This window comes from Alosa pseudoharengus, unplaced genomic scaffold (genome assembly GCF_046254945.1).
Source record: "Alosa pseudoharengus isolate Yale_2024_CS ecotype anadromous, Long Island Sound unplaced genomic scaffold, YU_APseudo_1.1 YU_APseudo_1.1_scf_5, whole genome shotgun sequence".
NCBI classification, from domain to species: Eukaryota; Metazoa; Chordata; class Actinopteri; order Clupeiformes; family Clupeidae; genus Alosa; species Alosa pseudoharengus.
In genome coordinates, this window is record NW_027468837.1 from 30,780,980 (window position 1) to 30,925,158 (window position 144,179).

The window sequence follows — 144,179 nt, forward strand, 5'->3', positions numbered from 1 at the left end:
CCACAAGGGTTCTGTTGTGGTACTGGGACTCATCATTGTCACTAATGAGGCCGATGATGGTGGTGTCATCTGCATACTTCAATACCCTGACAGAGTGATGGTGAGATCTCAAGTCATGGCATGATGTTGTAATGTTAACCTTGACTGATTGAATTCCTATTCATTAGGAAGTCCAGTATCCAGTAACACAGAGTTGAGTTGATGTTCAAGGCTTGTAACCTAGTCCTAGAGAAGAGGATGAGTGGATCAATGGTGTTAAAAGCAGAGCTAAGGGCAATGAACATCTTGCGTGCATAGGTGTTGCTTGACTCTAGGTGTTGCAGTATAGAGTGAACTCCTCCTAGGTTGATGGCATCTTCCACAGATCTGTTAGACTGGTAAGCAAACTGGTAGGGATCCATCAGCGGTTATACTGTGGTTTGCAGATGGGAGAGTACCACAAGTTCAAACACCTTCATAGCCACTGAAGTGAGGGCAACAGGCCTGGAGTTATTAAGCCCAGTTGTTTCTGTTGTCTTCGAAACCGGTATGCTTGTCGAGGCTTTAAAACACTGTGGAACTACACACTGCTGCAGAGAGGTGTGTCAGTGAAGACAGGTGCCAGTTGATCAGCACATTGTCTAAAAACAGCAGGGGAAAGCTGATATGGTCCTGCTGCTTTCCTGGCCTTCTTTTTTTTAAAAGTTTGCACACCTCTGACTCCTGGATGACCATTCTCTTTCCACTCCACTGCTTGAGTTTTTTTTCTACGTAGCTGCTCTTTCCTTCTCCTGTAACTAATTCACTTCTCCTTCGGTCCTTCGGTGCTCTGTACGGGTGCCGTCTTTTGTGTTCTCTGTGCGGGTATTTTGTGTTCTCTATAAGGGTGGCGTCCTCTATATGGGTAGGCCTACCATCTTTTGTGTTCTCTGTACGGTGACGACTTTTTTATTCTCTCTCATCTTATGTGCAATGTAACCTGAAATTCCATATTCAGACACAGCATTTTAATCAACAGCATGAAAATGTGTGTACATGCATTGAACTTTAGTCCTGTCACACTCAATCTGACATGCCCTGTCCCAATTTTTCGAACACTGTCAGGTTGAGTGGGACAGTACTGGATTTCTTTGACATGACTATACCCCATTCATACCTTCAATTGTGGATAGTCGTCTAGATTGGTAGACTTCGGTCCAGAGCAGATCGGACGACCACTTTGCCTGAAATAAAAGCAATCAAAAAAGTATTAATATACTGCTTATTTCTTAGAACTTAATCAAAACAGGTGAAAGTGCTTGAAATGTAAACATTTTGTAACTTTGTGTGAGAGTAGCAGGTGCAGAAATACAACATATCACACACACACACACACACACACACACACACAAACACAAACACACACACACACACCAGGCCGAGTTAAGAGAAGGACATGTAAGGTGCATATCACCTACAATTATTACACTCGGGTCCAGTAGACCTGAACACCTCATATGTAATAGTTATGTGTCTTAAGCACTTCTTATGCATTATGATTAATTTGACATTGTTGTTTATTATTGACATTCTCCTTACTGTAGTCTTACCATGTTATCGTTTTTATATCATTGATTGAATGGATATTATTATTGCTATTCTCCTTATTATAGTCTGACCAACATCTTAATTTGCTTCCTGTTAAATCTAAGTATTATGTTGTTTTGTTTTTGTAGGCTTTGGGCAAAAGCGTAACCATAATAACCATGTGTGTGTGTGTGTGTGTGTGTGTGTGTGGTGGTGGTGGTGGTGGTGGTGGTGGTGGTGGGGGGGGGTTCTTAGGAGAAATAAAAAATAGCATATTTGTTTCTTTAAGCAAACATTGAAAACGAGTCCCACAGACCCAAACACCTTACAAGGGTTAATGCATAGAAGTTTTCCTAAATCTCTGAAGAGAGAGAAAAGCTTGAGAAATTGAGCTGTATTTTGGTTTTTAACCAATTGGTAAGGTAGCTACACAAATCAGTCAGTAGGTGTCAGTACTCTCAAATGGATTGCTTCGTTTTGTCTAAATACACGAAGAATCTCGCGAAGTAGTTGAGACATAGCCTCGTGAGACCATCCTGATCTCGCGAGCTTCAGGGTTTCACTCGCAGATCAGTCTAGCGGAGGTATAACCAGAGCCCGTCTACGGAGACATTCTCTGGTATAACGCAGTCCTGGTTACTGGCTTTTACTGTCTATGGTTACTGGGCCACAACCACACTCAGAACACGGAAGCAGCGTGGATTTTACGTGCTTACGTCTACGTGAAATACATTGTGATTGGCCCATAATTGAGCAGAAACGTAAACACGCCGCACGCCGCATGTGGAGAAAGGTAGGGAAATTCAACTTTGTCGTCCCCCACATAAAATAATAGTTCGAGGTTTTTTTTTTCGATTAAAATATGCTCATATTGATTAATACCCTTTATTCATGAGTTCAAAGCCTAGATAAGCCGATTTTTGTGCAATTTCAACCCAATTGAAAGCGAAATTAGCCTGCAAGTAAGTTTAAGTAGGCTATCAACAACAATATGTGGTAGCCTATCCTAATTAGCTTACATTATTGTTCACGTTATGGTTTAATTGTCAAAAGTAGTGCCCTGTGTGCTACAATTCCAGCTAAACCTTTTACAATTATGTGTTATGTTTGGCTTTTACAGTTATGTGTCATGTTTGGCATTACATCAGTCATATTGCTAGCCTATTTGTTTAAATATTTTGGGTTTTCCTGTACAAAAAAATATCTGCATTCAAAAGACAAAAACGACTAGGCCTACTGCCATTTTTCTGAAGTAGAATGCAGTACACTAACATTTCAGTAAATATTGCATTACTACGTAGGGCAATGCATTTTTTTCCTTGTATAAAGTACTGTATTTTCCTGCATTTGAACTGCACATATTCTTCCAAAACTGCAGTGTTGACAGTTGGTTATATATATTTTTTGTATTGTAGTATTTTAATATTTACACACTGTTACACCTTCATTGTGCTTCATCCAGCCAAAACACAATCTGTGGAGCCTGGCCCTGAAGAAGAGGAGCACAAACTGTCTCAGAGTACAAAAGAGGGTTAGTAGATACAGTTAGAACAAAATTATTCATACCCCTGGCAAATATTGATTTAATGTTGCTTTTCTCTTGACCAATAATGTTTGTTCTGACTGAAACGGACACTGCCACATGCCAAAAGGTTGTAAGACAATGTGATGGAATAAAAAAACAAGCATTTTTATCTTTTAACATTTTTAAGCACACAGAAGGGTGGAATATAGCTTATTATAGCTTAAATCACACCTGCACACTGCAAGCATTCCAAAAATATATAATTTAGGCCACTTACATGGATCTATTCTTCTACAATATCCTAAAAAGTACCCGCGTTCAAAATAATGCGTCACTCTGAACCGTGATCTCATCCTGGCACATGGTTTTATTAAGCACACAGAAGGGTGGAATATAGCTTATTATAGCGTTACCGCGCCAGAAGAGGTAAACCTTGTACGTTTCGAACCGTTTATCTCCTTCCGGGAATAATCCACCGACTCCAAACTGAGCCTGGCTTGTTTGTGATGTCCCGTTGTTCAACATATTCTGATTTCATACTTATCGGACCAACATAAGTGAGTTTTTTTTGGCTAAAAATGTAAAAATGGCTAAACGTTAGCAATTCCACTGCTTTGTTATTTTGCATAGCAACCACCATATGTACCCTAGCAACACCCAAGCAACCACCTTAATTACCCTAGCAACACCCTAGCAACCATCTTAATTACCCTAGCAACCACTTGAATAATGTCAAGCTAGCAACCACCATAGCAACCAACATGCTTACCCTAACAATCACCATAGCAACCATGTTATTTTGCATAGCAACCACCATATCTACCCTAGAAACACCATAGCAACCATTCAAATTACCCTAGCAACAACCTAGCAACCACCATAATATGACCATAGTAACCACCATAGCAACGCCATTACTGACCTGACAAACATATGTGTGTTTTTTGGCTAAAAATTGAAAAATGGCTAAATGTTAAATAGTCAAAAAAGAATTTCTTACAGACACAATGCTTTGCGTTACAGCTAGAGGGATGAAACTTTGCACACTCCATGTGGGTCATGTGCAGAAGGTCTGACTTGAATTTCAGCCTCGTAGCTCCATGCTACCACCCAAAACTCCACCTCTGAAATGGGAGTGGTCAACTTTTTTTATGTTTTTCCTTCACAGTTTTTTTTGTGGGTGTGTCAGAGATCCCACCTTTGGAACAGTTGTCAGGGGCCTCAAGGCTGTGCTGTTCGTCTTGGTCCCATCCCTCTAGCACCTAGCGTTACCGATCCGGAAGAGAGAAACCTTATACGTTTCGAACAGTTTATCTCCTTCCGGGAATAATCCACCGACTCCAAACTGAGCCTGGCTTGTTTGTGATGTCCCGTTGTTCAACATAATCTGATTTCATACTTATCGGACCAACATAAGTGAGTTTTTTGGCTAAAAATGTAAAAATGGCTAAACGTTAGCAATTCCACTGCTTTGTTATTTTGCATAGCAACCACCATATGTTCCCTAGCAACACCCAAGCAACCACCTTAATTACCCTAGCAACACCCTAGCAACCATCTTAATTACCCTAGCAACCACTTGAATAATGTCAAGCTAGCAACCACCATAGCAACCAACATGCTTACCCTAACAACCACCATAGCAACCGTGTTATTTTGCATAGCAACCACCATATCTACCCTAGCAACACCACCAGCATATATTTTCTAACAGTTTTTCCTTTACATCCTGCAGAAGTTCAAGAGGGATTTCTCGTATGCAGTGCTGCTCCTTTGCCTCGTCAAGGTGAGACACGTCTAACCTACAGTATATTCCACCCTTATGTTTGCTTAATCTCATTCTGGCATATGGTTTTATTAAGCACTAAAAACTACCTGCGCTCGTCACGTCACTTTGAACAGTGATGTCATCCTGGCATATGGTTTTATTAATCACACAGAAGGGAGGAATATAACTTATTATAGCTTAAATCACATCTCCACACTACAGGCGTTCAAAAAATATATAATTTAGGCTATCTACGGTAGGTATGGTTATGGATATGGTTTGCATGGCTGAAACTGCTTTGCCTTTGAGTTGGAGCTCAAAACGTATCATATGTGTACCTCGTTCGCCAATATGCAAAATAGAGCCATGTATTGATTTATGTCCTCCAAAGTTTGCAGGAAAGTGGGACATGTCCTATTGTATGTTAAATCACACCTACAACTGATCGTATGATATGCAAAAGTCTGCAGGAAAGTAGGTCAGGCTTTCAGAATATATACAGTGGGACATGTCTCAATTCATGTTAAATGTTAAATCATTTTCTTCATAATTAAAGGTTTGAAGAGACAGAGGCAACAAAAACCTAATTGATAATGGATTTTAAGGGGGGGGTTTTCGGTTACGGTTCATTTAGGGCCAAAGTATCTTGAGGCCTTTTGGACCAATGACAGGAAGGCTGAGCTGCTGAACATGTACACTAATAGGGGTGTGTCAAGTGGTATGTATAAATGAAAGTGGTGTTAAGGTTTGTTTTTGTGTCAATCCTTTCTTGAAGTTCAGAAAAGGAACATTTGTTTTTAATGACACTGAGCGTATTGTCTTACAGATGCTTTGGGGGGTGAGAGGCCATACGTTGACCCTGATATCAGTGGCACACATTGCCGGATGGCAATTGGCCGTCTGATAAAAGAACATGGTATGACTGGCATTCTATGTTTTCAATTTCCTTATTTAAAGATCAAAATGATGCAGACTACTGAATCTGATTACACTTTAACACCCTTCTATCTCAGCACTGAGTCAGGGTTTGTCTCGGCCTGAATATCTGCCACAACACAGGCCGCCTTGGTGGCCTGAGGAGTTGCCCTTTGCCTCAGTCAGTGACGGTACGTTAATATTGAATAACCAGCTATTACTGTTTCAACTGCATGCACACAGCTGTTGCAACATGATTTGACTTTGTTCCTCACTATGGTCATTTTGATACACTTTGATGCATTTTTTAAAGGAAAAGGTGAAGGGCGTAAAGCTTTCACTGCTGAAAAGCTGAGGCAGGTGGTACGCTCATACAATGCGTATTACAATCTCCAGGTATATATACAATTGTATGAACCTGTCTAAAACCTTTTGCATACCAGTGTGTTTTACAGACTAAAACAGATTTGTACATACATATCTAACAATAATGCGCTTTTCCTTTAATCTGTTGAGCTGCAGCAGTCTGTTAAGGCACCACCATCACCCCCATCACCAGCACCAGCAACACCCCCCCACCCACCCCCATGAGGCAAGGACGCTGGGCACCAGCAGCAGCATCACTACCAGCAGCAGCATCACCACTACCAGCCTTTAATGCAGATTTCAATCTCCAGGTATATATGTACAATTGTATCAAGCTGTCAAAATTGCTGTAGTTTTGCTTCATTCCTTAAAAACACAGAAAATACTTAAAAAGAGAAGGATGAATGATTTAAAGTGCAACCATTGTGTTTAAAGACATTTGTACATACATATCTAACAACGATGCGCTTTTCCCTTAGTCAGAGAATGTGCAGCAGTTTGTTGAGGCACCACCAGCAACAGTAGCAGTACAAGCTGCAGCTGTGTCAGTGGCAGGAGCAGCACCAACAGCGGCACAAACACCATCAGCACCACAAACACACAATGCAATAACAATAAAGGCATTCATTAATTTACTCATTAGTCATTTTAGTTTGTATTACTACATTCATTATTATTGTTGTAATCTCACATGTACTATGGCTACCATAATTAAAATTAGATAGATACATAGATAATGTGTCTTAATAGGCCTACAGTGAAAATACATTATATGTAGCCAACTGTTCCAGCAAGGAGGAAGATGGGGTATGGATATTGGGCATGCATATACACTCCTAGGCCTATTCTCCTACACTCCCCCTGTAGCCTAGTAGCCAGCATTACATTTAAATCTCTCACTTTGGTCAATGGGACACTGACTGGATCTGCTCCTTGTTATTTCAATTCAATGATCAAGATGTACTTCCCCAACCGCCATGCATGTCTTCTGATTACCATTTGTGCTGTCGACTAGGCCTACTCATGAACGCTAAATTCAAGACTTCCTCAGTGGTTCCATGTGGGTGCAATAAGTTGCACAGTGCTCTCTGTTCCTGTGATAGTTTACAGTGTTTTTAAAAGGTGTCTAAAGGCACATTTGTTCAACATGCAAGGATACAAGAATACAAGGATACAAGGAAGTTTATTGTCACATGCATATAGTTACTGGAAGTAAGAAATGCAGTGAAATTATGTCTGGTGTCAGCCTATTTGTGTATGTGGGGAGAGGGCAGTGTGCAATATGTGTGTTGGAGAAGCTTCATGAGACAATGTGCTGTGTGTTGGGGGGGGGGGGGGGCAGTGTGCTGTAAGTATGTTGGGGATGTGTGTTGGAGAAGCTTCCTGATTAAATAATGTGCTGTGTATGTAGGGGAGAGGGGGGGGGCAGTGTACTGCAAGTATGGTGAAGGGACTTACTATTGCAAGCAGAGTATGTATGATGTATGTGAATGATAACAGTGAAGATGTGTGTGTGCACTTAGTCCATTAAGCAGTAAAGCACTATAACTTGTTATTATATCATTGATTGAATGGGCATTTGTTTATTAGCCTATTGCTATTGTCCTAATTACAGTCTGACCAACATCTTCATTTGTTACTATTCTATTTATGTTGCTTTGAACAGCAAAGATTAGGATAACGAGCCTCCTTATTCTTCAGCCAAGCAGGTAGGCCTACGGGGCGTTGCCTAGCAACAAGGGTCAGAAGTACACGTTTTTCGATATTTTGTGGAATTATACTTATTTTCATTGAATGCCAATGTCGTGAGTCATGTACCAACTTGCTTTAACTATTTGTATACATATTATACCCAGCAAAAGTCGTCTGTGCCAGTGTTTTGCATCCTAACAATATTTTGTTTATGTTTTAATACAAAACCGTTTTAATGAACTACAAATTCGGCGCCATTGTTATAAAGCAGAGTTGAAATGAACGCTACACGTCATGGGGCATGTAGTCTAATTACAGAAATAGCTATAATTTCAAAATTACAAAAATATTTTTATACATAACATGAGAAACATGCTTGAATTATTAAGATGTATCACCTGCTTGACTATAAAGTCAAAAGCTTGCAACATTTGTAATATTTAAAAATAAATGTAATTTTCCCATTTTTGCACATGAGGTACACAAATGACAGAAACATTATTTATAACACATATCTTAAGTAATAAGCATACCAAATTTCAGACAAATCTGACCAGTGGTTCCACAATTCTGACAACTCAAAATATTACATTTTTACACCTTTGAGGGGCGCTACTGAGGTAACCGGGGTACCTGGGGCATTACAAATTCTTGGAGATGCTTCCTTGCATCCGGATGAACAACATATGCTATTTTATTTCACCCTTGCATATATCAGATAAAAGCACAATATAGATGTTATGAGGTGCTTGGTGTGATCCATGAACTTTTGTGCATCCAAAACTGTCAGAAAATGCAGCCGAATGGCTGTGTAGATGGTACTTTGCAGGGCTGTCGCGTAGGTCAAAACTGACCAGCAGGGTGATGTCATGCAAATCATGTTTATTTCATATCAAAACACTTGCATATATCAGATAAAAGCACAATATAGATGTTATGAGGTGCTTGGTGTGATCCATGAACTTTTGTGCATCCAAAACTGTCAGAAAATGCAGCCGAATGGCTGTGTGGATGGTACTTTGAAGGGCTGTCGCGTAGGTCAAAACTGACCAGCAGGGTGATGTCATGCAAATCATGTTTATTTCATATCAAAACACTTGCATATATCAGATAAAAGCACAATATAGATGTTATGAGGTGCTTGGTTTGATCCATGAACTTCTGTGCATCCAAAACTGTCAGAAAATGCAGCCGAATGGCTGTGTGGATGGTACTTTGCAGGGCTGTCGCGTAGGTCAAAACTGACCAGCAGGGTGATGTCATGCAAATCATGTTTATTTCATATTAAAACACTTGCGTATATCAGATAAAAGCACAATATAGATGTTATGAGGTGCTTGGTGTGATCCATGAACTTTTGTGCATCCAAATATATATATATGAGCAAATTGTGACAATAGAATTCTAACTATTGGTAGTGCAGCTGCTGGTGGTGGTGCTACTGCTGCTTATTATTATATTTCTTTTACAGCATATAATAGATATTTTTGTGTAAAGTCAAAGAAAAGATGGCAGGTGGGAAAAATACACTTTATTATACACTAAGAAGGCAACACAGAACATTAATTACAGTGAATTTGTCAGTTTTATTTGGTAAGGCACAACCACTTCTTGGGAACTATGTATGTACTTCTCTCTGTACCTTCTTTGTCAAGGGGTATAGGTGTTTGTACTGGTCTGAGCGATGGTGTCATAACTTTGACTTTTTACTATAAAAAAAAAAATCTTGTATGAGCTCTATCTTCATATTGTGATGACTACCATATCTTGCTTTAACATAATCAATAATGATATTATAGCAACTATTTAGTGTGCTAAATTTTTGTGTTTGTTTTGTCAGCCACTGTTTGATCTCTTGATTACTACCACTACGCCTCCCACTACGAAGAGCTGTGACAATTGATGAATCAATTGATCATAAATTAACAATGAAATTAATCATTAGTTGCAGCCCAGCTTTGATCGACCAGCCGGTGCTTTGATCCACCAGAGAAAATCACCTGCTGAAGCGCTAAGGCGTGGGCCAGATGTGATGTTAATTTGTTGATATGGATAAATGTCATAATCATGAAACAACTGAGCATAATTGCTGTGATGGTTTGTGCTGGTGGTGCCGCTCCTGCTGGTGTTGGTGGTGCCGCTCCGGCTGCTCCTGCTGCTGCTCCTGTTGCCGCTGCTGCTCCTGCCGCTGGTGCTGTCGCTCCTGATGCTGGTGCTGTCGCTCCTGATGCTGGTGCTGGTGCTGCCGCTCCTGATGCTGCTGCCGCTGGTGCTGCCGCTCCTGATGCTGCTGCTGGGGTGGGGTGAGAGGGGTGGGAGGTGAGAGGCGCTGTGCCCCAGCGTCCTTACCTCATAGGGAAGGGGGGTGAGAGCCGCTCCTGATGATGCCGCTGGTGCTGCCGCTCCTGATGCTGCTGATGCTGCTGCTGGTGCTGCTGCTGGGGTGGGGTGAGAGGGGTGGGGGGTGAAGTTGAGCCCATTCATCTTGCCCAGTTAGACCTTCCCCATACCTCTTCAGGGCCTCCCTGAGGTGTGGGGACTTGATCAGAATTCGATCACTATGACTATTGGAATGAAAAGCAAAATTGATGACATTTATTTTGTATAATTATATTTGTATAATATAATCTTGACATATGTCATACTATGATTGATGTTCATTTGTAAATACATATCAGAAAAGTTGAAGGATTGCATACATATACAATGTTAAAAAATACTTATCTTCCTTCTTTCCCTTGGTCTTTCCCTTGGTCCTGAGTGGGCGGTGTAGCCTGGGGCTGCTTGGCAAACCGGCGATGATAACCAAGTGTGGTGCCATCCATCACCACAGCCCTGCAAGGAGCACATACCTGTTGTACTAGTATAACTACTACTACTACTACTACTACTACTACTACTACTAATAGCAATAGTGATGATGATGGGGATGGTAATCCAACCTTGGGTGCTAGAGGGATGGGACCAAGACCAACGGCACTGCCTTGAGGCTCCTGACAACTGCTCCAAAGGTGGGATCTCTGAGACACTCACAAAAAAACTGTGAAGGAAAAACTTTTAAAAAGTTGACCACTCCCACTTCAGAGGTGGAGTTGTGGGTGGTAGCATGGAGCTACGAGGCTGAAATTCAAGTCAGACCTTCAGCACATGACCCACATGGAGCGTGAAAAGTTTCATTTCTCTAGCTGTAACGCAAAGCATTGTGCTAGCAAAAATTACTTTTTTGGCGATTTAACATTTAGCCATTTTTACATTTTTAGCCAAAAAACTCACTTATGTTGGTCCGATAAGTATGAAATCAGATTATGTTGAACAACGGGACATCACAAACAAGCCAGGCTCAGTTTGGAGTCGGTGGATTATTCCCGGAAGGAGATAAACGGTTCGAAACGTACAAGGTTTACCTCTTCTGGCGCGGTAACGCTAGGTGCTAGAGGGATGGGACCAAGAGGCACGGCACAGCCTTGAGGCCCCTGACAACTGTTCCAAAGGTGGGATCTCTGACACACCCACAAAAAAAACTGTGAAGGAAAAACATTAAAAAAAGTTGACCACTCCCACTTCAGAGGTGGAGTTTTGGGTGGTAGCATGGAGCTACGAGGCTGAAATTCAAGTCAGACCTTCTGCACATGACCCACATGGAGTGTGCAAAGTTTCATCCCTCTAGCTGAAACGCAAAGCATTGTGTCTGCAAAAAAATCGGGGTGTGTGTGTATGTGTGGTGTGAGAGGCACTGTACCCCAACGTCCTTACCTGGTGCTTAATAAAACCATATGCCAGGATGAGATCACGGTTCAGAGTGACGCATTATTTTGAACGCGGGTACTTTTTAGGGTATTGTAGAAGAATAGATCCATGTAGGTGGCCTAAATGATATATTTTTGAAATGCTTGCAGTGTGCAGGTGTGATTTAAGCTATAATAAGCTATATTCCACCCTTCTGTGTGCTTAATAAAACCATGTGCCAGGATGAGATCACGGTTCAGAGTGACGCATTATTTTGAACGCGGGTACTTTTTAGGGTATTGTAGAAGGATAGATCTATGTAAGTGGCCTAAATTATATATTTTTGGAATGCTTGCAGTGTGCAGGTGTGATTTAAGCTATAATAAGCTATATTCCACCCTTCTGTGTGCTTAAACATGTTAAAAGATAAAAATGCTTGTTTTTTTATTCCATCACATTGTCTTACAACCTTTTGGCATGTGGCAGTGTCCGTTTCAGTCAGAACAAACATTATTGGTCAAGAGAAAAGCAACATTAAATCAATATTTGCCAGGGGTATGAATCATTTTGTTCTAACTGTATCTGCACAATGAAGGTGTAACAGTGTGTAAATATTAAAATACTACAATACAAAAAATATATATAACCAACTGTCAACACTGCAGTTTTGGAAGAATATGTGCAGTTCAAATGCAGGAAAATACAGTACTTTATACAAGGAAAAAAATTCATTGCCCTACGTAGTAATGCAATATTTACTGAAATGTTAGTGTACTGCATTCTACTTCAGAAAAATGGCAGTAGGCCTAGTCGTTTTTGTCTTTTGAATGCAGATATTTTTTTGTACAGGAAAACCCAAAATATTTAAACAAATACGCTAGCAATATGACTGATGTAATGCCAAACATGACACATAACTGTAAAAGCCAAACATAACACATAATTGTAAAAGGTTTAGCTGGAATTGTAGCACACAGGGCACTACTTTTGACAATTAAACCATAACGTGAACAATAATGTAAGCTAATTAGGATAGGCTACCACATATTGTTGTTGATAGCCTACTTAAACTTACTTGCAGGCTAATTTCGCTTTCAATTGGGTTGAAATTGCACAAAAATCGGCTTATCTAGGCTTTGAACTCATGAATAAAGGGTATTAATCAATATGAGTGTGACCACGGGAGTCAGATGACAAGTCAGTCTTGACTCTAGGGTGCTCGACTACGCCACTTGGGGCCTTTCACACCAAGATGTACTTTAGCTAGACCTCCAACACCTTGATTTAGACAAGAGGGCTCTCGCACACAGATAAGCAAGTAATGACAGAGACGTGGTATTTCAATGAAAAAATAAACAATATTTATTCACAAGCAATTCAGTAAAAAGTCAGTCAATACATATTAGGCCCAATAGGTGTGTGCAATACATATTAGGCCCAATAGGCCAGCAAGAGGAAGGTAGTGGCTGCCACCAGGAATATTACATGTAATCACGTAGGGTTAATTTGATCAGCTGTTCGGGAGAGGTTACCTGTCCTGGAAGAGGAGTGAGACCGACACACCACCCGTGCTGCTGATTCTGTTGCCTATTCACAGACACACACACACACACACACACACACACACACACTCGCATAGGCACAGGTACTACAAAGAGTGATCACTGCAAATAGTGAGGTGCACGTTACCACTACAGATACTGTGTGAAGTATGCGAAGAGGAGGACTCAGATCCAGCGACCTGCCCCGCGGAACAGCTGCAACACTCTGTTTCTCTGGAGGGGAGAAGGGAAGATATGGTTGCTATTGGCAATAACTGGCTGGGTCAAGAAAGCTAGATGTTAGCATTACCACCGTAACACATAACCACAGCAAAATACTGGGGCAGCCAATACCACACCTGTTGCCGACACACCACGACGAAGGGCAGATAAATGAACACAGCCACGCCTATGTTTAGGCCAAATCAATCGGACAAACAAAACAAAATAAAGAAAACAAAATGAGGCAAGAGCTACAATTACTTAAATCTACCGGAGGCAAAGCAGCAGTGGCAATCTTTCTGAAGGGGTAAACAAACACAGTTAAAATCCATTGTTTATGGTAAATACAGCCTAAACCAATATCAAGCAATACAAATACAATACAACAGGGTTTCCTTTTACCTCTAGGAATACACCACTCAACATGAATGGAAATGGGACCCCCTGGTATCTCTCCAGTACGCAAACCTACATAAAAATCACACACAAGCATAGCCCACATACAACATAATAAAAGGTTATTGGCTCATTAAATCACAAGGACTTACAGCGAAACATGACACATTATAGTAGATCCAGTTACTGTAAACATGCATATAAACATCCATACACATGCACACACATTACATGGCAAACCTTACTGAGCTATACAGCCAATGTTACCTTAACGCATCTCCCAATAGACAGTGCAACCTGCGCGTACACGGCGTCTTTTCAGTCAAGACCTACGTTAAAAACATTGCTGTGAATGTGCGTGAAGGCATTTACAAAAGGACCATACAGTTCAATCATCTACGGTGTAGAGTGCTTGTAAATACCTTCGGTAGATCAACAAAACACTACCCGGAAGCGTCTGGTACACAGCCAAATACCTGTTGTCAAACAGTTGCACTTTAAACACAGCTGGCTAAAGAACATGTTTGCAGTGAAAAAGGAGCGTTGGCACATACCTTTCATAGGTGACAGCACAGCGAACACAGTGTAGGGAGGACGTACGGAGCCTAGGGATCACTTACTAGCCCACCTCCGGTGCCGGTCTTATAGAAAGTGCCATTGACGCTGTACATAGCCACCTGCAAGCTAACTGGAGGGCGTGACCAATAGGAGAGGAGCTACGGTGAGAACAGGAGGACAAACTTGGTACAGCAGTTAGTCTGCCGGTTACATGAGCATATTTTAATCGGAAAAAAAACCCTCGAACTATTATTTTATGTGGTGGACGACAAAGTTGAATTTCCCTACCTTTCTCCACATGCGGCGTGCGGCGTGTTTACGTTTCTGCTCAATAACACGTTTCTGTAACGTTATTGATCTTGTTTCGTTGTTGTTTGTCCCGAACAAACATAGCCTAAACATGATTAAAGACAATAAATTACACAACAGCGGCATAAAGACCTTGTCTCGTTACACCATGGGTCTCCAACACGTTGCTCTCAACCTATTGCCGCCCTCTTTGGAGCTTGCCAGAGGCTGAAGCACTAGGCTACTACATTTAAACACAATTATTGCCGCGAGGCATTCCAGCCTACGAATTTAATAAAAAGTAAACCATGCATAATTTTAAAAAAAAGCTAAATTTAGGCTACTTCGCTATGCAATAAGGTTTCCATTAGATCACAGCGCACGTTCAATGAATGAAGGAAAGTCCTTGTCTCGCAATAAACAGCTGGAAATTCCAACACTTTTTCCACTACACGAAACTTTACAGTGATCATCAAATACCCTCTAGATTTAAATGCCCATCAGTCTCAACATTTAACTATATAATAAAAGTCAAAAAGTAAATTAAATCCCATACCAAAACCGAAAATCGTCTGCCTTTGATAGCCTGGTATGCCGCTCCAAACAAAACGCATGTCTCACAATAACGTACAATGTAAGAAATAAAGGTCTGCCTCGAATAAGTCTACCTCAAATAAATACCTGTGCTTTGCAGCCTAAGTAAAAAACCAGACCCTGGACATAATTTAGGATTTACGGAAAGTATGCAATCATACGATGTTGGACGCCTGGCGATGCTCTGGCCATCTACTGTGCCTCTGACACCGCTGCCTCATTTGGATGGTAACTCCACAGGTGAGCGCGAAGATTGGATGTCGTGGATGCGTAAGTAAACTGTTTTTTGCTGAGTCCGCAGACAACATTCTCTTTAACCGTTACTTTACCATCTGCAGGGTACAACTCAAAGTAAAGACACCACATTTTAGATGAGTTGGGGACGAGTTGCGTAATTGTCCGCTCAAGCTGACCGTTCTGTGCGTTATCTTCAATACTATCTTCAATAATATTGAATATCTTCAATATTATTTTCAAAACAGGGTGGCTATTGAGGGCTCTGGCTCCAGTCATTATTGTGGCTACTGGCTATTATTGGCTTGATTTGGTCATGGGCCAACGCTAGAATACGTTTAGAGCACCCGCTATGAGATGGCAAACAATAAAATAAAAAACAAACTAATCATAGACTGTAAAAATGCGCTACACTTGGCACTAAAAACCGAATAGTTTATTTATAGTTCGACTACGGATATTTCACGTCAAGTTCGAATGCATATTTGCAGCAGGACAGCAAGCAGACCGCTCCTAGTTAGAGGCGCTGTGTTATCCAATGAAATTAAGTTGTGCTTCAGGGCGACTCCACTCGGACTCATGCGCGTTCCCGAGCAACTTTTTCTTCTTCTTGTTATGAGGCCATAGATATATACACTAGATGTCGCCTTCTGCTTCTCAGCATGCGTCAACACCGCCGCCATCTTTGTACAGGGATCTGAATCGCGAAACTAGTTCTCCTGTATTGTCAGCGTTACCTATTTAGCGACGTTTGGCCATCCCCAGCGATAGAAAACCTTTTTAGCGATTAGCGACAAATTTGGGAACTTCTCACAATGATGGCAGATCGGCTTCTTTGTTGTTGAAACGTAAGGAAATCACCTTTCTCATGGCTTTGTCATTTATGAATTCAGCTACATCTCGTTTGCCCATGGCACTGACCCATGATTATAAAAGTAACGACTGGCGTAGCCTATGTAGTAGCAGAGGTAAATGTTCTACAGATCTACAGCAACTTCTGGTGAGATTACAACTTACATGAGTAAACGAGACGAGGGGTATGTGGCCTCAACCAGAGCCTGTCTACGAAGAGCCTGTTTACTTTCATTGTATCGAACCTGGTTGCAGTTTACTCATTGTTCCTCTAGGGGCCGCCGCTAGCTAGTGCAGAATGAATGGGAGTCTATGGGGCTAGACGGGTAAAATGTATCTTTATTATCGTCTTAAGCTTAGTTTTCTGTAGACTCCACCATAAATACATGCCTGTCAGTTGGAACAACCCAAAAAATTAGATAATTGCTTGAGATTTTGACGATTTATGGTGATTTTATTTTCGCTAGATCTTTGCCCAGATTGACGCTAATGCATTATAGAGGAGTGGATCACTGAAGCAAGATGGCGTCTCGATTGACGCATTCGTTCCAATGAACAGCAGTAGTCAAGGCGACATCTAGTGTATATATCTATGTTATGAGGCAAGGACTTTATGTGCATTATCGCCACCCTCTTACTGGAGGATGACACTCTTTTTACAGAATATCCAATAAAAATCGACGTTGGTCCATGCGTCATTTCCAGCTTTGTAACTGGCGCATGGTCAGAGTCGACTGGCGCTGGATCCGAACCCCAGTGTTCAAGATGGCGTTGACTGTGAATTGGCCGGATTTACTAGCCTAGCCTCCACCATTCATTTGTATGGAGGGCGGGACTTAGTCACTCTCTCCAGTTATATATAATACCTCCATGGCTACAGCGGACTTAAGCTGCCACCTTGTGGCGAAAAGTTGCAATAGCCTACATTTCACGCAGCTCTGTGAACGGGAGGCGCGAGTGCCACTTCTAAATGGGACCCACGCTAATTCATTCCGCAAACTGCTGACTCACGAAATGTATTTTAGCAGGTTACAAAACTGATTTCGTGATTCTCTTATGCATTTCGTCCACGTAATAAAATTATCGTGACACATAATTCATTCCGTAAACTGCTGACTCACAAAATGAATCGTAGCAGGTCACAGAGCTGATTTCGTGATTCTGTTATGCATTTCGTCCACGTAATTAAATTATCCTGACACATAATTCATTTCGTAAACTGCTGACTCACGAAATGTATTGTAGCAGGTCACAAAACTGATTTCGTGATTCTTTTATGCATTTCGTCCACGTAATGAAATTATCCTGACACATAAGTCATTTCGTAAACTGCTGACTCACGAAATGTATTGTACGTGATTCTATTATGCATTTCGTCCACAGAATGAAAGCATATGTCACTGAATGCATTTCCTAAGTTGTTAAGTTACTATTGCGTGAACGGAATGCCTTCTGTAACACAACACAATACTTCTGTGGACGAAATTGAAATAGGATGCACAGAATGATGCGTGTAGGTGCATTCCGTATTTACGTTGACAGAATTACTTTTGACCAAACATTTCGTCTACGACAGTGAATACTGCATTCAGCATTATGTCCACGAAAGGAAAAGGCCACCAGTCAATTTCGTCCACGAAATGATGTGCTCTCTTCAGTGTTTCGTGGACACAATGCAAACCAATTTGTGCATTCCGTGGACAAAAGGCGTTATGATGTAACATGGTTTCGTAATGAATATATGTATTTCGTCACACGAAAGTCATTCTGTCCACGAAATAAGGCATGTTACATTTGGCGCCCCATAAGAACCAGGCTTGGAATTTCACCATTTTAGGGGCAAGGCCTTCAGTTGGGCATATTTGGTGGGGGGCACAAAGGCCACATGTCAGGGCACAAAGGCCAAAAGTTAATACTATACAGTAGTAGGCTATAAAAATGATCAAAGTTGTATTTAGCCTATTCACAGCAGTAGTCTTGCATCACTGTATGAAACATTACAAAAACATGAAACATGACCCACATGGAGTGTGCAAAGTTTCATCCCCCAAGCACTAGGCTACTACATTTAAACACAATTATTGCCGCGAGGCATTCCAGCCTACGAATTTAATAAAAAGTAAACCATGCATAATTTTTAAAAAAAGCTAAATTTAGGCTACTTCGCTATGCAATAAGGTTTCCATTAGATCACAGCGCACGTTCAATGAATGAAGGAAAGTCCTTAATTGTCTCGCAATAAACAGCTGGAAATTCCAACACTTTTTCCACTACACGAAACTTTACAGTGATCATCAAATACCCTCTAGATTTAAATGCCCATCAGTCTCAACATTTAACTATATAATAAAAGTCAAAAAGTAAATTAAATCCCATACCAAAACCGAAAATCGTCTGCGTTTGATAGCCTGGTATGCCGCTCCAAACAAAACGCATGTCTCACAATAACGTACAATGTAAGAAATAAAGGTCTGCCTCGAATAAGTCTACCTCAAATAAATACCTGTGCTTTGCAGCCTAAGTAAAAAACCAGACCCTGGACATAATTTAGGATTTACGGAAAGTATGCAATCATACGATGTTGGACGCCTGGCGATGCTCTGGCCATCTACTGTGCCTCTGACACCGCTGCCTCATTTGGATGGTAACTCCACAGGTGAGCGCGAAGATTGGATGTCGTGGATGCGTAAGTAAACTGTTTTTTGCTGAGTCCGCAGACAATTCTCTTTAACTGTTACTTTACCATCTGCAGGGTACAACTCAAAGTAAAGACACCACATTTTAGATGAGTTGGGGACGAGTTGCGTAATTGTCCGCTCAAGCTGACCGTTCTGTGCGTTATCTTCAATACTATCTTCAATAATATTGAATATCTTCAATATTATTTTCAAAACAGGGTGGCTATTGAGGGCTCTGGCTCCAGTCATTATTGTGGCTACTGGCTATTATTGGCTTGATTTGGTCATGGGCCAACGCTAGAATACGTTTAGAGCACCCGCTATGAGATGGCAAACAATAAAATAAAAAACAAACTAATCATAGACTGTAAAAATGCGCTACACTTGGCACTAAAAACCGAATAGTTTATTTATAGTTCGACTACGGATATTTCACGTCAAGTTCGAATGCATATTTGCAGCAGGACAGCAAGCAGACCGCTCCTAGTTAGAGGCGCTGTGTTATCCAATGAAATTAAGTTGTGCTTCAGGGCGACTCCACTCGGACTCATGCGCGTTCCCGAGCAACTTTTTCTTCTTCTTGTTATGAGGCCATAGATATATACACTAGATGTCGCCTTCTGCTTCTCAGCATGCGTCAACACCGCCGCCATCTTTGTACAGGGATCTGAATCGCGAAACTAGTTCTCCTGTATTGTCAGCGTTACCTATTTAGCGACGTTTGGCCATCCCCAGCGATAGAAAACCTTTTTAGCGATTAGCGACAAATTTGGGAACTTCTCACAATGATGGCAGATCGGCTTCTTTGTTGTTGAAACGTAAGGAAATCACCTTTCTCATGGCTTTGTCATTTATGAATTCAGCTACATCTCGTTTGCCCATGGCACTGACCCATGATTATAAAAGTAACGACTGGCGTAGCCTATGTAGTAGCAGAGGTAAATGTTCTACAGATCTACAGCAACTTCTGGTGAGATTACAACTTACATGAGTAAACGAGACGAGGGGTATGTGGCCTCAACCAGAGCCTGTCTACGAAGAGCCTGTTTACTTTCATTGTATCGAACCTGGTTGCAGTTTACTCATTGTTCCTCTAGGGGCCGCCGCTAGCTAGTGCAGAATGAATGGGAGTCTATGGGGCTAGACGGGTAAAATGTATCTTTATTATCGTCTTAAGCTTAGTTTTCTGTAGACTCCACCATAAATACATGCCTGTCAGTTGGAACAACCCAAAAAATTAGATAATTGCTTGAGATTTTGACGATTTATGGTGATTTTATTTTCGCTAGATCTTTGCCCAGATTGACGCTAATGCATTATAGAGGAGTGGATCACTGAAGCAAGATGGCGTCTCGATTGACGCATTCGTTCCAATGAACAGCAGTAGTCAAGGCGACATCTAGTGTATATATCTATGTTATGAGGCAAGGACTTTATGTGCATTATCGCCACCCTCTTACTGGAGGATGACACTCTTTTTACAGAATATCCAATAAAAATCGACGTTGGTCCATGCGTCATTTCCAGCTTTGTAACTGGCGCATGGTCAGAGTCGACTGGCGCTGGATCCGAACCCCAGTGTTCAAGATGGCGTTGACTGTGAATTGGCCGGATTTACTAGCCTAGCCTCCACCATTCATTTGTATGGAGGGCGGGACTTAGTCACTCTCTCCAGTTATATATAATACCTCCATGGCTACAGCGGACTTAAGCTGCCACCTTGTGGCGAAAAGTTGCAATAGCCTACATTTCACGCAGCTCTGTGAACGGGAGGCGCGAGTGCCACTTCTAAATGGGACCCACGCTAATTCATTCCGCAAACTGCTGACTCACGAAATGTATTTTAGCAGGTTACAAAACTGATTTCGTGATTCTCTTATGCATTTCGTCCACGTAATAAAATTATCGTGACACATAATTCATTCCGTAAACTGCTGACTCACAAAATGAATCGTAGCAGGTCACAGAGCTGATTTCGTGATTCTGTTATGCATTTCGTCCACGTAATTAAATTATCCTGACACATAATTCATTTCGTAAACTGCTGACTCACGAAATGTATTGTAGCAGGTCACAAAACTGATTTCGTGATTCTTTTATGCATTTCGTCCACGTAATGAAATTATCCTGACACATAAGTCATTTCGTAAACTGCTGACTCACGAAATGTATTGTACGTGATTCTATTATGCATTTCGTCCACAGAATGAAAGCATATGTCACTGAATGCATTTCCTAAGTTGTTAAGTTACTATTGCGTGAACGGAATGCCTTCTGTAACACAACACAATACTTCTGTGGACGAAATTGAAATAGGATGCACAGAATGATGCGTGTAGGTGCATTCCGTATTTACGTTGACAGAATTACTTTTGACCAAACATTTCGTCTACGACAGTGAATACTGCATTCAGCATTATGTCCACGAAAGGAAAAGGCCACCAGTCAATTTCGTCCACGAAATGATGTGCTCTCTTCAGTGTTTCGTGGACACAATGCAAACCAATTTGTGCATTCCGTGGACAAAAGGCGTTATGATGTAACATGGTTTCGTAATGAATATATGTATTTCGTCACACGAAAGTCATTCTGTCCACGAAATAAGGCATGTTACATTTGGCGCCCCATAAGAACCAGGCTTGGAATTTCACCATTTTAGGGGCAAGGCCTTCAGTTGGGCATATTTGGTGGGGGGCACAAAGGCCACATGTCAGGGCACAAAGGCCAAAAGTTAATACTATACAGTAGTAGGCTATAAAAATGATCAAAGTTGTATTTAGCCTATTCACAGCAGTAGTCTTGCATCACTGTATGAAACATTACAAAAACATGAAACATGACCCACATGGAGTGTGCAAAGTTTCATCCCCCAAGCACTAGGCTACTACATTTAAACACAATTATTGCCGCGAGGCATTCCAGCCTACGAATTTAATAAAAAGTAAACCATGCATAATTTTTAAAAAAAGCTAAATTTAGGCTACTTCGCTATGCAATAAGGTTTCCATTAGATCACAGCGCACGTTCAATGAATGAAGGAAAGTCCTTAATTGTCTCGCAATAAACAGCTGGAAATTCCAACACTTTTTCCACTACACGAAACTTTACAGTGATCATCAAATACCCTCTAGATTTAAATGCCCATCAGTCTCAACATTTAACTATATAATAAAAGTCAAAAAGTAAATTAAATCCCATACCAAAACCGAAAATCGTCTGCGTTTGATAGCCTGGTATGCCGCTCCAAACAAAACGCATGTCTCACAATAACGTACAATGTAAGAAATAAAGGTCTGCCTCGAATAAGTCTACCTCAAATAAATACCTGTGCTTTGCAGCCTAAGTAAAAAACCAGACCCTGGACATAATTTAGGATTTACGGAAAGTATGCAATCATACGATGTTGGACGCCTGGCGATGCTCTGGCCATCTACTGTGCCTCTGACACCGCTGCCTCATTTGGATGGTAACTCCACAGGTGAGCGCGAAGATTGGATGTCGTGGATGCGTAAGTAAACTGTTTTTTGCTGAGTCCGCAGACAATTCTCTTTAACTGTTACTTTACCATCTGCAGGGTACAACTCAAAGTAAAGACACCACATTTTAGATGAGTTGGGGACGAGTTGCGTAATTGTCCGCTCAAGCTGACCGTTCTGTGCGTTATCTTCAATACTATCTTCAATAATATTGAATATCTTCAATATTATTTTCAAAACAGGGTGGCTATTGAGGGCTCTGGCTCCAGTCATTATTGTGGCTACTGGCTATTATTGGCTTGATTTGGTCATGGGCCAACGCTAGAATACGTTTAGAGCACCCGCTATGAGATGGCAAACAATAAAATAAAAAACAAACTAATCATAGACTGTAAAAATGCGCTACACTTGGCACTAAAAACCGAATAGTTTATTTATAGTTCGACTACGGATATTTCACGTCAAGTTCGAATGCATATTTGCAGCAGGACAGCAAGCAGACCGCTCCTAGTTAGAGGCGCTGTGTTATCCAATGAAATTAAGTTGTGCTTCAGGGCGACTCCACTCGGACTCATGCGCGTTCCCGAGCAACTTTTTCTTCTTCTTGTTATGAGGCCATAGATATATACACTAGATGTCGCCTTCTGCTTCTCAGCATGCGTCAACACCGCCGCCATCTTTGTACAGGGATCTGAATCGCGAAACTAGTTCTCCTGTATTGTCAGCGTTACCTATTTAGCGACGTTTGGCCATCCCCAGCGATAGAAAACCTTTTTAGCGATTAGCGACAAATTTGGGAACTTCTCACAATGATGGCAGATCGGCTTCTTTGTTGTTGAAACGTAAGGAAATCACCTTTCTCATGGCTTTGTCATTTATGAATTCAGCTACATCTCGTTTGCCCATGGCACTGACCCATGATTATAAAAGTAACGACTGGCGTAGCCTATGTAGTAGCAGAGGTAAATGTTCTACAGATCTACAGCAACTTCTGGTGAGATTACAACTTACATGAGTAAACGAGACGAGGGGTATGTGGCCTCAACCAGAGCCTGTCTACGAAGAGCCTGTTTACTTTCATTGTATCGAACCTGGTTGCAGTTTACTCATTGTTCCTCTAGGGGCCGCCGCTAGCTAGTGCAGAATGAATGGGAGTCTATGGGGCTAGACGGGTAAAATGTATCTTTATTATCGTCTTAAGCTTAGTTTTCTGTAGACTCCACCATAAATACATGCCTGTCAGTTGGAACAACCCAAAAAATTAGATAATTGCTTGAGATTTTGACGATTTATGGTGATTTTATTTTCGCTAGATCTTTGCCCAGATTGACGCTAATGCATTATAGAGGAGTGGATCACTGAAGCAAGATGGCGTCTCGATTGACGCATTCGTTCCAATGAACAGCAGTAGTCAAGGCGACATCTAGTGTATATACAGAGAATGTCTAATAAGGGGAGAACTGCCACTCTCGGAAAACTTCCGGTTTCTAAACTGTTCTGAACTGGTTGCAGTTCCTTCTGTGGTTCCACATGAGGGCGCTCGTCCACGAGTGCAGAATGCATGGAGGTCTATGGAGCTGTACCCCTCAAAATCCACTTTTCTCGGGATATAATTTTTTTACAAGTAATTTGAATATTGTTTTCGAAAGGGGAGGCAAACAAAATACACTTGGTTGAGTATTATATTTTTTAACGTCACTTAATTGTTCTAAAAAGCCTTTCAAACGTGTCAATGACGTCATTCATTAGCACAATGCTAGCGTGTTATGGGCAACAACGACCCAACCTGTAAGAAATCAAAAGGACATAAGTACTCGTTCATTCAACTTTTGACCTATAACCCATGTTGAAGTTATACAAACTACAATCAAATCTGAGATTTGTCAACGACAATCAGGTGAAAGAGGCAAATTTAGCCGTCTAGCTCCATTGACTCCCATTCATTCTGCACTCATGGCGATCGCCCCCAGTGGAACTCTGGTGGAACTGCAACCAAAATTCGGTACAATGGGACTTAATACGGAGTGGCAAGGCACTCCGTAGACGGGCTCTGGTATATATCTATGTTATGAGGCAAGGACTTTATGTGCATTATCGCCACCCTCTTACTGGAGGATGACACTCTTTTTACAGAATATCCAATAAAAATCGACGTTGGTCCATGCGTCATTTCCAGCTTTGTAACTGGCGCATGGTCAGAGTCGACTGGCGCTGGATCCGAACCCCAGTGTTCAAGATGGCGTTGACTGTGAATTGGCCGGATTTACTAGCCTAGCCTCCACCATTCATTTGTATGGAGGGCGGGACTTAGTCACTCTCTCCAGTTATATATAATACCTCCATGGCTACAGCGGACTTAAGCTGCCACCTTGTGGCGAAAAGTTGCAATAGCCTACATTTCACGCAGCTCTGTGAACGGGAGGCGCGAGTGCCACTTCTAAATGGGACCCACGCTAATTCATTCCGCAAACTGCTGACTCACGAAATGTATTTTAGCAGGTTACAAAACTGATTTCGTGATTCTCTTATGCATTTCGTCCACGTAATAAAATTATCGTGACACATAATTCATTCCGTAAACTGCTGACTCACAAAATGAATCGTAGCAGGTCACAGAGCTGATTTCGTGATTCTGTTATGCATTTCGTCCACGTAATTAAATTATCCTGACACATAATTCATTTCGTAAACTGCTGACTCACGAAATGTATTGTAGCAGGTCACAAAACTGATTTCGTGATTCTTTTATGCATTTCGTCCACGTAATGAAATTATCCTGACACATAAGTCATTTCGTAAACTGCTGACTCACGAAATGTATTGTACGTGATTCTATTATGCATTTCGTCCACAGAATGAAAGCATATGTCACTGAATGCATTTCCTAAGTTGTTAAGTTACTATTGCGTGGACGGAATGCCTTCTGTAACACAACACAATACTTCTGTGGACGAAATTGAAATAGGATGCACAGAATGATGCGTGTAGGTGCATTCCGTATTTACGTTGACAGAATTACTTTTGACCAAACATTTCGTCTACGACAGTGAATACTGCATTCAGCATTATGTCCACGAAAGGAAAAGGCCACCAGTCAATTTCGTCCACGAAATGATGTGCTCTCTTCAGTGTTTCGTGGACACAATGCAAACCAATTTGTGCATTCCGTGGACAAAAGGCGTTATGATGTAACATGGTTTCGTAATGAATATATGTATTTCGTCACACGAAAGTCATTCTGTCCACGAAATAAGGCATGTTACATTTGGCGCCCCATAAGAACCAGGCTTGGAATTTCACCATTTTAGGGGCAAGGCCTTCAGTTGGGCATATTTGGTGGGGGGCACAAAGGCCACATGTCAGGGCACAAAGGCCAAAAGTTAATACTATACAGTAGTAGGCTATAAAAATGATCAAAGTTGTATTTAGCCTATTCACAGCAGTAGTCTTGCATCACTGTATGAAACATTACAAAAACATGAAACATGACATAGGCCTAGACATAAAACTGTAAATCATCTGATCATCTCATATTTACAGCTATCTAGGCTATATTTAACATTTATTTTATATTTGGCCTGTTATAAATCATGTATTGAACAAAACACAGCTCAGAGTCAGCTTTAAGAAACTCAAATAGCCTAGATGCATGCTTAGCATTTTGTGATCATTAAGGCTCCTTTCACAAACTTAGTCAGCTGCCTCTGGTTTTAATATTTACCTATATCTAGGCAATATTTGTCACATGTATTTTGTATTTGGCCTGTTATGAAATCATGTAGAACAATTTAAACACATTTTGAAACCTAAAGACCAAAGTTGGAGACATAAATGTAGACCTGGCTGCAAATTTAAAACCGGAATACTCTGAAATGGCTAACTGTACAGGGGAATGCTTTACACCTCTGTGTTCGGTAAGGTCTGCTGTTTATTCTGATATGGTTTGTCATGTGTTGAACAAAGGGTTCGTAAAGTATTCCACTGAGATGAATGGGTAGGGAGATGGGCGCAGAACCTAGAAGTTATTCAATTTAGGCTAATCATATTATTTACTTTTCTCGCGAACCGTTCACCACAGCAATTAGCGGCAAACATCGTTTAAAAGCTGAGAAAAAGCTCTTTCATGTGATGTGATACATGTGTCTGTGTGATGAGTAGGGGATCGCAAGTATTTCAACTGAGAGGAATAGGTGAATTGGACGCACTTTGCCATGCGCTGTCATTTTCTCCACTGCGTAAGACTGAATTAATTTGCGTTGTGATGCTAAGATTATTTTGACAGGCCATAGGCTAAATGAAAATCGCTATTAGACGGACGCAAAGCAGAATATTGAAAGAAGGGGGCACCAAGGCCACAGTGGCCTGTAAACCTTTGATTTTCAAAGGGGCATCACGGCCGACGCATTCCTACCCTGCTTAGAACATTTAAGTTGTAGGCCTATAGCCAAATGATGAAATAAACGGCTGGTACTTATGTAGTAGCCTAATAACATTTTGTCAATCATCATAAATAACACATTGGAGACATACCGTTGAGTATTTACTAAAATAATTGTCAACATTCATGCCGTTCGTAGCCTTCAATCTCCATACATAACACAGTGGAGACATACGGTCGAATATTTAATTGTTTATTTTTCAACACGCCAGTCAAAACAGCGAAATCGCAAACAGACTATTATTTTGATAAGCTTTGTACTACTTTTCGGCCGCCATTGCCAAAAGCCGGAAGTAAACCGGAAACATAATTTTGCTTATTTAGGCTTAAATAGGCTGCCGTCTCCCAACTGATTTGCGTTTGGACGCCGGATCAGGTCCATTATGCAGATCCGTGCCGGACGTTGTGGTAGGTGTGGCCCAGTTCCGTCCCAGTGTATGTTTGCTATCTGGGGAGTTTGAGCACTGTTGTTGCCTCAGTCAGGCCAAATGTGTCTGTGTGTGCGTTTCCTTTTCTCATGCTATGGTTGGGAGGTGGGAGACTAATTTAATTATGTTTCAAAACACCTTACCACTAAATTGATATGGGATAAAATATTAGACTACGCGTTGTCATGTTTTGATGTTGTATAATGCTAAATTACACAAATTGTTATTTTGTGTTACCACTCATATATGAAACATTTCCAATTGCGTATTGCATTACTTAGATTGTTGCAGATCATTGATAGATTTAGGATGTAGATTTGCACTTTGCAAGGAGTTGCAACAGCCTAATCGACATGGGAGACATTTATTAAAGACAGTGACATGATTATATGCACAGTCATGTTATTGCTATGGGGTGCATCTAGATCTGCTGCTATACCTAAACTTAATGATCATTGGTCATTGCAAACCTACAAATGTTGTCATATTATGCAATCACGCAATAACTCTCATCTGTTCCAAATGAGCAAGGTGTGGCTTCACACATTGCACACACACACAGCAATCTGTTTGTGCCTATGCTGTAGTCAAAACAATACAAAACCGGCTTGATTAGTTTTTTATTAGAACTTGTTTCCTCTTAATGTCACACCTTCAACTGACAAGAAAGATCATTAAAACAGCTCTTGTCGATTACTTGTGCATCATTTTGAAACAGATAAAGAGCAAGTTCAACATATGGTTGCACAAGTAGGCTAAATTCATGTCATGTCATTTACTGTGCCCACAGCACACCATGAGAATATATCATATATAAGCAGGGTGCGATTTGTGTCAAAACCAGAGGGGGGGATGATTTTGAATAAGTTTGTAACCCCCCCCACACCCCACACCCCACCCCCCCAAAAAAATGAACGAACGATTCATAGCCTAGTAATGTCATGGCTAATAATACCCTATATTATTTTTGCCACCTTTGTAACATTTTAGTTTTAGTTTACCGTGGTGTATGACTAAACAGCGAGTGTGCTTGGTATGATGATCAGCTCCTCTAATGCAGGGTAGGACTACGTTTTGTAGAGTTGGATGTCTCGAGACCACTTTTACGTGGTCTCGGTCTTGTCACAGTCTCGACCGTCTTTGGTCTTGGTCTTGTCTTGGTCTCGGATCCCTCGGTCTTGTCTTGGTCTCATTGTCTTGGTCTTGCGGTCTCGGGTCGACATAGTGGTCGGGAGATTTGCAACAAATATGTCCATGATACAAAACATAACATTCCATAATGCAACATTAAATTATTTCGCCTTTCACGCCCTTCAATTGCAACCTTTCAAATGCAACCAATCAATGACATACATGTATTTTGTTGTGATTAAGAAACTGGCGCTCATCCAATCAAAAGACGCAAGTGTAGCCAGCGCGAAACGTTAGGTTTACGTCGTAGCTGTCAGTCTCAGTCAGACCTAGTAATAATAATGTCAGCGAATTCCGCCATCCTTAAATTTGCATTCACGGAACATAAAGAAATTTGCAGTCCAGGGGCAAGAAAGAAGCATTCTGCAAAATGCAAGTTTTGCAAAGTCTCTCTCTCTCATCATTGTCATGCAATTGCTATAGCCTACATAGTTTATCTCACCCAGTCTACGAAAACATTTACAGTGAGTGAGCTCACAGTCACACACATTCATGACATGCTCTGTCTCTGCATTGTTCTGTCTGTAGTTTAAATAATACCTTCTTAAATTTAATTTAAACTGGGACTGAACCTCTTACCCCAGCAGGGTTCTCAAGTCTCACGCAATGGGCGTGCGACACACGCAATTCAACAAGTTCACACGCTCACACACCACACCTTGCATTTCTCACGCAGAAATATTACTAGGGATGTCAAGGTATCTGCATAATTATTAGAGGAGGCGCAGGGATACGAGAGGATTTCTCGCAGGGTTCAACTAGCGCACCACTGACCAGCAAAATCAAAAAAATAAATAGCCACCGACATCCAATCAAAAAATAGTAGGCTATTCGTTGTATCCGGGTAAAATTCCAAAATAGCACATCCCCTCCCTACAACCACGTTATGCTTGTGTGGGGTTACACGTTTAAGATTTCAAAACTGCACCAACATTCCTTTCATTCAGAAATTCAACTGTCTGTCATTTGGTAAACCAGCCTACTTATGGTACTTTACAGGGTGTGTAAATCAAGCCTTTTCACGAACATTTGGCCTAGCCTACTTTATGGCAAAATGATTTCTTATCTATAAACTAAACTAAACTGTCGGTCATTAAGAAAACCTAATGATTGTGTCGTTATAGCTTTGTGTAAGCCAGACATCAGCAACGTTCATTTTACACGACCAATCACTCTCGTGGCTGCCTGCACTTTCCCTGTCGTCACGGCTGCAACTTTCGCACTCATTTGTGCTTTTTAGCGCCGTGTTCATCAGGTCCCTGGACACCCATCTGATCCTCCATGGACCATGTCAACAATGAATGAAAATTAGCTTATTATTAACGAGTGTTATCAATTTGAGCGAGTATGCTACACATAGGCCTACATTTTTTTCTAAACATACAGGACTGCTGCAGACAATGACCTGCCAACCACCATAATGTATAATGAACTTGCTGTCCTCGGTTTCGGCATGCACATGCTTAGTCTAATGATTCAGTGACGATATAGGCTACTCAAGTGAATAAAGCAATTAGCCTAATAAATAAAATATTTGTTTCACTCAGTACATATAGGCCTACATCTCGTAAATTGGTGAGCCATAGAATATCCCAGCGTCACGATTATTATATATCAAGATTCCAATCTATCCCACCTAAATATGAAAAGTTATTTCTACTGACATGCTTCCTGGTGACATAAAAAAACAAAGGGTTTCCCTTGATAAGGCTGACATAAGAGACATAGGCTATGTATTATACTTTCCCAGACAAAAACAAGATATAGGATGTATAGATTACAATGACAAATTCAAGGTCTCAAAGGGTTAATGCTTATTTCCAATTTTTTTTTATAATTAGTGAGTGAGTGCCCCCACCCCCCCCCCCCCCAATCTCACTCCAAGCTGAGCTCAAAACTTGAGAACCCTGCCCCAGTATGCTGCTCTTATTCAATTGATGCAAGTTATGGTGTAACACCAGAGACTTTCTAATGTGGAGACACAGCACTCAAAAAATCCTCCATAGAAATGCATGGGGCTAGTTTGCAACGTTGTCTACACATATCCCACCCCTTCCTCGCCAAAATGTCGACATGTGTATACATTGAGCGAATCATGTGGTGTGAGTTGACTACTTTGAGCCAATTATGTGCAGTGTTGTGCAGACATTGTGTCAATCATGTGTTGTGAACTCGACACTGGAGCACGGTTGGTGTGGTGAAGCCTTGCGCACGTGCATTTCTGCTGAATAGGATGCCCGATGAGTACCCAAAAAGCGTTGCAATATGGCCGCCGAGTGGAGGGACATGCCTAAAAGGACTTTGGTAACACTAGCTCGCTAGCTGTTTTTTTTTTTTTTTTGGTCTCGGTCTTGGTCTCGGTCTCGTCTCGACTTTGTCTTGGTCTTGACTCAGTCTGTCTTGGCCTTGGTCTCGTCTTGGTCTCGGTCTTGATACCCTCTGGTCTTGGTAGTGTCTTGGTCTCGGTTTAGGCGGTCTTGACTACAAGTCTACTAGCCACACAAGAAATTAATGATACTAAATCTCTGCTTAGCATGCTTCTCCGCTTAGCATTCTAATAACAGAAGGGGCACATTTATGTTGACCACTACAACATGACTCATTATGTCTGTAACGTTAACTGTATAAAACACTTACTTTCATAAAGGACGCACACCATCCAGCACATGGAAACCGATATTTTAGGTTCTTGGCCACAAACTCAAAACGTGTCTCTCTGAAGCCCTGTTCTAGAATCTTTGCTCTGAAGGCTGTGTTGCTAGGCGACATCAAATAAACGAAACGATAGTCTTTCAGTATTAAATGTGTACGTGTGATTCCGAATGGATGTGTGTGGTTTGCAATTAGGATAAACAAGAAATAACATTTCCAATAATTTCCCATGATAAATTACATAATATTTGCACCTTCCTTACTTGTGAATCTCACACCATATTTCAAGTAGGCTACACTAGTGAAATGTAATACAACGCTGCCACCTAGCGTTCAGATAGGTAGGCTATTTAACATTAACGTGACGCTTGTTTATTCTTTCGTCAACTCCATGCTTTTAGGAAAACAATCTTTTCATCATAGTTCCCAGATAGCAGAGGGGCGTTGAATCCACGTTTGTTTGAAGCGGCAGAGGTTGATTCAACGTGGATTCAACGCCCCTGTGCTATCAGGGTTCCCTCTTCAATGGCGATTACCAGCTCGTTTTTGTAACAGAGATAGCTGTTTATTGTCCCTAGGTTTACAGAAACACCTATTCATATTAATACAGGAAATCAAGTTAACGCTGCCGACCACTGCTTTGTCTATTACATGGCCCAGAATGCCTTGCATGTCTTTACAACAAAACAACACAGTAAAACCTAAATGCCCGTAAACATATGCATTTGCATACTTGTAACATTTTTAATAATACTCTCCCATCATGATATGTAACAATAATGAAAAATGTAATTTGAATACCGTCAATGTGAAAACAACTCTATTATGTAAGCTATATATAGCTACTGTTCTCCTTGCTATTTCAGTTCGTAAGTCCATACTATCCCATGGTAGAGCAAGGATTTCATGATTGGGCAAGGTTGCCTGGAGACATTGTGGCTGCCCAGAGACATTGTGCATACATGGAAGGCATTGTGATTGAAAGTGAATGGTTAAAAGTGAATGGTGTGAGTTACCAAATACCTGTGGGTGGTTTGCCAAATGATGGAAACTTTTGGAATATTTTTTTTTTTTTAGCTTATGCACCCTCACACTGGAGTCCCCAGTTCATATAAAAAATTTGGTATCGATATGTGACAGTGTTCCTGAGATATGGACGACTTCCTGTTTCGGAGCTTCGCCGCCAATTTCGTTTGGCTGTGACGGGCAAACGCTTTCGAAAATCAAAAATCCTTCCGCTAACATTTGTGAGGCTTGGTCCAAGGATAATGTACGTCAAGTTTCGTGGCTTTCGGACCAAATTTGTGACCTGTGAAAATTTAGTTTAGCTTTCTGTTCAATCCAATATGGCGGACGAACGGCACGCCCACCTGACGTCATCTTCGCGACCAACTTACTTACTCACTTAATAATAATAAAACTTAAGAAGAACAATAAGTGTGCTGCTTTGCAAGCACACTTAATTATAGAATGTAAAACAATACAAACCAATTAAAAACAAATTCAAAAACTAGCACATAGCCTACTATTTAGCCTAGGCTACTTGGGTCTTTTTATGTTTCCACAGGTTTCACCTGATGTTATGTAGACTAAGCTACATCAGACCCTCTTGTGCATACATACCGGTAATATAAAAACACAGGATCTGTGCCAAACTAATTTCAAAAGGGCACAATAATTTATTCAAGATAAAAATGAGAATGGACACCTAGGCTATGGAGTTCATCTCCTTACCTCACCACAATGTAAAGCTTGATTTAAATAGAATTAGCCTATCTTGCTAACTAACCTTGCTAACTAACCAAGGTCCACTTTACTAGCCTCAGTGGGTAAGTAGCAAATAAGTAGCAGCTAGCCAGTAATTCAATGTATGAAGACGTGAGCTATGAAAGAACAAAACACGTTTATAAATGAAGGTTGTAAAATAACACATTTTCAACAAGCTAGATGTCAGCTAGCAACTTACATTTACCCATGCACATCAGCAGCAAACCGAATTTAGCCTACTGGAGGAAGTTACCTAGCGTTTTGTCATTCAATGTTGACACTTGCTTGAGAAGTTGAAGTCGTTCTCTATCTCAGTTGCTTCTAGCGCCACAGTGATTAAAAATGGTATGGTCCACAAAAGGGGTGTCTGAAATCGCTTTACATGAAAATGTTCCTACAGTGAAAATAGGAGTTGACTTGTATTGTAACTGTATTGATATTTTTTAAAAATATCAGAAAAATATTTGACCCCCCCAAAACTGATATTTTTGTCTCTTTGGGGGGTACTGGGTCTTCATTGGGGGGTATAGTACCACCCAGTACCCCCTGTAATTCGAACTATGCTTGTATGCCCCCTGTATCTTATCTATAAACATGATCCAATGTGCTTCCCTCCCTAGTTGGAATGTCTGTTGATGGAATTTAGGTAGAACCTAACGCAGCTTGCACTGATACATCCCCAGCAATAATAAAAACAGCGTCGAGGTCCAGAATTTCATGGGTGTGATTATGTTCTGAATGATTCAGGGCTGTCTCTGCATCTGCTTGTGGCTGCATGTACACAGCAGTGATATAAACGGCACTAAGGGACCGTTCGGTATTTATGGAATGGACCACCAGAGGAAAATCGGGGAGGGTCATGTTTTTTTATTCTTTGTTGAGGGGAGGGTCACCCAAAGTGGCCTGTTTGGTGCATATTTTTCCATGTAGCTCTCAGTCTCAGTCTTCACACTTCGGGCACCCCTCTCTGCACACCACGTTTACCCCTCATTTCCTTCTTTCTTGCAGAGTAGCAAGATAAAGGCCTCGCGCTGCGGCTTTCGTAGAGACTCAATGGAGACTGAGGGACATCTAGGCACTAGAGGGAATGTGATTTCTGGCGCCATATTACGTTCTCTTTCGTTAGCTGTTGTTAGTTATGCCACCTGTTCCCAACATTCAAACACCACTGTGAAGACCCCGAAGACCCAAGCACTGCTGTAAAAAATACAGAGGGTTCAACCACCACTGTAAAGACCCCAAGGACTCAACCCCCACTGTACTCTAAAGACCCCGAGGACTCAACCACCACTGTACTGTAAAGACCCCGAGGACTCAACCACCACTGTAAAGATACCGACTAAAGTACTGACTAGAATGAAAATATTCATAGATGTTTCATAGAATGTGTTTGATTCAGTGTTCACTTTTCAGAGCAAACGACACATGATGAAGAGAGAACATGAAGCCAACAAGCAGCTAGTTATACCAATACTGGCTTGGCTACATATTGAGCAACTGGAGTAGTCCTTATCCTGAACTATCTGTCAAAAATAAGCCCCGCCCCCTGAAACGTCATAAATCACGTGTTAGCCACGCCTCTTTTTTATGCAAATTAGCCATGTGGTTTTCGCCACGTGTTGTTTGTTATTGTTATTGTTTTGTGAGTCATGTGACAGTCATGTGACTGGTGTCATACCCCTGGGCGGCCATATTGGATGTAAAGTCATGTGACAGTCATGTGTCTGGTGTCAAACAATGCCACGCCCCCCTTGGCATCCATATTGGATGTAGTGTCATGTGACAGTCATGTGACTGATGTCAAACCCCTGGGGGCCATATTGGCCCCCAAACCCCCATGTGTGTTTTGTGGATAATGGGGGGATCAGATAAACTTTGTAATAGTTGTATTATGTTTTGTGGTAAATGGGGGTAAATACAAAGTGTGCTGTTAGGATGGCCGAGTGGTTAAGGCGTTGGACTTAAGATCCAATGGACATATGTCCTCGTGGGTTCGACCCCCACTCCTAGCAACTATATTAATGGCTAAGAGTAGTATGAAGTATACATTTATTTATTGATAAGTCCTAGAGATGTTGAGAGATATGGATTAAAAAATAATTTTTAAAAAAAGTTTAAATTGGATACCATTTCGTTAGACGCTTTGGCTTAAAAGATGTCAGCCAAATCCCATGTACTGTAATTTTTAAAACTAGAATCATGAGGGGTCGTGTGTGTGACCAAATGGGTCTATGTCTGGAGGAGGGGTTGTGTCTATGCCTGGAGGAGGTGTTGGGCCCATGCCTGGAGGAGGTGTTGGGCCCGGACATGTCTCTGAGTTTATGGTTTGAAGACCCTTTCATGTATGCACCATATAGTGGGCTAGACGCTGTCGTCCTGTTTAACTGATTACATACACAAATGTCTCTGTGAGAACTGTATATGGCTAGTGACAACTGTATGCATGCACGTTGAGTCATTATAATGATGTGTTTTGGTTGTGCTAGGTAGCCATGTGTCTGCCCTGATGTTGCTAACTACTCTGCATAGGGGGATGTAAGCAGTTAGTGTATGGGGCTTGGGATCAAACAATTAAACGGGTGATGGTTGGAACTGGAGACTTGCTGTCTGATGTTGTTAACTACTATGCATATGGGGATGTAAGCAGTTAGTGTATGGGTGTGAGGATCAAACAATTAAACGGGGTGCTGGTTAGAACCGGAGACTTGGTGTCTGATATTGCTAACTACTATGCATATCAGGATGTAAGCAGTTAGTGTATGGGGCTTAGGATCAAACAATTAAAACGTATTGGCAGGGGGTGGCAACTGTCTGGATCTGCATTTGTAATAAGGCCTATGGCATACAGTAGGCGGGGTGATGAGGGTCGTGGTCAATGTTCTGTTGACCAATTGAAGGCCTGGGGGCCAAACCTACAAACTAATGTTATGACATATTACAAGCCTACATTTTGAATGGTCAGCCCCTAAGGTTTAAAAACCCCTGTTAGAACATTCTGCCAGGAATTCATCAGTCTTCATCATTGACTTGTCTGTGGTCAGAAGATAGCTGTGCAGCATGGACCTCAGTACCTGTGAGTATGTATTTGCATTAAGATCTATTTACCCTTACGGTTAATGGTTGTCTATACTATACATGAAATACCTTAATTGCCATTAACACATATTTGTATTTGTTTTTGTTTTTAACAGTTTGTCAATCCTTGGTGGTTCATTGAATACAACTGGTGATCCTATAGCATCTGATGCTAGACCCGGACATCTAAGCCTACTTTGTAAGTGCCCCCAAGCTAAATATTACCTAGTGTAGAGATTTGTATTTGTTTATTCCTGTTTCCTATTCTTTTTATTAGTAGGCTATTTGTTAATAGTGTATTCTGTTTGTTTCTACATTTTCAGTGCATGGTGATATACTTGACAAGGCGGAGAGTGATTGTGCTTCAGAAGGTATGGTTTCCCCGGAGTTTACTGCTTGATATTGTGTCTTAATCTAAAAGTGTTTCTCTTTATATTTACACATTCAATATCCATTCTATTTCATAGCAGCGCCACCGGTTCTATCTGATGATAATCAGGTCATCAGAGTCTCCGACACAACAGAGTCTATTCTGCTTGGCGAACACGAAATGGACATACCGATTGGCGTGTCTGAAGTGGGAGAGGACGCGGCGAGTAGGCCTACCCACACGGGGTCTGCAGACGCTACAGCGGGGGTATCATCCGACGTCCGTATCTATCACAAAACAACTGAGAAGCGTCGTCATTGCGATGTTGAAGAAGATCTAGCCGAAACTGAGGGCTCTGCTAAGCGGTTATATGTTAGCGTTCAAGAAACGATTGGTAAGTTGAAATTCACCAATATCTGTTTATGATCAAATGAACCATGTGCTAAGCGCTCCCATAGTAATGTGTTCGCTATCATTTACAGATCTGACTACAACGGATGACGCGACAGGCCTTGGAGACGCATCTATCAACAACGGGGTTACTTTTTCAAAGGACTATCGACCTACTGTTAAGACTCAATCAGTGGATATCAACTGCGCGGATTTATGGACTGATACGCAACTTGAAGCATGGGATATTAATGGAGTGGATTTTGATGACATATCTGACTGGGATATACTAAACGCTGTGGAAGCCAACGAATCCTGTGAAGTTCATAAAAGGTCAGTTTTAACGGGCTTTGATGACTTGGGGGAGGCTGTTCCCTCTGTAAGTAACGCCGTGTGTGATGTAAACTCAGGTCGCTATAAGTACACAGATGCAGAATCAGCCTAGGGTTGGGCGATGTCGCCTAAATTGGCATTTGACGATGTGTACAGTAAAACATCGTGATGGACGATGATATCGTGGGGGGGGGGGGGGGGTGTAGTGTGGTAAACACTAATTAATTAGCCTATAGCAGGGGTCGGCAATTACGTTTGGACCCGGGCCAATTTTTTTTCAGACAATGGCATCGCGGGCCATAGCTTTTGTAATGGGGGGGGGGGGTTATAGGCCTACTATTTAAATTATTAATTATTATATTATATTAAAATAAACATCATCTAACCTTTAAAATGCATTTAATTTAATTCCATTAAAAACGTTTATTTGCTTATGTGCGCTGTTTTTATGCCGCCTGCTGCATCTCCTGTCGTCTCTCATGAAACAGGCGACTTGCCTAGCAACTTGCCGTAACTAATGTGTAGGCTACAAATATTATTCTTTTGGATGACGTGTAAATGATTAGCTGAACATTGCTATATGCTAGTTATCGATGCAAAATGTCGTTGTCAAAAGCCTTGAAAAGAAAAATTGATTCAGAATGCAGGACCTACAAAGAAGAATGGAAGCAGAGGTATGTGTTGAGCCTGCCTGCATTTCTTAATGCCAAGCCTATTAATTTAACGAAACATAGGCTATTTTTGACCTTGCCCACTGGAAGAGGGAGACAGGACACTGTTGTTTTTTTTTTGCACAAGATTACGCGCACTCGCGTGCCAATACCGTTCCGACCTGTGCGTCATGGATAACTGCAAGGATGTTCCACCTGTTTTGTCACTTTAGTAGGACTATCATCTATACCTCAATAAATGTTTTGAAATTGATGGGATTGCTGTAGGCCTTTTTTTCTTTTTAAAAACATGGGGTTAAAAAAAAAATTCATTCAACAGCAAATTAACGTCATCTCGCGGGCCAGATAGAATCAATGGCGGGCCAAAATTGGCCCGCGGGCCACTATTTGCCGACCCCTGGCCTATAGCCTATGTCTGTACAGAAATACATTTATAATGTTCTCCATAAAAAAATAAAAAATATATTATATAGGCTATACGGCCTGATGAAAGTGGACAGCTAAGAGAGACATACTGACCAGGCTACCGAAGTTGTGTGGAAGATCTGCTCCAAGAAAATTGTTGTGAAAGACGGATAGACAATCAATCTGAACACTTGCGTGTGCACCGACCAGCGGAATATTACACATTGCCAGCCTTTGCTGGGCCCAGCAAAAAAGCTACTTAAGACTACTATCGTGGTCACTCATTTAAAATCTTGGTACTATGCAGCATCCCACGTTATCAGGCTACCGTCTATGCTGACTATGAGGGCGGCGGGAAGTGAAAGTAAAGGGCTGCGATCGCGCAGTCCAGGCTATATATAGGAGGGCAAAGTAAAAACACTTTTACAAATAACGAATCCCGATTACCACTCCGCTGCTGTCTGGGACTTTTGCTAAATGCATGAAATACAAGCCATACATTGAAAGACGAATAGGCTACCTTCTGATCCTATAATTAACTAAAGAAATGGTTTATTTTAACACAGAGGAGAAGGACGCATTTGGCGCTCGCTGTAGCCTTGCAAAAATATTTGAGCGCTAGAATGTCCTAGTCGTAGCCTAACAATAATAAATCTATATTTTCTGCTAAAACATTAGGCTACCTATTAAGTCCAATGTAGGCTATAGGCTTGCGAGACATGTAGGGTACAAAAAGACAATAGACCTCTCCAGAATATATCCCGCCTCCTAACTTCCGTATCCATCCAACTTCCGGGCGTGGATTGTCTATGGGAAATAACATGGCGTTTTGAAAGATCGTACCTGTCAAACTCTGTAGGTGACAAAGTAGAAAAAGCTGCTGGGCAGATTGACCTACACACTTCTGCCATCTAGTTTCCACTGGATTTTTTTATTTTCGGTGCCGTTTAAGTAGTATAGTCTATAGTATACTACTTAAACGGCACCGACAATCAAAAAATCCAGTGGAAACTATATGGCAGAAGTGTGTAGGCCAATCTGCCCACCAGCTTTTTCAACTTCGCTACCTACAGATGTTTTACCGGTATGATATTTCGAAACGCCATGTTATTTTCCATAGACAATCCACGCACGGAAGTTGGATGGATACGGAAGTTACGGAGGCGGGACTTATTCTGGAGAGGTCAATTAGGCTACACATTCACGTCACAGTCAGGAATTATTTGAATAAGAGGGTAGACTAATACGTCTTTTATTTTACAAGATGGTAGACTAATACGTGATAACTGTTTGGTTGACAGCCTTTAAAGTAGGCTCAATTTCATTTTCAGGGAAAGTTTTTTTTAATGTTTTAGCCTGTTACAGCAGGAATTAGTGACTGGCATGTGGGGGCGTGGCATCACGATGGTTGCTTTCCATCGTGATGCCTGTCAATCATCACGATGGACGATGATATCATCTATCGGCACAACCCTAAATCAGCCTTGGATACGGTTGTGTTGATGCTAGATGATGCTAAGCCAAAATGTGGTGGACGTTTAAATACACCCATGACTCATAGAGCCGCCGGGGTAGTAGATCCATGCGGCAGTGCGCTAGATCTGGTTGTTGGTGCTGTGAAAATTCTGCATGAGGTCTGCAGAGATAATCACGTCGCCACTAAGAATCATGCGAAGAATTTCGCAGTTGTTATGGATGGTATACAGAGCAGGGATGACCCTTTTATGTTGATCTAGACTTTGTTAAAACCCTATTATGATAGATTATCTAAGGCCTTATTTGTTTTTGATTTGTAACCTATAGGTTTCTTTTTTTCTATTTCTGTTTTTTATTTTCTAATTATTTTTCTACTAGTTATGATTGTGCATGGGTGGTAGGCTATATATGCGTAATTTAGTTTTAAAAAGTCTTGAATAATTTGCTGAGTAATCACAGAGTAGCAATGCCGCACCCACATAAACGCGCTAGAGATGATGAACCGAACAGAGGGGGTGACGACAATGAGCCGCCTGATAAACGTACAAGAGATGGCTACCCTGACTGTGTTAACACTCTGCAAACAATGGTTGCTCAGCTTAAGAGCCAAGCTGCTAGATTCGTACAAAACATTGACCGGGACAATCCTATTATCAAGCGCATGAAACAGAATTTGGAAACACATCGCAGGAGATGCATAGATTCCAACACCCCACAGCCAACCATTAGTCAGAGACCAATACATGACACTATTAACATCGACCATCCTTACATTCAGACAAATAATGTTACACATGGGCCACTCCCATCAGATACACCAGCTGATGAGCCCTCGCTGAACCCGATCACTAGTCAGAGGCCAATTCATGACTCTATTAACATTGACAATCCTAACATGCATGCAGCTAACGATACATATGTACCACCCTGTTCAGTTAGCGCACGAGGTGAGTCCTCAGTAAGCATGGATGTGTTAGCTGGGGGTTCTGGGGTGCAAACAGGCACTGGTGGTGATATGCATGACAGGGCTCCTACAGTAAGCATGGATGTGTTACCTGGCGGGTCTGGGGTGCCATCAGGCACTGGTGGTGATGTGCATGATAGGGCTCCTACAGCTATTTTACAAGACGAACCCTCGGCGTGTGTGGATGTGACTCCTGGCAGTTCTGGTGTACAGCCCTGTGGCGGCGACAATGTTGGACATGACGCGGCCCATGATTACAATTTAGACCGTGATGCCATAGAACGCTTAGCGAATGAAGGAGGTGTTGTTGGTGATTACAGAGTTATAGCCAGGCCCCGTTTCAACAGTATGGAACTAAGTAGGCCGTTAAATTTTAGGGGATTGCGTGATACTGACATGGCTTCATACATAGAACACTGTTACGCTACCTTGAATGATATTGTGGATATCTCAAGGAGATTAGGTGGGGAAAATGCAGTTATCAACATTGTGTTAAGGGGTGAAAGTCTTACTACCGATGTACAGGCTAAATTGACAAATGAAGATGGTTATGCTTTGGACAGGTTGATTGAAGCTATTGAGAAAGTGTTACAGAGTAACACGATGCTCTTGGCCGATCAGAGTCTGGATCTCTTCGTCTCTATAGTGCGTAGTGGAAATGGTGGTGCTTATAGAAAACTCAAGGATTTGGCTCATGATGAGGTCATCAGGAAGAAAAAAATGTGTCTGTTCACACCTGTTAATGACTCAAACAATGCCTGTTTAGCTATTTGTCTGGCTCATTTTTTGAACCCCGATGCCACAGCCGATAGATTATTGGAGCTGGGGGCTGACATGCATGAGCATGCGGGGTTTACACCCCAGCAGCAAATAGGCTTTGCTGATGTGGCCGTGTTTGAGGACATGTACGATGTTAAAATCGTGGTCTTTTACCGAACCCCCATACATGAGTTGCTGACGTATCAGACTAGGGTGACACCCAACCCTAAGAAAACTGTTTATCTGTACCTCCATGACAATCATTACCACCGGATTTTGCGCCCCAATACATTCCTGGGGGAAGGTCACTTTTGTGGTTTTTGCTACCGTGGCTACAGTAATATACGTGATCACGCATGTAAATACAGCTGTGATGTATGCAACGATGTGAATTGCCACAAAAATAAAGGTCCATCAGTATACTGCCGTGATTGTATGCGGTACTGCAAATCACCTTATTGCCATTCCAGACACAAACAACCCGCGCCCACTGGGGTTATAGGTAGAACGGTGGCCCCATGTGAAGTCACTAAGTACTGCAAAAAGTGTAACAGACGATATCATGTTAGCATGAATAAGAAAAACCCCCACAGATGCTCAGCCATGCGTTGTCCTCACTGTAAAGCCGAATTGGTACCTGGTGATAACCATGGCTGTTTCATTCAACCCTTCAAGCCGGAAGAGACAGAGCCCAAGTATATCTTTTTCGATTTAGAAACACGATTTGAAAATGGTAAACACCAGGCTAATTTTGCTGCAGCCATGACTTTCAATGGTCAGTCTTTTGAGGCCGAGGGTAGTAGTTGTGTGTTTATGATGTTGAGACACTTCAGACGGTCTACATATAAGGGCTACACATGGATGGCCCACAATGCATCAGGGTTTGATAATATCATTATACTGGAGCATTTCACCAAGCTAGGGGTTACACCCAAAATAATCATGACTGGATGCAGATTGATTTTCATGTATGATGAGATCTTTAAACAGCGGTTCATTGACAGCTATTCGTTCATCCCCATGCGTTTGGCTAAGACAACTGCGGCCTTAAATCTGAAAACCGGTGATAAAGGGTACTTCCCACACAAATTTAACACAGCAGTGAACAACTACTACAGGGGCCCCTATCCAGACCGTGAGTACTATGGGTACGACACCATGTCCAATAAAGACAGAGCTGACTTTGACACATGGTATAGCGAAGCATCCAAAGGCGTATTTGATTTTCAGAAGGAGTTACGATCTTATGGGGTTCACGATGTTGTGCTACTGAGGGACGCGTGCATGAAATACCGCGAGGCGTTTATGGGCTGTACTGGTGTAGACCCCTTCACTCAGACTACATTAGCATCCTGCTGCATGGCTGTCTACAAGGCGCGCTTCCTGCAAAGAGACACAATAGCACTCACACACAACAATGCCTATGTTAACCAACATAAGGCATACTCCAACTCCTCTATCCAATGGTTGGAATATGTGAATGATAGTAGAGATATGGTTGTACAACATGCTTTGAAAGGTGGCGAGGTGCAAGTAGGTCAGTACTACCTCGACGGCTATTATGAAAAAGATGGTGTCAAACATGCACTCGAGTTTAATGGCTGTTTTCATCACGGCCATGATTGCCGCTACAATCCAGACCATATACACCCCCTGTTAAATATCCCTTACGGTGATGTGAGGAGTCATTTTGATGATAAGGTGACATACCTTACCAAGACCAAAGGGTTTAGGGTCGAAGTGATGTGGGAATGCGAGTGGAACCAGGCTAAGCAGAGTGACCCTGATGTTAAGAGATTCATGGCCACATACATACACCCTGATCGTTTAAATCCTCGTGATTCTCTTAACGGTGGAAGAACAGATGCCTACAATCTTTACCGCAAAGCTGGTGAGGGTGAGAAAATTCACTACGTTGATTTCACATCCCTATACCCGGCATGTCAGAGCAAGTGTGAGTACCCCATCCACAACCCCCAGATCATAGTGGGAGATTTTCAGCCGCTTGAAAATTATTACGGGTTGATCAAAGCTACAGTCTCTCCACCTAGGGGCTTACTACACCCTGTGCTGCCATACCGCTGCAATGGCAAATTGATGTTCCCCCTCTGCAGGACTTGTGCTGTAGAAGAGAATCAGACCAGCCCCTGTGAGCACAGTGATGATGAGCGCTCCATTTCGGGGTGTTGGGTTAGTCTTGAGCTGATGAAGGCTATTGAAAAGGGCTACATTGTTACCAAGGTTGATGAGGTCTGGCATTTTTCTCAGAGATCTGACACATTGTTTTCAGACTATGTGAAGACATTTCTCCAATACAAGCAGGAGGCTAGCGGTTACCCTGCCCATGCAGTGACTGATGAGGCTAAAGAGGCCTACATCGAGGACTATTATGAGAAGGAGGGGATTAGGCTGGATCCTGATAAGATCTGTTTGAACCCTGCCGTAAGGCAAATAAACAAGTTGCTGCTCAACAGTCTCTGGGGACGCTTCTCTATGAGAGAGAATTTGCCCACCACCGAAATGGTGAAAGACCCCGAGCAGTTTGCCCGATACATTTTTGGTTGTGAATATGATGTCACACACTTTTCATTTGTGTCTGATGATGTGGCCCTAGTCCAATGGCGACATGTTGAGGGGAGCTGTGTACAGACCTCAAACATTAATGTGTTTGTGGGTGCATTCACCACCGCTCATGCTCGCCTTAAATTGTACGAGCTTATGGACAAATTGGGTGACCGCTTATTGTACACAGATACTGATAGCGCTGTTTATGTCTCAAAGGATGGCGATTGGGAGCCGCCGCTGGGGCCCTATTTAGGGGATCTCACAAATGAGCTGGATGATGGTGACTACATCACAGAATTCTGCTCAGCCGGACCGAAGACTTATGGCTATCGCACAGCCCATGGTAAAACCTGTATGAAGGCGAAGGGCGTCACGCTTAATGCAGAGAATTCAAAACTGATCAGATTGGACACCCTCATTGACCTTGTTGATCATTATGTGACTGACAGAAATAGCACACGACACATACGGGCTCGAACTGATAACATTGTGCGTAACAAGAAACATCTCATTCTAAAAAACAAAACCGGTGAGAAGAGGTTCAGGGTTGTTTACAACAAGAGGGTGCTACTACCCGACTACACAACTAGGCCATACGGATACTAATGGGGTATATGTCTATCATGGATAAATATAACACCGGCTTAAAAGAGGCCCCTGTATACGATTTCAGACTACAGCATCCATTTTCTTGTGTGATAAGCGGGCCTTCTAATTCTGGCAAGACATTTTTTGTAAAACAGTTGATAGCCAATATCGACACCCTTATTAGTGACGCAATTGAAAATATAGTGTATATTTATGATTGTTGGCAACCACTTTATGACGAATTGTTAAAGCTGAGAGATGTCAAATTTATTCAAGGAATACCTAACGCTCTAGATGATGATGAGTTATTACCCATATCAAAAACTAACCTGCTAATTATTGATGATGTAATGAAAGATGCCAGCAATAATACAGAAATAGAGAAGGTGTTCACACAGTATGTACATCATCGTAATCTTAGTGCCATTTACATGGTTCAGAATCTGTTCTTTCAGGGGAAATCTAGCAGAACAATCAGTTTGAACACTAATTATCTAATTGTTTTCAAAAACCCTAGAGATAACAACCAAATCAGTGTATTAGCGAGACAGATGTACCCCGGTAACACAAAATTCTTTCTTGAATCTTTTAAAAATGCCACTGAGAAACCATACGGATATCTGTTGATTGACTATAAACCAAAAACCCCAGATTTGTACCGTCTCAGAACAGATTTGCTTTTGGAGCATCAGGCTGTCTACGTGCCGAAGAAAACAAACTGAGACACCGATATGTCTGAGAGAATCGGTAGAAATTTACCTCTTTTAAAACGTTTACTTAAAGCTAAACCGCCCCAGAGACGTATCATTTTACATTCTGCGTCAGATGAGTTAATCTTAGCTCTCTGTGAGGTGACACTGAATATTCTTAGGGGCACTATACCCTTAACAACCATACAATATCGAAAACTACGTAAAAATAAGATTTTGATAAAGTTATTGGCTGACAAGAAAATCGGCATACGCAAAAAGAGGTTCACTATTAACCAGAAAGGCGGATTTCTGCTACCCCTCTTGAGTGTTGCTCTGCCGTTCATAACCAGTCTGTTTACATCAAGACAGAGTTAGAAATAATGGAGTATGCTGAGAAAATGTATCTGGTACCGCAAAGACAATTGGACCGTTTAAAAAATGATGTCGCTCCTACCCCACTGCGCCAGTCTGTTGAAAACGAGTTGGAACTAGCTATGAAAAATGTTTTGAGTAAAACATATTTGACACCTCATGAAAAGGCCCAACATTATACGTCATTATTACAGAGATATCTGGCCCTGGTTAAACAGGGGAACCTTGAGACGAACACGCTGACGCTGAGTTTACCACAGCAGTCGTCACCCGATGATGTGCCACAAAGTTTAGCTGTACAGCATACACCCCCCACTTTTGAGAACAATCAGGTAGTCTCTGAGGTTTTAAAAAATGTACCCCCGAGAAGCAAAAGGAATGCAGAGTATATATTAGCAAAAATGTACAACTCTCAAGGCATAGCATCATGGGACGATTCTGGGTCTTTTGTTTTTAATGGCACAACTATTCCAGGTACTCATGTGTTTGATCTGGTGAAAAGTGTCACAGGGACACATGCTGCGAGTCATAGAAGGCGACCTCAAGGATGGCATGAATTTCTGAGGGCCATCGCTATACTAAACATCCCTCTTTCTACAATTCCAAATAGACTCGTTAAAGATTCAATCACAGCTCTGAAGGGAAATAGTGGACCTACTCATACACCGGTCAGAGCTTTAGAACCAGTAAATGCGGCGTCAGAATCCCCTGGTTTTTCAACGCCACAATTAGATGCATCATCTTGGCTACAATTTTAGAAAACTTGTAATGTTTATTTGATATTAAGTCATTTCAACACTTTTTTAGATACTTATCATTGATCTGTGCATGCTGTACACATGTGAATATATTACATGGGTATTTACACCCTTGTAATTTTTTCACAATTAATGACACCATATTATCATTTCTATTTAAATTTTCAGAATATTTAAGCATCACATCTTCATAGCATAACCCTCTCAACATATGATACAGAAAGAAAACACAATGTTGACCACATGTGATAGACGTAAAGTCTTGCACCTGCTGGTTTGAATATAGCAGACGTTTACCCATGTTTTTCAGAAATGTGCATATGCTTGGAGGAAATATATCACTATCTGGACGGTTCCCGAAGCTGTCGAAGAAACACACATCACCTTCTTCAGTTATGTACGTAGCCAGCCAGTGTTCACCAGGTTGGTCTGAATTATGTGTATTAATTATCACAGAGGCTGGTAAATGATACACGGGTGTTATAGGTAGTTGATCACAAGCCAATACACCTAGAAAATGTGCATTTCTGGATATATTATCCATAATAGTCGATAATTCAACAGTGTTCATGATCTTTCAGTAGTAGTCCATTAAAATCTGTCTTCGGTTAGACACCTCGATTATACTGTCAAATACGGCATACACAATCAAATTTATAGTATTCGGCAGCGGTTGTCTGAACCGTGCTTCCAAACGGATATTGCCTGACTTTATTAATGACAGATGCTGACCACACTCCTCGTCAGGCGTCAAATTAAAAGCAAAAATACTGTAACCGGCCAAGAAATCTTGACGATTTATAACCATTGCTTTGTTTTTCAGATGTCTTCCCGTGGATAACACCAATTGGTAAAACTCACGTACGGCAGACGATTCATTAAATTTCGGCTGTAGCGGCTTAGACGGGTATTGTTGTCCATCTACATAAACGGCTAGGAATTCCAGATCATAATGTTTAAACGCATAAGGATTTTTACTGTATGATCCAGTATGGGCATCATTATCGCACATCGCTAATATGATGGATTTTGGTAATGCCCCCAGAAATAGGTTTTCCTGATTAGCCACCCGCGTACCGGCGGGTATTGAGAAATTTTTTAGACATACTCTATCAATAGGGTATTTAGCAGTGGCGGACTGCAATGCTTGCGCATGACCCAGTCTCACAGCCGGAGATACAGAAACTTTCTTCACAAAAAGACTTGCTGAAAGAATGTTGATTTTGTATGCTATAGCGTCGCTGCGCATTAAACAGAATTCATCCTTTGCTCTTGTTAATCTTATTTTGATATCAATTCCGTTTAACATCAATTTTTCTTGAAAAAAGATGTCACTGTGGATTGGAGCTAACAATTCTACAACATTACTCTCTTCAGAGAATGCAGCTCTCTTTGTGAGCCCCTCGTTGGCCCCTGCAGGATCCCCGACATCCATATGACCAGCTGTATCTTTGTAAAACAGCCCCGCAGAGAAAATGGACTCCAGGGCCTCACGGTCATAATTCAATAGACAATCTATAATACAGCGGTATGGATAGGTGTTTGAGCTCTGTGATATGAGCCGATCCCCCAGTGTTATGTCGACTTGAGAGAAGATTGAGCCGCCAGGGTAGTTAATCAAACCTACAGGCGCCCCCGCTGGTAGGTCCGCTCCGTTGGGTAAGGTGATTTTTAACCTTGTATACAATAAGGAATTATTCAAATCGATGTAATCCTGACCGCTGCCACCGACAAAAAACTCCAGGGGTCCTGTGTCTGACAGAGCTGATATGGGAGGTATCTCAACATAGGTGTTTTTCTCTATAGCCGTTTGAGTCATAGGCACTGTAAAAAGATCCAACTCAGATTTGACACACTCCGCCGACATGCCGTGTATCAGAGCCATGGTTAGAATATGGATTTACGCCTCTTTTTAGCAGGTCTACTCCCCCGTTGTTTACTCTGCGCCTTCCTTTTCGACACTGATCTTTTCTTAGCCTTTACATTGTTTTTCTTTGTGTATCTTCCTCTTCTCACACCTGGTGGACGTTTCGTGTGTCTACGCTGCATTACTAACACCCCCGACCCCTCTTGACTGTTGCGGGCCTGCATGACGTTGCTCACCACATCACCGACAATATTTTTAGCAGCCGCTTTTAAATGCGGTTTAGCGATTCCAATACCTCTACGCAATAGAGGCATAGCCATTCTGTACAGACCTTTTAGGAGCGACCCCAAGCCGAATCCTCCATACATAACTGGCCCCCCAGCGAACCCGTCAATATGTCCACCCGCCTGGTTTTGATAATATGTAACATAACGATGTGGGTCCACGTAGGGATTAAATTCTTTCATTTTTAAATTCTTGGAAGTTGTTTTACTGGTCTGAAATGCAGTTTTGCAATCACTTTGCCGTACTTGAATGACACGTTGTAGTTCTGATCACTTTTCACCTCTATGGTAATGTCGTCGATGTGTGATTTAGACACACGTGCGTAGTGTGGTTTGTCGTAACCAATTGTGACTATATTTTTGGACTCCCCCGTTATTTCTACACATCGCAGGAGTGGTACATAATAGTCACCTACAACTTGGTGGTCTATAATGTCTGTATAGACAAACAACGTATATTCCCCGCCATACAAATCAGCAATGTGGGGGGCGTATCTCCCGACGCTCCCGGGGGGGTACCGCGAATGGAGTCATATCTTCAAAACCTAGAATCCTGGCTAGCTTCCCACGGAATGTTAGCGATACATCACTTTCGGATGATGTCACATGGACTTTGTGAAGTAGTTCATCATAGGTAAACTGTATATGAGACCCGACACTATTGATTTCTGCTATGATATCAGCAATGCTATTGTAGAAAGCTTCACGAAGTTCACCAACAATAAGGATGTTAGTAGCTGTATCGGTAATTGTGAATTTTGAATGTTTTTTGTGAAATGGAACCCATGTTTTGGGGTACATGAACTCAATTAAAGCGACCTCCCAAGCCCCCCTTAGTGTTAGTGTTTTTGCCAGCTTAGTTCTGTAGCTGGATATTCTATTGTCGGGATAAATATCGCGGCACGCATTGCTTGGTAAAGTCACATAAAACCCTTCGTCCTCCATGATGTCGCCGGTGTGAATAAGGACACGTATGTTGTGTTGTGATTTAAAAGATATTTTTTTAAGCATCAACCACGTCTTTTGCGGGGACCCATGAGTTAAATTTTGATGGCCAACCTAACCATTTTACCAATACCATACACGTCCTACCCACTCTTTTGCTTTCCAAAATCTTTTCCACTTTGAAGGCCTTATCCCTGTTTATGAGTATTTTTTGTAACTCCACTTCATAAAAGGACCCTTCTAACATGTCTCCATCATAGTCTTTCAACCTGTAAACAGGTGGGTTTCGATGTACACACTCTGCTATGGTGAAAAACTCACGTGTGTAGTTTTCCTCATACCCCTTTGTGAATGCACCTCTGACCTTAGATACTCTAACAAGCTCTCCTATTTTGTATTTGAACACAGATTTTTTGGCAGCTCCCGTCTTTACACCATACAGGTTTTTAAAGACCACATTTTCATTTTCTTTTGTCACATCCACAGGTCTCATTTTGATACTGCGATGATAGCTGTTATTATAAGATGATACCATATCAGGTAAGATGTCACAGTAGCGTTTAGAGTTGGCGGCTGTTAGATAACGCCACATTCTTGATTTAATAGTTCTATCAGAAAGACTCAGGGAAGTATAATGAAAGTTAACATGTTTTAATCCAAAGGATACAGAAAATACATAAGCAACAATAAGATAGTCTTTGGCGTAGGCCTCGTCCTCGGTCCAGGTCACTGAATGTGCAGAACGTTGCAGATCCTGCCGGAATGCAACGGCAGGTGGCGGAGCCTACCCCCCGGACGTCTGGACAAGGCCAAACTGGTGGTGGTTAGGGGAGGGAGGGAGGGAACATCGAAAATCGGCACCTGAAAGCAACAGGCATGTGCAAAGTCGTGTCATTATAAAGACTGATGCAGACAGGTGATTGGACAGAAGTAATGAATGATGAGTAACCAATTAAGTCTTCCTGACAGAACTAGCGCTTACGCTTCCATTTCTGTTGAATCGCTCCACGACACTAGCTTTTAATTCACTCCCGGTGGCGAAATGATGAATGTTGTTTTTATTCACAATCCTCTGGAAATGCTGATTAAAAAATTCTTTCCCATGGTCAGTTTGCAACTTTTGGGGTATACGACCCTCTTCTATGATTGATTCAAAAGCAGCGGCAACCGCCATCCCTGTTTTGTTTTTTAAAATACGCACCCAGGCGTATTTGCTAAAGACATCTATACACCTAAAACATATATTTAGCATGGTCATTCTCCCTGGAGTATATGGACATGTCAACCAGATCCGCTTGAAATTGTCTGTTGATACCATACACAATCACCCTATTCCTTTTGTAGTTGACACGCACAGGTTTATGAAGCGTATAGGCATCCTCCCCTGATAACCATTCAGCAACATCCTTATCGGACAGATGTACCCCTGTTTTTTTAAAGGCCGCTTCTTTTAATCTAGTTATACCCCCATATGAACCCTCGCTTGAAGGTGTGTAGTAGATTGTATTTAGAACCTCCTCCATGACTCATTCCATACAACTAATGACAGACCATGATGGGCGTTCACAATCTTTTATTTCACAAGCAGACTTACATATCCAACATGGGTAGAGAATCAAGGTAGTTTAAAAATTTAACACACACATCAAAGTCCTTAGCAACCAGAAATTCCACTAGGCTATTCACAGCCGCATAGACATCCACAGACTCATTTTTACTTTGTTTGATGACACATACATCAGTTACATATGTACAGAGAGCTATGATATGCCCGATCTTGAAAAACCCTTGCTGAATCATACACATGTTCTCTAAAATTTCATGCACTGTTACATGATACGCCTTGTTAATGGAGGATCCCATATTCAGCAGATCGGACCATTCTTCAGACAATGATCTAGCAAGCATCATTTGATTTTTTAAGGCTTTAAAATGATGGTATGGTACAGCAATATCAGTAGCATAACATGTAGATACGTCTGCTATGACATTACACAGTAAGGCTGTTAGCTCATATTTCACACGCTCTTTTGGTGGGCCTGAACCACAGCACCAATTCCCCATTACCGCTAAATGTCCCAATACGTCAGAGTTTCAAGAATAATGTTTGTATCACAATCCTGTATGTGATTCTCCTTGAAAGTGTGTAAATACCCACAGATGTATGGCTCTCCTGTTAATTCGTAGACGATGGCTTCTACTGACCCCCAAATTTTTTGAGGATGGGTCTGATAGCCGTAATGTCCCAGTAGATGATTCACGCTTTGTAGCAGTGGTCTTTTGTATAGCCGTCGTTTTATATCCGCAACATTTGTTTGAAAATAGTACGCATCCGGTTCAAAGAGGCAAGAATGTTGAATCTGGCTGGGGTGGTTTACTTGACATCCAAAACAGTCCTCCTGTAACTTCTGGGTGATGAGGTGTTGTAGCGTCATACACACACATGCCTTGATAAGTCCAAGAGGTAGCTCTGCCAAACAACCAACAAGGTCTTCACCAGTAGCTTTAGAAGTCCCGGTTCCATCTGCTGATGATACAGGGTTTAATGACACACCAATCTCTAAGTCTTCTGAACAATCCATCATTTCCACCCCACCACAGGTATTTTGAAGGTATACACACGTATCAGTCATCTTAACATCTGTTGCAGGCATCACGACAGTTCTGAACGTCTCGATGATCCGGGTTGGTGTGATCGTATACAGACACTAACCATTCAATGGGTGTAGTCTGGAGGGCTGAGACTTCTCCACTACCCAATCATGTGGGGCTTCTCCTTTATCTTCAGAGCCGTTTTTGTTACCGGTAGGAGGTACACCCACAGGGGTGTCATCAACCTCAAGATCACATTTTCTAACATCCTCTTTATCATCCGCCAAAGTTAGCATCGCAAATCTCTCGCACAAGTAATCCATGCCATAATGTATCATTTCTTGTTCAATTACTGTGTCCTCTTGAAAAAACATACTTCTTGAACTTTGATCCGCACCATCAGGCCCTACATACGCTTCCGCCATTTCAACTTCATCCACATATAGAGACATTGTATGATGTTCACAACAGCTCTGAGAGTAAAGGAACCCTTTGTATGAACACCTCTTTTTAAGCTTCATGAACGAGGGGGCGCTGATTCCGGAGCTGCTTCTTTACATTGGTTGGCCAGTTCCAGATCATCTTGGTTCGTCTGGAAAAGACACGCCTTGATGTCCTGGTATCTATCCAAACCTGCACTCCATTTGAACAATCTATCAACCTTTCTGAAAACATCACTTAGAACATGTCGGTCTCTCCAAAGATACTCCACTTTAGGTGTATATACGCATTCACGCAATTCTTCTTCATTATAGTATGAGGGTCTTCTGAATGCGCCGCTAGACAGGCGAATGAGATCCTGCTGGCAGTCAGCACACACATGGTAAGACTTGACATAGGCTGGACTATTCCAGGTTGTTGTGTAGCGACTGTCCATAGTAGGCTGTACAATATCCATCCAAGAGTCCCTAAACATCACCCAATCGGCATCACAAAATGAAATGTGTGACATATCGTCTGAAAACACCAAATCCGGAGATGCCAAGGCGTATAGCTTCACACTGCGATCTTCCTTGTCAAAAACATAGCCTCCTATGCGACCATCATTCAGCAACCATTGGTATTCCACGCCATCATTAGGTTTACTCAGAAAATTAACAAAAGTTTCAGGTCTCCTCCTCTGCGGTGCATAAGTCATTTCAGGATTCGATAGCTTGGCGCTAACAGGCGTGAGCGTAATCCGTCTCTTTGATTTTCCCGATTCAATCATGTCTGCCATGGTAAGTTCTGTTCAAAACCACTGCTAGCAATGATAGCTATACATCGCACACAGCTTTTATAATCTCAATCCTAGAGACAGGCCGGGGCAAAACACACCCACTACAAAAGGGTTTATAGATAGCCAGCTGTCTGCATACAGACGTCACTACTCATAAACAGCTCATTTACAATGTTATCAACACTAGTGTACGTAGGTAGTAGGCCGACCCCCCGCATGAAAGGGTTCACAAACATTACACTCAGTGACAAGCCCGGACAAACCACCACCCCTACAAAGTAGAGGGGGGTCATAGACATACATCCCGGTCACCTACGACCACCATGAATTCGCTTATAAGGGTTATATTACATTGCATACCATTGAAGCCCGTCAGCCGAAATAGCTCAGTTGGGAGAGCGTTAGATTGAAGATCTAGAGGCCCCTGGTTCGAATCCGGGTTCCGGCAACACCATTTTTTTTTTTTTTTTTTTTTTTTGTATTTATACCCATTTACCACAAAACATAATACAACTATTACAAAGTTTATCTGATCCACCCATTATCCACAAAACACACATGGGGGTTTGGGGGCCAATATGGCCCCCAGGGGTTTGACATCAGTCACATGACTGTCACATGACACTACATCCAATATGGATGCCAAGGGGGGGGGGCGTGGCATTGTTTGACACCAGACACATGACTGTCACATGACTTTACATCCAATATGGCCGCCCAGGGGTATGACACCAGTCACATGACTGTCACATGACTCACAAAACAATAACAATAACAAACAACACGTGGCGAAAACCACATGGCTAATTTGCATAAAAAGGAGGCGTGGCTAACACGTGATTTATGACGTTTCAGGGGGCGGGGCTTATTTTTGACAGATAGTTCAGGATAAGGACTACTAACTGGTTACACCAATACGGTCTTGGCTACATATTGAGCAGCTAGTTACACAATAGACTGTATAGTCTATGAGTTACACCAATAATGTCTTGGCTACATATTGTGCAGCTAGTTACACCATAGACTGTATAGGGGAGAGAGGGGTAAGATGAGCCATACCCTGTTTCTGGGAAACGCTAAACAAATTGAATCATGTGACAGCATTCTAAGGTGGAGGGGACCCTTTCCTAATATCTGTGAAGAAGGGCAGTGTAACGGAGGCGAACTGAGCTAGCATGCTAGTTGTGCGTGTAAATCCTCACACCCCTAACCTTAAGAACGCTTCTAACCAACAAGCATGCATTTAAAAATCTCACTGCACGCAATTGGATAACACTAGACCATGTTTACTCTGAATGATTTTGGACTTCGGCGCAATCGGATAACACTACGACCAATGTGTACTGTCCTCCAACGTTGCAGCGCTGTCTTAATCAGTTTAGCTGGTTCCCCGGAATGTTGGGGTAAAAGTAACGTGCATCATTGCTCCTTGCCAGAGTGTCTCGTAGAGACAATTCCATTGTGCTCTCGCGAGAACTCTGGATTTCCAGGGTACTATTATATGAGGGCTAATCAAAATGACAAATCCTATAGCCTAGCTTGTCATGAGAAGCACTTTTTTCAAAATGGTGGCTATGGGTAGCCTGGCGGGCCATCCTATATCATTGAAATGTACAGTCTGGAATCGAATCATTCACCTGCTTAATCCAAGGGGCGGGCAGAGAATTGTCTTTCAAACTGCCTAGGCATGCAATAGGCCAGCGCTACGACCATATCCATATCTGGTCGGCAAAACGGCAAATACATCCTTCTTCGAAAGGAATGACTTAAGTGCATTGTGTTGCTCTACTTTCAAAGAAAAGCACAAGTCCAACTCCTCCAAAGTTGACGCCAACGCCGATTCAAACAACCGCTCTTCATTCGCCATAGCCACCTTCCTTGTTCACCGTCGCAGGACTGTCGTTATCCTGTTAAGCCCGCCTTAAGACTCTCTAACAAAATAGAGCGCTGTGATTGGATGAAGTCCAGGAGTCAGCCAATAGAAATTCCTATGGTTTGATACTAGACGTACAGGCTGAGCAAATTAATTTGCCGCCGCTAGGGTGCGTCTAGATTTCTAGGCTAGGCTATGGGGTAAGATGATCCACTGGCTATTGGCTATTGGCTACACTGAACTATTCTACATTGTTCTGCTTTTAAAGGAGACAAATTTCATTTCACTTATTAACTAAAAATAGCCGACAAGACAATTATCCTTGCATCAACGCACCGTCACGCAACACGTAGTTGTAGATACCTCCGACATGTCAAAACGAAAGTAGAGTTGACTCATCATGGAGCTATTATATGTCCTAACTAACGAACGCAAGAATAGAATGGACATCCATGGAAGTACAAGTGATGTCAAATAGCACAAAGCCATTGTAGTTCAATTGTGGTTGCCAAAGAGGGCACCATTTCATAGAATGGACATCCATGGAAGTACAAGTGATGTCAAATAGCACAAAGCCATTGTAGTTCAATTGTGGTTGCCAAAGAGGGCACCATTTCATCAAAAGGACAATTTCAACTCACCACCTAAATATAAGGTTTTAATTAGGCTTCTGAAATTGCACTTCAGTTTATTTTTGATAAATTAATGTTGAAAATATTCTATTTTAGCTTATGCATCCATTCTATGTCCCCTTTAAGCTTTAGTTTAAGGCCTGAATTGGTTGCCATAGTTGTTATAGGCCATATTTTGTGTTATGATCACTGAAAGGGTTAAGAGTGAATAAAACAATCTTTTACCTGAGATTTTTGTTTTGGCTCAATTTACCCCACACATAGGCTCATCTTACCCCGTGCATGGGTTAAGTTGAGCCACTTTACCATTTTTTTTTTTTCAAAAGGGCACTTGGACCATAAAATGTTAATGTACAATAGCAGGACACACAATTTGATATGGTGTGAAGAAGAAAAAAAAACCAACACATCTTTAACATGTGGCTGTGATAAAAAAAAATGTAAAAAGTGGATCATCTTACCCCTCTCTCCCTATATATATAATCTATAAGTTACACCAATAATGTATTGGCTACATATTGAGCAGCTAGTTACACCAATAATGTATTGGCTACATATTGAGCAGCTAGTTACGAGACCATGGGTTCGGCAACAGCCCAGATAGCAAAATCAGATTGGCAGATAGCGGACCGCTGGTGGTATGGCGTCAGTGGCGTGCCACTTGTGGTCCGCCGTTGGACCACCATCTCTTTAAATTTAACTTGTCATGAATATTAAGAAAGGTTAAAAAAATGATATTTGGAGTATAACTGAACAAATGAAAAAGATTTTATACTAGTGGCAAAATATTGGGCAATATGTCTGCAACCCGCCAGCGGACCGCCAGAGAACCCATGAGCAAAATGCCAGCGGACTGCCAGCTATGCCCCCAATGGACTGACAGTGGTCCGCCAGCCTCTTGCTATCTGGGAGGTGGCCCACGGGCCAAAGCTGGCCAGCCAGCACAGCGCAAGGGCCATTGTAATCAGAATACCAGGTAATTATTCTATATATCATACAGAATAAGAAGAATAAATTGGTGTGTTAATATATTTAGCTCACCTAGAAAGAGGACACTAGACTAAAAATCATTTTGTTTTGTTCTTTATGTGTAGATATGGAGCAGGCAAAAAAACATTACGGTGCAAGCAATTTTCTCATCATTTATAACAATAACATGTGAAATGACTACATGTGAAATTAATCCTGATTTACTCTTTTCCCCCCTTAGTGAATCTGACTCTGGATATGAAGACTGTGCCTTCTTTTCTCAAAGCACACGGTAACAAAACATCAATTCTCTGGCCTGATTTATCCAAGGTTTTGGGCGCAGAGATGAGATTTCCTCATGTGTTATGTGAAAACTCTTTCAGCTCAGGGAAGCACTACTGAGGTTAGAGTGGGTAGTTATAAGAACAGGCAATCGTGGTATGTGGTGGTGTGCAATGCCACAGCAGAACAAACACAGAGGATCTCTTTAACCCCACGTATAGGCTTCTGGGTTCTCCAGTATGAGAAAGGAACTGGACTCTTTGCCAACACAGAACCTCCAACTCCAGTAAACATGTCTGAACTATTTCAGGTCCTAGGGGTGTTTCCAGACTGTGATGAACACACCCTCACCTGATAGGAATGTGTGTCTGTGCTGTTTGTTTGCGACACCAAACAAACGTCTGATTCCTCTGATCAGCCCTAAGGGGTATTTCACAAAACCTAAATATGGTATTAAGTCAGGATTTTCTTTTTGTTATCCCGGCTGACTTGGTTTCACAAAAGATATTGCACATACATTACCAACCTGGTCTCATTAGCGAATTACCATGGGGATTTATCCTAGACACTAGAATAAATTGTAGACACTCATGTGCATATGAAGATGTGCATTCAGTTGGACCTCCAGGCTTAGGACGCCAAGCGGCTGGACAAGCTTGTCAAGAAAGCTGGCTCAGTGTTAGGCAGGAGACTGAACCCACTGAATACTGTGATGGAGAGGGGTACGTTGAGCAGATTGAATGCTATAATGGGCAACAACAAGCACCCCCTCCACAGTCTCCTGGAGGGTCAGAGGAGCAGCTACAGCAGAAGGCTATGCTTGCTGAGCTGCAAAACAGAATGTTTCAGAAAATCCTTTGTTCCCACCGCAATAAGACTTTTCAATACCTTCTGAGTCTCAATCACTATCCAATTATTTTTGTTGATCCTTAATGCAGATAGGCACTATGCAGTTCCCATTTAACATGTGCAGCCTCAACTAAGATAAATGGACCTAATACACAAATGTGCAAGAAGATTCCCTGAAGATTTCTGGTGTAAATAAGTCTTAAGATAGTCCCAGGATAGCATAGCCTGTCAAGGAAATATATACTGTATGTTTATTTTAAAAGTGTTCAATGTGTGTGTGGCACTGTGGCAGAACAAGCTACAGCATCCATACTATCCGCGGGTTTTTTATGACATGGACATTGCACATTGTCCATGGGCTGGTGTTGAAAGGTCAGATACACCTAAAAGAAAATACACATAATGGTTAAAGTAAATGTTAAAAGGACACAAAGCACATAAAACAAGCAATTATGGCATAGGCAGCATAAATTAAAGAGGGGGAAAGAAAAGAAAGCAGACAGAACAGACACATGACAAATGCATTTCTTGAATGTTGTTGATCCTTGATGCAGATGTGCCCTATATGCTCCCATTTAAAATATGCAGTCTATTAAAACTGCAAGATAATGTGACCTAGCTCACAAATCTGCTAAATGATTTCCTGAAAATATCTGCTGGTGTTAATACGTTTTTACAGATAGATGTATATTTATTTAGTTTACCCGATAAGTCAATGCACAAGAGGCATAACCTTAATTTTTCAGACAAAATTAAATAATAATAGGCCTGAATATGCCTAGGCCTGTACTGCACATGAAAAGTAGCCATTCAGCATGAGGCAGAGCTTGCTGTCTCTGGTTGCTTTCAGTTGCAGGCATTTTACTGCCTGAAATTTAAGTTGTTTCAACTTGTTTGCTAGCTTGGTTTGTTTGAAGGCTATACTCAGGTTATACTCAGTATGCCTCAAAGATGGGGTAAAATATGTACTTCATAAAATAGAGGAAAATTAGCATTTTAGGCTATTATAAAAGTTGCAAGTTGCTTACAACTGAATAGTTATCTGTTCAATCACCAATGCTTGGCTGTTGGTAGCATTCACAGAATAGGATATCAATAGGAAGAGTACGATAGTTCATTTGAAGGAATGTGGGCAGACAAGTACATGAACTGAAATGTACTTTCCAGGTCTGTGTGGTGTTGGGTTTATTTTCTGTTTATGCTGCCTCATTCATTCACACATTACCTCACTAGACGAAACACAAAAGCAAAGATGAGAAGCACCTAGATCAGGCTATTCTTTTGGGGAGTGGGCTTAAAAGCAACTGAGACTGTTTTTGGGGACTTAGGCAATGTGCAGCCAATGAAACATTTACATTGTTCAACGTGTCTGCTGCTAAGAATTGAATGACAGAAAACCTGATAGACAAAAGTATCAGTAACAGATTGTAGATGAGTTGTGATTTTTTTTTTTTTTTTCAAGAGCGGCTTCATTGTTACACCTGCTTTAGATGCTCGGTTCCATTTACTCATGTGGTATGAAAATATGACATAAAAAAATACCCCAATATGTAAAAGAAAATAAGTATGGAACCATACAGTAGTAACTTGTCTCCACAACTAATGCCTTTGAATGGTAAGTGCAATGTCTACAAAGGCACACTGGGGGTCAGTGTTTCATTTTGAGTGTATGTTCGCGCCTTGTGGATGGGTGGACTGTCAACAAAAAGCAGTCCAGGGAATTGCCGTCAAGTGGCCCCAATGTAATCAGCCAAATTCAAACTAATAACAAATGTTAATTGCTCAACGGTCATTAATTAATTTGTAGCATATTTGTCTTAGTATATGCCATATTACGATTACATTTTCCTGTTACAGAAAGTAAAAAAATCGAAATCTCCTTACAGGTCCCTGCTTATTCAAGACATGTGGTATAAGAATTTGACATTTAAAAGATTTACCCTGATATGTAAAAAAGCATGTATGGAGCTGTACAGTAAATGGGTCTGACCACACCAAACATCAACATCACAACTTGTCTCCTCCACAATGTCTGCAAAGAAAACCTTCCCTGTCCGACTCAGGTTCCTGCAATGCTTAAATCAGATACGATTTGGATGGTGTATCCATTAAATTCAGTAGTCCTTCACGTAATAATTCACATACTTAATAATACTTAGGATTTTTAATTGATGACCACCTTTATTTTAAGCTTCATATACAGAACTTAGTGAAAAAGTTGAAATTGAAGCTAGGTTTTTTCTTTAGGAACAAATCTTGTTTTACCTTTTCTGCCAGAAAAAGGCTAGTCGATGCCACATTCCTTCCTATTATTGATTATGGTGATCTGTTGTACATGAATGCCCCATCAAAGTGTCTTCAGATGTTGGATGCTGTGTATCATGGAGCTTTAAGGTTCATTTCAAATTGCAGACCCCTAACTCATCACTGTAAACTTTACTCCACAGTGAATTTGCCCTCTCTGTCAAATCGCCGACTTACTCACCTCTATATCTTCATATATAAGGGCATTATAGGCAGGCTTCCATGTTACATATCTGAATTTCTTTCTTTTACGCAGAGTACTTATGCCTTAAGGTCTCAGAACACTATTTTATTGAATGTACCTCAAGCCCGGACAGAGTTGTTCAAGAAGGCTTTCATGTTTGCTGCACCTTCTGCTTGGAATGAACTACAGAAAACACTCAAACTACAGTGTCTAATTTCCTTAAATGATTTTAAAGGTGTTGTTAAAGCCATAGAACATGAGTCCATCCAGTGCAAATGTTTTAATTAATGGTACTTTTATTTAATCTGGAATGCACTTGAGTTGTCTTGCCTCTTTTGTGTTTGTTTTGTGATTGTGATGTGTAACTATTTGTTCTGCTATCTTGGCCAGGTCTCTCTTGAAAAAGAGATTTTATATCTCAATGAGACTAACCTGGTTAAATAAAGGTTATAATAATAAACATACAAGATAGATTATGCATAATAATTTCAGTCCAACCTAATATACACTTGAGAGATATTACTGTATACCCTGACTGAGAGCATGAGATTAATGGTAAGCCTAATATCCAAAATGGTCATCTTCGTTTACACTGCAAACAGACAGGTGCTCACAGCTCTGCTTGCAACGTCTAATGTGGGTCACTGGCCTCTGCCCTTCCATCCTTGGTTTAAGAGGCTATCAATACAATTTTATACTGCACACCGGTAGGGGTGCTGCTAGAAAATGTGGGTCCCATGACAGAAAATAGTTCTGGGTCCCCCAAAATGCTAGATTGTTATGTGGCAATTGATAAATTGAGACTTAAAATATATTACACAAATTGACTTAAATACAGCCTACACAGGAAATTTCTGGAGTTCAAAAATCTGGAGTTAAACAAAAAAGTGTTAAAGTGTTAGATTTTGGGAGTTTATTCTCTACATTTAACTACAGCTTGTGTTCAGGGTACTCTTTGGTGGTGTAATATTTAGGTGTTCATTTATTGGGTGTTGAGGAGCCTGATTCAACACTAAACCTTAGTTAACAGCTTTGTCTCAGCTTGCTCAGCTCAGCAGTTTTCACTTGGACTTCACCATGACTCTTGAGCCAGGTAAAAGTGTGATTTTACTTCTAATGTTACTATACTTACTTTACTATACGTTTACTTCTAATGTTATATTTGTGCAGGCTGTGCAGGACTTTAAGACGATAATAGGATGTATAATAATGGGACATTTGTATATTTTGTCAGACTGTAATGGCCAAATTTGCTAGCAGCTAGCTACTGTAGTTTGCCCCAAACCTGTTGGACTCGTGAGGCAGGTAAAAGTGCCATTTTACTCCTCAAACTAACGTTATATTAGACTTCTATCAGTATATAACGGCACATTTTTATGTTTTGTCGAAGACTGATTTTTGCTAGGCCAAACTCGCTAGCAAGCTAGCTGCTGAAGTTAGCCCCGAACTTTTTTTTTTTAAGTTAGCCTTAGACAGCTTTAGACAGCCCCAAAAATTCGCGCATGGAATTAACATCATACTCGTCATTACTGTTATTTCTTTGTGAATTTAAGCTGTTTCTTGTCGTGTCAACGTATACTGAACAGTAACGTTGTTGTTTCCTTATCACCTAGTTGACCCAGCACGGCTGGACCGTAGCAGCTAACGGATGCGAGAAGGGGACCTGTGTGAGGGAATTACGACACGGTAAGGCTTTGCTTGAGAACAGTCGGACAGCTTGCACATCTACTGTCTGTCTCACGTGAGAGGCTGTTATAACGAAACACAGTCGTCTTAGTTGCTAAACCTAACTTTTCCCTAGCTAACAAGCAGTAACGTTAGTGTTGTTTGAAACTGTTCTTTACTGTCACGTGTTGTGATGTTATCTGTCACTGTGTGAACTCTTTCTGGATGTCAGTGAACGTGTTAGATAGTTTGACGGTAACTTAACTCTTTTATTATAAGCTTAGAAGCTGTCTGTCAATCATTTTCATTGTAAAGACATGACTATGACCACTGAATATTATGCTAAACATGTTATAGATTGAATAACAGCTACCACAAAGACTTTTGTTAGAATGACAGTCCACATGTTGCATTTATTACTGGTAAAATTATTATTTTTCCCTCCAGTGGTCAAGATGTTGTTGAAGGTACAATATGGAAGGACAAAGAAATATGTGAAACTGGAAGAGGTCAGCTTCTCAGATTTTATCAATGCAGGTAGGTGATGTACCTATGTGTTGTCTGATGTCATTAAAGGGGAAATAATAATTTAATAAATGAATGTTGTGCTTCAGTGATGCAGAAGTTTCTCATACCAGAAGATAAAGTGCTAAAAGTCGCAGATGAGCATGTCTTTCAAGAACTTGCAGAAGTAATGTGTTTTGTCATCTCTACTGATGATGGTAAGGGGATTGAACATTTCCTAGTTTGTTTATTTTTTGCAGGAAAGCTTTTAAAGATTTGTTTTACTGTTTGTCAAAAAATGTCAGCAGCTTGCAGATGACACCCTGAGCAATCAAAAAATGTATTTTAACTCTCCTTTATCATGTGCATTTCAGTCGTCCCACTTGCAGAATCATCCAAGAACATAGCTGATGGCTCACACCCAACAGAGTTTGCAGACTACTCCAACCTGATGGAATGTGTGACACTCACACCTTGTGGTAGGCAGGCTTATAGTAAATGTTTATTATGAAATACAAAATGGCTCTCATCTAATGGGGCAAGTTGTGATTTAAGTAAACTTTTGAAATTACAATGTACTAGTTCTTGATCTTCCTTGGCACCCTACTGTATATGGCAGTTTTGTGTTTCTTAATTTATGATTGTATGTGCCCTGTAACCTAATGTTGTTATTTGTGGTCCTCAGATTTTACACTACTGCAGCTAGACGGTGAAGGGTCTTCCTGCCCAAGGCTTACAGATACGTTGTCCCTCTCAAGCAGTCTATGCAGTCCACAAAGTGATGCTGGATCTCAAATGATTAAGCCGGTCATGGACAGCACCCGCGCAAAAAATTTAATCTTATAACTTCCATACTTTGTTCTTTTTGGCCTTTTTTCAAAGCCCAGCTTAATTAATGTCTTAATATTGTCATTAATTGTTGTTTTGTATTTTAAGTGAAAACATCCCAAGAAAGATACTGGTTCTAGAAATGGATAGATTAAGACATTTCAAATATTTTGATGCTCAAATGTGCTATGGGTGTGATTGTATGTTGTATGTTGTGACATTGCTGACTTAATATATGGAATTCACCATTGTTTTTATGTACATGTTTATGTACAAATTACAGGTTAAAAGTCGACCTCATGTTAATACATTACTGTATTACAGAAAAGTTCTTTGTTATCTTGTCAGCCATACTTTTATACAATGTTTGCACTTTCTGCACTACAGAGATGTGGTACTGACATGATTTTTTAAATATCCAACTGCTTGTCAATTGTTTAGCTGTTGTTAAAACAGTTTGTTTTGAATATGAAATTGGGGCCGCACTAATTACAATAAGTTTGGTTGGTTGGCTGTAACATGTTTAAACAGTTTGTCATTCAAAATGTCAAACATGAATTTAAAATAAAAATCTGTGGTAATGAATGTTTTCTGTAGTAATTTTCACCTAAAATATTATTTGTATTTTTAATTATTAACTCCGAAAAGTGTTAAATAAAACACATTTTTAAGTGTTAACTGTTAACACCATGAAAGAGTTCACATTAAAATTAACTCCAGGTGAGAGTTGTATTTTACCCCACATGGGATTAGCATTTTAACTCCCACAAGTGTTCAGTTTTAACTCCAGAAAAGAGTTTAAAATCAACTCCCAGAAAAAAGTTACTTTAACTTTTCCCTGGAGTACATTCGATGGTCTCACATGTACACTCAAATGTAGTTGATATAAACTCCCAGAGAGTTTATTCCAAAGGCCAGAATTTGCTGTGTATAAAAACCCTACACTGGTGTGCTAGCAGCTTTAAATACTGTGAAGGTGAAACTCTTTCAGAGCTACGTGACTACATGCACAGACTATGTGACAATATGCACAAAATGAAAGCAGTCATAGAACCACATCCCTTTCTATGTGTGTGTGTTTGTGTATGTGTGTGAGAAAGATACTGCAGTGTATATCTGTCACTATTCCTCTAACTTACAGCTATGTGACTACATGCACACTATGCAAACTATCTTTTGATAAAGGTTTCTGCGTCTACATGCAGTTAAACCATGGGATGTGTTCTTAAACTTGCAGTCTTGTTCAGCTGTCTTCCCTTATCTACCGCAAGTAAGTCTTTATATTTGTTTATTTTATGACACTTTTGTCTAAAGTGACATACAAAAAAATACAGACTAAGCCTAATAGTTAAAAAAATACAGCTAAAAATAAGCAGAAGAATAATAGTAACTAGAAAATGTAATTCCAGAGAATTAACATTGCATGTAAAAGCAAAAAACTGCTGTGTATAACATTACTTACAGAATGATTATTCAGATGACATAGACTTACAGTATTCTTGAATACCACCTCCTTGGTTAGATGTTAGCTTAGAGTATATGACAGTCAGCACAAATAAATTGTTAATTCAATATTGATCAACATTCTTTGTTTTAATACAGTACTGCAGAAACAGCAGAATGATACTCAGAACACACTAATGAACACTTAACCAATGCAAGCTTGAAATCAACGTTGTTGAAACCAATTTTAAAGTTAACCAATAATGATATGGGAGAAACCAGATGTGTACTGCATTTGCATTCTTACAGAACTTGATGATGCCAATCATATTATCCTAAGACAGATCTATTTATTAGTTTTAATTCTGAACTGGCAGCAACAGCTAGAGGCCTCAGTTAATGGTAATAGGTCAAATTTGATGGTGATATACTGAAGAATAAAAGAGTCAGCCCTTCGGATGATCAGTTTTAGACAGAGCTTAGGTTACAATCTTAATTTTCACACAGCACAGCTCATGTCTAAAAACAGAGGTCTAACAGCATAACTAAGTTTCACAGATGTTACAGCACAGGTATGATTCAAAGGTATGAATGGTTGACAAATATGATTCACAGGCATACAAGTTCCATATAGTTAGTCAGTATAGTCCTCACACAACAATATAGTTCTCAGAATGTCTCAGTGTAGATCTCAGATAAGTCTCAGTATGGTTAAATGGTATGTGCACAGATATGTTGAGATATGGTCACATGTTTGTAAGAATGTATGTTAGTAGGTATGTTGCTAGCAACATTGTCAGAGATGTATGGTTGACAGGTGTGCACACAGACAGGCACACAATGTCATACATGGTCATCACCACTGGTCTGGTCTGGTCTGGAACCTAAAAGCAAGTTTAACAGTTATACCAAAACAATACAAGGAATGTCTGCAATTGTACAATTGTTCAATACAGCTCATTTATTTAAGTGAAGTTGTTACATTACATTAGGCTGACACATTTTTAACCTAACGAATACCATGGTAAATTGTTTAAGCTTTTTAAACAATTATCTCAACAATTCTAGGACAATTAAAAAAGGTAGTTGCACCATCAAGCTACTGGTAGTTAAATACTAGCCTATAATATTAAATTAAAATATGGTTTTACTGCCTGGTCGGGACAAATGAAATAGGTGTTTCAATCGTCCCCCCATAGACATTTAGCATTATAGGCTGTTTTGCATCCATTACAAACAAACATGCAATGTGAATGTCTGGGATTGGGGAGAGCACTAAATGCTCTACTGAATACGCATGAAGTCAAACCTTTAAATGAAAAACACTCCGCTAAAAAAATAAACCGCTAATGAAGTAAACTTGTGACCAATTTATCGCCTGTAACTCCGTGATAACAGGAGGACGTAACAAGATGGCATTTGGCTGAGCAACGGAGGTTAATATGCTCTATGTTTTGTCCATGTAATGATGTCTGTCTATCATCGTTGCACTCGGAGAAAACCGGAATGTTTCATTCGTCCCGCGTTTCAATCGTCCCGGTTGTAGGCCTATACCCTAAAGTGATAAATTGTGATGTTAATGTTTGGTGTGGCCAGATCCAGTAGGCCTACATGAGGCTCCATGTATACATATACATATTATATAGACTGACTATATGACACACAGGCATGTAGAATTTTGTTTTATATTTTTTTATAATTTGCAGATTACACATGCATGTAACCCTCATACGTAGCATTTCAAGATGCCACAATGCCCTGCAAGCACTTGCTTCTGTATTATGTATTGACACCTTACAATTTCTCTCAGACGCTTTGGCACATTTATCGATTCATCATTAACATTTTCACAACAGTTAGGGCATTTCTTAAAACAATTAGTGCAAACAGCACCGCATAGTGGATTACCTGCATAAGCATGTATCTTGCTCAATATGCTTAGTTTATGCCTCAAAAGCAATTATTTATGCCAATGAAACTGTCAATGCAATCAAAATGACAAGTCATGACGCCATTGTTTATGTCAAGATAGTCAAACTGTTTAGTCTTGTTGTCAATATGACAGTTTACTCTGTAGGTATTTTCTAATGAACAATGTGCAAGGCATCACTATTTTCCATGTTGCATGGAAGTTACACAATATTGTGTGTGGAGGGGGTCGATTGCAAGAGAGTGTGTTTCAAAGTGTTTACTGTTGACAGACACTGTGACAGTATAACAAAAACATATTACGTTATTGTGGAAATGAAAAATGACCAATTCAGTTAACAGTAAGCTTACAGTAGCCTACAACAACCCTTGGTCAGAGCTGTAAACCACTGTACAACTTTCTATACATCCTGACATTCCTGTCTGTCAGATCACATGTATGCTAGACAGACTATGACAACTAGTTATGACAGCTAGTTCAACACATTTGCATGTAATGACACAAGCGATGGAATAAGGCCAATTTGTTTAATGGGGTAGGTCTATTCAGCAGGGAACCAGTATGAAGCATTTTGACCAACATAGCATTAGCAATTAAAATAAAATAAAAAACAGCAGACATTTGTACAAAATCAGTTGTATGGATGTACTAAAGCATTGTTATTTGTTCAAGATGGGGGAGAAACTGCTTTAATGAAGCACAAGGTATAAGATGATATGGTGTTTTAACATACAGTTTTGAGAATTTCAATTCTGATCTGAGAAATGCACAAAGGCAACTGAGAAAAACTGTAATTCACACAGCCTGTATAGATCACAGCCTGTCAGAGACTGACTGAAACAAAGTGACCTAAACAAAGATAGAACTGGGAAGAAGGGGATAATAACCTACACTCTTTAATTTACTCACTTTAAATTAATAGCATATATGCCCAAATTCAATAATGGATGGATTATCTTTTTCATGACCATGCCCGCAAATAGCTCTATTATCATATAATACCAATTAACTAATAATTCAGACGTATCAGACAATCCAATTCAACAGCCAAGAAAGAGAGAAAGAAACATGCAGTTTTGCAATGTTAGAGGGAGACAACAGAGAGAAGGGCCTTCACAAGGGGTCAAGAAGAGAAGAGAGTTTGGGGTCTTCACAAGTAAGAGACAATGAAGTTGTGAGCCAGATAGTAGGTCCTTATAAATGCTCTGCAGGTGACCCAGCACAATTATCATTTTTTATCCATGGGCTCTCCTTAATGTCTTCTGCTATTCTCTCTTTCTTTCTATCTGTCTCTTTCCCTGCCCCTGTTAGACACACACACACACACAAAGACCATACTGATTTTTACTAGATGGTAGATGGTAAAAATATCTACATACAGTTAAACCATGGGGTTTGTTGTTAAACGTGCACTTTTGTTCAGTTGTCTTCCCTTAGTTCCCGTAAGTCTTTATATTTGTTTATTTTATGGTATGCTACCCAATCGGAAGACATTTTTGTCCAAAGCGACATACGATGTAAAATAACTACATTAGCATATTAGTTAAAAATAATAGTTAAAAATTAAGTTTATTATTAATTATGTGTGAGGTGGAGAGATGTAATGAGACTCTAAACAGCTTGAAAGTACCAAAAGTATCACACAAACACATGAGGCACACAGTTTCAGTTTTGATTACTAACCTTCGGTAACTCAGCCTTCCTCCCATTTAGTGATGCTACTGCTCTCTTTGAAATGCTATTGGCTACAGGGGCGTGCACAGGGCAGGACTAACTGAGCTGAGCAAGAAAACAACATAGGCCTAATTAAGGCTGCATAATATAGTCCATGGGCCAGACCAAATAACAGTGACAGTCAAGGTGGCAAAACTTCAATGGTGCCATTTTATTTGTTAGCACAAGTAAAATAATATATGAAAACCTTTTCAGAGCAGCTGTTTCATTCTCTTGCAGAAAACCTGTGAGACTCAGGTGAATAGGGTAAAATTACTAGCCTATAGATATCACCATGAAACGTACCCACTTATTTACCCATTAGAAGAAAGAATTTTTGTGTTACACTTTTTCTTAAATGTTATGTTTAAATAGGCAAATTATTCATTATCTACTGAAATATGCACAACTTTGCATATTTCCAAATCAAGAATGAGAGCATTGTAAAAGTCAAGATCAAAATGATTGTTGCATTTTTGTTGACATACTAGATCCAAAAGGTTACATAAGGGAAAAATGTTAAATAATAGAAACATAAAGCAGCCTATACGTAGATATATGAACATACCCCTCTGCAAATACCTTATTAATATAGGTAGGAATAAAACTGGGAAGTTTGGTGTGGCACCGAATATGAGGGGAAATAAAGATTGAGAAAAGCATAAAGTTTGAAAAAGAGACTTATGTATTTAGAACACTTTCTACATCATTCTTTGCTCTAGTTTGAAAGAATAAATGTAATCCATTTTTCTAATTGAATCACGTAAGGTAAGCGTATATGCTGGGGGAAAAATAAAAAGAGGGGGTTTGTCACAGTTACTAAACCACAAAACATGAAATTAAACAAACTCACATATTTCTTTCAAACACAATGTTATTGCTGTACGTTGAACTAACATATTTTGCCACAGCAATGAATTTATCCAACACAACCATGAAGATCAATATGTAAGTACTGAACCAGTGAGGCAAATAAACACAAGGGATGCCTTGGTGTCACCATTTCATTGTGTTCCCATGAGACTTTACAAGAACACTCAGATAATCACAAAGCTAAAATTTTGCTTTTCAAATATTTCATGTAGGCATATAAGCCCAATCAATTTCATTGGAATTACTTGATCACATCAGGTTATTTTTTCACAGCATGAATCAATTTTGTAAACCGTAAGAGAAATGCTGGACTAATTCTAGACATTTCATTCATGTACAACCAATGTACACAATAAAATCAAGTAAATCCAGCGATGTATTTTTTTGTATGCATCCTGATAAAGTTCCCTTGGCCTTTGGAATTAAAATAACCCCACATCATCACATACCCTTCACCATAGATCGGCATGGGGTACTTAAGATAATTTCTCAATGCAAATCAAACCAGCTATTAGGCTAACTGAAATAATGCCAATCTCTAGGTATAGTGAAGGGTTTGTGATGATGTGAGGCTATTTTATTATATATAAATACATTATTCATTCACAAAAAAAATGGTGTCCTTAAAGGTTGGATTCTTTTCTCATTTTTGTAATTAAGACATTAAGATCAATTTCCAAAAGATGATTTTTTATTCCTCTTTTTAGTCTACTTTAGCATGGGTGTGCAAACTTATTCTCACAACTGTATTTAGGCAAACACTTGCATTCTGCAACAGGGGCTCTGTCTGCCATCTTGTAGTTTCACCTGATTTAAAGAGTTATATTTCATCTGTGTTTTTCAGGAACCCATCACCTGCAGTACTTGTACACAGCTACATCAGGAATCCCAGACTTTCCAGAGTTTACAACTGTTGGGATTGTTAATGCTGAACCCATTAGTTACTATGACAGCAACATAAAGAAGAGCATCCACAGGCAGGAATGGATGGAGCAAATGGATCCCGATTACTGGGAATCAGAGACGAATGTGGCTATCGTGCATCATCAGACCTTCAAGATGGACATTCAGATTTTAGGGCAACGCTTTAATCATACTGGAGGTAGGTTCAGTCACTCAGTGTGTAATAAGAGCTTTACTAACACAAGTCAGGTAGTTACATAATTTTGTTATTACATAGTAGAATTGGTAGAAGGGAAAAAGTGATCTGTTTGTCATCTGTTATCGCCATACAGCAATGTTTTTTTTTGTCACTCAAGAGTAACATTCCACTTGCTTAGCTCTGCCCAAGTCTTAGCCTCAAGGTTCACTCAGCCAGTTTTTAGGGAAGACCAATCAGTGACCAGTGGGGCTGGCTACGTGTGATGGGAAGCAAATTTATTCTGAGAAAAAGAAATATCTCATAAATAAATAAATAATAAACAGACATGTGCCACAATTATTTGCACCCCTAGAAAATATTCTAAACAAAATGTTACAGAAGCATGAACAGTATAATGAACTCCAAGAAAAACCTGAACATTTTCAAAGAAAATCTGTCAATATCTGCCAAGACACTAAAAGTGGGTCATGATTGGATTATTCTGCAGATCATTCACCAAAACACATGTATTTTGTATTAGGTATTTTGTTTCTCAGCATGAATTTGCTTCCCTTCAAGGTTCATTTTTTTCATTGTTTTTATTGTGACACCAACATAACTAACCAAAGAAGTTTTTAAGCAACTTTACAAGGAGTGCCAATAGCCAATTCACTAGTTCACATTCTGTAATTTGCAAACAGATATAATAGCATAATAGAAAAGCATGTTTGGCGAAGTCTCTGGCCAGGGTCCTGAAGTGATTTGCGGGATCGTGCAGGAGTCAACTGCTCAGGCAGGAGTCGTGCAGGATTCCGCAATACACCCCCTTATTCTTGAACTATGGAAGACGGAAGGCGTAAGGGGAGGTGGTGGGTTGCAAGCGGAGTGACGCCGATGCTGCAACTTTGGCAGATAGAGGCAGACTGCGATTTGTTACAAACGCCATTTCACTAGTTCACATTCTGTTTTAGAACAGTCGTTTTAGAACAGTCCTGGGCAGCCACAAATTCCAATGTTCCGCGACAGCACTCCGAGTCCACTGCACCCACCCTAACCCCACAGAAGCGCACTTGACATCATTAGCCTATTTCAGTATAGCTAAGGAAAATTACTTTTCTGATCGTCAAAACCACACCAGAGATGTTAGGTTTTAAATATAGCCTCATAATCAGGCTGCAATGATCTCGCAAATAATTTCTGATGAATAGCCTAAAGTGTGTCGTCTCCACAGCAAGTATGTGTCCTAATAATTTCTCGCTTAGCGACTAGGATAGTGAAATGATTTCACTAGCTATACATTTATTAATTTTGCAAAACTGTAAAACACAATTAAAAGTTTCTTTCAGCTTATCCATGCTTTTTTGAACGTGTAAATCGCATAGAATATGTAGGCCTATATCAACCGTAGGCCTACACACTTGATCGCTATCACATAGCTGAAACCACGCTACGGTTCTTACAGTAATTGACTCACGTTCACATTGATCTCTATAACTGTTAATTTTTAGTAGCCTATATTTGAACCTATCCATAACCCTTTTTTGCTATTTGACTCATCATTTCACATACAAAAATATAAATAATGTCAGACAGCGAATTAGTAATTATTTAAGAATATATAATAATTTTTATTCTATCTCCTGCCAGCAGGGGGTGCTGCAGCACCCTCAGCACCCCCCTTCCCGCGCCCTTGACCACGGGCGAGAGTTTTGAGCGCTTGATCGGACAGGCCGTTTTTTGCCGCGTTGGTGGCTGCACCATAAAATATGTAACGGCCTGCTGGGATTCCGATTTGCGTTAGAACAGCGTTGAGCTGCGTTTGAAACCAGAAGCGAGTAACGGAGCGTCCGTAGTCTGGAGGGGGGATCTTTCCATGCGATGGAAAAACGAATTAGCCAAATTGTATAGGGCTGCAAGATGTTGAAAATGACAGCCCAAAACTTGCGTTTGTGAAGTTCAACATCTAATGCACCCCAATGTTTAGTAGGCTAGTAAGGCCTACGCAATTAAAATAGGCTGCTGTAGCTAACTGCGGTAGCTATAACGGCAAGAGAAGTGATGAGCAGCAACCCATTATTAGAGAGGATTCCGAGGAACAGAGCAGAGCTACACGCAGGTGCAGGTGCTCCCTTGGTCAGCTAGGGAAGTAACGGAGCAGAGCTACACGCAGGTGCAGGTGCTCCCTTGGTCAGCTAGGGAAGGGGTTTAATATGCTGACACTCTGAACACAGAGGAAGGCAAAAAAACTCCGACATTTAAAGGAGAAAAATTCATTCCTTGCCCTCTTGGCAATAAGCGACAGAGCAACAGCTCCTGTGTATCAGCTGCCTTACGGCCAACGCCGGCATTGAGTTAAAGCGATGCTCCCTTAAATACATTTTGTGATCACCACATAGATTATATTGTATTACTATTTTATGTAGACATGGTCTCAAATGAGATGCCGATACGGTAGCCTATAGGGTGGTGGCACCAATCCAGGGAAAGAGGGGTGAGGGAGAACCAGGGACGCGGTCCCTGGCTGGGGAAAAACGCGGGCTCGAACGCGGTTCGTGCCGGCGGGAGATGATGGGGAAAGGGGAAAAAGTAGCGACGCGGTCGCTACGGGGGAAGGGGGAGGAGGTTGCGCAGCACCCTAGGTAGGCAAAGAGAAAAGTGGGGAGGGTTGATTAGCTGGAAAGAGAAAGAGGCCGTAGTAGCGGAAGGCAAGGTACAGTAGAGGGCTGCACGCAGGCTGCCATAACTTGCTGAGTTGAGAGAGCAGGGGGAAAAGCTGTTTTAGGAATAGAGAAAGAGGCCGCAGTAGCGGAAGGCAAGGTAGAGGGCTGCACGCGGGCTGCCATAACTTGCTGCGTTGAGTGAGCAGGCGGAAAGCTGTTTAGGAATAGAGAAAGAGGCCGCAGTAGCGGAAGGCAAGGTAGTGGGCTGCACGGCACGCGGGCTGCCATAACTTGCGTAGTTGAAAAACATGTTGCATGAACAGAGGGGGAGACGCCGGAGGAACGGAGCTCTGCGCTGCGGCGCTGGTGCTCGGTTGATCGGCTATAGTAGGAGAGGAAAGATAAACTGATTGTTGAAGAAGGCGACGCAGGTCTGCTTTCCTTGCGAAACGAGGGCAATCGATCCTACATCCAACTCTGCTCTAATCAAAGATATGGTCCGCGGAGTAGCTCTCCTTGCAAGCGGAGTGATGCCGATGCTGCAACTTCGGCAGATAGAGGCAGACTGTGAATAAATAACCTGTCTGATTGAAGGAGGCGTGGCAAATTCCGTCATGCTCCTCCCGAACTTCTGTTTGTTACAAACGCCATTAACTGTATTAACAGTATAGAAAAGTGAAACAACACATGGCCTTTAACCGAGGTTGTACAAATGAGATGGTTACACCAATAGATTAACATATACAGTTACACCAATAAATAGATTGAAAGCTAAGCTTTCAGGAATACATGGACCTGTTGTCATGGTACACTTTTAATTTTTCTTGTTTCTCTGTGTCTCTTAGGAGTGCATGTTTTGCAGAAGATGTACGGCTGTCAGTGGAATGATGAAACTATAGCCACTCTTGGTTATGAAATGTTTGGTTATGATGGAGAGGACTTCCTCGTACTAGACCTGAAGAACATGAGATGGAACGCAGCAGTGCCACAGGCAGTCCTAAGCAAAAAAAAGTGGGATGAAGGCGCTGTTGATTTTGAGATCAGGAAAATATATTTCAACCAGATGTGTGTTGAATGGCTGAAGAAATATGTTGCTTATGGGAGCAGCACTCTGGGGAGGAAAGGTACAGCAGCACAGACGACACTCAAGCAGTTTTTATAGGGGGCTGAATTGCTTTAGTAATGAAGGACTGATAAAAGCTCATGCTAAATGAGTTATGAATTACAGCTCTTCAGAATGCTGTGGAAAGTTCCTTTGACATAAATGGACCTTCCCAACGTTAACATTGGTTGTCTCTGAACAATGACCACTGTTATGGTCAACAGATTTTGTGCTTCTGATTCATGTTTTTTACATTATTCTCCAAGTAATCCATTCATTTATTGCAACGGAATTTCGTTGAAAATGAATTGTTTAAAAACATACAATATGCAACACCTGAAGCTTTCGACTTGTATTTGCATTAACTTTTTCTCAGCAGAAGCCACAAAACAGAAACAACAGCATTTAAAAAGACATATATGTGACCAGGCATGGCAAAACCAGGCACATGTCTCCCCAGAGACATTTTGAGTTATTCTGAAAGTGTAGTTTCAAAGCTATCCAATGATGTCTCACTCCTGGAGATCTGATAATATTTGAATAAGTTGTAGCCATTTTAAAGTATACACATCTCAAAGCTACAAGCTGAGAAATCAGGCTTTTCATTTGACTACTTTCTCCCTCAATCCAGTGTTGTATAAAGTACTAGAAAGCAATACTTGAGTAAAAGTACAAGTATTGTACCAGAAAAAGACTTTGGTAGAAGTGAAAGTTACCTTTTAGAATATTACTTAAGTAAAAGTCTTAAAGTATCTGATATATAATTAAGTATCAAAAGTAATTTTCTGATATTTAATGTACTTAAGTATTTGAAGTAAAAGTAAAAAGCAAGCGGTTTTATTTTGAACTTTTATTGTGAACTTTATTTTGGCTTTCTTATAGTAAAGCATATTTAGGGTTCCCATATCTTCTTAATCTCACTCATCAAATCAAAATCACATTCTTTTCTAGGACTTTTCAGGCACAATTCTCTTAAGTTCAAAGAACAAACAGCATATTTTTAGAGCTGACATCAAAGAAAAAAACAGAAACAGAAATGTCACTTTTGTATGAACTTCAGGTAAAAATGAAAATTAAATAACTTATTTCTTTAAAAAAAAAAAAGACCTGCTTGTAGGGAGAACATTTTGGTCATGTGGTATGAGCATTTCTAGGGCTTACTCCCCAGATCACCATCTCACTCTCACACACACACACACAGTCCACCTATGTCCAGCAGCTACTAATATGCCAGTCATTAGTTGAAACTGAAAAGGTGTCTGTTCATCTTCAAAAGAAGCTGGTTTTCAAAGTTGCCAGAATTCAGTTCCCGGGAGTTTCAGGCCCAAGACCGGCCCACGTTTTCCATAGTGGTGGAAATTGGATAAATGAAGCAACATTTCAGCGCTTACTATCCTGTAGTTTTTACTAGTACCATGGTTCAACAAATGTGTAAAGGTTATTTAATAATTCACTTCAACTGAGAAGTTAAGAAAAAATATTCCACTATTCCACAAGTTAACAAAAACAGAAAGAAAGAAAGAAAGAAAGAAAGCCTTTGAAATGTAGCCTATCCCACGTTTCCACAAAGAGGCATATTGAACTAATGTTTAGGCTACATGTTTTTTGCATGGGTAGGCTATATTGTTGTTTGGTGATTTAGCCTACTCCTTTACTACACCCTCTTCTGAGCAAACAAGGCATATAGGTTTATCATGTAGGGTAATTGCTCTTTCTTACATTAAATAACTTTAATTTATCCTCTCTACTTGTCCGTGTAGTCATGGCCTCCTCATCACTAATTTCGGGCACATCATTTTCAGTGGTCGACTGGTTGATCTGCTGCTCAGTTTCTCCTGGTCTCTTCCATCCTTCCTGACGCTTGTGTCTACTGTATAGGGCCGGCTCGGCTATCTGTATCTGAGAAAACTTTTTGGAAAAGACGGGCTATATGGACCCAACCAACTCTTTTCGGGAGGGGAGAACTCCCTCATGTAGGCTACAACCCATGCAGAGGCATTGCATCCGTGTCATGCACAGAATGCGGAACGTGTCCTACTTTAAGAAAAGATAGACTAACGTGACAAATGTCAATATTTTTTTCCTCGACCAAAAGTGAAGCGGCCCACCGGGAATTCTCCCGATTACCCACCCCAGTCTTACTCTTCTTGGACTGAAGACAAGTCTTGCGATGCTAAATAGCCTTTCACAGGCCGCTGAGGCAGGTAGCCTGGTAGAGTGTTCAGCTTCACCGAAAGCTGCCAATGTACAGAAACATTTATTGCAAATACGGCCACGGGTGTATGATGTTATCTTCACAACTACCCTGTTCACCGAGTTCACCACTATCGTCGGGGTGGTCGTCTATGATAACGGAAGGTCCTCCAGTAGGTGCTCGTGCTTCCATGGCGGTTTCAGTTGTGCGTCCTCCTTCTTTTAGCAACAAACAAGCGCTGAAATAGAGCGTGCAGTGTGCGTAGCGTGCGTAATCAGGGTTGCCAACTTTTGGTGTTTGGCTAGAGTGAGATTTTGATAAGTCATAGTGCGTGTGCGTTAAATTTTTCCCTAAACCTAATTTTAAAAATGTCTGTCCCCTGACTTTTTTGCTATGTACAGTATAATCCCTGATTTAAGTTTCTTCAAAATGTACAATTAAATTATTGATTGCACTTGAAAACAAGACCAGTGTTTTAACCCTGTGGCATGGAAGGATTATGAGCCACTGGGCCCCTGGGCACAGACATGAAAAGGGCCCCTCTGCCCACCTGAAAAAGGTAGTAGCTCAGTAGAAAAAAATGAAAAATAACCCCTTAAATGATGACTTCTGGCGTTTTTTGTGGAAAGAAATGGACAGATTGAGACTTATGAATGTGTGTATGAGTGTACGTATGTATCAGGGATGGAAATAGCCTAAAATATTTTTTTCCACCTACCATTGTGGCGGGTGGATTCCAAAGTCTACCAGCCACTAGAGATACAGTATGAACATTTGATGAAAAATCATGACCAAAATGATCACGGTTATTGGTATTGCAATATGATTAAAATGTGCTGACTTTTCTTCTAAACCTACCATCAATGTTAGACAGAACTCATAATTGGCCTGCCCTTCATGCCCAGTAGCAACAAATCTAAAGGTCAACAGAACAGCTATAGTGTCATAAAAGTGGTGTGGCTCCTTTAAGACCCAATCCACTGGTGTGAGTTCTGGAGCCATCCAACTTTATCTAACTCTATACTATCCTACATCATCTGATTTTAATATTATGTCTAGGCTACAGTATATTTAACATTTTCTATTTGGCCTGTTATGAAATTATGCATTGACCAATATAAGCACACTTTTTTTAAGACACTTAAATACATGCATGCATTTTGTGAAAACAAATCATTATGGCTACATCGACAAACTCTTAGCCATGAGCTATATATCCTCTGATTATAATATTTACACATATGTAGGTATTTAAGCACAGCTCAGTTTTAAGACACTTAAAGCCCAAAATTGGAGACCATATAGAATTTTGCTACCATTTCAAAACCGGATTACTCTGGAACGGCTTATTGTACAGGGGATTGCATTACACCTTTGTGTTCGGTAAGGTCTGCAGTTTATTCTGGTTTACGGTTTGTCATGTGTGGAACGAAAAGTTTGTGAGATATTCCTCCTATAGGAATTGAAATGAGCGCAGAGCTATAGTAGCCTAATATGATTATTTCTTAAAAGTTAATTTATTTTTCTCGCGAACCGTTTATCGCAGCAAATAGCGGCTATAGCACCTTATAAAATATGAGAAAAAGTTATTTCATGTGATGTCTGTGAGGCTACTTCGCGAGTAGTTCCTAGAGAAGAATGGGCGGCCACACTTTATGTCGGTCTGCCTCATGTCTAAATAGCAGCGTGTTCCGTGAAGGTGTCACGGACCGGATTAAAATAGCCTAGTCAGCGAATCAACAATCAGAGAAAACTGCGCTGAGAACGTTGTAGGCGGATATTAGACCTACCTGCTGTTGGTTTAGACATATGTATGCCTTAAACTCGTATCCTGTCATTTAGAAACAATGCTGTGGTCTAGTCTAGTCATCAACAAAAAATGAACGGATTGCAAAAAAAAAAGAATGGATTTGGCGTGACATTTCTTGAGTGTGCGTGAGAGCGTGAGATTGGTGCTGAAAGCGTGAGTGTCACGCCAGATGCGTGAGAGTTGGCAACCCTGGCGTAATGCAATCTAGGAGCAGTGATTCGCCAAACCTCCCTTATTGCAGTCGCACACATTTCTTCTGATTTTATGTTTTAGTAACGAGTAACGAAGATGCTTAGTGGAAATATAACGGAGTAAAAGTATAAATTTTATCTAAGAAATGTAGTGGAGTAAAAGTGAAAGTTGACAAATTTAAATAGCGAAGTAAAGTACAGATACGTGAAATTTCTACTTAAGTACAGTAACGAAGTATTTGTATTCCGTTACATTACATCACTGCCTCAATCCATGGGAGGGGAACACAATGGTCCTCATTTACATGACATTAAGATCAACCCTCCCCCTGTCACGGTCACTGATCTGTCAGCCTGCAGTGCATGATGCTAATGACCCATCGAAACTATCTGTAATGGGTTACAGAACCAGTTGGTAGCAATGGATAAAGTAGTCTAAAACAAACATGAGTTCACGTTTGCAAACCCTGTTATTTTGAATGAACACCCAGTGCGAGGCAACAGGTTGGCAATGGATTTAGCAGGTTTAGCAATGGATAAAATAGTCTAAAACGCGAACTAAACAAACATGAGATCACGTTTGCAAACCTTGTTAATTTGAATGCACACACGATGCAAGGCACCCTGCCATCAGTCAAAACAAGACATTCTCGCATTATTCAAATTAATCGCCCACCGAAACTATCTGTAATGGGTTTTGGCTAGTAGCCTATGGTGCCAATAGCTAACAACAGTAGGCCTACGTTAGCTAGTAGCAATGGATAAAGTTTCTAACACACAAACTTTATCCCCGTCAAATGTAACTGTGGAAATAGCATCTGATATCTTACGATCTAGTTCCTCTGCTGTCAGACCATGAGATTCTTCCTCGTTGTAATTATCTTCGGCTACAGTAAGGTCAGCTCTAGATTAGGGATGTTCTCCAATATAATGAAGTCGCCTTCATCATCAGATTCAGGTCATCTGCAATCCGCTGTGCTTTGTCCATCTCCATTCCAATTGTAAACAAACAGCATGAGGTTACTTCTAGCATACAGCTGATTGGCCAACAGAACAAAAGAGCACTAATAGTCACGCCCAATTCAAACGCTGGTTTACTTCCTGAAACTTAACCATTTTCAAAGACAAAATACACTTTTAAAGCAACCAATGCTGTTATCTGAAACATGGAATTGCTTCTTTAGGACTTCAACTTGCACATTCTGCAAAAAACCGAAAATAACTAATTTGGTTTTTCGCGACTTGCGTCTCTGCGACTTGAGCCTGGTTTTGCCATGCCTGGTCACATATGTGAAGCCTTTTTCCCTCATTTTGGCAAGTAGCCGTATAATTAGCGAGATAATGTTGCCCAGTGGTCAAGGTCGGAAAAGAAGTCCCTTCTGGACAAAGCAAGACCCCTCTGCTTCGCGTAGGCGTCCTGTTCGAAAGGACTTCTTTTTCGATAGGACAGTACATTATTAGATGACCTTGAGAGGCAGTAAACAATATGATAAGTGAAGCCCCCCCCCCTTGTGCGGTTTTACTTGCATGCATTCAGTAATGGTTTCCCACTGTTAATCTATCTTTATGAAATTGCTTGTTTTCAGTCCCTCCAGAGGTCTCTCTGTTCCAGAAGTACCCTTCAGTGGTGTGCCATGCTACAGGTTTCTACCCAGACGGAGTGAATATCACCTGGAAGAGAGATGGAGTGGAGATGCAGGATGTGAATGTGGGGGAGACACTGCCCAATGATGATGGAACATTCCAGAAGAGAGCCGTGCTCAGAGTGTCACCTGAGGAGATGAAGAAGAGCCAGCACACCTGTGATGTGGCTCACAAGAGTGGAGAGACAATCGTCAAGACCCTGATTGTGGAAGATGGTAAGACACACAATTTGGATATGGACCACTGCCTTGTTACATTAGTTTGGCATTAGTAAAACCTCCCAAAGCCTGAAAAAGAATGTACTGTAAATAACTGCTGTGACACTATTATATCTACCTTTGAATGAACCAAACCCATCACTATCGCACATTTGCTGTGTAGTAGTACTAATATCAACTCCACATAGTGATTTAGTGAAACTGCTGCACACAAATAATGAGAAGATTCCACTAAACAGAAACTTTTTTCCTGTTTTCCTGTAGGCAACACCCTTGGCATCATTATTGGCATCATTATTGGCTGTCTCGCTCTTGTGATTAGTGTGATTGTCAGATTGTCATTAAGAAGGAGAAGGAGAAGAAGAAGGAGAAGGAGAGAGAGAAGGAGAAGAGGAGAAGAGGAGAAGATTAGTGTGATTAGTGTGATTGTCAGATGGTCATTAAGAAGGAGAAGGAGAAGAAGAAGGAGAAGGAGAGAGAGAAGGAGAAGAAGAGAGAGAAGAAGAGAAGAGGAGAAGAGGAGAAGTGGAGGAGTACTTACATACTCCGGAGTAATCGGAGATGGAGAACTCCCGAGCTACTCTTCCGAAGGCCAAATGTCTCCCTGGTGATATCCCCCTGATCTGTTGTCCTGGCTCCCCCTTGCCGTAGCATTGAATTATCTCATTGATCTCCAGCTGTGATAGACAGCTACTAGTTCTCAGCCCTAGTCCCTCAGCACCTGACATAGACCATGTTAGACCAGGAATCGCCCGAGGCAGGATGACTTTTGTGCCTCTATTTCTCATATTGATTTTGAGGTAGGTGGTGTTAGTAGTGGTAAGGGCCTTGCCCAAGGGCTCATACCGGGATGACTTCACCTGGGATTCGAACCGATGTCCATCTGCACTATAGAGCAGATATTACCTGTGTTCGTTATGGGCGACTTTAACCATTGCAAATTAGAACTTGCACTCCCTGGGTTCGAACAGTACATCAAGTGCAGCACACGCAACAAAAGAACTCTCGATAAATGCTATGGTAACATCAGCAATAAATACGTTGCCAAACCCAAACCTCCCCTGGCCAACTCAGACCATAACGTCGTTCACCTAATACCAACATACAAAACCATGTTCAAACGCAGCAAACCCCAAGTGAAAACTGTAACTATTTGGAATGAGGAGGGGATAGAATCTCTTAAAGGCTGTTTCTTGTGCACCGACTGGGATGTTTTTTATGATACAGACATTGATGTGACCACAGATACGATCACAGCGTACATCAACTACTGCGTAGACAGTGTTCTTAATAAGAGAGAAATTGTGGTCTATCCAAACAATAAGCCCTACATAACTAAAGACATTAAAGACTGCATTAATAGGAAAAAGGCAGCATTCAGAAATAAAGATCGGGCTGGATTGAAAGCTGTGCAAAAGGAACTCAATCAGCTACTCAGGAAAGCCAAAAGTCGTCAAAGGGACCAAATGGGGAGTCACCTTTCAAACATAGACTCTAAAAAACTCTGGGACTCAATGAAGTCAATGGCAAATATGATACCAAGTAAAGTGGATATAGTTACCCCTGATGATCATCAGAGGGCTAATGAACTAAATGACTTCTTTCTTAGATTTGAAAGCCAGGATTTTTCTGATAAATGCATGTCAGTTTTAGACTCACTAGGTGGTGATATCATACATGAAGTAGACTGGTTGAAGGTACAGTCATTATTCCAGCAGGTTTGCATAAGGAAGGCTGTGGGGCCAGATGGGATCTCTGCCCGCCTCTTAAAAATGTGTGCGGAGGAGCTTGTCCCAGCCTGGTGTCCTATTTTTCAGTGGTCATTAGACTCCCATACTGTTCCAGCCCTCTGGAAAAAAACAGCCATCACCCCAGTCCCTAAAAAGCCCTGTCCTGCAGAAAATAATGATTTTAGACCGATAGCTTTGACTTCAATAGTCATGAAATGTTTTGAGAAATATATGGTTTGTCTTTTAAAAACTCAGGTAGGCCAAAAACTCGACCCCTGGCAGTTTGCCTACAAATGCCACAGAAGCACAGGTGATGCTATAAGCAGCATCACCCACCTGGTCCTTAAACATCTTGAGGACACAAAGGCCTATGCACGTCTTCTTTTTATCGATTTTAGTTCAGCGTTTAATACAATACAGCCCTTTTTACTGCTAGAAACTCTGAAGGAAATGGGTGTCAGCCCCTTCATTATTAAATGGTACTACTCATTCTTAACAAATAGAATGCAGTATGTAAGAGTCAAAAAAAGAAGTCTCACAACTAAAGCCTATAAGCACAGGGGCCCCCCAGGAGTTCCCCAGTCCTCATTACCATCTACACAAATGATTGTGTGAGTAAACACCCACATAACTACATTATTAAATTTTCAGATGACACTGCCATCTTGAGCCTATTATATAGGGATCAAGACACAGCATCTTACCATTCAGAAATCAAGCAGTTTGTAGATTGGTGTGATGCTCACCACCTAGTTGTGAATGTAAAGAAGACTGAGGAAATGATCTTTGACCCTAGAGCAGTTTCTGAATCAAGTCCAGTGTGCATCCATAACACTCCCATACGTCAGGTCTCTTCATATAAATACCTTGGTGTTTTTATGGACTGCTCACTCACATGGCATGTCCATATAGAAAGTCTCTGTTCTAAGCTCCAGCAGAGGTATTTTCTGAGAAGATTGAGGCTGTATGGTGTCAGTAGCGGGCTCTTGTTTTTATTTTTCCAGATGATCTTAGAGAGCGTGATACAGTATGGCATGCAGACCTGGTATGGCAATCTGACAGTTCAGTTAAAGTCCAAGTTGGGGCGTCTGGTCAAAACTGCCCTGAAGATTGTAGGTCATCCAGACCAGGGCTACATGCAGGCACTCTATGAAAAGTCAGTCCTCAGGGAGGCACTGAAAATTGTAGAAGACCACACACACATCCTGCACGAGGAGTTTGCCCTCCTACCCTCAGGTAGACGCTTTAGAGTACTAAACTGTTGGTACTGTGGTGGTGTGGGGCTGTATGTGTAACTGTTGTTTTTTAATTGCCTATGTATGAGCTGTGTATGTCTGTGATGCAGTGATCGTGAAGCCCAAGACAAATTTCCCCTTGGGGACAATAAAGTATACTTTACTTACTTTAGTGTTGCTACCAGGTGAGCTAACTAGCCTCTGTTTATTTGTAGCCCTCTGCTGGTCTGCTTCTGGGGGGTATTCCAGAAAGCAGGTTTACTGGCTTAACTGGGTATGTTAACCCAGAGTTAGCGGTAAACCTGGGATTTCAGTTCCAGAACGCTCAAATATGATCAGGTTATGTAAGTAACTATGGTAACTTGGTAACATAGGCTCTGAACTTAACTGGGTATGTAAACCCAGAGTAAACGGTAAACCTGGGATTTCAGTTCCAGAAAGCTCAAAAATGATCAGGCTATGTAAGTAACTATGGTAACATAGGCTCTGAACTTAACCTGGTAGGGGGTAGGTTTTGTTCAGGTTATGTTCAATTATGTTCGGTTATTTCAGTGCATGTTCAACCAGGCCGCTATTTTTACACTTGTCACACAATGGCGTTTCATTTTGACGAAGGTCCGATTGACAAAGACGCACAAAATCATGTAATATTCATCCGTGCAATTCACCGTGAGAGGGCGATAAGACCACGACATCACATGATAGCCTATCCATTCTTTTCCAAACGAGTTTTTCAAGAGCGCTAGAGTTTTTCAGCTGAATCCTAAATATAGGCTACTTGAAAAGCATTCTCCATCCCTACATTACGCATGGTGGATTAGAATAGAATAAAATAAATCTTTAATGTAGGCTAGTTAGCCTACACCACAGTGGATATTTGTCTTTGGCTCACCAGACAGATGGACAAACAACATCTCAGACACATTGATAATTAAAACAGGTACAGTACAAAAAAAGGAAAACATATAGACAATTAATAAATAAGTTTAAATATAGACTACATAACAGCTCTACCGGGTATGCATGTTTTCACCAAGTTTGGTTAAGAATGCTGATGGCATTTGAGATAAAATGTTTTTTTAATAGGCTACACACGCTCTCCGACTGGGAGTTTTTGTAGTGTTGGAGACGCAGAGCATATCGGCAAGCTGTCGGTTGGTGCGTAAAGTTTGCATTGCGCTAAAGCAGTTCCTGCGCAACTTCATTCGTTTTACTGGACACAAATCCAAGAGGTTCATTAAAGTGTAGTTTCACCAACTGGCAGGTCAGCATCACTTATTAAGTTTTCCAAATGTGTTTCACTCATGGTTTCGACTCTCAATAGATTATGCCTTTATAAGTTCGCCGTGAATGCGCACAACTCTAGGTTATCTACTGTAACACAGAGTTGATTGAACTAACTGGTAACCGGTGTTTTGGAACCGACAGCTCGGGTTTAGTAGCCACAGGTTCAGACAACCCAGAGGTTAAGTTTTATCTTAGTGTTTGTTAAACCTCCTTTCTGGGGCCTATTGCACAAAACTAGGATAAGGGATTAAGCCGGGATATCTTGGTTATCCTGGCTCAATTTATCCGTGATCCAGTTGCACAAAAGCGGGATAGGGGGCAGCAGGATATGTTATGGTATAAGTTACCATGGCGATTTATTCTGTGGAGTTCCAGAATCTATTTAATCTCATCCCTTATCTCAGTCAGCAGAACCTTTAAACACACCAATATTCTTTGTGAATGAACCAGGTATCGTAAATTAATAAATGTTATTCCTTAAAATACAGGGGGCATAAGTAAGGAACCCCCCATGTTAAAATACCATAGAGGCAGGCAGATTTTTATTTTTAAAGGCCAGTTATTGAATGGACTCAGGATACTATACATCCTGATAAAGTTCCCTTGGCCTTTGTAATTAAAAGATAGATAGATAGCCCCACATCACATACCCTTCACCATACCTAGATATATCATGGTTTTATTTCAGTTAGGCTAATAGCTGGTTTGATTTGCATGCTACAGATTCTATTAATTGCAAAATAAATGTTGACTGGTAAGTTATTTATGACTGCAGATGCTGACTTGCCTATTTCTCGATCCCTCGACCGCAGCAACTCTACTTCCTAGTTTACCTGGGTTACAAGAATGCTCTTTCACTCCTGTTACAATATGCTGTAATTTATAGCAGGTTAAACAAAAGTGAGAACATATTGTGGGGGAAAATATACTTACCATTTTGGTATGCTGTTTGTTCAGCAATTTGATCTGATGGTCTAGCGTAGGGCCTAGTCTTACAATTTTTTAAGAAGCTGCCGGCCTCTTTTCAGTGGCATTGAACTGGAACCAGTTTAAACCAGTGGCAATAACGTTAGCTTCGTCATCTTGACTGACATCCCAAAGACATTTTAAAATTCCGTGCATTTTGGCTACAGCATGGCTTAACACCATTCAAAACATACAGACTAAAGCTGTATAAGGCAACGTAAGCTATAGCAACGTTAAATTGTGTAACGCAGTGGTCCCCAAACTACGGCCCACCCGCCACTTCATTTTGGCTGGCCCCCCAAAACATGTCCCTGTATAGCATCTGGCCCGCATGGGAGTACGACATCGTCAACTATAACCTCCGTAATTTCCCCCATTCATTCTCTATGGCGAGTCTTTTTGTCCACTGGTGGTTGTTTTGGCGCTGTTTCGCGTTTGCCATCGAAAACGGAATGAAATGTAGACCTACCTGCAAACAATGAAAGAGGCCTATGCTGACTGCATCAGTGCTCAAAGTATTCTACAAGTTTATCAATTAATTGTTAATAACTAACTAACTTCTATTCAAGTCATATTTCTGGGACTTGCTGGGATATTTTTTTCTATATTTTATTCACTCGTTCAAATGTTCATACAAATTCACAAAGTTCTCATCAGGTAAGTGAAAGTGGTCATTTCAGATGTTTTTGCCAGCACTTCATAAAACTCTCATAGTTTGAGAACTTCAAATGATTTGTAGGATATTGCTTGTTCACAACTTGAGCTGTGTATGCAAAGACACAGAGTTCACAGTTCACACATTTTGAATAAAATACACTTTTGGGACTCCCTGCTAATACTTTTAGGAATGCTATTTTTTATTAGTATTATTTCATTTGAGCTACATTTTACACTGATATGGCATGATTGCAATATAAACACAGCTAACAATGGTATTAAATTGCAGTAGCCTATGATTAAATGTAATGGAATATTCAACTAAGGTAGACTGCTGTTGTTCACAGCACTAAGCTATTTATGGTTACTAATATACTCCGAGTCTCTGGCCCTCTCTTAGAGTCAGGCATAGTGAGCTGGCCCTCGGAAGAAAAAGTTTGGGGACCACTGGTCTAACGTTAGCTTTAGTGCTATATACAAGCGGCACAGCCAGTGATGTAACTTACAAGTAGCTAACATTAACTAGCTAGCTAACTTTATGTGCTGCTTCGTCAGGTTGTTCAATGATATATTTAGTCTAAAAATATGCAAGAACGTTAGCAAATTACCAAAATGTTAATGTACCTTCTCCGAGTTTTCGTGGTGGCACAATCCTTCATACCCACACACCGGTTTCACTGGGCGCCAAATCTAGACTGCATTTTCTGGTAGGAGTCTTCTGCACACGAGTTTGTCACGTCCGACCATCATAGACCTCTGGAGTCTAACTTGATTTCTCTAACTTGCTAACAAGTCGCAAGTTAGCTCTGGGGTAGCAAAAATCTAATTAACGTACCATTGATTATAATATCTACTCCAAGGTTGAAGACAAAAGTGCGTTCAGGAAAACGTCTGCATCTCCGATTTCGTCGTCTCCCTGCGCGAGAATTTAACAGGTGATCTCCTTATATGGGCATAGATGGTAGCTTTTTTGTAGGCGAACTTCAGAGGTCTGTCAAAGCATTGTCATGTGTGGTGGTCACATCACATGGTTAGGCCTACTGTTTGCAAATGTGAACTTGAAAATATGTGCAATTAAAACAAATAAGCCAATGAAAATCATTTGAGAATTGTTGTACAACAGCTAGAGCTCTTACAGATCAGACTAATTTATAAAACAAATAGGTCTGGATGAGCATTACATGAGTTCACTTAGAGAGCTCTCTGATGGATAAGCCCGAGTAAAATATGAGATATATAAATTGAGCAAGTCTGAGTATTGTATAAGCCTTTGCTGAGATCTCTTTTGTAAATCAAAAAAGGACTAAACTGAGATGACTAGAATGAGAACGGTTCAAGCTTGTTAAGGGATCTCTGTTACAGAACTGATGGAGCCTAATCTGAGATTTACCAAAAAGATCTGAAATGAGAATTGCATGAGTTCAGAGCTCTCTGGTGGATCAGCCTGAGTAAAATATGAGATGTCTAAATTAGACAACACTGAGCATTATTTAAAATATTGATGAGATCTCATTTGTAGATTAAAGGGAGTCTACACTGAGAAAACTTAACTCTTTTGCTCCAGAGACAAACCTGAGAAGTGGGAGACAAAAGCATTAATCTCATTTTTATATCACTGTGATCTCATTATTGTCTAGGAGAAACAATTGAGAAAGAGAGGAGCTCTCATTTTAACATTTTCTTTCCTCTGGGATTGGTTCAGCTAGCTGTCATTCAAATCAGACCTCCGTGCTAATTTGTAAGGAGCTTTATTGCATTTATATACTATTTGCTAAATGTATTTACTCGCAAAACAAAACGGATTGTCTGCCTACTACCATATGGTTATTATTTTAATTGTAGCCTTATAATTATTAACATAGGCCTAGGTACTCGTTGTTTGCTTCTTTTGTTGATAGACGTTTGATGAATAGCCTACTGTAGTTGATTGGAAGTGGAGGGGCAAGTTCTCGGAGGTATTTTCAACTGTAATATTAAGGTATATCATACTATGTGCATCTTTGCAGTGGCAAAGCGCTTTCTTAATGACGTTGCGTGCGAGACAAGGAAGCACTCACACGTGGCTGCATATAAATTTGCATTCAGTTTGTAGGGAATTATGAGATATGTTGCGGGTTGTACAACGGCTGGCCTAATTCTTCGGTCAGAAAGAATGCAGATCTCCAGGGAGATGTTATTGATCATTTATTCCACACTCCAAAGTATGTGACTGGAATATTTCCATTTATTTATAGTTGTGTTATAGTCATGTGCAGTTGTGGTTTCTAGAAAATAATAAATACAGAACACAATCAGCATCATATTCTGTGCAATCAAGCATTGCTAAATAGACATTTATATACTGAACAGGTTGACCATCAGCAATAATTACACTACCACGTGGCAGTATAAAGCAGCACGTGGAAAAAGCTGGAACAACGTGACTGACATGGCTATACATTGTAACAGTTTGCAATTCGTCATTACCAAAGGCCATTACAGATACAAAGTGCAAACAGCTAAGTTACATGAATATACAAACCTTAACATGCTAATTGTGCAATTATAGCATCAATACTATGTGCTAATCACGATATAAATTACATACTAAATTTGCAACATTCCACACATTCGCGGCAATTATGCTACTATGTTTCCAGTCATTTACACTTACTAAACGACAGTCGGACATATAAAAGTATAACTAAAGAGATTAAAAGTGTCGACAAACTATAGTAATCATCACTTACATTGTCAGCAACGCACAACAGGACAGAAAATACAGTGCAAAGTTCCCAACAATGAGCTTGACCAGCAGTAACGTCTCTACAGCTTCAGATTGCGCACCAAAAGAAAGAACATGCGCACACGCACAACCCTCGTGGCAAAGGGAAAATCTCTTAAAGGAACAGCGTCCCTTTGGGGAGGAGCAGGGATTTTGTACAGCCGCCCCCAAATTTACTAGCTAAATTTGTGAACAGCATAAAGTCCCTGCACATTAGTGTTTAGGTTACATCAGTTACCTCATTGGGCATTTCAGGCAGTTCAATCAGTTTGGCAACTGGACGTAGATATGTGTTGCCATTGATGTCCACTTCAGCAGTCCGGATCTTCCCATCATCACTTGTGATAACCTTACTCACCCGTCCAACAGGCCACAAGGCCCGAGGAAGTTGATAGTCTATCACAAGGACTACCTGTCCGACAGAGAGGTCCCCTGTAGAGCCCTTCCATTTCTGCCTTAGTTGAAGGTTGGGTAGGTATCTTCGGATGAACTGGCTCCAGAAGTGGTCAGCAATGACCTGGCTGTGTCGGTAGCGTCTTCGTCCCAGCAGAGCATAAGGGCCATACAAGGCCTGTGGCAGGGAGGCATCACGCCGCCCCATCAAGAGCAGATTAGGAGTGACTGGGTCTGGGTCTGCTACATCCGACGATACATATCCAAGTGGCTTTGAATTTAATATTCCTTCAACCTCCACTAAAACTGTAGCAAGAACCTCCTCTGGCATCGGCTGGTCTCTCAGTACCACTTGAAGGGCAGCCTTGGCAGATTTGATCTCCCTTTCCCATGCCCCTCCAAAGTGTGGTGCATGGGGAGGATTGTATCTGAAGGAGATACTCTGTCCAGCAAGCTGTTCTTTGAAGGAAGGTTCAAGTTGAGCCAGGGCCTCTCTGAGTTCTCTGTCCCCTCCACGGAAATTAGTGCCCTGATCGCAGATGAGCTCAAAGGGTTTCCCTCGCCTAGCCACAAATCTTCGAAGGGCAAGGAGGAAAGAATCTGTATCGATGTGGCAAAGGAGGTCCAGATGGATACACCTTGTGGTAAGGCACTTGAATATGATTCCCCACCTTTTTTCCTGTCTTCTGCCTATTTTTACATTGTAAGGGCCAAAACAGTCGACTCCTGTGGACCAGAAAGGGGGCTGATTCAAACGGAGCCGAGCAGCTGGTAAATCAGCCATCTGAGGTACCGTAGGCCTTTTGCGCCACTTACAACATTCAGCACACTGTCGCTGATGCTTTCGGATGACCTGACGTCCTCTCAGTATCCAATATGACCTCCTGACCTCAGCAAAGACCCTCTCAGGACCGGGGTGAAGGAGGCGCTTGTCGTAATCTCGGATCAAGAGACGGGTAACAATGTGATCAGGGGAGAGGAGAATGGGATGAAGAGTGTCTTCATCTAGCTCTTCAGCCTTACGAAGCCTTCCACCAACTCTTATGAGTCCAAGAGCTTCGTCCAGTACAGGTAAAAGTGAACTCATTCTGCTGCTAGCTCGTATGACCTGGCCAGCCTTGAGTGCCATCACCTCCTCAGGGAAGCTCTCAAGTTGTGCTCTCTTCAGAAGGGCCACTTCAGCTTCAATCCGTTCAGACGCCGTCATAGATTGGGAGGCCGCCCCATGGAGGGCATGATGAGTGGTAAGTAAAAGGTCACCCCACGATTCACAGGAACTCAGGTCAGGAGATGATGCATCAGTGGTGGAAACCGTGCCACAGAAGATGCCCTGTCGAAGCTCTGCAGCATCATCCACGACTATGGAGGGACAAACTGGCCAATGCTCAAGTGGATGCTTAAGGAAAGGAGGGCCGTTTCGCCAGCGATTGGGCTGAGCAAGCTGGACCAAACTCAGTCCCCGGGTTATGTCGTCCGCTGGATTATTCTTGGAATCAACATACTTCCAGTTATCAGCTCCAACCAGCTCTTGTATTTCAGCAACACGGGTTCCCACAAACACTTTGTATTGCTGAGATTCAGACTGGATCCACTTCAATACGGTGGTGGAATCTGACCACATGATGCAGCGTTTGATGGGTAGGGTGAGCTCTACATTCAGGACTTTGGCAAGTTGGGCACCACTCAGCGCGGCACATAATTCCAGACGCGGGATTGATAACTGCCTCTTGGGTGCAACCCGTGATCGAGCCATGAGGAAAGAGACATGAATTTGACCAGCTGTGTCCACCACGCGCAGGTAAGCAACAGCCCCGTATGCCTTCTCCGACGCATCACTGAATATGTGCAACTCCACTTCTTCATTTGTGATGTTGAATGGAGTGTAACGCCTGGGAATGGTGACATTTTGCAGGTCAATCAGCTCTGATTCCCATGCCTGCCATATTGGAAGTAAGTCATCTTGAATGGGCTCATCCCACTGACGCTCAGTCCGCCACAGTGCCTGAACCAGTACTTTAGCCCTGGTGGTATATGGGATTATGAAACCCAAGGGATCATACTGGCTGGCAAGTACACGATACACTGTCCTCATGGTGGGCTCTGCACTGGAGATGAGCCTATGTTTGTAACCCAGCTCATCGGAAAGGCAGTGCCAACTAGGGATGTAACGATTACCGGTATAATGATAAACCGTGATAAAAATGTTGACGATAACAATTACCGTTTTCTTTTGAAATATCATAATTATCACGGTTGATTACCACGGTGTTGAAACCGTGTGTTTAACCCTTCCCAGCTTCATCCGAGCCTGCTTTTGACATAAAGTAGGCCTGGTACAATGAAGCAAAATTGGTACCCTACTGATTCTGTTGTCTAATTGATGGTTTTAACTGCTATTTGGATTAGGCTACAACTGATTTTAAAAGGCGGAACATTTTCACCGCAAAACTTGCACTGTATCATTTAGCCTCTCTGCGTCTTTTTATGTTCACGTCCACATTAAATCCATTACACTCACGTTATCAGAAGAACACAGTAGCCTAAAGTTTTATTTCGAACACTTAATTTGGTCTCACTCAGGGTAGGAATTTCACGGCGGTCACTTCCTTGCGTTGGCCGTGACGTCCCTTTGAAAATCAGAGGTTTACAGGCCACGGTGGCCTTGGTGCCCTTCTTTCAATATTCTGCTAAGTCCTACTAATAGCGATTTCTTAGTCCTACTAATAGCGATTTTTATTTAGCATATGGCCTGTCAAAATATTCACAGCGCAAATTAATTTAGTCTTTACGCAGTGGAGAAAGTGACAGCGCAAGAAAGAAAGTGCGTCTAAATTCACCCATTCTTCTCAGTTGAACTACTCCGAAGTAGCCTACTCATCACACAGACATCACAAGTATCACATGAAAGAGCTTTTTCTCAGCTTTTAAACGATGTTAGCCGCAAATTGCTGTGGTGAACGGTTCGCGAGAAAAGTAAAGTATATAATTCAATTTAATCATAAATTCTACTGAAGGTTTTGCGTCCATCTCCCTACCCATTCCTCTTGGTGCAATACTTCACGAACCTTTCGTTTAACACATGACAAACCATATATCAGAATAGACAGCAGACCTTACCGAACACAAAGGTGTAGTAAAGCAGTCCCCTGTACAGTTAGCCGTTCCAGAGTAATCCAGTTTTGAATTTGCTGTACATTTCGACATGCATGGATGTTTCCAAATGTGGGCTTTAAGTTTTACAATGTGTTTAAATTGTTCCACATGATTTCATAACGGGCCAAATACAAAATAAATGTTACAAATATCGCCTAGATATCGGTAAATCAGAGGACAGCTGACTAAGAGTTTGTGATCACAAAATGCTAAGCATGCATCTAGGCTATTTGAGTTTCTTAAAGCTGAACTGTGCTTAAATTGTTCAATACATGATTTCATAACATATCTGTAAATATTAGATGATCAGATAATTTGCAGTTCTATGTAATATGTCATGTTTCATGTTTTTGTAATGTTTCATACAGTGATGCAGGTCTACTGCAGTGAATAGGCTATACAACTTTGATAATTTCTATAGCCTACTACTGTATAGTTAACTTTGGCCTTGGTGCCCTAATATGTGGCCTTTGTGCCCTCCACCAAATATGCCCAACTGAAGGCCAAGTGGCCTTGCCTCCAGAATGGTGAAATTCCAAGCCTGGTCTCACTCATTGGATCCAAATAACAGTAATAGCAATCTCCAAGTAATGTTAGGGTAAGTTAAGCTATAAGCACATAGCCAATTAAACATGAACGGGACACTTTTTGAAACTGTTTCAGCTTGTGTAGGCCTATCAGTGCTTTCTGAACATATTGAACACACTTTTAAAAATACCGTGATAATACCGAAAACCGTGATAATTTTGGTCACTATAACCGTGAGGTTAAATTTTCATACCGTTACATCCCTAGTGCCAACGAAGACCGAGAGTGGACTCTTGGGGCTCTGTTTTGTTGGCTGAGAACCAAAGTTCACAGGCCTCTGACCTGGCCTCAGAGGGGAGATGTGAAACTACATCAGGGATGTTGCTGGCCCACTGCCTGACATCAAATCCACCTTTGGCAAATAGAGATCTCATTTTGTCGATGAGTGCTTTGGCCTGCTGAGGATATGGCAGAGACTGGAGACAGTTGTCCACATAGAAGGCTCTTAAGACTGATTCCATCACATCTTCATTGCCCTCTGCATGGTCTCTGATGTGCCTTTGGACTGCATAAGTTGCGCAGCAGGGACTACATGTAGTCCCGAATGGTAACACACGCCACTCATATATGTCTGGCTTCCGGTCTCGTTCCATGTCTCGCCACAGGAAGCGCAAGAAAGGCTGATCTTTGGAGAGAAGCCTCACTTGGTGAAACATTGCACGAATGTCACCGCTGATGGCGACAGCATGCTCTCTAAACCTGAGTAGTACTCCCACTAAGGGTGGACCTATGGTGGGACCAGGTAGCAGGTTGTTGTTGAGGTTGAGCTCCTGATAAGTGAAAGAGCAGTTGAACACAACTCTTGCTTTCCCATTATGGTACACCATGTGATGGGGGATATACCAAGAGCCGAGGGAATTCTCAGCATCCTCACTGGTTATTCTCACAGCATATCCAGCTTCCTCCAGTTTGTGTATTTCTTTGTTGTAGATAGAGGCCTGTTCTGGATTACTTGACAACCGTCGCTCAGTACCTCGTAGGAGACCCATTACAGCAGAAGATGGTGCTTGAAGAATCGGGTTGTCTTTCTTCCAGAGAAGAGGTGTAGCGTATCTCTCTACACCATCCACATTGACCCGCACTGAATCCTTCTCCAGCAAAGCAAGTGCTGCATTATCCTGCTTAGAGCGTGTCATCTCCTTCCCACAGTGATGTGGGAGAGTGTCGAGCTGCCATAATTTCTCCACATTATACCGTAGCTCTTGAGCTGGGGATAGAAAGGAGATATGTAGGCAGGAACTCTGTCGGCAGGGCTGTTGGAGGAAGGTTGCAGGCCCTTGGATGGCCCATCCTAACTGAGTGCATACAGCAATAGGACTGCCAGGTGAACCCATGCGGATTGGACATATTGCTGTGATCAGATGTGGGTTGTCTGACCTAATTAGAATCATGGGTTTTGTTTCGCTGAAAGCTTTAAGTGGAACATCCCGCAGGTAATGGTACTTTCTCTTGAGAACGTCTACTGGGCAGGATTGCTCTGCGAGGTCCAGCTCTGCAGAAGTGAATGCGCTCTGGAGTTTGTGTCTGACACCAAGGTTAGTTATGGCAGATATCTCCAGTGTAACAGATGCACCTTGTAATTGAACAATATCCTGTCTGACTGTTCTAAGAGTAAGACATTCATGCTCACTTTTCAGGCCAAGATGTTTCACAGCAGCAGGCAATATGATAGTCCTTTCGGATCCATCGTCAAGCAGGGCGTGAGTGTCCAGAGTCCTTCTTCCATGACGTAAACGGACAGGGGCTACTTTGAGCATCACTCGGCGTGAGTGACTGACCTGGTCCATGTAAACGACAGTAGATGCAGTACTGACAGTCAGCACACTCGGTCGTGGTGTGGTTGCTACCTCATGCAGAGTGAGCAAATGTTATTCTCCACATGTGGAGCAGGGTTTCTTTAAAGTACAACTGTCAGGCTTGTGACCTCTACCACACCTCCAGCACCTGTTCTGTTGTTTAATCCAGTCTGCCTTTTGGGAGGTGTTCAATTTAGCGAAGTCCGAACAGCCATTTAGATAATGCTCCTGATTCTTACAATATGGACAGAAAGGCTTGAATCGTTCACGTTTCTTTGATGGTGATGCAGAAGAGGTATTTGCAGAAGGCTGAGTGGGCTTTGATGTATGTGGAGTATTCTGCTCAGTATTCAACAACACTGTGGTGTGCTTTCTCTTTGGCTGTTTTGCAGACTTGGATACAGTGCGTTCAGCTCCCCCCTGTATCCCTTCTGAGGCACGACGCGATATCTGGAGAGCTTGTGATTTAGTTTCCAACCATGTAGCTAAATCCACCAGAGTGTACGTTCTACTCGACCCACTTGTGATGATACCTCATCTCAGACAGTGTTCCACAAAGGAGTCTCTGTAGTTCACAGGGAGTTTGCTAAGCAAGGTGTCAACATGTGAGCCACATTGAAGCTCATATCTGGCAGGCCCGTCTGTGGAATTTAGCATACCAACTAGTGAGTTGACTGCTGTGCTGAAGTCTTCAAATCCTTGAGCATCTCCGATTCTGATAGCAGGAGTTTGCTGAAGTGCCTTTAATTCACTTTGTATGAGCGATCGAGGTTGGCCATATCTCTGGTCCAAGGCATGCATCGCACTGCTGTAAGGCTGTGGGCTGTTAATGTACCTCTTAGCTAACTGATAAGCTGCAGGCAGTTTCAATAGGTCCAGGAGTACCTGAAACTTATAATCCTCTGTCAGATGGCGGTGAGGTCCTAAAATAGTGTCCAAGCCTTTCTTTAGTACGATGAAATCACTCTCTTTGCCAGATGAGAATGCAGCTAGCTTAGGTTTAGGAATCCCATATGATGAAGCTATTGCCATCTCCATCAAACCAGGAGCTCCTGGATCAGCTGTAGGGTAGGCAAAGGGAGGAGGCACTGGATAATGATATGAGTACCAAGGATGAGGCCCATAAGGTTGGTGAAAGGGTGGCATAGCATAAGGCAGATACCCTGGCATGTGAGGTGCAGGGTACTGTGGATACTGTGGCCCCAACAGTGGCTGCAAAGGCAGAGGCTGAGCAGGTGGAGGCTGAGCAGGTGGAGGCTGCAAAGGCGGAGGCTGAGCAGGTGGAGGCTGCAAAGGCGGAGGCTGAGCAGGTGGAGGTTGCACAGGTGGAGGCTGAGCAGGTGGAGGCTGCACAGGCGGAGGCTGAGCAGGTGGAGGCTGCACAGGCGGAGGCTGCACAGGTGGAGGCTGCACAGGTAGTGGTTGCACAGGCGGAGGCTGCTCTGGTGGTGGCTGCGCAGCCGGAACCTGAGCAGGTGGTGACAGCCGCAGAAGCGGAGAGTGCACTGGCGTTGAATGTGAGTGCGGTGAAGAGGGAACACTCCCTGGCTCTCCTGTGGTCTGAAACATCAACTGTCCTGGCATCAGATGAGGCTCCGTCCACATTGCTGCAGTAGCTGAGGGTTGGTGATGTTCCCCAACAGACACTGGCTGCATTGGTTGCAGCACCAGTGACGTGAACTGATCGGCTGCAGAAGATGTAAATGGATTGGTCAGTTCCCGCATAAAGGTATGACTAGGTGGCTCGGTCCATGAGGGCTGTGAAGCTGATAAAGTGTCGAGAGGGGTTCTCTGTGGTGAATGGATAGTAGCCACTGATGAACGAGCAAAGGGAATATGTGACAGGCTACTGCTATACTGCTGGTTGAGAGAAGTTGACCTTGGATACTCTTGGGAAAAACTCAGAGAGCTTGGTGGGTAGGACATTCTTCTAGCATCCTCCATTACTACCTGGAGCTCTCTCAGCTCAATGCTTAAGCTTCTCCATCGTTCTTCTAGATGGTCCAGTAGTCCAAGGTCTCTGCTTGTAGCTCCAGAAGGTGCAGATGACACGTAACTGGGGCTAGGTTCATGACTTGCATGTGATACTATTCTTTCAGATGAGGTCACATTACCAGTGGAGGGAATGAAATTGGACTGATGTGGATGGCTGAGCACATAGTTCTGTAAGTAGGCTGGGGGGTGCCGACTCCATACAGGACGAGAATCAGGCAGATGTGCTCCATCCCGGACATCTCTGGAAGGATCCATGACGCAGCAGATGTACTATCCGGCTCGAAGGACCAATTTTGTAGGGAATTATGAGATATGTTGCGGGTTGTACAACGGCTGGCCTAATTCTTCGGTCAGAAAGAATGCAGATCTCCAGGGAGATGTTATTGATCATTTATTCCACACTCCAAAGTATGTGACTGGAATATTTCCATTTATTTATAGTTATGTGAAGTTGTGTTATAGTCATGTGCAGTTGTGGTTTCTAGAAAATAATAAATACAGAACACAATCAGCATCATATTCTGTGCAATCAAGCATTGCTAAATAGACATTTATATACTGAACAGGTTGACCATCAGCAATAATTACACTACCACGTGGCAGTATAAAGCAGCACGTGGAAAAAGCTGGAACAACGTGACTGACATGGCTATACATTGTAACAGTTTGCAATTCGTCATTACCAAAGGCCATTACAGATACAAAGTACAAACAGCTAAGTTACATGAATATACAAACCTTAACATGCTAATTGTGCAATTATAGCATCAATACTATGTGCTAATCACGATATAAATTACATACTAAATTCCACACATTCGCTATTTTCCGCGTCTTTTTTATTCCAAACGTTTGGAGCAGAAACACATCCTGAATTACTTACACCTGGCTTGACATAGTCGCTCCTACTCATCCTGGATTGGCATTAGTGAAACGAGTTGAGCTAGGATGACCAGACAACGCTATGTCAAACCTCGCTTTATCACTTATCTTGGGTGTCTTAATTCTGCCTTTGTGAAATACCCCTCTGGATTGGCATTAGTGAAACGAGTTGAGCTAGGATGACCAGACAACGCTATGTCAAACCTCGCTTTATCACTTATCTTGGATGTCTTAATTCTGCCTTTGTGAAATACCCCTCTGTTGTCACTGCATGTTTTTGTTTTGGCCCACCATGTGCCTTTTTGCCACGCCCCAACTTCCTGTCTTTGTTCTCTTTCCCGCCATTTTTTGTACTCACCTGTTTCTCATTTGCTTGTATTACCTGCCCTATTTATACCCTGCGCCCGGTGCCTCATTGTCAGATTGTCTTTCTCCGTGTGGTGAGGTGTCCGAGTGCTTTGGCCTGTCTCTGGTTTGGAACTTCTGAGTGTGTAAGTTTTCCATTTTTGTTTGGTAGTTTTTTCTGAACCTGTTTTTTGAATCTGCCCGTTTTTGGGATCTGCCTGTTTTGGAATCTGACTATGATCCAGCCTCTTGAACTTTGTTGGACTTTGCCTGGATGTTGGATTAACTGACATTTGGATTTTCCTTATTTCTGTTTTCTGCTGTTTGAAGAACTCTTTTTTTGATTAAATTGTTTGAACTGCCTTATTGGCCGGTGGCTCTCCACAAAGTGTTTCCCCTGTCTGAAAATAAATCCGTGAACAGCATCTGTGCTTGGGTCCAGTCTCTGAATCTGACAGATTCTGGTGGTGGTGGATTGTTTTTCTAAGATGTGCTGTTTAATTCCCTTTTCTGGTCTCCCCAGTGCTATGGAGATGGCAGAGGCCTTATTCAAGGAAGTGTTTCGGTTCTATGGAATCCCCGAAGACATTGTGTCAGACCGCGGCCCAAAGTTTATATCTCTGGTATGGAAGGCGTTTTGTCAGCGGCTACAAGTGACGGATCAGTCTCTCGTCGGGATATCACCCGCAATCGAACGGACGGACAGACAGAGAGGCTTAATCCGGAGATTGGGCGCTATCTGAGGCAGTACTGCAGCCATAACAAGACCGACTGGAGCTGTTATCTGCGCTGGGCGGAATATGCACAGAATTCCTTGTTTCACTCATCACTCAAATTAACGCCCTTTCAATGTGTTTTAGGATATCAGCCGTCCTTGTTCCCTTGGGAATTGTCTTCCTCAGATGTGCCTGAGGTGGATGACTGGTTCAGACGGAGTGGGGAGGTGTGACAGATGGCGCATGTACAACTTCAGCGAGCAGTGCGCACTCAGAAGTGCTTCGCTGACCGGCGCCGCCGTCCTAACGCAGACTTCAAACCTGGACAGCGAGTGTGGCTATCCACGCGGGACATCAGGCAGAAACTACCGTGTACTAAGCTAAGTCCTCGATATATTGGGCCTTTCAGGATTTTGAAGAAAATTAACCCTGTTGCTTATCGACTCCAGCTCCCACCCAGATTTCGGATATCGCCCACTTTCCATGTTTCTCTGCTTAAGCCTGTCTGTTACAGCCCAATGTACCCGCCCACCACTGTGCAGAGTTCCCCCGCTCCCCTAGATGTGGGTGGTGAACCAGCCTACTCCGTTCGTGCCCTCCTCGAGAAGACGTGGGGGTCGTCTGCAATATCTGGTGGATTGGGAGGGATATAGTCCGGAGGAGCAGTCCTGGGTCGACGCTCGATATATTCTGGACCCGAATATATCGGGGACCCCCCATGATGGCAGCATTCCACTGGAGCCGTCCGGACCGCCCTGCACCTCGTCGCCGGGGACGGCCGTTGACTTCGAGGTCGTCGGGAGTAGGGTTGGGCACCGAAATACGGTTCTAATATTGCACCGGTGCCGACGCAAACGGTAGTAACTGCATCGAATAACAACGTGGATTTCGGTGCCTCATTTCGGTGCTTAAATAGCGTTTTTTTATTTAGCCTATTTATTTTATACGAGGCATCACTGCATGTCATGCGCCATCTCTGAAGTCTTGCTCTGATAGCAACACATCCAGATACAGTTAGCTAACATAAACACTGGATGTATAAACTAGAGGGTGCACCACATAGGCGAGTGGACAGTGTTTGACAGCTTGCTTGAGCACAAGTAGCTTACTTATATCGCAAGCTCCTAGCAGTGGACCTAACTACACACAAGCAAAAGGCTATGAAACAACATCAACCGTACACGTTACACAATATCCTTGCTAATGCGCTAACTGGCATTTATTTGAAATCTTATCAGCAAAGTTGTAAGGCAGGGTTGCCAACTCTCACGCATCTGGCGTGACACTCACGCTTTCAGCACCAATCTCACGCTCTCACGCACACTCAAGAAATGTCACGCCAAATCCATTCTTTTTTTTTTTTGCAATCCGTTCATTTTTTGTTGATGACTACACTAGACCACAGCATTGTTTCTAAATGACAGGATACGAGTTTAAGGCATACATATGTGTAGACAAACAGCAGGTAGATCTAATATCAGCCTACAACGTTCTCAGCGCAGTTTTCTCTGATTGTTGATTCGCTGACTGTTTAATCCGGTCCGCGACACCTTCACGGAACACACTTAGGGTGACCAGACGTCCCGAAAAATTCGGGACAGTCCCGATATCCAAGCAGTTGTCCCGAATCCTGCCCTAAATGTCCCGAAAATTATACTCAATCAGAATACTGAGTAGTTATTTTCAGATACACATTAAAAACTGTCCGTAGAGAGGTTGAGTCGACTGCATGCAGCCCCCGACGGCAGCTAAGTGTCTGGATGCAGCCCGGCTACTTTGTTTCTTTTTGACGTTCTATAATTAGGCGCGAATATGCACTGATTTCGCGAAGCCGAGGACATAGAGCTGCACAGTCCGGCCCACAGCCAAAACGCGGTTAGGTGCCGGATGTAAGATTCCCATTCATTTGTCCCATTGACGTTTGGAAACATCCGTATCTAAAGAGTTTTACAGCATGTCTTAGGCTAACCAGCTACGGCATAACTCATAAGCATACAAGACTGTGTACATATTTTCTTTTCCGAGCGAAGGAACTACTCATCCCATAAACCACCGGGCCTCACTGAAAAATATATAAGCAGCACGAACCAGCGCGAAATTATTCATTTCCAACCGGCGACAGCAGCGAACCCTTTCCTCCAAACAGTGATTTTTATATAGTGAATGTGCAGTTAATAGCAGTTATTTCAGGAGTAATCGTGTAAATAATAGTGTTTTGATATTGAATTTTATATTTATCATCGTGTATTTTATATCGTGTGTGAAAGCGGTTAACGTTAACGGCAGTGCTTCATAACTACCTGACTCATCCTATGCTGTCATCACTGCTCAGTCGGGCTGATGCATGGTCTGCTCTTGGACCACCATATTCAGTTTATTAATTTGCCGTGAATTATTACACAAAATGTTCATTAAATGCACGAAGTATTCCTAGGTTAATGATTAATATGAATCATACAGTATGAAGGCTACAGTAGCCTAGCTAATGTTAACTAGCACTGCTAGCAGCATTAACATTACAACTAGGGTTGCCAACCGTTCCGTATAATACGGATTCGTCCCGTATCCGAAGCTTGAAAGAGGTGTTCCGTATTGAACCCTTACGGAACGCACTTTATTCCGTATAATGAGAAACTGCTCACTGTGCACACACACTACCATGAAAAACACACACACAAAAAACTAAAAACCTCTACCATAAACGACACTTTACTGTTTCTCAAAGCAGCAGTGGCCAGCGGGTCCCTGTTGGTCTGTGTCAAGATCACTCGCACGTCGCACCAAAAGGTTCTAGAATGCCGCTGTTCCGCATTGTAATAGGTTGTTTTATGAATTGTTTATCATGTATCGTGGCAACGCTGTCAAAAACAGGCGCGAGATTTACGAGAAAAAGTTAACAATGGCCACGTCCAAAACTCCGGTAACCTCAATTTCGGCATGGCCTGTGCTCAGTTTCACAGTGCCGTAATTCCTGACAAGCAACTACTGGCCGCTGCCAGGGAGAAAAATAAATATAAATGGAAGAAATAAATAAATGCCGCTGTATTTTGATTAGAAGCTAAAGCAGATTTTTCATACTGGTTAATATCGCAAGATTAGATGCTAAAGCAGATTTTTCATACTGGTTCAGATTTTTCATACTGGTTCAATATCGCAATTTTGGATTATTATTATTAACGTTTTTTCTGTGCATTTTTCTATGGACTCTTCTGCTTGGTTGGCAAGTGCTGCTTGGTCCTAAATGCACCAGAATGCAGGAAATCACATCCACAATCCAAATTTTTCTGGGGGGGGGGACCCACAGACCCCCCGTCTGACGACCACCCACTCCCCGCCCGGGATGTTCCTTATTTTATTTTCTCATAGTTGGCAACCCTAATTACAACCTCCCTGCTTAGCTAACTCACCACAACTTCGTTGGTCTTGTCCCTCATGCTGCTGACCCTTACAAAACCCACAAACTGACTCTCGGACACACAACAGTCAATAATGTGACCCGATTTAAAGTGGCTTTCACCCCTTTGGACACTCACTAAAACATAATATTCATACCTGTGTTGCAGCATGTAGGCTAATGTTAGCTGCATTATGTAATGACATACAATGTCGGAAATGCTAAAGGTTAGCCTGTTGGCTAGTGCTAGCCCTCCTGAAAAGTTTGAGTGTTTAAACTAACATTTACAGTGGTCTATTTGATAGTGTATTGGCCCTGACTAAGTTCGTGTGATGTATAAACCCCAATCCTTGTTGATACAAGTACCAATATTCGTCAAGAAAGTTTTTAATCACATTAAGATTTTCGCCATAGGCAGTAAAAAACTCCTCCATCTTTGTCAATATTTTTCCGCTGAGAAAGTTTCAAACTATGACCATAACGGCCTTTCCACCAATCAGAGGCATCACTGTGGGATTGTTCAGGATTGTGGGTAATGAAGTACTTATCCAAGAGATCGCGAATAAAAGGCATTTATCTCAAAACAAGGTTAGTGCCCCACGAACTCTTGGTGTCTATAGGAGCATATACAATCGCTTAGTACAACCGTAGCTGGTTTTAAGTCTACCACGTGCAGTTAAGTTTTTATGGCTTACACCGCAATTGTCAATGGAGAAATTGCATTGACTTTTTACATCCGGCATCGGCTGTGGGCGGGACTGTGCAGCTCTATTGTGCAGGCAGCGCAGCAGGCAGAGCCAGCGTGTGTGCAAAAAAAAAAATACGTCGGAAGTTCGGCCTAAAGTCCATGTCGTTTTAACATAATCTACTTAATCTAACAATTATTTTGTATTCTTACTTAATGACCCATCATTTTGGCAAGGCTTGTTATTAGCGTTAAGATATCCTTATCCTATCACACTATGAAGTGGCCATTTGGTGACTTGAGCAACGTTGCCACAACGTGGCGCTAAGGTTATTTGGTAATGTTGCCGTTTGGTGGTGTAAATAACGTGGCCATAACGTGGCCCTATGGTCATTTGGTAACGTTGCCATTTGGTGACTTGAGCAACGTGGCCTTAACGTGGCCCTATGGTAATTTGGTAACGTTGCCATTTGGTGGTGTAAATAACGTGGCCGCAACGTGGCGCTTTGGTCATTTGGTAACGTTGCCATTTGGTGACTTGAGCAACGTGGCCATAACGTGGCCCTATGGTCATTTGGCAACGTTGCCATTTAGTGGTCTAAATAACGTGGCCGCAACGTGGCGCTATGGTCATTTGGTAACGTTGCCATTTGGTGACTTGAGCAACGTGGCCATAACGTGGCCCTATGGTCATTTGGCAACGTTGCCATTTAGTGGTCTAAATAACGTGGCCGCAACGTGGCGCTATGGTCATTTGGTAACGTTGCCATTTGGTGACTTGAGCAACGTGGCCATAACGTGGCCCTATGGTCATTTAGCAATGTTGCCGTTTCCCAACACCAATTGTTAGCTGAGGTTATATCAAATGCAATAATAATCAGAGATATTATTTTTTTTTTTTTTTACTTTAGTCAAACTATCTTTCAGCCAGAAAAATGGACCACTGGTTTGTACTGTTTATTTACTACCTGATGACTCATCCCCACAAAAATAATGCTAAACTGAGATTAATGTTGACCATCCAGAACTACAATTTTCTAATTTCCACAAACTCTGACCCAGTTGAAAAATAGCAATCAAATATATTCAGATACTGAATTGATGAATCGTTTATTTTAAATGCATGTAAGGAACACATTAATAAATCACACTGACAATTCTTTCTATCAACATTTGAAGTAAAATTAATGTGTTTCATGAATTCAAGTGATGTGTACAAACAAACCACGTTGCAGGTTAGGCATTGGTCAACCAGGAGAGAGCATAAAGACCTTGGAGAGGCTGAGGTGGAGAGTAGCTAAAGCACTGACTGCTAATCAGAATCCAATCCAAACTATGCTTTATAGTCCAAATTTAAGTTATAAGAAAATAACAGCAGTGCACATGACCCACAGGATAAGACTGATAACTAACAATCAACCTGAGTTTAATTTTAGTATTCAGTTACCAAGGCTGAAAAGAGGTTAAGCAATTTGAAATTGTGTGAGTAGGAGTGTTGGGTAATGATATAATCACAGGTGTTTTGTTTGGCTGTAACCTCGAGGTTCTGAGGCCGAGTGGCGAAGGTAACAACCCTGCGATCACAAATGCTGTGTTGATTCAATACATTAATTCTGCCGCCGACTAATTAACCTTAAAACACCAGATTATTCTATTGACCTGGGATATTCCCACTTTTGGGAACAGCTGTCTCCTGTCCAAATGTTGTATGAAATCATAGCATGAGAAAATAATTCTACATTACAACACCAGTTTAATTATAATTCAATTATTATTGTATTCACCAAATTATTCGATCAGCAAGTAGGCTAAGTGGTGCCAATCCAACATCAGTTCATATGTCAATTAAAGTGTTGCAAGTTTTCTATCAAGCTGAAGTTGTCCTTAAGCCGTAGAGATGCTGGTTCTGCTGTCGCAACTGAGTCAGGGTTATCAATGTTGCCTCCGGTTGTCTCCAAAATGGTGGATCGATCCCTCTTCAGTTCGGTCCCTGGAAAAGAAAAAAAAGGTAAGAATGTCTTAATACTTTCTGTTCACACACTCACAGTTTAATAAAATATCAAGCGAAATGAAAAAGTGTGCAAAGACAGCTATACAAGAACAATTGTGTCTAGCTAGCTGAGTTTGACTGCTCCAAAGTCCTTTTAGGCAAGTCCCTCCACTCGGCAGTCATATTGCAACGCTTTTTGGGTACTCATCGGGCATCCTATACGGCAGAAATACGCGTGCACAAGGCTTCACGACACCAGTGTGCTCCAGTGGCGAGTTCACAACACATAATTGGCACAATGTCTGCACAACAGCACATAATTGGCTCAATGTAGTCACATCACACCACATGATTGGCTCAATGTATACACATGTCGACATTTTGGCGAGGAAGGGGTGGGATATGTGTCGTTAGTTAGCCTACAAACTAACCCCATGCATTTCTATGGAGGATTTTTTGAGTGCTGTCTCCTCATTTCAAAGTCTCTGACTGATCTTTTTTTTATGCCTGTAACTCTACTCTACACCAGATGTGAGGAGTACCACCATGCTGCCCTCTGCAGCCTGTGCATTGGCAATGAGGATACCAAACATTGTTAATTCGAGCCTCGCCTTTTAGATGTAACATTAGGTTAAGAGTCAATTGTCTATGCACCTAAATCTTATTTTGCTTTGACATTTTTATGTGCATGCACAAACAAAGTCGATGGAGAGGGGTGAAGGTGTAACCCACCTAAGCATTGGTTACTAAACCCAAAATTAGTTGCCAATGTTAAATAAATAGGTACATAAATTGAATAAATAACAAAATAATTAAAAATCCAGAAGAAGGACATACGATTTTCTAGTCAACGGGAAATGCTTTTATTTTGACAAGCGTGTTGCTTGGATACCAGAATTCGTTTATTTTAACGTTACGTTCAATGGACTCGATAACGTTACACTTGAATGAATAGACTTAGAATCAAAACCTTTTACTCCTTGACACCTTTCTATCGTGAATCATTTTTAATACATCTTAAGTCGTTTTACTATTTCTACTTTGTCCTTAATCTTCCCTCATTGTTTTCACGTCTTTATCCACTTCTTTTGAACGCCGGTGAGTAATTTATCTGCTAGCAAAGATTGTTAAGGCTAGCGAGTGATTAGCATCGCGTAGCAACAATTGCATTAGAATGGGGCTAGCATGTAGCATGCTAGGATAACTTTGAGCTAATTGAATGATATAAAAAACCAATCGGAGATTTACGTTTACTGTACTGCTTTGTTACTGTACTTTACTGTACTGTAATGTTAGTGTTTTAATATTAATATGATATGTGAATGTTATTGAATATGACAAGTGTAATTAGTAGATGGTGTGCTATGATTTTATGAGATATATGCAGTAGCAGCTAACGGACTCCCCAGAGAAGACGTTAGTTTGGCATGTTCTAAGACACGAGCTAGTAGCTGCTAGCCTGTGTGTGTGAGATGAAAGTGGAACCCTTTCTCTCATGGTTGGTGACAGAAAACGTTGGCTATGTTGTGCCTCTCTTAATTGAAATGTTGTTTTCTGTAGCCCACACTACTAAATTTGGAGGCAGCAACCTGAAGGGGAAGGAGAAGCTGCCACTGCTCGGAACCCGGAGTATGCAGCACAATAAAACGTAAGTAAAACTTCGGGACAGTCTGCACAAATTCAAAAAAAAGTGCAGCTCTTACCTGAAAGCTAAAGGTTTTCTTCTTTGCTTGCAGGCCCGGCAGCAGCAGTAGGAGGAGGAGGAGGAGGAGGAGTAGCAGCAGCAGCAGCAGCAGCAGCAGCACATCAAGTCATCGGCAGGAACTCCCAAATTAAATGAATTTAAATAAATGGTGTAATCAAATGTGAAATGTCGCTCTGTTCTTCTTAAACCAAGTGAGTGGGCAAATGAGGACTGCATCTGCAGATCCGCCCAGAGCTGTTTTTTTTTAACATCCTGACAACATTCTGGCGACCTCCAACATGGGTTTCAATGTTGCTATAAAGTTGCGGTTACGTTGCCATTAAGTTGCAGGAAGGTTGCCTGCATGTAGGGATGTGACGCTCGAAGCTGACGTTTCGAAACAGTGTCGAGCTTCCGAAACGCAAGTGTTTCGAACAGTGTTTCGAAGTGTGGTTCAAAACGCCCATGTCACGTGACCATGGCTTAGTGAGGCTTCGTGGTGTTTCAATTTGGTTTGGACAGGTGCACAGCCTTACCGCGCGAGCCAATTACCCGAGTAAACACCTGTTTGATCTAAATTACAAAGTCCCAGAATGCTTAAAAGTCATTCAAACACATCCTATCTTTGTGGGTTTTTTGTGAGGAGAGAGATTTTGAGAGATATAGCGACATAGAGACATATAGAGATATAGCGATTTATAGTGCATTCTTGTGATTGATAGGTTAGTGATATAGATTAGTTGACAGGCTAGAGACAGACAGTGAGCGATAGTTTAGATAGATATAGTCTAGTGACGTTAATATTTAGATAGTAGCAGAAGTAAAAAAATATATGACTGATGCCTTTATTTCAAGAACAGCTGACCCTTTGAAATACTGGCAGGAGAGGAGAGTGGTTTATCCAAACCTAACTGTGATGGCCAAAAAATATTTGTGCATGCCAGCAACAAGTGTGCCTTGTGAAATATTTTTTTCCAAGGCTGGGGAGGTTTATTCAAAAACAAGAAACAGATTAAATGCCAAGACGGCAGAACAACTGTTATTCCTAAATAAAAATGTATGTTGACATACAAAAAATGTGTTGTTTATTTTTCCCATGTTGTACCTGTTTAGTCTAACGCATGTATCCTTTATTTCCCTACAACATGTTCCCAAAAAAAACCCTGGGCCATAAGCATAGCCTACATTTTAAAACCATTGTAGCATTTTCCTCTCCAGCATATTCCAAAGGATAATGTACTATGAAACTGAAACAACAAAACATCTAACTGGCAGATATAAAAATATTATTGTTATTGAAGGCATATAGTCTGAAATTTCTAAGCACCAGCAGGGAATCGAACACCGGACGCTCCGGCCGAATGCAAGTGTGTTAACCACTCAACCACGTAGCTGTGGACGAAATCATGCGTTCCATGTTGGCTATTTATATTCTTCGTCTGAAGCAGTTGTGCTTCACGGTCAAAATGTGATGGTGACATCTAGTGGCTAGTTTTGCTAACATGGAGTTACGGGTGTCGGATTGTTTCGAAACCTCGACACATTCCGGCGCAATTGCTTCGAACGTTTCGTTGTTTCACAAAGCCTCGTTCTGCCCATCCCAGGCTGCATGTCGCCGATATGTCGCGGTAATGTTGTCAAATAACGTGGCGGCAACATCAAGGCGTCTTTCACTTTTCCGGTTGCCGCCACGTTGGAAATTAACGTGGCGGCAACGTAAACATTGGTTGGAAAATCACGTTGCGGCCACGTGATGGCCACGTTAGTGTGTTTGCTGGGATTGTTTTTTTTTCTTTTTTCCCCACAATGGCATTTTGAGTTCATGATTTCTCTGTTGTATTTTGAGGCAGACTTGCTGTTTGAATAAAAATGTGTTTTGGTACAGGTTTGAAAATTCGCTGTAGGCCTACACCCCCCCCCCCCCCCCCTCCGCGAAAAAAAAAAAGCGTCCCGAATTTCAGCCAATCTTATCTGGTCACCCTAAACACGCTGCTATTTAGACATGAGGCAGACCGACATAAAGTGTGGCCGCCCATTCTTCTCTAGGAACTACTCGCGAAGTAGCTTCACAGACATCACATGAAATAACTTTTTCTCATCTTTTATAAGGTATAGCCGCTATTTTCTGCGATAAACGGTTCGCGAGAAAATTAACTTTCAAGAAATAATCATATTAGGCTACTATAGCTCTGCGCTCATTTCAATTCATATAAGAGGGATATTTCACAAACTTTTCGTTCCGCACATGACAAACCGTAAACCAGAATAAACAGCAGACCTTACCGAACACAAAGGTGTAATGCAATCCCCTGTACAATAAGCCGTTCCAGAGTAATCCGGTTTTGAAATGGTAGCAAATTTCTATATGGTCTCCAATTTTGGGCTTTAAGTGTCTTAAAACTGAGCTGTGCTTAAATACCTACTTATGTGTAAATATTAAAATCAGAGGATACAGCTCATGGCTAAGAGTTTGTCGATGTAGCCATAATGATTTGTTTTCACAAAATGCTAAGCATGCATGTATTTAGGTGTCTTAAAAAGTGTGCTTATATTGGTCAATGCATAATTTCATAACAGGCCAAATAGAAAATAAATGTTAAATGTTAAATATAGCCTAGACATAATATTAAAATCAGATGATGTAGGATAGTATAGAGTTAGATAAAGTTGGATGGCTCCAGAACTCACCAGTGGATTGGGTCTTAAAGGAGCCACACCACTTTTATGACACTATAGTCTGTTGACCTTTAGATTTGTTGCTACTGGGCATGAAGGGCAGGCCAATTATGAGTTCTGTCCAACATTGATGGTAGCTTTAGAAAAAATGTCAGCACATTTTAATCATATTGCAATAATACCAATAACCGTGATCATTTTGGTCATGATTTTTCATCAAATGTTCATATGTTCTGTATCTCTAGTGGCTGGTAGACTTTGGAATCCACCAGCCACAATGGTAGGTGGAAAAAAATATTTTAGGCTATTTCCATCCCTGATACATGTACAGTCATACACACATTCATAAGTCTCAATCTGTCCATTTCTTTCCACAAAACTCGCCAGAAGTCATCATTTAAGGGGTTATTTTTCAAAATTTTCTACTGAGCTACTACCTTTTTCAGGTGGGCAGGGGGGCCCTTTTTATGTCTGTGCCCAGGGGCCCAGTGGCTCATAATCCTTCCATGCCACGGGGTTAAAACACTGGTCTTGTTTTCAAGTGCAATCAATAATTTAATTGTACATTTTGAAGAAACTTTTCCATTCTATTAGGGTTTTTTTTAAAAAAAAAACATAAATCAGGGATTATACTGTACATAGCAAAAAAGTAAGGGGACAGACATTTTTAAAATTAGGGTTAGGGAAAAATTTAACACACACGCACTATGACTTCACAAAATCTCACTCCAGCCAAACACCCAAAGTTGGCAACCCTGTGTAAGGTGAAAACTTTATTTCACGGTGTGTTCTAAACAACATAATGGCATGATTCATGTGCATATAGCATCACAATGAATATGAAGATCATGTTAAAAGTTAGCTGGCAAAAACATAAATATGTAGGTTAGGCTACATACCTGATGTCACTGAGCTGTCAAAGAGGCTACGAAACCATCTCCGTAGTTATCGCTAATTAAACTCAGCTGACTGGAGTTAGTGCATAGCCATAGTTGCTGTTAAAATGCCTACTAGGCTAGCGCTGGGAATCTAAACACTTCAACACTGACATGTAGCCTAACATGTTCAAACCTATTGCGTGTTAAGACATGAAGCTTCTTGAAGCATTTGGGAACACACTGAATTAACTGGAAAGTAGAGTCCCTGTTAGATTAGCTTGCTTGCAAATGCCGTTGTCCATGACCTGGCAGTTCTATGGCAAGCGGTTTTAACATACCTTATGGCAAACCGCCTACACTGGGTAGGCTAAACTTGAAAGCAGAGTGTGTGCAATGCATGCATGGCAAGCTGTTTTAACATTTAAATGTATTATTCGTAGGAGCAATGACATATTGATGGTAAATTGAATATAACAGTTAAATTTCATGTTCAAATTTGTCTTATCAATAAAAAATCAATTCATGCTTTAGACCATTTTAATTTAAAAATTTTCGCCTCAGTTAGGGGACCAATCACAGAACGGAGGGAGGGCAGCAAGCAGTGATGGGCAGTAACGTGTTAGAAGTAACGCGTTACTGTAATCCAATTACTTTTTTCAAGTAAAGAGTAAAGTAAGGGATTACAATTGCAAAAATAGTAATTAGATTACTTTACTTTCCTGCAAGCAGCTGCGTTACTGCGTTACTAAACCGTGATTTTGTCATAGGCAGTAAAAGAATTTGGGATTTTTCCATATGGATTTTGTGAGACTAACTCGTGACAATGATCACTCAAAAAAATATCTTGTTGGATTTAATTAAAAATGTTTTGTCAAGTGGTTCCACGAAACTGTATTAAATAACTCTAAAGATACTATATTCTTTTCAATTGACTCAAATAAATAACATTAACTGAACAAGAGTGAATAAAGTAGATGGTAAGTAATTTAATTCCTTTATTTTTATTTAGTATTCTTACATTGAACCAACTTAATATGGCTGTGTTCAACCAACTTAATGCTGTTATGTTCAATTAATTCAGCATTCTTACATTGACTCAACTTAATACTGTCCTGTTCAATCAAAGTCACATTGTTAGGTTCAATTAATTTAAGTTAAAAAGATATCTAGCACACATCCATATTAATTTAAGTTTAAGTGATACAGTTACGTGGAACCACACTTGACAAAACTTTCTTAAGTAAACTCATCCAAAAAACAAAGTTCTTAAGTAAATCTAAAGTAAACAAGTTGAATTTGTTCTGCATAACATTTCTAAATAAAATTGAACAAATGTGTTCAAATAGCAAACAGACACACGGTCTTCAAAACAAATTTGCATTTATTTAGCTCCATTTTAGCTCCATCAGGGACATTTTTTAGTAAAATAGAAATGCAATGAACAGAAAAATATCTCTGCTAAACACGGCATGTTTAGTTTTGTTACATTGTTAGTGGTTCAACTATAATGTCTACATCTTCTAGTGGAGGCATTGGCACCCTCATGTTTGATTGCAAAGATCCCGATGGTGGTTTTCTCCATCTGGCTCTGGGCATCAGTCAGCGTCCTTTACCACAGACCAAAAAAAATACATTTAATTGATGACTTTTCAAACAAAAGTATATGTCTTTAGATATGTTTGAATTCAGTGGATTAACCTCACATCTCCCATCTCCTTTAAATTAAAGCAATGGTTCTGAGTGAATTTCACCCTTGGGTCATTTGCATGATCATTGCGAGTGCCAACCCCCCCCCCCCCCCCCCCCCCCCCAGTAGCTTTTTACTCTCTGCTGCTACCGCTAAGTCAACATCACTTCCGTGATTTGTGAAAAGCCCGTAAAAGTCCTTTGCGAAATTCACACGTGTAAAGGAAAAGCTAGTGAATTCAACACTCCATAGTCATATATTGATAACTGGATGATGAATTGTATTTTCAGGTCAATAAGTGTTGACCTGAAAATACAAGCATTTATAAAACTTATGCATCGCTTTCTGCCAGGACTTTTACGGGCTTTTCCCAAATCACAAAGTGACGTCGACGTAGCGTTGCAGTAGGTGTTGTTTACAGACCCTTTTTGTACTACTGTAGAAGTTTGGTAATATTCCGGACATTATTAGTGGGGTAATTTACGAGATACACTTCTGGTTTCAAAAGTGCTAATGCTAAGCCATTGGGCTGAAACATAGACTGATAGTGCGAACTTGACCAATGTTCGACCAAGGGAAAAAAGCTTCTGGGGGTGTGTTTGGCTCGTGGTCATCGTGCAAATGACCCTAGGGTGAAATTCACTCCGAACCATTGCTTTAGACTCTCTGCTCTCCCAAATCCCTCTAACGTCTATGATTTCTTTTAACTCAAAAGCTAGTTAACCAAAGATTAAAACTTTGGGTGACATTTTACCAACACAGACTAGGAAGCTTTGTCTGTAAAGGGTGTATGCATGGTCAGTGACAAACAGACCAATGGTGACTTGTTCTGCTGTAACATGCATTCTGCTTTAATATGCATATAGACAGACTTAACAAAACATTACAAGCACCCAAACATGAACAAGGAAATGTCCATGGGTACTAAAATAATATAAGAAGCCATATTCATTCATACCCATCTTGCCACTAGACGTACCACTCCTACTCTCGCTGCTGTAATGCTTTACTGTTTTTTTGATATTCATTTACACTTACCAGGTATTCCTTTATGAGTTTCTCCGAGCCTTCGTACACAAGTGCTTTCAGGTTGCAAGTTCTCAACAAGCCAATGGTATGATTCTGCAAAATAGGGAAATGAACATACAACTTACATTTACAAATTAAGTATCTTAATGTTTAACATGCCTTACCATGCAACCCCCAATGTTAAATGTTAAAAGAGATTTTTGGAACGCACTGATCTTCAATGTAAATCTATTCATGGGGTTGAAACAGGCAGTACACCCCTATGTCAATGTTAACTTTCAAATTCATGTCAGCAAGGTAAGACCTTTCAAAAAAAGTTAGCAGTTGCATGGTAAGGTCCGGTAGCTCATGGCCTAATATTGGATCACAGGTTTTCAAAGTGGGAGGCACAAAACAACTTCTCACTAACCTGGTCAATGGCAGCCATGATCTCCTCCCTTCCTACGCACACACAGCAGACAGCCTGGAGCAGTTGATGTCGAGTTCTGACATTCTGACAACGTTATGAGGGGAGAGGAGATAGGAAGAACAAGTAACAATACAACCCAGCATTTGGAAATACAGAAAGAATTACAATTAGCATATGGCATGGGTGTCTGTGACCAAAATGACCATGAGCTAACCTGTAATACTTCAATAAATGAGACCTTGATGACACTCCGGTCTTGCGCTCTTTGCACTGCCACATAAAGGCCTGTGGGGAGAAAGAGAAAGTATATCAAACTCAACAAATTTACACTAAAATGTGTAAAACTATAATAATATTAGATCACAGAATCAATTGAGAATTTTAATAAAATTTAACTAGGAAGATAACCTTTAATTAGATTGGCTTGTTTGTGATTTAATTAGTTACTTGTTTGTGATTAACAAATCATTCAAACATTGAAGAGTAGGCAGCTTCTAGCATGACAAATGTGAAATTATTTACCTCCCGAATATAGTGGTTGAGAACAAATGTGTGTGCTTAAAATTGACAAGTTCCCATGCAAGAAACTGCCATTTGCTTTCTTTAACTGATATATAAGCCGGATGAGAGCCAAGTAGCCTATGATAGCAATACAAAAATAATGACAAGTCTGATGTTCCTGCAACTGCTGTACTTGCAGCTACACGTGGCTAATGTTAGCAGCTACAGAGAGACTAGGCAAGATGGAGTTTGCTACACGAACATTAAAATGATTAAAATGTTTCTTGATGGACTTTAGAGCCTGCATAATTGTTCATGACACACAAGGATAATTTGGTCAAACAGAGTGGGGTGCACCTAACAGTTACGTTAACAGTTAACTTTTCCGATACTGATCCAACAATTAGTATTCACATAAACCCAGGCAGGGTTTGTATGGGGCTAACGATAGCTGCTATCTTATCTTACCAGTTAAATACATGAAGTTGTGTTGACCTTGGCACTTCTATGAACATTCAATTGTGGTTTATATGAAATAACCCCATCAAGGCACCACCCCTGTCTATCTTCAGTAGGGAGTAAAACTAAACTGGGAAACATGATAGAATTCTAGCCTGAGATGACTTAGCTCGCCAGCCACCATGACAGATTTAGTAGCTAACATTAGAAGCTAGCTGCTCGAGTTTAGTAACACATGTACACTATAAGATCTACTAAAATGATTATTTAAGTTGTTGTTACGACAAACTCGCTAAACTCAAAACAAAAACACTATGAACAGCAACAAATACATACCTTGCAATTACAGGATCCAAAAATGTTCTGTGAGTAAGCAAGGAAAAAATGGCAGAGCTTCACTTTCTCAACCGTCTCTGGCGGAGTCCTCACCATGGTCCTCTTAAGTTGTGAAATAATGCTACGGCAACTATAGAGGGACAAATTTCCTAATCTAATGCGTTTTGTTCAAGAAAGTTGTGTAGATCCAATGCAAACATGTTAAGTTAATCAGCAAAAACGCATTATTGATTTGAAATAACACAACTAACTTAATTTCACCTTAGAAACCTAATTTTGTTCTGTAAATCCTACAAAAGAGGATTTATTAAGATGAACAATAGTGAGATTTCATTTTTTTGATTGTAGGCTATAGCTGTGCGATATAGATGTAAACAAACACACGTGTGCAAGACATGGAGTGCGGGAGAGAGCGCGAACATGGAGCATTTAATTCATTGCAGTTCAGACATTACGAAAAAAAACATTAACGCTGTACACTCTTCATGGGAAGAAACATGTTGTCTACAGCGAAAAATTCCACCTCAAATCTGAGCAAGCACCTAGCAAGCCGGCACAGAAATGTGAAACTCATTAAGACACCCCCAGATCCCGACATGACGGCTGCAGCAACAGGTGAAAATAGAGGACGTTGCGGGTTCCCTGTAGCCTACTGGCCCGTTATAACAGAAGCCAGGGCATTATAATATTCTGGCTGCATTTACTGTGATTTGGAAAATGGGCAAAAATATAATGTGGTCTTTGCCTTAATGGGGCAAGTCTTCATGGGGCAAGTCTTCAATAATTCGTTTCCCTTAAACCAGCGTTTCTCTACTGCAGGGATTCCCAAACTGTGGTACGCGTACCCCCGGTGGTACGCGAGCTGCCATTAGGGGGTACGCGAGGTGAAAAGGGCAATGGCGGAAAGGAGTTAAAAATGATTAATTAATTAATACTCTAATTAATTCATAAATAATACATAATTTCGAATCGGGTTATAATGATATGGAAACGTGAAATTAAAGGAAATCATTTGTAAACTCTATAATAGGGTATGTTTTCATTAAAAAATAAGCTACACACAATAGGCAACACGTGATTTTCTGCGGGCAGCCAGAATATTTGGCGCGTTAGTTTCGTTGAAGTATAGGCTAGGTAGAAGGCTGCGTAAACATGGAAAACTGGCTAAAAACAGGGACACTGTCCAAAAGGCCTAATTAAAGCGATCGAAGAGGAGAAGCGAGAGAAACAGAGCAGGACACAGGTAACGATGGGATGGGATGGGATGGGGGGCAGAATGATGAAGGTGGAGGTGGAGCACAGGGGATAAAAGAAAGGACGAGACAGAAAAGACTGCGCGAAGAAAACGAAAGTATGATGATATAGGCCTAGGCTTCACGTGGATTGGGAGACAGACTGCCCACAGTGCGTGGTCTGCAGTGAGATGCTACCTAACCATTCTAATGTGGTTCTCCACACTGTTTTTTTTAATGTGAGAGCTCATAGACCAGTTGCACATTTTGATTATGTTATCATGTAGGGCGGCTAATTAAACAACGATGCCTGGAATGCGTCAATAGAATGAGTTACTTTATGTATTGGATGGTGGGGGTACGCGAGCCGAGTCAGGATGTAGAAGGTGGTCCGCGGGGAAAAAAGTTTGGGAACCGCTGCTCTACTGGTTCGCGGAGACATGCCAGGTGGGGCGCGAAAAACAGGAGTTTTTCTTTATTTTATTTTTTATCTGTAGCCTAGGCCCAGGTAGCACCCGATGCGCAATGGACGCACTGTGTTATTCATAGTGAAGCGCTCGTGTCAAGGCAGCGTGAGCACATGTTTGAATCTGCAAGCACGTTCACTAATGAACATTTCTTAAAGCTGGCCTATCTTTGCAATATATTTGGAAAGCTCAATGAGTTAAATATCCAGTTACAAGGCAAAGACAAGCACCTACCTCACCTAGCAGATAAGATTACTGCATTCACCAAAAAACTTGAGGTATGGGACAGGCGCCTCGATCGCAACAGTATGCCTTTGAGAATCTGAGTGAAATCGCTGAAACGTCTGCTTCGGGAGCCACTCTTGTGATCCCATGTATTAAACAGTAGGCCTACATCACATCCCTGCAAAGTTTATTTCAAAAATATTTCCCAACCAGCAGTGCTCAGTATGACTGGATTATGGATCCATTTAATGCAGCATGTTGGTATTTCATTGAATATTGTACAATGCTGTAAAATATTGGCTTATGCTTCCTAATATGTTGCTGGAAAACAGAAATATGTGTGTTTAATTTACAATGGCACATTATGTATTTATTTATTATTATATCTGCAGCACCAGCTGATTTTAACTCTGCTGAAGAGGATATATTTAGAACTTGTCATTATTTCAATACATTTGACAATTTTAAGCTTGACCTACCACTTTCTTAGAGCAATGAAGGACAGGTGGGGCTCGAAAAGGCCCCCCTGATCAAAGTAGGGAATGAAAGAAAAAGTTTGAGAACCACTGCCTTAACCCTTAGAACCCTAAGCTGTTTTTAGGGCATTTTCACTACCTTTATTCATAAGGATTTATTCTGGTCATTGTAAGTGCCACACACATATATTATATATTGTTTTTTTCAGGAGAGTTTAGGCTATTCAGATCTGCCATCATTTCATGTATTAATACTAGCATTGATTTTATTTTGATTTTTAAAGAATTAAAATATAAAAAGTGTATTATAAAAATTCTTATATTTCGACATGTATCTCACCACAGCAAGCTCACAGCTCTACATGCATTTCATGTGTGTGTAGGGCAGACTGTCCTGAATCGGGCAATATAATTGCCATGTTGGAGGGATACTCTGGGGCTGAGCAATTTACAGAAATATTTGCTGTGTGATTTACGGAAATAAATGCCATTTTTTATTTAGTGATGAAAAATGACCTTTCTGCGCTCCATATCTGTGACACGAACTGATCTGACCTGACTTGACCCGAGGTTGCGTGTTAGCCTGCGTGCCTGTGTGTATGCAGTCATAATAATTCTCAACTCTTTACTGCATTGCCATGAACAAAGTAAAGGCAAAAAAGGTGTTTATTTGTTGAAATTGGGATGCAATGTGAGCCTTGAATTGGATGCCATGCAGGAATTTGCTAGGATCTCAAAACCGGAATATGAACATGCTTTGCCATAGAGAAACACATGATAGCATTGGATTATAAACATGCTTTGCCACAAGAACAGACAAAAACGTGGGGTAAGTCCAGCTATATGAAGTTATTATTTTGCTGTCACTTCGTCTGTTTTATAACCCAGAAGGATGTACTTGGTATCAAATGATAGCTCTGAGTCTCCTCTTTCATCTGACATGCGTGGCATATCTATGCGATCACGGGTCCGCGAGTAATTCAAACGAGAGTAATGAGTGTGCAGCGTTGGTTTGTGTACATGACGTTATTATTTTGCAGTCACTTCGTCTGGTTTTATAAGCCAGAAGGATCGATAAACATGGTACCAATGGATAGCCCTGTGCCCCCTCTTTCATCTGATATGCTTGCCATATCGATGCGATCACGGGTTCGCGAGTAATTCAAACTAGAGTAATGTGTGTGCAGGTGAATGCAGAGAAGTATAGACTGTAAATATGATGCAATTTGATTTAATTTCATGATTTTTTTTAATTTTCATACTTGATCGTACAGACAAGTGTGTAGTCTCGTTGGAAAGCCCCACTTCTGCTCTGTCGTGCAATAAAGGTTTCATCTCGCTGCGATGAACCGTTCCGGAGCAATGTAACAGAGAAGAAAGGGTGTGTTTTTTGACGCACTTTGCGTCAATCGGGTTCTAAGCATTTACATGAAGCATAGTAGCCTATGCCGATTGAAACACATTCCACTCAGATAGGTGCTACCAGGCTCATATAGGCTATCACTTTTAATTGCAAACAGAAAATGTCTAGCTAGCTGTTTATACCAACTTAATATCATGACTATTGCTAATATAGTGCCAAATGTGGAGTTTGTGGACTAGCCATAGGCTTATATTTGAATGGAGCTGATCATTATGAGAGTTGTATAGATGCTCTTAAAGTGACAGCGCACCATTTATAAATGAGTTAAACTGCATCAAATTAGTAGTATTTCTTAAGAAATATTTTAAACTAACAGTTCTGCTTTGGGCACCATCACCATTTATTTACATCTATTCGAATGAAGGAGTATACACACCAAAAAGTTAAGATTGAAACTATAACCAAGTTTTAAAAAAGCGTATTCAGGTTGTGTATAGCTAGTGTGTTTTTGTAAAGTAACTAAGTAAAGTAAATAGTAAAGTAACTAATTACTTTTGAAAATAAGTAATCAGTAAAGTAACTAGATTACTTTCTTGGATAAGTAATCAGTAATCAGTAACTAATTACTTTTTCCAAGTAACTTGACCAACACTGGCAGCAAGACGATGACTACACACCGAAGCCGTTATGAGCTACGTACAGATGCATTTGATAGCCATTCGTAGCGCCCAATAAACGGCTCTGGGCATTCGTAAACCACGTTTCAAATATGAGAAAATTAATGTCTAGTTCCCAGACCCCATCTCAATGAGATGAGGTCTGACGTTAGCCAGGCTAGACTTCTGGTGGATTTTGTGAAAGAAATGGATAGATTGAGTTACAAATTTTGACATAACCATCAACACAAGCATTTACAAAGCATGATTATTGCAGTACTTGAACAGGATTATTGATGTTTTTCTTTCACCTTTTTCATTTACATTATTAGTAATTAGCCACTGTACAACTGTACACCGTAGGCCAGTGTATAAACTATTACTATTTAGAATATACAGTGTGCTGTACTGTGCATAAAAGACATTTATTTATATAATATTTATTTACGATACATGATGCATTCAAAAATAATTGATGTCCTATTTTTGTCCCGTGATTCTCACGGTTTTAAGCTAACTTAGTAGCGTTGAGGTGCATGGTGCATAAAAATATGTAAATTAAATGAATTATGTTTTCCATGTCACTGCCGTGTTTAATTTGGTTCCTTGGTTAACATAATGTAGGCTACGTTTTTTGCACAAAATTGCGCCTGCTAATAAACTTAAACAGAAACAGAAACAAGCGTGATCTGTGGAATCCCTGACTGCGCCTTCAACGTTAGCCTAGGCCTACTATTATTTGTTGACATCAAACCTGAACGAACGGCAGTTCCTGGGGCCTATTGCACAAAACTAGGATAAGGGATTAAGCCGGGATATCTTGGTTATCCTGGCTCAATTTATCCGTGATCCAGTTGCACAAAAGCGGGATAGGGGGCAGCAGGATATGTTATGGTATAAATCACCATGGCGATTTATTCTGTGGAGCTAGCCTGCTCCAGACCAGGCTAAGTTCCAGGATCTATACACGGGTTTCCCGTTTACCAACAAAACTAGATGCGTGCGCAGCCGTGGGGCAGAAGACGCTTGGTGGCCGTCCACAACGTTATAAACTTAACCTAAATAGTCGGCTACTGTAAGCTACAATCAGATTTTTTTGTATACCCCTGTCGTCTCAATGATAATAACATCTCATTTCAGACTATATTTCAAAGTTTGCCGTTCATTTGCATTATTAATATAACATCGTATTTTGTCATTTTTGATGAAGACATGCATTCCGTTAGAGATATTGAACATATTTAACATTCTCTAACTATCGTGATTTCGAATTGGTGCAGTTTTCAGCACAAAAACTCATTTTATTCTTGTGCTCTTTTGGCATTGCTCTATGCTGTTCTATGGTGCTTTCTGCCTCTTGGTTGCGCACGCATGTTTTCGTGACGTTGCATAGAAATCCATGTATTTAATCTCATCCCTTATCTCAGTCAGCAGTCACCACAAACGGAAACCAATAGTTATTCCACTGCCCACTACACATTGTTATCACATATAACTAGACCCACTGTCATTATTTAAACGTTTGTGATCATTAATTAACTTTTACATATCGCCATTCCCGACCTGTCATGCGACAATGTGACGTCACGGGAGTGCCTAACCATTTAGCGCGTGGTGGTCGCGGCACTAGTTGCAATATTCTCCTAAACAGAGGTGTTGCTGTTTGTTGCTGTTGTGAAAAGGCTATCGCTACCTACTTCACACCGTAGAAGAAGCAAAGAAGCCACTCTAGTTGCCATGGTGAATCAATGAATCTGTGATCGGTGGCGGGGTCTATTTGAGGGAGCCGTGAGCGCGCACTTATCCAGGATGGGTTTCACCTGGCTTGATGAATCCGTGTCTGCTCATCCTGGCTTGCTCGTTGTGCAACCAATTAAGCCTGTACGCTCTTGTTTTGGATTCATTGAGCGCAGCTCAGTAACTTATCCCGGATGTCTTAATTCTGCTTTTGTGCAACAGGCCCCTGAAGTTCACTTGCGTGGTTTAAAAAAAAAAAAAAAATGTATTGGGCGACTTTTTTTGCAGTGGCGCTTGAATTCCAGGAGCGGCGCTGTGCCGCTGATGAATACATTGTAGGGGAAACACTGTGTAGCTCACCCCTACCTTCAGTATTCCCAGGTTACAGAAACATTCTCTTGAACACAAAGTCAGTGGCCTGAAAAAAATCTACCTTAAGTATATTTATTGGGTTTTTTGCCTTTATTTGGATAGCACAGAAAAATCCTAATGATAAACCTTCTTAAACTGAGTCGAGAGATTATCTCTACATTAAAAATACTTAACATTATTTTTAGAAACAAAGTCACTATTTTGAGAAAGTTTATTATGATGATTACTTGCAGGATTTCCCCCCATCTTTGTTCATGACATTTGCTGAAATGGATCGATACATCTTTGTGTATTTGTTACGTTCTGATTTTTATAACAGAAACAATGTTTATGCCTTGGATATGTTTAGTCTCTCTTTCCATCATCTTAATGCAAATGTCAAACTGATTACCAGTGTTGGGAACGTTACTTTAAAAAAGTAATTAGTTATAGTTACTTACTACTTGTTCCAAAAAGTAACTGAGTTAGTAACTGAATTACTCTATGATAAGAGTAACTCGTTACCAGGGAAAGTAACTATTTGCGTTACTGTTAAAAAAAAAAGTGTATATGTCAAAGAATTTTTTGAGCAGCCAGTTGAAATGAGTAGAACAGACAGGTGTTTGTAGGCTACATAACTTTGGATATTTATTACTTTATTGATCCCCACGGGGGAAATTCAAGATATTGCACCTATACGGTTGACTTCAGCCTGTGTCATAGGTTTTTGTTGTGAGGCAGAAAGATCTAGCTTTTGCTGCTTGGAGGACTTTGCTCCGAGTCCTTCTTTGCTAGTGGATGGCGAGCTATCATCTGTGGTGGAGGTATCAGTGTTTTTGGCCACTAGCTTTAGATGCTTGTGTGAGATGCTTCATTAAATTAGAGTTGCTTACAACGGATGTTGACAAAGTCTTCGCTCCTGGACATAATGTACACATTACATGCACGTTCTTGCCTTTGACCACAAGGAATTTGAAGTAGTGCTTATATCTCCACATTGAAAATGCCAACTTTTCATCGGATTGCTCCTGACCTCTGCTGTTTCGTCGAATCTCTATTTTAGCTGTTGCGTGTGTGTGTGGCGCGTGCTGGCAAGTGTGTAAAAACACTGGCTCTGATTGGCCATCATGAAACATGACTCTGCCTTAGCCAATCATAATCGTCGTTATTAACCCACCTCCTCACTAGCTGTGAGCCAGGGATGCGTTTGGATTACACAGTTTATTCAATCAATGCATAGTAAGTAACGCACCGCATTTAACGTCCAGTAACGTTAACGGCGTTGTAACGACGGGAAAAGTAATTAATTAGATTACCCCGTTACTGAAAAAATAACGTCGTTACCTAACGCCGTTCTTTTAAACGTTGTTATTCCAAACACTGCTGATTACAATATATGAACGTGCTTGTCTATTTCTAATGCCCAGGGGGCCCCGGCCCCCACTTTGAAAACCACTGATCTAAGCGATGCCACACGTTTTTTAGGCTAAAACATTTTGTCACTTACTGCAAACATCACCTAACCAACCACTAGCTGTCTGCAGACATCCCAACCTGCAAAAAGTCATTTCAGGGAGGTATCACGAAGCCCCCCCCCCCCCAAAAAAAAAAAAAAAAACGTTAGCCTACTTAAATACAGATATGTTCAATAATGTCTAGTCAGTACACCAAATAAGGAAGGCCTAGATAGAAATTGTGAAAATAAAATATGTAGATTTTGGTAGTTTAGTCTTTTATGTAGCAACTATAGCCATCTAGTATAAGCCTGAATAATATGCACATGAATTGACACTTGTTAAACTCACCTCAACATGTATTTTGCAATTGCATGGGCAATGCTAAAGTCACTGTTACAAACAGTGCAGCGTGCAAGACTAGGCCTATCATTATTTTTTACTCTTATGAGACAATAGCCTACACTTTGAAATGGGTCTTACATTTTCCTTTTTTTGAGGCACTGACTCTGCCATGATGCTCCTGTTCCTATACACTGAACTAATTAAATAAGTTCGGAGAAAAGAGATAAAAGCCCGCCTACACTGAAAACTGATTGGTTGATTTAGCGAAACAGGCCAATCGGGATGCTCTCTGGATGCGCTCAGGCACACACGCACCACCCCTCTCTCTCTCTCCCGTCGTGTGCGCACTACACTCAGATGCACACACGTTCTCGCATGCGTGCTCTTGATCGCTCACTATAGATTCCGGGAGATTTTGCCTAATTTGCGGGCGTCAGGGAGCCGCTATCAATATGCGGGAGACTCCCGGAACTTCCGGGCTCCAAAAACGGCAACAAAAACAACCTGGGCAAAACCTAGTCCATAAAAACATTGTTCCAGCAAATCACAGATGAGATGCGCGTTTAGGAGAGTTTCAACTGCACGGGAGCAGACTTTGTCGCTAGATTTAGCGACTTTTTAGTTGGGTCATCTATAGCAGTTCCATGACCGTGGAGAGCGAAGGTTCGTTTCTCACTGGATTTTGTCATCTATAAAGGTAAAAGAAAAATATTAGCCGGGGTGCCCCTCACAAAAATGTGGGGAAATTTATTGAGAGCCCTATATCCAACATGGCTGCCGACAGCCAAGCTGGAAATGAACTTTTTAATGGTTTTGCCCACAGTGCTGCATATTGTTTCTGAGACTATTTGGGTCAAGAAATTCATAAATTATGTAGATTTATTGATTTGATCTATTTTTGACCTTCAAATTCAAGATGGCCGCCAATATGTCAATATGTCAATTTTTCAAAATAGTCATAGAGCCTTAATATTAGGCTCAAATGGAAGCTCTGCTCATACTGAGTTCAGTTATGGACAGTAACAACATACACATAGGTCATCAGATGTCATTTTTATTTAAGGCATTTGGCTGAGCAACAGAGGTTAATATACTCTATATTTTGTCCAAATGATGTCTGTCTATCATCGCTGCACTCAGAGAAAACCGGAATGTTTCATTTGTCCTGCGTTTCTTCTACGGCTGCAAAGGGATTCACTCGCAGTTAACCAAATATTTCTTTATTAGGGCAGGGCAGGCATATTTCTGGCTATTAAATTATTTCTAAACCAGTCTCCTAAAGTCTGTAGTGAAGTCTGTGTAGGGTTTTCCAGGCTCCATTTCTTTTTACGAGACACCCTGCTCACAAGAGACATCTGCCGGTTGTTTGGGTTGTTGCAGTGTCGTTGCAGCGTCACTGGAAAAATACAAATTAAAGTTGCGTGATCCCGCGTGCGGACCACGAGGGAAGCTGGCCAAATCGAAGCAATGCCCACTGTAAACATTTTAGTAAGTGGTCCTTGGGGGCCCCTGTCTGTACTGGGCCCTTAGAATTGGTCTACACCCCACCCCCTGTGGCGCCCCTGCACACACACATTTTATATTTGATTAATTTATTTCTACAGGAGGTATTTCAGCCATCATTATTGGGTGTGTTATTGCAGCGGTTCTTCTTGGAGTGACTGTGATTGCAGGCTTTGTTGTCATGAAAAAGAAAGGTCAGTTGCCTTTGTGTCATGGTGAAATTATCTAAAATGCCTTATGTCTGCGTTCCTGTAGCGAAGGGAGAGTGCAGTGACCACACCCGCTCTTGAACCCGAGTCTCCGGGGCAGTAAACCTGCAACTTCAGAGTGCATACTCAACCGTATTGGCGGTATTCCGTCACACTGCCCTCCCCTTCGGGAAGCTTGCCCATGCACTTCACCCACACTGGTGTCCTTCGCACAACCACCAGCCATACTTTTCCCATCCCAGGGTGCCCCACACACAAGTGCTTCACCCATCTCTGGGGTCCCTCACACTGAGGTCAACCTATCTCTGGGGGTCCCTGATACGGCTCACACACTGGGCAAGCCTCTGATGACCTCACGGCATGCCATCCCACTTATGACACCGTATGTAGCGAAGGGAGAGAGCAGTGACCCCACCTGGTCTTGAACCCGAGTCTCCGGGGCACTAAACCTGCAGCTTGACCGCAACACCAAAGAGCCAGGCTCGTTGGTATGGCAGTCAGAGCGCATACTCAACTGAAGTGACGGTACTCTGTCACAGTTCCGTTGTTCATTATGCTTTGGTTTGTTATTGTAAATATTCTCTTCTGTTTTCCTTCATCAGAGTGTGACACAGGTTCAGATGCCTCCACTGAACTTCTAAGGGCATAGCCAGGCCCCTCCTCTCCTCCACCACTGGTGTGCCGGGTCATTCTACAGAGATGTCCACTTTTGATATGGCAAGAAAGAAGCCTGAATATTTATTTTATTCTAACCTTTAAGATAAGATACTTTGTTGTCATCCATTACATTAATACACAGGATTAGATGTTAAAATCCCTTGTGCCAAAATCCAAGGTAAAAACACATTCAGAAGCCCCTGCTCAAGTTTAACTTTAAAAAGCACACTACCCACAAATCCGCCAACAAATGGTCACAAGCACAATACAAATGGCCCATCCAACAGCAGTAGCCTATATAGTATGCGGCATGTCATTGGGGTTATCAAGTGGGCACCCTCATTCACCGATGTTTCGTTAAGTTAGGCCCACGACACCTCATGAAGACTTAACAGTGAAACCAGCGTCCTGGAGACACTCCCCTCCATGCTGCCACCATATTACCACATTGAAATATCCAATATCCAAAATACTCTTAACCAGACCAGGCATGGTCAAGGTTGGCTAGGTTGGTCTGTCCCGTTGATGTGGACTGAACCATAACCATAAAAACCTTGGCCAACAAACCATCAACCTAGGCACAGCCCATCACAAACACAAAACAAATTAGCCAGTTAGCTTAGCCCGTTAGCTTAGGCCCCATCCCAAACACAAAACAAATTAGCCAGTTAGCTTACGCCCCATGATGCCACAATATTACCACAACAAACATCCAAATACCCTTAACCAACCTAGGCATGGTCTAAGTTGGCTAGGTTGGTCCGTCCCGTTGATGTGGACTGAACCATAACCATAAAAACCTTGGCCAACAAACCATCAACCTAGGCACAGCCCATCACAAACACAAAACAAATTAGCCAGTTAGCTTAGCCCGTTAGCTTAGGCCCCATCCCAAACACAAAACAAATTAGCCAGTTAGCTTACGCCCCATGCTGCCAAAAACCTGTTTCGTTAAGTTAAAGGTTAAACAGTTAGCTTACCTTAGCTTGCGGCCCAGGAAGGGTAATTTCTCCTTACCCACAACCAAGACAAATGAGCCAGTTAGCTTACCTTAGCTTGCGCCCCAGGAAGGGTAACTTCTCCTTACCCACAACCATTCGCTTGCCCGTTCTGCTGCTAAAGACATGTTACTAACCACCTGCCTTAGACTTCGACCACAAATGCCCAATTCAGACAGCAAGCCAATAGCAGATCTGGCCACAAACCCACGTGCACCGATTTCAATAGGCCTTAATCGTGCACTCCAACTTCGCTTAGCTGCCTCCTATGCTATTTCAGTGTATTTAGCTCTCTTCAGCTCATTGGCCACTTCCACTCTGTCTTCTCAAGGAACAGTGAGTTCAATGAAGTAAACTATCTTCTCTGAATCCGACCATAAAATTACGTCGGGTCGTAGCTTAGTACTCACTATATGTGGAGGTACCGCCATCTGCTGGCCAAGATCAACCTTCATTTCCCAGCCCGCCCCATTTTTCAACTGGCCTTTGCGGAACAAGGTTTATCCCCCTGACGTACAAAGTTAATTTGCCTTACCCCTTTACTAGCTGCTAATGAATTGACTTCTCTCCTTTTATCCTCTATTGCCGCTGCCACACATTTCAATACCTGGTTATGACGCCACGTATACCGCCCCTGGGTGAGACTTACCTTGCATCCTGATAGGATATGGTGGAGACTGCCCACACACGAGCAAAGTATGCATTTATCATCCTCACCAAACCATTGACTTAAATTCTTGGGAGATGGGAGCACATCATATGTAGCACCTAACATAAATCTGATCTTACCAGCTTCCATGCCCCATAGATCTTTATTGGGAAAATAAGTCCCTTCAGGGCGGAACAAGTCCGGTTCGCCCTGTCGGGACTTATTTTCCCAATAAAGACCGGCGTTCTATACATTATCCCTTACATATAACCTGCATTGTGTTGAACTTGTGTGATTCAGCTCTGCACACACCCGAACTCGAACCCGCGAAATAGCAGCACCCCGGAACGGGAGTCGAGCGTGCTGACGATCGTGCTAAAAGCCCAGGCTGCTAGCTTTCATGCCAGCACTCTTCATCTGGGAGTGAGGTTTACCAACGTTCCACACGCACATAGCTATACCAGCTGGCATCCATTACATATACACACAAAAAAGTAGTACAAGTAGGCATTTTTCTTGACGTTTTGTTGATGTTTCAGTCAATTCACACACACAATTCAATGAGATGGAAAGCTTTCTGACCCCAATATGCATGCGCATTTTCCTGTGACGTGGACCATGAAAGGATCAATAGGTCCTGAAGTGATGGCAGATCCGTCCCTGTGACCTGCTGGGCCAGCATCACCGCCCTCTGCAGTCCCCTCTTGTCCTGCGCTGTACTGTTACCAAACCACACAGCTATGGAGCACGTACTACACAAATAAACAAACAAATGCACACACACAAATGATGTACACACAAACAAACATGCGCACACACACATACTGTACACAGTAACACAAACACACAGAGGCATGTACTGTTACCAAACCACACAGCTATGGAGCAGGTTAGCAGGGTTTCCACAGTGCATCTGAAGGAGTTGGTGAGGACCTGGGATGACATGCCAAATGTTCTCAATCGTCTCTGGAAGGACATCCTTTGGTTGGTACTCTTTATCAGCTATGCACCACTTGAGGTCTTGACTCATGTGGACACCAAGGAACTTCGTCCACTCTCTCGACGACGTTGATCACCAATCAGTAGTGGCTGATGTTATTGCTCACCCCTCATGTCCACTGCCATCTCCTTGGTCTTGCTGATGTTTACAATGAGGTTGTTGGCTTCACACCATTGCTGACTCATCATCTCACCCTTGGTGAGACCCATGACTGTGGTGTCATCTGCAAACTTTAAGATGATGTTATTGATGATACACAGCCGAGTTCCAGTGTTCATGAGGAGGGTACTGGAGGCATGGGTGAAGGTTTAGAGTAGTCCCAATCAAAATTTTGAGATGACAAAATTGTCCCCACCAATATTTTAGCGAACTCCTTTGTGCTATTTGGACTATTCCGACGGCCAGGACGACAGTAAAAGAAACACTGTCATTTGATTGGCTGAAAGGGGGTTTATCTGACACACACAACAGCGTCAAAGCATAGCCTAGGCCTACTTTGTAGTGACACTGTCAGAAAAGCGAGCGAGTGTGTATGCTAAGTTATCGAGCGAGTGAGTGTGTATGCTAAATTATCAGGGATGTCTACCAATACATAACCCAAAAAAGGCCAGTGTAAAACATTGTAATATTCCCTTTGCCCTTCAGCACGCACATTTTGCCCCTTTTTGCGCTTTGTAGATCAGCTATGCCACCAAAGAAGAAAAGGAACATTCAAAGTTTTTTCATTATGCAGAGTCTAATAGGCAAAGTAACTACAGACTGTGGCAACTAGTGACAAGGCTTTCAAATGCGGATTTTACTAAGGAAAATAGCATTAACTGTTAGGATATTACCCAGGATATTGTCACAGCTAAACCTAGCTTCTGTAATCTTTCAACCAAGGTTAGGAGTCATGTTGAAAAGGGGTATGCCGCACAGACAGTCGCTTATAGCACAGAATAGAAGTCACCATGTCACTGACTGTTAATTGGGCTACCAATCTTGCAGTCGCAATAAAAGATGGATCTGAAACATTTTCCTGTTCCTATATTCTGTTTATGTAGAGACTAATGTATTTGTGAATGTAGCCTGCAAAGTGCAAAGAAATAAAAGATAAACTATGGTATATTTCCATAGTCATTGCGAGACACTTAGACTGGTCTTGAAAGTGTGAATCAGAATCCTTTCTGTAAATGTACATACTGTGTGTTTCTTATGGTCATTTGTAATTTTGTTGTGTATCCCTTGTGTCTGTGGTTTGTTCAATAGGAGCCTAAGATAGAGAGATAGAGGTTTTGATGGTAAATAGGCTCGATTGTTGATTGGACGCTGTGGAAAATCCTCTACATATTGAACACCTCTCCTGTTTCTATTTGAAATGACCCACAGCTATGCTCACCTGAAAAAGATGTATTTTGTCACCTTCCTAAAATAATGGAATTACTGTATTTCTTCTGTTTTTTCAGAAAACACAAAAAGTTAACCAAAAATGTAATTATGATTTTGGCAGAAAAGAAATTTGTCAAAAAAATGACCATTATTTTAGGAGCGTGCCAATTTTGAAATCTGTATTTAATTTCATTTCATTTCATTTTTTATACAGGGAAAAAAATAAATAAAAGTAACATTAAGTTACAGTTTAACTGACTCAGTTTAAAAACTGGTTTCCAGCAACTAGATGACATGTACAGGGTTGCTTGCTTCTTGGAAGAATGCTGAGATGAAAAAAATTGTTGCCATCTTGTGACTTGAGTCGGTACTTCAGATAATTGTCTAATCACTACAATGTTACATTTACATTATAAAGTATACATTTGAAAGTGTGTCAATGAAAGTGAGAAGAGAGACATTGTTTAGACACAACTAAAGTAAAATTACTGTATTTGCTGTTAATAACACATGAACTTAGGATGAACTGGCCGTCAGTTTCATGCATGATTAAGCCACAGATCATCAGGAAACAATGGCAACTGTTTTATGTCTGGTTTCATACAGTGATTCCCTCAGCTTTCAGATGGGCCTATCTTATTGTATTCTTCCCTGCAAATGTGCTGTGTCATACTCATGTAAACTGTATGGCTTTATGCAACTTGCCTTAACTCTCAGTGACTTCATTTTGCAGACATGATTTTGTTTTTAAGAATTTGTTTATGAGAATGAGTTAGAACCAATGCATTTATTGTATAAAACTGCACTTTATGTCACTTCAATTCAAATATAATATAAGAACATGAAATATAAAACACAAGTAAAGCTATCATTGAAATATGTTAAGATTATTACTCATTAATGAGCAAACCTGTCAAAAAATGATGTTTGTTTTAATGAATGTACACTGCTGTTCAAAAGTTTGGGGTCACTTAAAATGTCCATTCCACTCTATTAGAATACCAGCTGAAATCAGTTGCATTGTTTTTTTAATCAGGGCAGCAGTTTTCAGATTACATTATGTGTTTACATAATTGCAAAAGGGGTTTCCAATGTTTTCTCAGTATAGCCTTATCAGATTAGTAAACAGAATGTGCCTTTGGAACATTAGAGGAATGGTTGCTGATAATGGGCAATGTAGATATTGTATTAAAGATCAGCCATTTCTTTCTACCACAGTCATTTACAACATTAATGATGAAAACAAGGACATTTCTAAGTGACTCCAAACTTTTGAGCGGTAGGCTAGGCTAGTGTAGTTATGTTGTGGTTATTATTACAGGTTATTAAAGGGGCTTTAAAATGAGTCTTGCATTATGCAGATTAGGCCTAGCTCGGGTTCTGGTAAAGCCTGAGCTGCAGACTTGCTCGATGTTGAGGTAAACAGTGCCACTCAGTGGCCCAAACACGCAGTTTAAGGTGAAATAAAATCTTGAAGAGAACCAGAGCAAAGGAAGATGTGGAGCCAGCTTCAACATTGTGAATTAGGTTAATAATCTCCTGTCCTGTCCCAGTAGAAAACATGATATCTCAGAGGGCTGGTGTTTCTTTTTCTGGTATTTTCACCTTGCGCTGGTCCACTGTCGTAAGTCTCTCTTTTTGTGAAACTTTGTTAGGCTATGGAGTAGCTAAATGTTAACCTCTGATAATGTTAGCCTAATTCCATCAAAACAACTCAGAGATTAGGCTACTTCATTTTCATTACTGTAAACGTGTTAAATATCACAGGTCTGCCTTCAAAGCAATTGTCTGAATTAATCAGCCACCTGATTTCAAAGGCAATAATTAAGTTTTACACATAGTTTTGCTTCAGTTAAAAGGAGTTATACAGAAAATTCAGAAAATCCCATTATTCTCAACACTTCAGAGAAATAAAGCAGAATGCCAAGGCTTACAAACATTATCAGCTTAGGCGCACAAACAATTAACACATTGACAGCATGCAAACATTCACAGATGCCATAACCTGCATTGTGTTGGTTCAGCCCTGCACTCAGTCAGACCAGAGCCACCACTCTGGGTCAGACTCCAACCCAGAGCTGCCAACTTTTCAAAAAAACCTTGGAGTGGGGCCAACCAAAATGTTTCTGTGTAGGCTACGCAGCTGTTTTGTTTGGCTCATATAGCATCATGTAAATGTAAATGTAAATCAGGTTTATTGGCCTAGTATGCTTATAATTTGTTCTCTGCATTTTACCCATCTGGGGGTAGTGTACAACACACACAGTGTAGGCTACACCCATTCAAACACACACGCACACACCCTCAGAGCAGTGAGCACACTAAAAGCATACATACACACCCGGAGCAGTGGGCAGTCTTAATCCTGGCGCCCGGGCAGCAGTTGGGGGTTAGGTGCCTTGCTCAAGGGCACCTCATCCGTGGATGTGGATGTGGAAGAGCGCTGTTCAATCGTTCCCCCCACCCACATTTTTCCAGTCAGGGATCGTACCGCCACCCTTCGGTCACAAGTTGGATTCCCTAACTAGTGTACAGCAAAAAATTAAAAATACATACCATTTCATACCATCAGTGGTTCTCAGTGTTGGGACCAGGGTCCCAGTTAAATTAACATTAGGGTACCAAAGGAATCTACTAGAACCACTTAAATTCTAAAGAATGAGAACCACTGATTTACATAAACTGTAATCCTTAGGCCTACCAAATAAAATAGAAATAAAATGTTTTGTTTATTGGCTTGACCTGCGTTCCTCTGATGTTCTGTCATCCTAGGGTGGTCCGGCGGGCTCTACCCGGACGAAAAAATTGTATATTTTAGTGTTTAAATGCATCAATCAGGTGCAGTTTCAAACACAATTCAGAGGTTTGACTTATTTTTATCTATGGGTGGAAATATCTGTGCTGTAGCCTAGGCCATAGTTATGATGATACTGCAATAAGTCCCCAACCACAAACCATATTTGCTGAGTTTCACTTCAGATATGTTCAAAAAAGTGTACATTCAGCACTCCATGAAATATGCAGTATATGAAGTGGTCAGTGGTGTTGTTCAGTTAATCTAAGATAAGGTAGTTACCATGGTCATTGTAATGGCCAATATATACACTACCAGTCAAAAATTTGGAGACACTTATACATGTTCATTCCACTTCATTATAAACAGAATACCAGCTGAGATCATTTGCATTTTTTTTTAATCAGGGCAGCAGTTTACATTATGTGCTTACATAATTGAAAAAGGGTTCTTGACTGTGGTAGAAAGAAATGGCTGATATTTAATGCAATATCTACATTGCCCATTATCAGCAACCATTCATCCAATGTTGCAAAGGCACATTCTGTTTGCTAATCTGATATCATTTTAAAAGGCTAACTGAGAAGACAAATATAACCCTTTTGCAATTATGTATGCACATAATGCAATCTGAAAACTACTGCCCTGAGTAAAAAGCATCAGCAATAATAGAATCAGAATAATACATCAGAATTTAGGCTGAAAGTTGGAGACCATGTAGAAATGTGTTGCAATTTCAAAACCGGATTACTGTACTCGGGAACCACTTATTGTACAGAGATGTGCTTTATATCCTCATATTGGCAAGGTCAGCTGTTTATCTTGACATAGGGTTTGCCATGCGTTGAGTGAAGAGTTTGTGAGATATTTCACAGAGAGTAATGGGTGTGTAGAGTTGAGTGCAAAATTCAAATATTACATTATAATTCAAAGATTACATTTCATGTAAGTTCAATGTTAATTTGCTTGCTTTCTGCTTGCTTTCTGCCATTGATGGTGCATTGCTATAGCCTAGAAATCTAGACGCACCCTAGCGGCGGCAAATTAATTTGCTCAGCCTGTACGTCTAGTATCGAACCATAGGAATTTCTATTGGCTTAACACCGTGGATGTTCTCCAATCACAGCGCTCTATTTCGTTAGAGAGTCTTAAGGCGGGCTTAACAGGATAACGACATCCTGCGACGGTGAACAACAAGGAAGGTGGCTATGGCGAACGAAGAGTGGTTGTTTGAATCGGCGTTGGCGTCAACTTTGGAGGAGTTGGACTTGTGCTTTTCTTTGAAAGTAGAGCAACACAATGCACTTAAGTCATTCCTTTCGAAGAAGGATGTATTTGCCGTTTTGCCGACCGGATACGGATATGGTCGTAGCGCTGGCCTATTGCATGCCTAGGCAGTTTGAAAGACAATTCTCTGCCCGCCCCATGGATTAAGCAGGTGAATGATTCGATTCCAGACTATACATTTCAATGATATAGGATGGCCCGCCAGGCTAGCATTGCTATGTTAATGTAAACATTTTCCATCTTTTTGTCCAGACAGAGAGCAATATGGCAAACTGATGATAAGTCACAACTGTGAAAATCAGAAATTCACTTTATTGTGTTGTGCTCTCCACGGTCCTGATTTGGTTAATTGTACATTGATAAGCCAGTTTGTGTAGATAGTGTATTAGGGGATGACAGGTTTTGTTAAGTTAGTATGTTATCAGTCCTGTTCATCATGTTTTTGCCCCCAGCATACAAAATACAATCCTGTTTAACAATGGCGTGCATTGTTTCCTATCATGATTTCTGTAAAAGCCAGTTAAGACTAAGTTATTAAGAAGTCATGATTTTGTATTCATCTCCTGTGATTTTTGTGATTTTGTTAATTTTTGCACCCATTAATATCAACCCAGTAATTATGTACCTCTGCACAAAGAAGAGCTTTGTGAAGCTTTCTTCTTTTAAGTGTATTTCACATGCACACAGAAAGATTCTTTGTAAAGTGTTCCCTCTTGAATTTTGTCTGTCAGAGTCTCATGAAGTTTAAAGTTGTAGCCTTCACAATGGAGAAAGCGATACAGTTAAACTCTCTCGTCATATAGCTTGTCCTTAAAGTTATGGTTATGGTTATGTGATTCGGCAGATGCTTTTGTCCAGAGCGACTTATAAATAAAAACAATAAAATAGTTAAAATTAACAGTGAACAGTTTTAAAATATTGACTACATTAAGGAGAATAGCAATAATAAACAATAATGTCAATGTAATATCAATGATCAATAGCCTAATGAAAATAAACAAATGCTATAATATGCAAACCCATAAGTCATAAGAACTGCTTAAATAACTAAGTGTATGCTGAACAGATATTTCGGTAACACTTTCTATGAAGGTTGTATTTATAACGCCCTATGAATGCATTCATAATGTTTTATAAGGTGTCTATAAAGCATTGTAACACTCATTATTACCATCTATATATATTCACAAGTCGTCATAACCAACTTCATGATGCATTATGACAACTATTTATGAATGATTATAATTTTAATCAGAATAATGCATTATAAATATGTCAAGATCTGCCGACTCACTTGTCAGTTTTATGATGCATCATAACTACTTCTCTCTGCTAAATACGTATAGTGATGCATAAAGAGTTTTGACTTCTACTGTAGTCCTATATATCTATAGCTATAAGTATATGTAATAAAGTTATAATCATTTATACATCTCCCTACAGCACACAATTATAAACAGCTATGCAATATCGTAAGTGTTATTTGTCAGCTCTAAGTAAAGTGACAAGAATATGACCCTATTATTAACAGATATAAGTTCACTAAATAATGAAAGGGTGCAATGAACTAAGTACTGAGTCTGCCATCTTTACCGCATATGCACAATATTATAAATTACTATGTTAATGTCATAGGTGTTATTTGTCAGCTTTAGGTAAAGTAGAGCAAATGAGGTGTTGTTATAAATACATATAAGATCATTATAAGCAAATATGAGGCACAATGAAATGAGAGCCTGGACATAAAGACAAAAGGAATGCATTTAGTTCACTTTATTTTCATTTAAACCAAAGGTCTATTTTGATTCGAACGATCTTTCATAAGATAGATTTCAGTGGCATTGTGAGTTTTATTCCAAAAATAACCACCACCACAAAATATAGGACCATGCCGTGCCACTTGTGTTTGTGTAATGTGCTCAGAGCATTGATAATTATGTGTGTTGGTTTAAATGAAAATAAAGTGAACTAAATGCATTCCTTTTGTCTTTATGTTCAGGCTCTCATTTCATTTTGCCTCATATTTGTTTATAATGATCTTATATGTATTTATAACAATACCTCATTTGCTCTACTTTACCTAAAGCTGACAAATAACACCTATGACATTAACATAGTAATTTATAATATTGTGCATATGGAGTAAAGATGGCAGACTCGGTACTTAGTTCATTGCACCCTTTAATTACTCAGTGAACTTATATCTGTTAATGATAGGGTCATATTCCTGTCACTTTACTTAGCTGACAAATAACACTTATGATATTGCATAGCTGTTTATAATTGTGTGCTGTAGGGAGATGTATAAATTATTATAACTTTATTACATATACTTATAGCTATAGATATGTGGGACTACAGTAGAAGTCAAAACTCTTTATGCATCACTATACGCATTAAGCAGAGAGAAGTAGTTATGATGCATCATAAAACTGAGTCGGCAGATCTTGACATATTTATAATGCATTATTCAGATTAAAATTATAATCATTCATAATTAGTTGTCATAATGCATCATGAAGTTGGTTATGATGACTTGTGAATACATATAGATGGTAATAATGAGCATTACAATGCTTTATAGACACCTTATAAAACATTATGAATGCATTCATAGGGCGTTATAAATACAACCTTCATAGAAAGTGTTACCGATATTTCTTTAGGCCCCTCTTTAAAAAGGAGGAAGAAAGGATCGAAGGAACGGAGAGCACTGGGCAACTCATACCACCAACTCATACTACCACCCCTTGCATCGCGAGGAACCAATCACATCGGTGTATCTGATATAGGCGGGCCATGAGGCGAGCTAAACAGATGACGACAGCGCTGCAACGAATCACTCAGTAAACATTGGTCGTAGAGTTATCCAATTGCGTTGAAGTCCGAAATCAGTCTGTAAACATTGGTTGTAATGTGATCCAATTGCGTGCAGTGAGATTTTCCAACGAATGCTTGGTGCCGCCCCTTGAGTTCTCCCAGTTCCCAGTTGCTCATAAATGCACCATTTCTGTATTAGTTTGCATTCAAATATAGAAACAAATCATAAATGCTCAGAAAACAGGTAGTCATTTTACTAAATAGATATTACTAGCATTTTACTCTAGAATAGTGGAGTTCAGTGCAGTGCAGGGGGTAGATTGAATTACCCCTGTCATACCGTACATGAAACAATTGCACAGAAATAGAGTAAATCAAAGGAGTGTAAGTATGATTACACACATCTGATGGAATGTGAAGATAGAACTGGTGGGACATTGCTCCTCTAAATCTCTCTTTCATGCTTGACCTGATCAATCATTTTCCTACAAGTCCTCCCAATCATCCACAAATATCCCAGGGGATACATATCCCCCTAATAGCTCCGTTATATAACATGGATCAAAATACAAGCAGTATGCTAACCACTTCAAAGACCATATCCAAAGAACTCACCGTGCAAGAGCTGACCCTATGAGCCCTCTTGCCCACAGATGTAGATAGTCCATTATAGAGGAAACCAGGGTAGGAATTTCACGGCGGCCACGACGGCCATGGCCGTCGTAGCCCCTTGCGTTGGCCGTGACGCCCCTTTGAAAATCAGAGGTTTACAGGCCACGGTGGCCTTGGTTAACCTGACAATAGCCAGATGAATGTCGTTCCGCTTAGCTCCGCCTAGCTTCACTCACATCCATCTGGGACCTCTTCCATTGAGAGTGATTTCTGCAACCGACTTTATGGTTCAGCCAATCAGGACGCAGGGCGGGAGTTTCATAGATGTGACACAGCGTAGAAGCGACTGAGAGACTGTTATCAGCGTCACGGGTTGGCTTCGATGTGAGTGGTTGAAGTAGCACGTCAATAGATGACGGACAAGTGGCTTATTCAATCATATGCAAGCATTTTTTGATTAGGCCCAGCCTTCTGAAGCAACACTTCAATGGATCGGTTCCAGATGGATGAGTGGAGCTAGGCGGAGCGAAATTCATCTGGCTATTAGGGGTTTGCACGGCGTGTCATCAGATTTGGACGTTGCCATATTGGAGATACTCGCCTCATTAGAAAGCATTAGGCACTGAAGTAAATCCCTAACATCGTCGAGGAAAATGGTTAATTATTGCCGTGTTTTAGGTTGTACCAATAGGTCAGACTGAGAAAAACATCTGGTGTAGGTATCAACTTCCAAAAGTTATTAGAAAACCAGGAAGAAAGGAGAATAATGCCAGAAGTTATCAGAGGAAGGGGGGCGCTTGTGGTTGAACTTGGTACTTCGTCTCCCTCACCCAACTCATGGATCTGCGCTGCCCATAAACTGTAATTTCTCGAAACATCGCGCATTTTCTTGTGGTCCAAGTCCTGCCCTATATGCCTTTGCATCTTAGACGCATTTTGATGAGCTTTTCTGTTGTTTAGACATGGCTACAATCACGTAAGATATCCAAAGTGCATAATACCCCATAGTACTTCATTCACTGAGTACCGCCAATATGGCCGCGCGTGCTGGGTTACCATGGTTACCGGCCAGAACGTGACGTCCGTGCAAACCCCTAATTGTCAGGTTAGGCCTTGGTGCCCCCTTCTTTAAATATTCTGCTTTGCGTCCTACTAATAGCGATATATATTTAGCCTATGGCCTGTCAAAATAATCTTAGCATTCACAGTGCAAATTACGCAGTGGAGAAAGTGACAGCGCAAAAAAGAAAGTGCGTCCAAATTAACCCATTCTTCTCAGTTGAACTAGCCTACTCGAGAAGTAGCCTACTCATCACACAGACATCACAAGTATCACATGAAAGAGCTTTTTCTCAGCTTTTAAACAATGTTAGCCGCTAATTGCTGTGGTGAAGGGTTCGCGAGAAAAGTAAATAATATCATTCAATTTAATCATAAATTCTACTGAAGGTTTTGCGTCCATCTCCCTACCCATTCATCTCGGTGGAATACTTCACGAACCCTTCATTTAACATATGACAAACCATATATCAGAATAAACAGCAGACCTTACCGAACAGAAAGGTGTAAAGCAGTCCCCTGTACAGTTAGCCGTTCCAGACTAATCCCGTTTTGAATTTGCAGTAAATTTCAACATACATGGATGTCTCCAAATTTGGGATTTACGTTTTACACTGTGTTTAAATTGTTCCACATTATTTCATAACGGGCCAAATACAAAATAAATATTACAAATGTCGCCTAGATATCGGTAAATCAGAGGACAGCTGACTATAAGAGTTTGTGTAGCCTTAATGATCACAAAATGCTAAGCATGCATCTAGGCTATTTGAGTTTCTTAAAGCTGAGCTGTGCTTAAATGGTTTAATACATTTTTTTTATAACAGGCCAAATACAAAATAAATGTTAAATATAGCCTAAATATCTGAAAATATTAGATGATCAAATGATTTACAGTTATATGTAATATGTGATGTTTTATGTTTTTGTAATGTTTCATACAGTGATGCAGGTCTACTGCAGTGAATACAACTTTGATCATTTTTTTAGCATACTACTGTATAGTTAACTTTGGCCTTGGTGCCCTGACATGTGGCCTTTGTGCCCCCCACCAAATATGCCCAACTGAAGGCCAAGTGGCCTTGCCCCTAAAATGGTGAAATTCCAAACCTGGAGGAAACCCTGCAGACAGAAAATGTCAGGGATTCATTATCAGTTGAGCTCACAATGGGAGGTAGAAATAAGGATGGCCCTATCTCATTATTTGTTGCGAATGACATGTCACAGCAGGCCAACCTCTCAATCACATTTATGACATATATGATCTATCTGTATTGTAAGTCCCTTTGAGAGAATGCCTATCTTCCTGGATATACAGTAGGCCAATGTTAATGCTGGGGATTATACATTATCTTCCCTTACAAAAAAATAACTGCACAACTTCAAGTACCTACACTGCAGTTTTCTGTATCAACACTGCTGTTTTGGAGGACTGGTTTGCAGTTCCTAGGCAGGAAATGCATTATTTTGGAAAAGACAGCATTGCACAAAGTAGCTTACTGCACCTTACTGCAGAAATGCAATATTTTGGACATGAAAATATGTTCAAGAAGACACTTAAAAAGTATATAAGAACTAAGAATTAAAATGTTAGAATAAAATGTAAAAACATTATAAAGAGAATATAAATCTGGCTTTCTATTGCATATAAAACACCTAATAGATAGTTTGCACTCTTAAACCTGTAGAAAACACATTGTCCTCTATGTGCCCCACCCACAATATGCAGACGACACAGTTCTATATTGTTCCGCCCCCACCCTTACTCAAGCTTATCAATCGTTACAGCAGTCTTTTAATTTATTACAGGCCACCTTCATTGAACTTAGACTGGTTATAACTGCTGGAAAAACTAAGGTGATGCAGTTCACAAAGTCTCGCACAGTACCCGCACCAACCACCCTTACCATTTCCACACTGGATGGGAAGTGTGTTGAAAATGTTTCATCTTATAAATATCTTGGTCTGTGGATTGATGAAAAGCTAACCTTTAAAGTTCATATTGATAAGTTAGTGAGAAAGCTAAGAGTAAAGCTTGGCTTTTATTTTAGAAATAAATCCTGTTTTATTCTCTAAGCTAGGAGGAAACTGATCAGTGCCACTTTCCTACCAGTCTTGGACTATGGGGATGTTATTTATATGCATGCTGCCTCTACCACACTGCACGCACTTGACACAGTCTACCATGGTGCACTACGGTTCATTACTAATGCCAAGTCACGCACTCATCACTGTCGTCTTTATGAGATGACTGGTTTTAGCTCTTTAGGTCTGCGTAGATGGTTCCACTGGCACATTTTTATTTATAAAGCTATTAATGGTGATTTACCCAGCTATCTTACTAGTCTGTTGACTTGGAATCATTCCATTTACAATCTCCGCTCCGTTAACACACGTACAACAACTGAATTTGGTAAGACTGCTTTTAGCTATGCTGCTCCTTGGTGTTGGAATTTGCTCCAAAAAGTTTTGAAGCTTTCTGTTTTTATCCCGCTTGGACATTTTAAACAGTTACTTAAACGATCCAAATCTGAACAGTGCACATGCTTCCAATGACCCCTTTATGTGATTTTTATATTCCAAATCTGAACAATGCACATGCTTCCAATGACCCCTTTATGTGATTTTTATATTGTTTTTACATGTACTGTAAATCTGTTTTGCTTGTTGTGTCACTGACTTGTGTCGCTGTTTTTTTGGTCTGTCTAGTCCTCATGTCTTTCTTCTATATTATTCTGTCCTTATTAGTCTGTCTTGTCATCAATGTTTCTGTGTAACTTGTGTATCTGTTGCCCCAGGGCTCCCTTGTAAAAGAGATTTGAATATCTCAATGGGACATCACCTGGTAAAATAAAGGATAAATAAAAAATAAAAAATAAAAAATAAATAAACATGTACCCATCAAGTGGATTCTCATGTGTCTGTCATGTACTTTCACCTTATCACAAGGTGGCAGCAACACCTAAGAGTGAGAAGTTGGTAAGTGACTCGCCAGTTGAGACCCTATGGTTGAGACACACTTGTTAAGACTAGAGAAGCATGGTGCAAGCAACAAGGTCACAGACACTCCCCCGAGTTCAAGTAGCTATGATAGACCAAGGCCTACATCGCTGTCATTTTAGACAGAGGTGCCGTCTAAGATTACTAAACATATACAAGGAGTGGAGAATGTTGAGAAGTCACAGCTGAAGTGAATACGACATCCAACAAGCAAAGGAGTTGATAATCTGTTTCACACAAGGTAGTGATAATATGACCTTATCGTCAGAGTCTAGGATAAGTAATACTATACCGCATGTGGCTCCTAGATATAGAGAACTTGGATGAGAACAATTATCAGTGGCCAGTCATATTAACAGTTGCTTCGGCAATTTAAAGACATCTCAATGTCCACTCCCAAGCAGTGATTAGATACAGTAGTAGTAGCCTGTTATGTATGGTAGTTGTACTGTGTATGCATCCCTGGTTCAATTTCCCCATTTGCCCTAAAGTCTATGTACCATGTGTCTAGCCATTAGCAGCCACTTAAGGTGAACACCACTGTTTGATGCGCAAAATCTCACAGCTGTAAGTATTCACTTTCTTACACTGACTGTAGATGAGCTAAAGCTGTGGTCCCCAAACTTTGCATGCCACCCCCTAAGACAAATGAGAGAAAAAATGCCCTTTTTTCCCATCCTGGGGGTCCTACAGCCTCAGAGGTTGTATTATTTTTCCTTTAACATTTTGTCTACATTTTCTACTTAATATAATCCATCTTTTGTCATTGTAAACTTTTTTTATTTGATTTGATAAGAACTAAGCACACTGGAAGAGAGCTGCGTCCTTCAGATGATTATACCGAGGTCCAACTCACTTGTCTTAGTCAGGGTTTGGTTTTCATATCAGTGCTAAAAGTGTTTTTATATACCCAGGTAACAAACTTGTCACATGTAAACATTCCTGACATATATTGTTGATTGCCCTGTTCAGAGACAGTTGTATATTCAAGTGAACATTGCTGTAATCCAAGTGCTTTCTATTAGTAAATCTGATGTACACTGAATGGGTCACAATTACAAAAAGCTGGGTAGTAGACACCAATCAAATGCTGCAATGTGTTCTAGCAGTATGAAGGACACCTTCTTTAGCTGTATTAAATATATATGTTTTACTTGATTGCTAAAAGATCCTTTTTGGGGCAGCCGTGGCCCACTGGTTAGCACTCCGGACCTGTAACCGGAGGGTTGCCGGTTTGAGCTCCGACCAGTGGGAATGGCTGAAGTGCCCTTAAGCAAGGCACCTAACCCCTCACTGCTCCCCGAGTGCCACTGTAGCAGGCAGCTCACTGCGCCGGGATTAGTGTGTGCTTCACCTCACTGTTTGTTCACTGAGTGCTGAGTGTGTTTCACTAATTCATGGATTGGGATAAATGCAGAGACCAAATTTCCCTCATGGGATCAAAAGAGTATATATACTATACTTATACCATAAATGCCCAGATTGTCTTACCTCCTCATAGTTGGTAAATGCCCAGATAAATGTGCAGACCATCAGCATGTGCGTCATCACAAACGCCATTTTGGCTTTGGTCTAGCTGCAGGAACCAACAAAAGGTACATCAAAACAACTATGTAATTGGAAAGAGCACACAAAAAGATGTTTGTAAAGCTGCTTAGTCCCCATTTTCCAAGACAGAGATAACACACTGAAGTAACAGGTCAGTTGCTCACATACCTGATGCAAGCACAAGCTCCACTTCTGTTGCTCTCAGCATCACTACCGAAGGGGTGACAATATGAGAGAACATGACCTGATTTTTTGTGCAGTTGATTATACTGTATTATATAACACTGGGGTGAGATTACAAACCTGGATTTGGCCATTCTTAAATTAAGTCCTGTAATGCACATGCCTCAAATGGCTTGAGCATGGCTTCGCTAAGAGAGAAGAAAATCATATTAAACAAACAAAGTACCGTCAAACCGGTGTGACAATAATGTTGGAAATGGAGCGTTCTAAAGAATATCTAGGTTCTTTGAATTCAACATGGAATTTTATTTTTGCGGAACAGAATCTTCTAGTAGAATGTCCCCCTCTCCCCTGAAGGGATTAAATCATACAATCATTTAATTATGAAAGTGGACCTCGAGTTGACATCACCTCAGAACACTCACATCACAGATCACATCACACAACTTTCCCAAGAATGTTAGGCTACTCTTTATCTCTTTCATAAGTACCGTTGCCCTTGGAAAAACTTAAATAATGCCACAATGTTAAGATAATATTAGGTTAACATAAATGTATGACCATACGGAAATCAAAAGTTGGTTTATCACATGAAAGCAAACACACACTATGCCACTTACGTGTTGTGATGGCCTCTGTGCTGCTCTTAACACTATTCAAACAGTAGCAGCTGCTTAAGAAAGCGATGAGCTAATTAGTCATCGGTTTCCTACTGAAGTATAAAGCGCCCGGGTAGTAGAGCTACAGTACATTAACACAATAACCCTCTCCAGCTTGTTGACACTGAGATGGCCATGTGACTACAAACAACCAGGCTGCTATATTTGTATTTTTCCAAATAAGAATATTCGGTTGAGGAGGAGAGATCACATATCACATTTTTATGGAGCACACCAACCATTACCGACAGCACACCATAATATCGCAGATGTAACTGCTTCAGAATTTCTTAGCCCTCTTCCCTTGTGTGCCAGTGACAGATCACCTTTCCCAGGGATAAAGCCGCGGCCTGCGGAATCTTCCCATCTTATGGCATGATCCCTTGTGTGCTACATTCTACATTCTTGGCAAAATGAAGGAAGGAAGGTCAGACTGTGTCTGGAAGTGTCCTGCTTTATTTTATAAGGTCAACATCCTGACTCAACTGCATCTATCTACTGGTAAATGTGACAGTTTATTCATTTGATTTCATTTCATATTTGATTCAAGTAAAGTATTTATTTGTGTCAGCACTATTTAAATTGATGCTTGATGCCCACATACTGAGTGACACAGAAAGACCAGTGCTGCGAGTCTCTGTCCATTAATGTTGAGCCGATGCAAAAATAGAGCCAAACAATAGCAGCTGCCAGGAGAGTCATCTTACAGCCCTCACTGAGACTAAAAGTGTTAACTCCCTTGTGTTTTAACTGAACGCTTGTGTTTTATTGTTGAGTACAACAATAAAAAAAAGGCTTTATGGCAATTCAACGCAAAACTGTCACATCCATAACGCCAACTAAATACCATGGCATTGTGTTGGCGTCATGGATGTGATAGTTTTGTGTGGATTTGCCCCATACAGACATCTGAAGATGCCTTATGTAGTATGTTTAAAAAAGACAACTGGACTCTATTTCTGTGTCTGTGAGATATGGAGATAGATGAGCCTGTACTAAGGACACAAACTACTCAAAGAGGAAATCTCTCCCAGCTCCATCACTTTAAGGACGGAGGGGAAAGAGCACAGCTGTCCTTGCAACAGTGGAGTAGAATCCTCTGGCCGTCTTCTCCATCCTTATGACTTACCAACTTTATTCCAGTAAAATGTAAAACGTGTGGCCCT

The 144,179-nt window shown here is 41.1% G+C and overlaps 2 protein-coding genes, 3 long non-coding RNA genes and 2 other non-coding genes across 9 annotated transcripts in view; 5 read left to right on the top strand and 2 right to left on the bottom strand.

Moving 5' to 3' along the window:
- Positions 1 to 13,256: 13,256 nt before the first annotated feature.
- LOC143103987 (uncharacterized) lies at positions 13,257 to 14,354 on the bottom strand. Of its 2 annotated transcripts, XR_012982971.1 has the most exons (4): positions 14,251 to 14,354; positions 14,119 to 14,172; positions 13,964 to 14,025; positions 13,257 to 13,768 (listed from the first exon to the last, which is right to left on the bottom strand). It is a non-coding gene; the product is annotated as an uncharacterized LOC143103987 (long non-coding RNA). The 2 variants fall into 2 exon arrangements; XR_012982970.1 differs by having other exon boundaries at positions 13,257 to 14,025.
- Positions 14,355 to 34,781: 20,427 nt separating this feature from the next.
- trnal-uaa (transfer RNA leucine (anticodon UAA)) lies at positions 34,782 to 34,864 on the top strand. Its single transcript has one exon. It is a non-coding gene; the product is annotated as a tRNA-Leu (tRNA).
- Positions 34,865 to 36,044: 1,180 nt separating this feature from the next.
- LOC143104355 (uncharacterized) lies at positions 36,045 to 36,593 on the top strand. Its single transcript, XR_012983060.1, has 3 exons — positions 36,045 to 36,126; positions 36,251 to 36,298; positions 36,395 to 36,593. It is a non-coding gene; the product is annotated as an uncharacterized LOC143104355 (long non-coding RNA).
- Positions 36,594 to 53,552: 16,959 nt separating this feature from the next.
- On the top strand, positions 53,553 to 53,625 carry trnaf-gaa (transfer RNA phenylalanine (anticodon GAA)). Its single transcript has one exon. It is a non-coding gene; the product is annotated as a tRNA-Phe (tRNA).
- A 7,505-nt stretch (positions 53,626 to 61,130) lies between these two features.
- LOC143104889 (major histocompatibility complex class I-related protein 1-like) lies at positions 61,131 to 83,151 on the top strand. Its single transcript, XM_076269221.1, has 11 exons — positions 61,131 to 61,363; positions 61,884 to 61,956; positions 62,383 to 62,444; positions 62,550 to 62,657; positions 62,814 to 62,918; positions 63,125 to 63,182; positions 70,045 to 70,328; positions 73,813 to 74,091; positions 79,851 to 80,144; positions 80,403 to 80,455; positions 82,861 to 83,151. Exons 2-11 carry the CDS (start codon positions 61,919 to 61,921, stop codon positions 83,149 to 83,151), a joined length of 1,572 nt encoding a protein of 523 aa, XP_076125336.1. The 5' UTR covers positions 61,131 to 61,363; positions 61,884 to 61,918.
- A 29,493-nt stretch (positions 83,152 to 112,644) lies between these two features.
- Positions 112,645 to 114,439, bottom strand: LOC143103963 (uncharacterized). Its single transcript, XR_012982966.1, has 4 exons — positions 114,362 to 114,439; positions 113,280 to 113,350; positions 113,066 to 113,149; positions 112,645 to 112,749 (listed from the first exon to the last, which is right to left on the bottom strand). It is a non-coding gene; the product is annotated as an uncharacterized LOC143103963 (long non-coding RNA).
- Positions 114,440 to 142,328: 27,889 nt separating this feature from the next.
- LOC143103947 (myosin heavy chain, fast skeletal muscle-like) overlaps positions 142,329 to 144,179 on the top strand; it is a 14,506-nt gene continuing 12,655 nt past the window's right edge. Inside the window, exon 1 of one of the 2 annotated variants that reach the window (XM_076267827.1) lies at positions 142,329 to 144,179. This exon is cut by the window's right edge and continues 884 nt beyond it. The gene's annotated coding sequence lies outside the window, so the exon portion shown is untranslated. The other variant, XM_076267828.1, reaches the window with a different exon arrangement.

Bases quoted from the DNA above. Each gene is read 5' to 3' on its own strand.
- LOC143104889 (XM_076269221.1), top strand. From the start codon at position 61,919: ATGCGAGAAGGGGACCTGTGTGAGGGAATTACGACACG. The intron at 62,445-62,549 runs GTCAGCTTCTCA...GTTGTGCTTCAG, and splicing joins AATATGTGAAACTGGAAGAG to TGATGCAGAAGTTTCTCATA. The intron at 62,919-63,124 runs GTAGGCAGGCTT...TGTGGTCCTCAG, and splicing joins TGTGACACTCACACCTTGTG to ATTTTACACTACTGCAGCTA.